General features: G+C 31.6%; 2 protein-coding genes across 9 annotated transcripts in view; both read right to left on the bottom strand.

The window, feature by feature from the left end:
- Nucleotides 1-2,572: 2,572 nt before the first annotated feature.
- Nucleotides 2,573-76,927, bottom strand: LOC143225412 (RNA-binding protein 4B-like). 5 transcript variants are annotated; one of them, XR_013013828.1, is made up of 12 exons: nt 76,786-76,927; nt 70,538-70,568; nt 60,884-61,006; nt 56,453-56,536; nt 54,783-54,862; nt 51,824-51,847; nt 43,869-44,135; nt 30,738-30,764; nt 27,838-27,870; nt 17,179-17,251; nt 15,001-15,163; nt 2,573-13,071 (listed from the first exon to the last, which is right to left on the bottom strand). XR_013013828.1 is itself a non-coding variant. In XM_076454799.1 (10 exons), exons 2-10 carry the CDS (start codon nt 70,550-70,552, stop codon nt 19,193-19,195), a joined length of 711 nt encoding a protein of 236 aa, XP_076310914.1. In that variant the 5' UTR covers nt 70,553-70,568; nt 76,786-76,927; the 3' UTR covers nt 18,873-19,192. The 5 variants fall into 5 exon arrangements, 2 of the variants coding, with proteins under 2 accessions (XP_076310914.1, XP_076310925.1); XR_013013830.1 differs by lacking the exon at nt 15,001-15,163; XR_013013831.1 differs by lacking the exon at nt 15,001-15,163 and having other exon boundaries at nt 2,573-13,113.
- A 22,118-nt stretch (nt 76,928-99,045) lies between these two features.
- The window catches only part of LOC143225420 (ubiquitin-conjugating enzyme E2 G1-like), a 58,003-nt gene continuing 12,869 nt past the window's right edge, over nt 99,046-144,179 (bottom strand). Inside the window, exons 2-7 of one of the 4 annotated variants that reach the window (XM_076454843.1) lie at nt 142,825-142,927; nt 135,413-135,653; nt 129,766-129,863; nt 119,190-119,368; nt 108,756-108,859; nt 99,046-100,902 (exon numbers count right to left, since the gene is read on the bottom strand). In XM_076454843.1, the coding sequence (XP_076310958.1) occupies nt 108,782-108,859; nt 119,190-119,368; nt 129,766-129,799 (291 nt within the window). In that variant the 5' untranslated portion in view covers nt 129,800-129,863; nt 135,413-135,653; nt 142,825-142,927 and the 3' untranslated portion in view covers nt 99,046-100,902; nt 108,756-108,781. The remainder of the gene's footprint in view (nt 100,903-108,755; nt 108,860-119,189; nt 119,369-129,765; nt 129,864-135,412; nt 135,654-142,824; nt 142,928-144,179) is intronic. The other 3 variants (XM_076454844.1, XM_076454842.1, XM_076454834.1) reach the window with 3 other exon arrangements.

The raw sequence follows: 144,179 nt of genomic DNA on the forward strand, positions 1-144,179 counted from the left end.
GGGGCAGGTTTGTATCTATATACGTCTACTTACTTTAAATAACAATACTAATACTCTTCCTAGAAATGACCCAAACAATGACTATAAGTCCTTTTTTCCCCAACTACTCTCCAAACAGAGAATTAACTATAGATAAATAGGTGGTGGACACAAAATATAGAATTGGTTTACTTCAAATATTTATAAAAAATAACAACAAAACCCATCAAGTGGGGTATCAATTTCTGGGTTCTTGCAGAGGCTGTGTGTGGATACTGTTTGAAGTTTAAAATCTGCAGTCAAAGAGGGTCAAATGGTGAACTAAACGTTAGTATAGAACTTTGTGGTGGACCTCCATCAGTCTCACCTATGCCCAATATTCCCACCTCCATCTTACCCTCACAACTCTTTTTGCAGTATTTTTCCACGATTCACCTCCTGTTTGAGGTTCTTCATAGAAATCCTAATGGATATTTTGGGGACATTCTGTCCCTTCTTACCTCCATATCAACCTGTTTGTTGTCTTTGTATCTGGCTTTGCAAACTTGGTTTATATATTGTTGGAACATTTTAGGTTGTAATGCTATCTTGAACCTGTCTATCTGCTCCTTATCTCCAAGATATGCATATAGCTCTATATTTAAGATATTTCATATTTTATACAGTCCCAAAATTCTTGAAGTCTCAGGTGGCATCTGTCCAGCAACAACCTACCCTTTCACATGTGGTAGCCTGTTTACCTCAACTGCAGTCAAGTGTGGTGCAGAATCCAGTTTTCCATCCTGCCCCTTCTTCTCATGATGCTATGGTTTGTTGTTTTTCTAGATAACATACAATACACTACTAATAGTTCCAGTGAATACCTAATTGGTTTGGGCCTGGTGGGAGCTTGACTTGTGGCCTTTGTTTATCGGTAGTGTCCTTTCACTATTTATATTTGGGTTCTTTAGGTTTTATAAGATTCAAAATTCTGTTTCATTCCCTTCTCCTCAGAACTCCATAATTTCCCCGTGTGTATCAAAGCTGGTATGGGACCTCCTCACCCAACAGTCTATCAAATCTGTTCAACATCATTCACCAGTGTTTTACTCTTGTCGTGGTTCACCAAAAAGAGAGGGGACTGGAGGCCTGTCATTAATCTCTCTCACTTCAATCATTTCTTTTCATTTTCAATATTTCACCATGAAGCTCCATCTCATTCTTCAGTGGGCATTTTTCCTGGGTCTATGGATGGCCAAGATGGACATCTCCAATGCTCATCTGCATATTCCTATCTTGATGTGATCTTGTCCTTACTTTTGGTTTGCCTACTGAAGGGTGCTGCACAAATTTTGAGCCTTGTCCTTCAGACTGGTTTCAGCTTCTTATTTTTTTTTGACTTGTGAGCTTTTGCTCTTCATCCTCATGCCTTGGGGCTGCATTTTCATTTTCACATAGACAACTGACAACTTTTGGCCCACTCCCAACAGGTGTTGGCCAATCACAATAATCAGCTCCTTCTTAAAGTTGCTTGGGTAAGCTAGTTGATGAAATTGCAGAAGACATTCCTGCATCTTACTCAATATATTTTGGATTTAGATGTCATTTTTTCAACACCAACTCAGTCAGACCTGACCTTCTCCTCTCCAACTTCATTCTTTGGAATTGTCAATTTGCCATGTCCTCTTTGCTCCCTCAGTTTCTGCATGCAAAGTGTGTCACTTTTGGGAACATGATGTTCCATTACACCACTAACCCTCTCAGCTATGCTCCCTTCAATGGATTCCACATGATCAATGGAACCTCACTCAGGATCCTTTGGATACTCCCATTAGAGATCCGTCTTCTCTTGCAGGTGATCTCCTTTAGTGGTTTGACAAAACACATATCAACAGGTGTACCACTTCTTCCTCTTTGTCCAGATTTATATCTTTTCATGAATGCATCCCTTCAGAGTTAGTGTGCATAGATCAATCACTAGGAGGCTTAGGATTGTTGGTCTTTTGGTGAAGAGTTTTACATACAGTCTTGGAGCTCTTAACCATTCACTGGGCTTTGAACGACTTCCTTCTTCTTTTCATACTTTGTCTGATAATAAATCCATTCTGACAATTCAAAAGTAATGACTTATATCAATACCCTAGGAAACAACCAGTTGAGATCTGTCTGTTTTCATACATTAGATCTCTTTTACTGGGCCCATGCACATCACCTTAATTGGATTGTGTGTCATATCCACAGTACTTTCAACCTTAATGCAGATCACCTTTCTAACCCTTACAAGATTTACACAATGGAGAGTTCCCTTCAGCCTCTTGTTTTCAGGAGGATTGGTAAATTGCAGTTTTCCTCTAATTATTACTGCTCTCAATCACCAGTTACCCCTATTTTGGTCCCTGGTACCTTACCCTCAGGCTTTAGCTACAGATGACTTTGCCCAGGACTGGTCATGCATATTCATATATGTTTATCCACTTATCAGATTGCTTTATCAATTAGTTTTCCTCATCCATGCCAGGTCCTTCTAATTACTTCCTAGTCTTAAACTTTTGACCAGCTAGTATTTAGGCTATTTTCATAGTGTTCACATTTTCCCTATTAAATGCTAAAAACGTTTATTTTTATTTTCCCTTTTCTTATTTTCATCTTTCAAAGCTGTACTCAAATAAGTGGTTGAGTCTAACAATGCTAACTGCATATTTTTTCTTTATGCTCATTGATCTTAAGAGTTTGGCCTCTTTCAAGGGGTACATTTATTCTTCTTTCACTTACACCAGTCCCTCCTCCTAATCAAATTGAGATTCTAGATAATCTTTTTAATTGAGGGAAGTACCATATGGAAAGTTATAATTTTCTTATTCCACCCTTCCTCCCCACTCATTTTTGGTACTTCTGTCTCTGCCAAACTTCGTAGTGATAGTTTAGTATGGGCTCATAGAGGGAGTTACATGCATCATGTAAGTGTACTATACTCCTATTGTTAAAATGATGCATTGAGGGAAGCAATGAACAAAAATAACTAATCATGTAAAAGGAGGGATGTACATATCAGAAATACTTTTTATGTGCAGGATAATTATAACATTCTAAAAAAGGTACACGACTTCCAAAAAATCTCATTTCTGTTCGATGTGTTTATCTTATAGCAAAGCCACATAAAACTACCTGTTGTGTCCACCAGGTGGAATCAAATCCCTGATTTTAAGTGTTGTAAATCCTTAGATTTACTACTGTCCCAACAAAAACATTCTGTTCAGAGCAACAACTTAGTTATTACATATCTATAATTGTGACAAAATTATGACTTTCACCTTCAAGCTCTTTATAAATGACTGTCAGATTTATGTACACAGGAAACAACTCTTTCTATTGGTTATAAACAGTTAAAATAAGTACGTGGGACTAGACAAGAAGTTAAAAAAATTCAGTAGTGGAAGGACCCAGACTAATCAATTGACTAAATACATTGACATCTCAGTAAATCAAAGTATATTACAGCATTTCAATATTTCCAAATAGAGTTTCTAATATGTTTACCACTGCACGCATTTGTATGGTTATGTATAAAAACCATAAAAAGAACAATACAATAAGAAGTGGTATGCGACATACAAAAATTTGATATTTTGCATTTTCTTCTTAACATATCTTTTTAAGTTAAGAAATTTGAATTATGAACCACATGTGATATTAATTCCACTGAAATAACAGTATAGCTATTTAACATTTTGAAAATAATTTATTAAAAAGGCCATAACACACACTCTTCATCCTGTTTGCAGAAAAATGGTTAAAGCTGTAAAATGATCCAACAATTGCACCTTTCTTGGAAGCTGTGATATGATGGCAGTTAAGATGTTCTCTATTTGGTATGTGAAACAAAGTGAATTGCATATTACTGTTATTATTAATCCTCAAATTAACACCAAGAAAATCTGTACTCTTGCCATTCAGTTGAATTAGGGTGAATTGGATATTGAAAGCTATGAAATTTAGGTAGTATAAAAATTTGATTAAAGAAAGAAGGCCATGGTTCCATGGTCTAAACATCAACATATCTAAGCCAGAGATTAAGGCCAGTGTTGGTGTTTTGATGTCTGTTTTTCAAAGAAAAGTTATGCAGAAGTGTTAACTGAATAACAAACTAACTTGCACTCCAGTCTAAATTAATTTTTATATATATGACTCTGCTTTCTAACCTATCAAAAAGGTTCTATCATTCCAGTCATTAGAGCTGCATCCGTCATGTTACATAAAACTTCCAAAAAAAGTTTTTTAAACATTCTAGACATCCTAATCAATTATTAGTTTCATACAACTTGGACCTCAAAACTGAAGGAGTTTATCATCACTTAATTAGATATTTCAAGGGTCACAAGTATTTGTGCTCAGCCTGCATACTGCTTACATCATCAGTTACAGATGACAATTAATTGTAACAATGATACTGTGTTCATTTATCATATAAAACAATGGAAAAATGTAATTTGGAAGTGATTTATTATGTTCACAGTAAAATTTACAATAAAAAAATTTGAATTCAAAGGTAGTCTAAATTTGCACAGTACTTACTCAAAACTTTATCTTAAACACATTCACATTTTTGATTGTCAGTTTCCTCACTATGCTTCTCTTTCAACACTTTTCAGTTGCACTTTTTCTTTAACTACATATCTATGTTACACTATGAAATTATATTACGAGCTAATTTATTTCACCTGATCTAACTTTAACAAAAATAAAGAATATACAAAAATAATAAAGTACTTACTTTTGTCTTCTTTTTTCTCTATTTGCCATCAGCTATGAATTACACTTAACTCTACTTTTTACTTTAATGGTAGTACTGCATAAAACAATCTTTTAATTTATTAAATAATGCACTAACAAACAACAGAATAACATCCAAAAAGTAGATAATGTCCATAACTGCCAGCTTTTCTGGCTTTCTAACAATGAGACAAGAGCCATTACAACTTCATCTAAGCTCATCGTGTTTTTTGTGGGAATCAAGCTTAAGCTAGAAGCAAAATTAATTATTTTCTTTGAAGAAAACAGAAATATAATACATTACTTAATAAATGAAAAACCTTCAGTTGCATTTGGTTATAAATAATAGAGTATTGAATGTCAAAAAGAACTACAGGCAATTTCTGAAAAAGTCAATGTGACAGATGGGTGTGGCAAGAAGGATCCAATTATCTATTTCATTACTCTGTAACCTAATAAGACTGAAGATTATGAAAAATATTCCTTATGTGAGCTGTGATGTTATATGATGATGTAATTTATACTGAATTTCATACGTTTTTTGAGGAGTGGTAAATAAATTCATGAAGAGGGAATATGCCTACAGAGCAAACATCATAATTCTCACACTAGGGTAAATTCTATATTTTCATTAAATATTAACTTGTAAAGGAAAAAACTTCAAACTCACACACTATTAAAATACAGATTATTAGATACATTTTTCTGCCATATGTATTGGTATACCATGAAATTAAAGTAGTTTATGTTTTGAATGCAACTCACCAAAACTTTGTGAATATGCAGAAAGAAGAACAAGTTAGTCTTGAGAAGGTTAAAAAGAATGTAGATTACAAAGAAAAGGAGAAATGTTGATAACTTTGCGTTGTTGAAAAAATATATTAGAGTTAAGATATTATTAGGAAATATTTTTTTAAAAACAGACCAGGTAATTATTTATGTACTTTATATGACAGAAATTGATATTTGGTAAGTTAATACTTATCACTTGTACTTTTAACAATAAAATTAGTATATACTACAATATTCCAAACTAAGAAAGTTGTAAGTCATAATTTTTCAATAAGACTAAGCTGCAGTCATTATGGTCATTATATACAATATCATTTTTAAAATTTACTTGTATCTGGTTTTCTCCTGAAAGCATGGGTAATAATTTCTACTTAAAACTTTGTTTTTCTGTATGTTCTACAGTTAATTTTTTTCCTTATTTGTGTGTGGTGGGGGATTGTAAATGCATTTTTTTTTTTTCAAAATAACACTACTTGTAACAAATTTTTAGTTTGTTAATCTGATGTTTAAATATTAAACCCTTATTCTCTATTTTGTGTATTTATTTTTCAAGCCTAGTACAAGACATTTAGCTGACATTTTTAACTCTTATAAATACTGGAAAAATGTTAAAAATAGCAGTGTTTTGAGACAAAAAGCATTCAAACCAATAAATCTTAATATCATTGTGTATATTATGAGTGATCTGATTTTCAATATAACAAGATAAAAGCTTGGCTGCTAATTTATTTGTTTCAAATATTTAAAGTGCAAAATACACAGAAAGCTAACATCTCTTCTTGTTTCCAGTCTAAAAAGTCTTCAAATTTAGATTTTTCTCATTGTTTCTTTGCATTTTTGAATATATAAATTTCTGCATTTAAACTGACACTTTCCTATTTTCTCTTTAATAATTCTTTTTTTAATCAAATGACTTTGTGCTTATCATTTTCAGAGGTCTTCACCCAGCTTAACTGTATTAGGCATTTGTGTCAGATGAACTTTTCTTTTACAAATTTTGAATCTGTCAAACAACAAGCATACAATACAGCTGGTTACTGCAATCTAAAGAGTGATACCCCATCTGTTTTAACCTCAGAGTCCCCAACCTATAACTAACATACTACTGAAAAACAGGGCTGTAGTTAAAACAAAATCTCCTTTCAACATGCTGTATCACTTAATTAACATTTTCTTGGCATATTGTTTATTCAGATTTAAATTAATTTAGTATCTTTGGTTCTTTTTAGCCCATTTTTGATAACCTTTAAGAAAGAATTTCATAGCCCCCAGAAGGGCTACACTTCAATTTTGGGAAACACTGGTTTAAAGTATCACTTACAGATTGACATTAAACTAGTTTTAGTTTATTTTCTTACATCTACTTTTCTGGCAAACAACTAAACACACGTAATGCCTTCTTTTCTTTATTGTAAGTACATCACTTAGGAAGATGTTCTCATATTCAAGAATATTCAAAAACATTTTTAAATCTAATGATCTCAAAATACAATACCTCAAATTTAAGGATTTTACAAAGCTATATTTTAAGAGGTATCTGAAATGTGAGAAATGGATAGCTGACATCATATTAAATGAATCTCGTGTCCAGTTGACTCTTTCAGCAGTGGCTCGGTCCATGGGACCAGCCTCATAACCATTTTGTGTTTGACAGTTTTCAAGCCATAACTTTAAATTAATAAGCACATCTCCATGTAATTTTGCACATTAACAGTTGCCATTAAATGGATTTTGCATTCAAAAATTTTTTTTAAAGTACAATTTTTTTCTAGTAATGTTTTCAAATGTTGATTGGTCAACATGCAAAGTAATTTTGATTTTAAAATTAAAAAGTACCTTTACGCATCAAAAACATTTTCATATTTCATGTGAGAAATCAATGTTATATCTGTTATTTTTACTAATACATCTGTACAGATTTGGTTGATTTAACTGATCTCATAACCACCATACAAAATTAGGAAACAAATATAAATTATGCTTTCTTTGTTCTGTAATGACAACAAATTTTAACACAAAAACACAAATGTTTAGTCTAAATAGTTTAAATATCATAACAGTTATATATATTTATTATATTACACTTTCAGGTGGATAAACTAGAAGTCACGACATGGTACAAAAGTACTCCTGTTATCACATCCAAGAATATAAAGCTCACCTTTAGTCCTTACAAACTGACCTGTCTTGGCTGTATTCCTCTGCACTAGTATTTTGTAAAATACAGTCACATTTTAGTTCTAATATATTGTATATGTAAATATATTATTACTATTTATAAACAAGTTGTTAAGCTTATTTTATTTAAAACAGAACAGTAACTAAAGAAGTATACAAAATAATTATCTCTTCTTGTTAAGAACTTTGTACTTAGATGCTGATTGCCACAGATTGCTAGGCTTTATCATATGCAATTTCATATGCAGAGGATATGAAACAAAATATTTCTGGGTTTTATATATACATTTGAAACAACTAAAAAATCAAACTACTATATCAATACTTTAAAATTCTGTTATAATTTATCATGCTCAACAACTAAGCTATATTTGGGTCAAATGAAAAGCAAATTTCAAGCAAGCTAAAGATTTCCTTTATCAGCTTGAAGTCTAGTATAAAAAAGTTTGTAATCAGAGAATCACTGAGAAAGAATCACTTAGGGGATATTCTGAGCTCTCAATCAGTTATTCACATGTCACTGACAGTAGATATATATAAAACAGTTTTCAAAAATGGAGAGGGCAACTGTTTGATTCAGTAAACACAGTGAAGTCTTGGCAAACAGAAAAAATAAGATGTTCTTATTTTATATTGTAGCTTCAAAATATCAGTAATTTGTATTCCTAATTCATATGAAACTGTAGGCTTTGTATTTGGACATCACAAACATCTAATTTGAACCAATGTTGCATTCAACATACCATGTGACAAAAATATTAAAAAGAAATTGTTTTTAAACTTAAAAAAATAAACTAATATGTAATAATAAAATTTGAATTATAATATGCAATTTGTTGCCAAACTAACTGACAAATTCAAATAAAAGTAGTTGAATAACATTTTTAATTTAAGTCAACAAATGTAATGATAGTTGAGTGCCTGCAAATTTTCAAGCAAATTATTATCTATCTAGTGAAACAGCAAAAAACACACCAAAACAAAACATGTCAAAAAGGATTTTACTACAGATTTATTGTGATTAAAGGTTAAAGATATAAAATAAAAATAAATTATACATAAAGAAATTTTAGAAAAAGAGCCTATTTCAACACTGCATACAATTAGGCTAACATGATGGCATCACTACATTACCATAAATATTAATAGCAGAAATATTATGTTTTTCATTAACACAGATTATAAATATTCCTTTGTATTCTGCAATATTTAATACACAACTAGCAGTTTTTGCAGAAATGTTATAGCAGAAGAGTTGCATAAATAATATTAAAATTTGTCTATTAAGTAAAGCTCTTTACTGGTGGAAAAAACTAATAAATATACATGCTGAATTTGTATACAATTTCCTTACCTAGTCACTACTTTGAAAAAACTTTATAAATTAATATTGTAAATGCAAAACATCTAATTTATTTAATTTTAGATGTGCTTATCTAAATCTAGATAATGTGACAGTTATTGTTGGTTAGCACGGAACTTAACTTCGAGCCACATGGAAGTTAACTTTTAGATGACTATGGCCACTGAATTTAGGAGAGGTTGGTAATAATTCTTACCTTAACATGTGTTCTGATTCTTGAAAACACAGTAGTTTAGCTCTTTAGTTGCATGGAAGTCCACTTCTACTAGATAACTCAAAACATCAATTTTAAACAAGTTAGTTTTGAACAAAATAGTAATCCAGATGTTTCCAAAAAGGTTATTTAATCCTAACCAAAATGGTGATACACATCCAACAGTAATGCTTACAGAAGTTTTAGACAAGGATAATATGATGCCTGAAATATGAAAGATTTCTCAGCAAGTCAAATTTCTTTTTTCTTTTTTTGTCTTAGCATACTTGGCATTTCATAAAATACATAAGTAGTACTACAAAATGAAAACATATACAAAATCTTACATATTTTGAAATATTTAACAAGCATATTAGAAACTAAACATCAATTCAAACAGTTTAACATTTAAGTCAAATATTTAGAATAATATCCAAAATATTTTTCTTGAAAAGAAATAAAGCACTTGAATACTAATAAAAAAAATTATATTTAATACTAGCAAAAGTATCTGACCTTTCTCACGTTATTAGATTGATTTATTCTAGATAACTGCGTCAGTGTGTGTATTTGAAGCCATTTTGGCATGAAAGTATAACATATACTTTTGTTATTCATTTACAGGATGTTTATAAAAATAACCTTCCCTCTGACTTGCCATCTGATTTTAAACTTAAAAAATAAAAAACTAACCTTTTTAATTAATGGAACCTCTAAATTAAAAAAAACGATTTTTCTTTCCAATTTTAATATATTTCAATTTATGCTTTCAGTAGATAGCCTCTTAGGAACATTAGATTATACTTCTATTGATAAACATGATATAAAAGCCATTGCTGGAATGCACCATTACTGAAATGTGCTAGCTTCGATTTATATTAAGTTATCTAAAGAACCACTTCTTTACTATGCGCTTTTTGCTAGACTGCCTCAGTGAAAACATGTATATGCACATAAGTAATACTATCCAAGTGCATAACCTCAGGGTCCACTTAGTATGAGTGCAAAATTTAAGGTTTCTAGTTGTTTGTTTTGGCAGCCACATATTCTTTCCTATGTGGTTTTTTTTGCTAGTTTGCCTCACAAACAGATACATACCCACATGGATAAATAATAATACCCAGGCACATACCTTTAAGGTCCACTCAGCTTGTATACACAATTTTAGGTTCCAGGTTTTTTACTGTTGGAGTTTTGGTGTTCACACACACACACACACACAGGCATGCCCTTTTATTATTACAAACGTAAGGTAGAACACAAATTACTTTTACAGAAAGGTTAAAACTTCATTTTTTCAGAACTTGGAGTTACCAAAATCATTAAAATTAGCAAATAGTAACATTTGAATTGCTGAAGTAATACTTAAATGATAATCAAACAATTTATTTATAGAATGTATTATGAAGTCAATCAAAATAGTATATCAGACATAAAACCAGGAAGAAAACAAAAGAAAAAATTCTGTACCAAAATTAAACTATAATGACCATTAAAATTAAGTAAATCTTGCACTTAGTAAAATTTCAATACATTTGTTCAACACTTTTTGATGCAGCTAAGTGCTTTTTTAAGCTCTTTTAAATAGTAAAAATGCTATTTTGTACAGTAATTACTAAATTATTGAAAATGTACTCAACTTTAAGAAAATGCATTAGCATGTGTGATATTCAGAATAGTTAAAAACTGCTTAAAATGCATATTAAATGTAAAAAAAAGAATTTAATGAAAACAGTGTGCACATATTCTCTATCACATAACTATTTGTTACTTTGTTTCTTCATTCAATTTCATACAATCTGAATTAACCATTCAGACTTTTAATGAAGTCTACATTAAAAGTACCCAATTAATGTTGATAGTGTAAGATTACAGGTTCAAAACTAACTTTAAACACACACACACACACTACACAACCATTCAAAAGTTCTCTAAACAGAGATAATCAACAATTTATTTCAATCACCTTCATTAGAAATTATCCGATCCAAAACAACAGCAAAATTTGCATTTAACTATATATGTGGGCACAGTAATTATAACAATTGTGATTACTGTAACATAAAAGTATGATACCCTATAACCAAAGCACTTTTAAAAAGTGAACATTTCATCTTCAAATGAAATCTAGTTAATCTGTATTAAACTGATTTCTTGAACCTACGTGATTTCCTATCATTTTGTAATCACCATGTGATTTTTTGATTTTTTAATATATATATTTAAATATAGTAAATACTGCAAGTTTGTTGTACCCAAAAAGTATTTTTTTAATAAAGCCTTCTTATCACATTTGTTTCTGAATTTACAAAGTCTTTACTGAGTCATTCCTAGCAAAATATGACTTTCATGATGAGAATAAAAACACTTTCTTATTTTACATTTTTCAAATTTCAGTTGCATACTCTCCAGAACCTCCTGAAAGAATATTTTTTTTAAATAAAAACTTCATATTTTATCTGTTATTTTCTCTACCCTAACATTAGCTATATTTGAGAATAAATCAACTGACCAACCACATAGCAATCATTGAATAAAACTCATGAAATAAATCTAAATTCCCTTTTCTTTTATCATAACTGCACACCACAGCAGGCAGTTCCACAATATTTATTTCTTCTCACAGACAAACCCAACAATCTTTCAATTTAGATTCTTTTTCTCATAGTTTAACAGCTTTGTATACGGAAAAAATCAAGCCAAATATCAAATCAGACAACCAGAAACTCAAATCATGATATTGTGTGTATTTTGTTTACTTAATGTTTTCTTCATGGAAGTTTTTTTTTTTCATCTACCCTAATCAGTTTTAATTTTTATACTGTAGTTTGGTTTTTATGTATCTTTGTCATCTGTTGTTATTAAAACTATTACGTATTTCCACCTGGAACTTTTTTTCAAGCTGTTGTACTCATCCTCAAAGCTCAATTGTTTATAATAGGTTTTGTCTCAGAAAATACTCTCATAAACAAGAAACAATATTGTGAAGCTACAATAAATTAAATGACTTTATACCTAAGCTGTAAATATGTTGAATTAGTTCTGATAACTAGCCAAGCTGCATTCCAATGAGAGCATATAATAAAACTAATAATGAAGTTTTCAAAACTTACCATCTGAATAATGTTTAATCCTGTAGCATTCAATAACTTGGAACCTTTTCTTTCTGGTGTTTAGAAATATAAAATGGAAAATATAATTGTGTACTAGTTGTTTCACATGTATGATGACTGTTATGTATTATAATTAATCTCAGATCAGTCTGGAAATTTGGATTTAGAAGTTAATTAAATGCTAACATGTATCAAATTTATGATACTTGCCAACAAGATTGATATGTACAATTTTCTTTCTTAACACAAATATATTTTAATACATACAAAACAACAATACAATTTATAATAACAGTTATTATAAAGTTATTTATATACACAAATTTTAGAAACTTACAAATAATATTCATTCTTCTATCTGATCTGGAATTGAATATTTTAACAACAGTCCATGTCCACAAAGAGTAAGTTACTTTTATGTTGACACACAAATACACATTACTTGATGCGAATGCTAGCTAGGTCTATTCTTGTTTCACCTAAAATACAGTTTACAAACTTACTTTTCACAGATAAAGATATATATCTAATGTCCTCACAGAAACACTAATGCCCATCCAAAGTTATTTCTCTGCAGTTGAACAGTTTGTAATGTTTAAAATCTATAAACATTCCTGCTCAAATATCTGTAGTTTCCCAATTAATGTGTGTTTATCACAATCACAGCTTCTGAGGCTTGTTGCTTCACAAGGATTCTAGTGACTCTGGAAAACAGAATGATATACCAGGCATTTTCTCACCAAACACTACAAAAAGACAATTCCCAAATTTTATCCTATTGAATACCTACAAATTAAAATAAGTGTAAAAAAAACAAACAAAACTAAGATTATTACAAGAGTAAAAAATGTTTGAATTAACCATTTAAATTTTTATACATTAAGACACAAAATTTCAGGCATGCATCAAGGGAGTTGGGCTGTCAAGTGACACCTCAAAAGTCATGTGGTGATTTAATTATTTTTTCTCTTGCTTTGTTCTTCAACTTTATGGATAACCTTACTAAGTATTTATTCTCCTGGGTTAATTTTCTGTACCACCCCAGTACTTGGAAAACTAATTAAATCTTTTTCAATAAATAAACAAAAATATAAACAGAATAATTCCAAATAGCAGGAGAGGCTGTATGAAAGTAAACCTGGAACAAAAAGTTATGGGATACTTGTATGGGAAAATCACACAGTGATTTAGGTTCCAGAATTCACCAATGATTAAGCAATGAGAAATTTAACCAAAAACTAAATATAATTACAATAAACTATCTTAATGTCTCCAAATCATACAGCTCATTTCAAACTCTTCTAAAATTATTTAATAACAATCTGTTGAATGAATGAAAAGGACAATATGATATTTAACTTTCCAAATGAAAATCTTTCTTGGCATCAAATTCATTTTCATGCACTGACACTGTTTTATTTCAAGTTGATTATTTTGAGAAAAGATCTACAAATTAATTTTTTAACACAATAAAAAATTATCAGTAAAGCTAACCTAAACCAAAAGTTAACTTTTAAACATATCAAGCTGAAAACATATAATCATTAAAATGTGGGTGTTCATTATCAAAATGTTAAGTAATATTTTGCTTTACTTCAAATAAAAAATAACTGCCAACAACTATATGAACTATAATTTAATTTTACAGTTAAAATGAAAACTTTGCTGTAAAAATGTTTCTCTTCAAACAAATTACACTACACTTTACATAAGGATAATCATGCAAGTTACCAAACACATGAAAGGCACAGAACCATAATTTACAAATTTAGCACCCATAGACTGGGCTCTTAGTAAATTTCTTTCTGATCATTAAGAACACTTGTACAATAAGACTGTTTACCCCTGTAAGCACATATGGGTTAAAACACAACCTTTTTACAGAGTTACAATCAAAATTTAATTATAAAACTTATCATCAAAATGTAATTTATTATTCAAATTTTAATTTCTTAAAGAGTATTTTAACAAATTCCAATTTTCACTTCTCTGTATTACATAACATTTTTTTTGCTTTCAATGGCCAATTTTATATTTTGTTCTACCCTAAATGACCTGTTTCCCAGGAATTACACACTCATACTTAAAGTATCTTTAAACCAAAATTATAACCCCTAAGATACATACAATAAAAAGTGTATGCCCCTCATAGCATATCCTGTCTTTTTAGAAAATGTCAGTAAGTCTCTGACATTTGCTATTACATTATTTCAAACAAACAGAAAAAAATGGCTTCAATTTGTTGGATGCTATGAGGCTAGGATCATTCAGTTTAAAGGATTTAAAACATTTGTCAGTTTCAATGTCTATTATAGTTGGAGTTTTACTTGTCCAGCTATTGGAAGTATTTTAACCTGTCTATAGCTTATTCAAAAAGCCACAAATTATAATGTTACAGGGCACTATTTCTTTTTTATGCATGACAACACTTTGTACTGTAAAGCAAATATTTTGATTTAAAAAAAAATTTCTGAGACAACATTTTCATTATTAAAAATAGGCATAGTAACTACTGGGTACTTCTTTCTTACAAGTACAAAAGATAAAAAGATTCCTAAAGTATTAATTTCTTGTTTTTATGTATATCTTTTATAGCAATAAAATTAAACAAAATATAAAAATTAGACACTTACTATGAGGATAGATGGGTAAACTTAAATGAAGTAAATATACAGAGCTATCATGATAGCAGAAGCACTTTGTGATTTTGTAATTCAACATGCATGATGGTATCTCAATCCTTTGTTTACATAAAGTGGTATAGTCAATCAACAGCTATTGCTTTACTCAGAGTAACTAAAATTGTAAAAATAAAACTACATATAATAAAAATGTACATAAACTTATAATAATAAATAGTGTGTAACTGCTTCTTGCAATGTGCAGTTATCATACAAAAGATGTGAGCAATTTAGATTTTGTATTTGTTTTGTTACATAATGATTACAGATCAGCAAAACTAATTTATTCTGTATACAGTTAATGTTAAGCTAGAGAAAACAAGACAAAATAATAAAGGTTTACTGAAAAACTTATACTACATGTGATTATTAGACATATGTTTATTACCAACAAAAAGAGTTAATTTTAAACTACAATCTTTCAATGATTATTTTAAAACTGATGCTAAGTATTCATTACCAAGACATCAAAAGCTGAAGCATTATTTGTCAATTCTGTCCTCACTGTTGGTTATACAAAGTTACATTACATTTAGATTTTACTGTTATATTTTACTTAAATCTATCATTTCTTTTAAAATTCATATTTCAAAGGTTTAATTTTTTATGATAGAGCTTGTATATTAACATTAAGATAGAGAAATAAAATATTAAATATACATATTTACTTTTAAAAAAATTATTATATTCATTTAGGAAGTTCTAGAGGTTGTGCAAATGAAATCTGAAAATTGCAAGATGAAAAAAATCTTTTATACTTAACATGAAAATTGCCTTTCATGTAAACTTTTCAGAATCTTAGTGCAAATAACTACAATAAATAATGAATTTTCAGTAGAAAATATTACATGCCTAAGAAAGTTCTCGCCAAGTGTCAAACAATTCCATCTACTGTTTTATTTTTGAAATGAATTGTTACAAGAGTTACATTATGTCTTTGTGATTTAAAGATGTGGTAGCTAAAGGGTAAAGCTATTAAAGCTAAACAATTGTAATTTTCATTTACAAGCTACAGTTAACTCTAGAAAGAAAAAATGGTAACTTTGATTTATTTCAAAGTCTTTATTTCATTTATTTATTTTGTCTATGTGGTTACAAGGTTAGTTAAATTGACCAAGTCTGTACAATTAAGATGGAGAAAAGAACAAAGTTTTACTGAAAAAACTCATGTTTATTTATGAGGTTTTAAAGGTTATGCAAATGCAGTTTTAGATTTTCAGATCAAAAAAAGGATTTTTAATTTTAACCAGAACATCATTTTACACTTGGGGCAATCAACATTTTGATTCCATACATTCATGAGCAAATCTTCAGTTAAAATACTATATTAAAAATCTGTGTTCTGTTTAAAAAAGCTTTAACATTTAATGAAAGCCTGCCAAATTTCATTAAGATGCCATCCTATAGCATGAAAAATCTGAAGGTTACTTGGTGGTAACAAGTTCAATTACATTGACTCCATTTGGAAGGAAATGAACCATGCAGAGTAAGTTATTATAATGTTTCAAATATGTTATGTTCTCCACCAAAGAAATAAAAATTCTCACAGAGCACATGAAATGGTAATGTATTCTAAAGAGAAAAGATTCAACCCAAGATAATAAATAACTATTCAAAACTAATGGAAGTTCAAAAGCTTTAAGCCATATCTTAATATCAACATTTATTTTAATTAGAAATGGCTGGAAAACTTAAATCACAGTAATTCATTTGATCATATGTCTATTCCTCATGATCCAGTTTCAACCAACATTCATGTCTTTGGTCTGTATAAATATAGTTCTGGAAGTCAACATCCTTACATAGTGAAAGCTTTGGAGACAAAATCTGTCAGGATATGTAATCTAAGATTTTCTTAGGCATGATTTACAGTTGTTTATTACAATGCAAACTGGGGTGTTAGGCATTAGTACCTAATCATACCACTATTGATAATGGAAATTGTAGTTTGACAAACAGTAACGGCCTGGTGACTCAATACACTTATAGTACCAAGGTTTTAATATTGCTTTGTTGGCAGCTCAGTATAACACAACTTGGCAACTCCTCAAAAAGACTAATATATATTTTATGCAACTGAATATTATGAGGTAAAAATAGCTCTCAGTGTAAGTATTGATCTTTACTAACCTGATCCTTCAGTATAAGAAATGCTGCTAACGTACGATGGTGACACCAATACTGAACATCATATCAGGTAATCCTGTGAAAAGCAAACATTACATATATTTAAACTGATAAACACATATTTTATATACTAAGCACTAATAATGAATTTTAAGGTAAAGAATTTCTTGAGGTATAATTTCAAGTAACACAGCTTTTGAACTTATATGTATGTTTTCAAACAAGAATGTAAGTTTTCACAATAACTACTCTTAAAAGACAAAAATTTATCCATATGAACTTTCACTGATAAGCAAAGATGAAAAGATCAAACCAAATAATAAAACTGCTGTTGAAACAAACTATGCACAAAAAACACGATAGTCACAGATTCAATTTATTATCAATATTACAAATGTTTAGTGTTTCAGATACTGTAAGTAGATGATGACAAAACAGCCACAAGGTTTTGGTGTTAACACCATCAAGGGTTCATATCAATATGGGTAATACAAGTTTTGATACTGAATACAATTTTTTTTTTTTTTAAACAGTGACCTTTATTTGATAATAATTCACTGCTGGAAAAACTTGTGTAACAACATACATTTTGTTTGTTTTTTTAATCTAAACTGTAACTTATTTCTAAATCTAGAAGACAGGACCCTTCCATGAGTAAAAATCTGATAACTTTTAATGGTAAATACTCAGTGATATACATTTTTAAAATTACAAACACACAATTAGTGTGCACGATTACATACAAATTGTTTTAAAAAAACTTTTATTAAAGTTTTACAATACTCAGTCACAAGCCTGATATATTTACTCACCAATGCAGTGCTATTATTGCAAGTGCAACAAGTATATTTCCATCCACAAGTACAGATGATATCTTAATGAAAAGGATTTCTGTAGCCACAGCTACAGAAAGTAAATTAAATCACGATGGCCACATTCCCCAATCCATTCCCCAAATATCCATGAAAAATTCCAATTTTCTAAATATGCATTAACACATAAAAGCATGTATAATTGAATGTTTCCTCATAATGCAGGTCATTTTGTTTTGGAGAGGAGAGGGAGTGGGGTACACAATTTTCCCAGATGTCTTTAACAGTTTTGATCTTGATAACATGTTTCGACAATATCTAAATTTTCCCCCTTTTCCTTTAACTCCTAGTTCTTTGGCTTTTAGGGGCTCTTGACCACCCTCTAAATAGTATTAAGTTTTTACACAAGCACAACATCAGTAACAAACACCACACTGAAAAATGGTCCACAAAAGGTTTTTGTTCTAAACAATAGCAGTTATAACTTCTCTCTCCAAAAATATAATAGATAACGTTTTTATTTCAAACTTTCCCTTCTCATCCAAAGTAAATAAGAGGAAGTGACTAACATATCTAAGCATGACTGAGCCAGGAGACTATATAAAAAAAAAAAAAAAAAGATACATAGGATTACCAATATAAGTGTTGTGGTCCAATGTATCTTCAGACTAACAAACATGTTGCAGAACAAATGGACATTGATTAATACTTACACACAAACCCGGTGATTCAGCCGCACATTTACCGCACGATGTTTGCAATACCGTCACGTTACGCGTCTTCCTCTAGTCTGCCTCTAGCATCTGTAATTAATCTCGGTAAATAGAGCTCCTTTATCAAATTAAATGATTTATTTTGTTACAGGAATACATTCAAACCCGTATATGAAGTCAACCAGCGATTTTATTTTACTTTTCTGTTACAGAGAGACCTGTGATAGAATATTACAAGTCGGGTAACGAGTAACAACTATCACATAATTCATGGTACATAATGTTGAAATGTTGAACACGAACCATACACGAAAAGTCTTAAGAGCTAAAATATAATAGCCAGAAAAAATACACGAATTATGTTCACTCTACGTAAAACCAGATGTACAAAGGCATGTTTCTCCACATCTGTCACGTTCTTCTTTTGTACATCAACTCGCGCCATCCCGCTCCACAGCAATGCCACCGCGATCGCGTTCCTTCAGGCACCCGTTAAAACATAGCGGCGCGACGAGCAGCAGTCGGAGGTGTGAGTCGTCCTGATGTGTAACTGTTTTGAAGGAAAAAATAGTTTGTTGAACATCCCACTACCAATTATTTTATAAAACTACCTAAGAAAAACTAACAGCTGCCCCATCTAAAAAAGATCATCTTTTTCAGCTGTAGAAAGATACATTTTGGGAACACTACAATATTCTGTTCAAAAGGATTACTTCTTCTCATAATGTGTGATAACAGCTGCTTCACGTATGTGGTGCTTTATCAGTTCTGTTTGACAATAATTACGTGAAACACTGGGATAATTTCAAATGTACTGTTAAGGCCCAATCCAGAGAATTTAAAGTGGATAGCAATCTAGCTACACTAATACCTAATAACTGACTGTGGCACTGCAACCACATACAACTAGAATAATCAAGGTGAAGGATGGATTAAATATAAAACTTACCAAAATGTTTAACTTTGTTTATAAGACTGATGTTATTTTGAGTTAGTAATACATGCTAGAGAACAGAAAATTTTAGATAGTATAAAGACCAAAGGTTACAACTTAGCTAAACATATTAGAGAACGAATAATTCTAGTTAACAGACACTAAAGGTTGTGATTTTTTCATACTCATGAAGAGTTAAATGCTGAAAAGCAGGGTGTCATCAAGATTTCCAGAATGAGTAGCAAACTTGGATACACAACTATAATTTTAAGTAGCCAAATGCAACTATCACTACCTCTTAATAATTACATAACGTGCTTGCTCGTGTATAATTTATCACCAAAATGCAATAAACCACTGAAATAATATTACCAAAATATTTTTTCTTAGTTATTTAATTGTAACCACATAAAGTGTCCGGTGAATGTAATTTTAAAACATATCATTCATAAAATTTGTAATTCTTAAATAAATGCATTCCATTAATATAATGTTACCTACAATTACCAAATAGGTTCCCATAACGTTGAATACATTGGCCACTTGAGTCACTAGTACCAATTCTTATAACTACTAGCAGAAGCCTAATAGGGGTTATGACTTAGCCATAGAATGGAAGACAACAATTGTATAGAAAGATTAAGCCTTACAATTTATATTGTTACAAACTGCTTATGTGGTAGTTAAAAGATTATTAAAGTGGTGGTGTATACTGAACAATGTTCTAAGACCTAAACTTCACAGAACAGTCAGTATCATCAAATACATTTTTAACACCTCTTTACAGGACAATTAATTAGCCAACAGTTTCTAAAACTGTAATGAATTTGATTATCATATAGCAGAATATAAGCTTCAAGTATTTTTCCAATAACTTCATTAATTACAGTGCCAGCATGATTTAATTAAATTTTGTGAAGAATTTATAAATTTAAAAGCTAATCAACAACAACTACTATAAGTGTTCCTCGTGGATGATTCACTTCTAATCTGGTATCTATTTTCTCTATCACTTCATCAATTTTAAGTCTAAATTTTCTGAAAGTTATACCTTTCCTACTTTATTCTATGGAATTACCAGTGGTATGAGTATTGCCTTCATTCTGAGAAGGCCATCATTTTTATCTATATATAACAATATTTGCTCAAAGTCTAGAACAGAATATTTTCAGAGTATTTCCATTAGAGAAAGAGGACTCAAAAATATCCTTGTCACCTAGAGGTGTTGCCTATCATTTTGTACACTTATCTATTTTCACTTTTGTTTTGCTATGAATAAATGGTGTTCTGTTCTCTTTAAATTAGTTTAGAAAAAAGTTAAGATTAAATTATGCAGTATATTTTCTACTGTTCCTCTTATTATCTATAAAGTATTGTTGAACTTGAAATGATTGTAGAATAAACTTAAGGAATTATATTTAGTTTGCTCATTTTTGATGACTAATTTTCTGTGTTCTTTGTACTCTTGTGTAGAGTTATGTTTTCTCTAAATCTTGAAAACAATTTTCCACATATGAACACAGAGACAGACAGGAATTTGATATCCCTTAGAAATTATCTAGGTCTGGAAGAGGTACTCTTCTGAGCAATGGTTTTCTACCAACACTACAAATACAAAGGGGCATTACTATAATATTGGTCCACCCATAAATTGGGGAAGGTGAGTTATTGCTCAGAATTGCAAAAGTGACTGACCAGGTTCTACCCCTAAACATTACTTTTTGCTCACAGATGACCGAGTGTGTAAGTAGTGATTTATACAGTGGTGATCTGAAGATAGAATTTTTCAGTACCCCTACACTATCACCAAAGAGGGCAGTCTAATTAGAGCCTGATCATTTTCACTTGTCACCAACTGAGAAAAATTCTGAATGCAGATGAATCAAAACTGTCTCATCAATGGGAGAAACAACATGCAGTGTCACTAAATTATGCAGATAATGACTTTTGTAGCAGAATGCAAAATTCTTTGAAATCAACAGGTGTCTTGCTATGACCTCAATGGGTTGCAAAAATTTGGAAGGCAAGTTATGTATAGTAACTCATAATTCTTCACTCAGGAAAAAGAACCAAACATTTTTCCAAATGTAAGAGTCATTGATGATAATGCTATTCTGCCTTCTGACACTTTGGGTAACCCAAGTTCTGCAGACACAGGTCCCCAAAGATGAGATAAATCTAACTTATCCTACGTAGTCAAAAGGAACTGCTAAGAAAGACATGTACCCTCTTCTTCAGCATTTCAGATATATCACTGTTGGTATGGGTAAATTCAAGGAATGTTGGTTCAGTGCCTGAAGTTTAGTCTCAACACACCACTGTCTGACCATAACAGTTAGAGCTCAGCAGTTGGTAGTATTTGCTAAAAGATTACCCAACACTCCCATGAATCAATTAATACAGTGTTTCTCACACCATGGTACATACAAAAACAAGAGGAAATCCTCAATAGTCATGATATTTGAAATTTGTATGAGCAGGATTAGAGCAAATCAATCTACAAAACTTTTTTTTTTCCTTTTTTATTAGCTCTATTTCAGTGGGTCAGCATACATACAGGAGTAAATTAATCTACAAGGCCATAGGCATGGTCAAATGCATCAATTGAAAGAGTTTGACCACCTTAGTTTCATTAGATCTCAAACTGGTGAAGATGAGAGCTTAAAGTTAAAAGTTTGTACTTGGAAAAAAAATAAACAACTCAAAACCATTCTATGAACTGCTATGCCACAACTAAAAATTGGTGGCTTGTATTTCTTTCCTTCTAAGTTAGTTTAGGGGGAATTTGGTAGTACACACCCAAACATTTACCAACATTTCTACTTGGTGAAAAACAATCTATTCATTACACCAAATTTAAGGCTTGCACTAATGGTCCATCAGTAACTTAGCCACTTCCACAAACAAATGATGATCAAGTCAAGAACAGTGAACAGTACAAATATGTGTTGAGGAGGACATCATCACACAAGTGGTGTTTCATAGTGAACTCAGATAAGGACTAATTCTTGTGCATTACTGCTGTTTGCCAGCCATGATAAAATTAAAGCATGAAACATGCTGTTTTTTGTTCAGAAAAGCAGGCTACACTTGTATGAAGAGTTACCTATCCAAGTGGTGACACTGTCATGGTGCTCCTTAGTAATTTTTGACTATTTATTCAACTTCCAATTGCAACAACATTCAGTAGCAATTAACTATTACTAACGAGCATTAATCAATGTCATATAAAAGAAAGCCAACAAATGAAAATTAGTGCTTCAGATTATTAGCACTTTCAATTATCTAAACCTCATGTTAGAATAACTGATACCTGATTGCAATCAATTAATGATGATGATGGTTAATAGATTTTCAAATTCCACTAACTGCCAAGCTTTAATTGACACAGTAAGCAACGTTGAAGTGGTAGAAGCTTTCTTTCCAATTAGGTTTACTTCGATATACTGTACGTGAATGAAAATGTCACTAAATGATGATTTTTAAATAAACTAATGTTTTTGTGGAATAACAACTTTTTTTTGAACCACACAACAGTGAGTTGCCACTACATGTGAACAAGTAATCTGTAATAGATAATACCATCATCATTTTTCTGTATAGTTAATAGATAGTATCATAAAAAATTTAACAGTTCTGTATATTTCTGATGTCAATAAATGTGTTGAAACTAAAGAAACAGTTTATTGCATTCTACCTTTTACTGGCAAACATACAATATAATCGAAGCAAAAGATTATGGAAATTCTAAATAAAATTTATCTACATACGTTTACAATTATTTTCACACTGATATGTTAAACATATAATTTTAAATTTAAACATACAGTCCCTAAAATGCATTGCACTTTTGGTACTTACAAACTAACATGTTCAAGGTGTAGTCTTGACTGTGTGAGCTCTAGAGTTTATTGTTGGAACATAAGAATCAAAGAGCATGTTCAAAATACATTATGTAATCAGTCAGTCAATTTTTGTCACTGCTTGCAAAACCGTGACATTACAACAACATTAGCAACTTCATCATCTTAAGAAGTGCAGCCAATGAGAAAACATTCTGCACAAAAGAAAGCTTGTGAATATGCAAGGTGCATACTAAGTTGAATGTAAACCAAATATCAAGTCAGATACAGCCAGCACTGACATAAAACATATACTGAAGAACAGAATTATACAGGCTACAAAAAGTACTTGGTTACCTCTAGTATGTTTGCTTGAAAAAAAAAAGAAAACATGCTAAGATTCTGTGTAAATTAAACATAGATTAACATGCACAACTCAACTTGATGTTTTTCTACTTCCATGGATAATGAAATGTCTGGATGCATTAGAACACACAATCTGGATCAGCACTTTATATCTAGGTCCTAGATAGTGTTATGTTGTGCTAGATTATTACAATTTGAGGTTGTGTGCATGAATTTTGCATTATGCCATTTGATCTCCACAACATAAGTGTCACTTTAGAATGGCTGATGAAGCATAAACAAATTGCTCTGATGGCAGATTCCTGGAGTATGTTAATATCTTAGTACCTGATCATGTTTCACACTGATGTTCAGTAGCAGTATGATTCTTCTGCAGACTAGAAATTTAGGCCACGAATGGGCGCACTTAAACATTCATTGATAAGATTCTCAGTCAAACTGTAGGATGGGATGGGATCTTAATGAACACCACAAGTTAGAGATTGGCCTTCATCAATGACAAACTTAATTCTATTTTTAGTTGCATTACCACCAATTTCCTCAAAGCCTATAGTGCTACTGTCTGCTCTAGATTTGAGATGCATTTTATTTTATTGAACTACTATTTTATGAATTTATGTCAACAAGTTTGCTATTAAATTGTAGATTATAATTTAAATTTTAATATTATTATATACAAGTTAATTTTTTAACTCAAAAGTAAATATTTAAAAAAAAACTCATCGAAATAACAATTTTTGTGAGTCTCATAGCATGTTCTTGATATCAAAATACAAAGTCTATGGTTTTGTACAAATTAGGAACTCTAATTACTGATATTGAAAAGCTGGAATATGAAATAAGTACTTTCTGTCTTTTCTATTTGTTGAGATATTGCTCACATGCTGAATCAAACACAATGGCCCCAGTCACCTCTTTCTATTTTTGGAAATGGTTCCTCAGATACACTTACTTCAATATACTCTAGCAATGATTAATTTGAAACTGAATACCAGTTTTCCTCATGTGACTTCCATAAGTATTGTTGTTTGCTTGACTGACTATAACACTTACTGTTTTTTTTTGTACCTAAATATGCTATCTCTAGAGAGGCTGTTAAATTGTACTTAGGTCTTACTTACTTTTATATTTTAATTAATTGTATTGTGTGTGTTTTACAAATTGTATTTGAAATATTTAACAAATGTTTGAAGTTTAACTTCTTGGTGCCTGGACTGTGAAAGTATACAAAAAGATAGCATCATTCAAGGGTACAAAGTGTTAGCGAAATGAGTTTCTGCCGCTGTACAGTAATAACAATAAAGTCTCACATGCACAAATTGACATGCCAGCAAAAATAATAAAAGACAAAGAACTGAAAAGGAAAACTGAAAATAAACAGGAAGTGAAAAGATAATGATGTAAAATTTCTCATATTAAAGAAACAAATTTCAAAAACTCATACAAAGAGCTAAAAGGTATGTATATATTTCCATTTCTTAATTTTAAATATTTCATTGCACAGTACATTGATTACGATAGGTATAGATCATAGGTATAATAAAGAAAAAAAATTAAAATATTTACCTTGAAAAATATTTCAATATTGATTTAGGTGGTCCTATAAATTATGTAAATAAAATATGAAAACCATAAGATAATATATATGTAGTATTTTTATGGTTCATATAAAAATTACCTCAGAGGTGAACAATTTAGAGTGAGAGTGCAAATCACAAGATTAAATAATGATTCTTTATTAAAAATAGTAGAAAATTAATTGAAAATATTTTATTTTTCCAAAACTACGTATTTTTTTTAGAAACATTCTTGTCAAACTATAACCAATCCACTAATTTTATTTTTGTAATTAAATATAATAAGAGTGGTATAACACTCTAAGAACATTAGAAGCTGAATGCCAAAGGGTAAATGTGTTTCTATGTACAGAAACCAATGTAATATAAAAACATTTTTGTCACAAGATACACTTCAACTCTCACAAAATAATAAGCTGCATTACAAAGAACATTTCTCTTCCTAAAGAACAGAAAATATACATCTCTTTTCTGCACAGTATGCAAACACAAGTAGCTACATATTACATTTGATATAAAATACTGCCCAAAACAAGTTAATTTGGATCTACAAACATGGTACTTTCAGAATTGTTTAAAGAATAATTTAATTACAGTATTATCTAAAACAACAGAAGAGGCCCAATCATGTAACAGTTCAGCAAAATATTTTGAATTAATGAACTTGGAAAGAAAAGGTAAAATACATCTGTCAAGCTATCTTTAGTAAGAAACAAAATGAAGTATGTGTCTGTTATCCAATAAACATAAAAACAGTACCTTAAAGGTACTGAAACTACTTGAGAATGTTGTTGTAATTTGTACAATGAAAAAATATATATAATTATATGAGAAAGGCCAAATTTCTGTGCTCTCATTTATTCATTCAACTGTATAAATAGCCCACTGAAAACAATTTTTTTTCCCCCATTCACTTTTCAGTTATGAAATTATTAATAAATAAGTGTTTTAAAAGAATTATACTTACCCACCAAAGTTTTAAGTAACATAGCCAGTAAACATGTGCAATACAAGTAATAGTTCATGATTCAGTTCATGTAATGGCATAGAATAAAATTTCTCCTTGTTTATATAATGTGACAAATCATTGCTTTAACAATAAAAGGAATGGGACATAGCTAACTTAGAATAACACTCATGTTTTATAAAATAAACAAACTTTTAGAAGCTTAACAGACAAGATGCTAGCATTTAAATGAAATCTAGAAAACACATTGACTGAATTTTTTATACAATAGAAACAGAATTATTGCTTTCAGCCTTCAAAACTGAGGTTGATCTCAACTATAAATAGTTTGGTATGTTTAGCTGAATGTGAACAAAATAAATAATTGTTACATTTTAAAAACAGAACCACTTGGCTGCTCAACAAAAGTCAGTTTTTGATTTTGTACAAATGACTCCAACTTTAACCTGAAATGGATATAAAATCGTTGCTCTCAGATCTGCACTTGTCAATTTAGTCTGAGATACAGATAGAATCAGTGTTTTCAGATCAGTGAATATAGGTTAGTTTGAAATAAAGACAGAATACAAACTTTTATTGTTATGAATCAGAACTTAGCATGAAATTCTGACAGAATCATTGGTTATGGAGTTTGTGTGTGGTTTGATTTAAACTTAATTACAAGGAAAACAATTACTTTTAGATATGTAATTATGTTAGATTTGAAATACAGACTGTCTTCCAGTTCAGTTTTGTAAATAAAATTGAGAAATTTGTTATTTACAATCTATAATCAAGATGTCTGAACTGTAAGTATTAGAAAAGAATAAAAACATTTAACTCAAAATTTGGTCAACAATATCCACAAAATTACTGCTTTGAGAATTAAGGAGTTTCCAAAACTTATTATGTACATTTATTTGATGAATTGAAGTACAATTAACAACGATTCATTTTTATTGCTCTTTAATGTCTTTAACATGACTCACACTGTCATAGAAAAATATCAAATGGTACTAACCAAACTATGATCATAATTCAGTGAAATAAAGACATCTACAGCTTATATACAAGTACAAATCATTACAATGGTTTTGCTTAGGAGGTTTCATCATCAAATTAAATAATTGAAATGTCTAAATGGAATTTGGTTTGAACAGCAAAATGTTTAGTCATGTCTTCTCATGAGGATTCTGTAATTGTGGCATAAAGCTATAGATGCATTTTAACATTATTTTACATGAATAAAGCAGATATAACATCACACACTTAAAAAGTCGTCCACAAAATAACTCTGGATTAGGCCTTTGTTATTGACAGTTAAATACTGGGTAACAATTGTAACTTATGTCACATGGTGAGAAGACTGATGCTCTTAAAACTATGATGTGTAACATTTTACTTGACAAGTCAGAGTTTCTACTCCTTTTTCTAATGCCAAAATCTCTGTCTAAAACTATTTCATAACTTACCGATCTTCAGCAAAACTAGCGTATCGGTCATACCTGTCAAATAAATCCACAGTTTTAGAAAGCTTTCTTCACATTTATATTTAAAATAAGAATGAACAGACACTAGCTATGACAAAATGAAAAATGTATTATTAGTATACCTTGAAATATACTGTATAATCCTCTAAACCACACTGAAACACATGAAATGTTCAGATATCAAAGTCACATTTTCTTTAATATTCATGTTTTCAATAAAACGTCAACAGACTGATCTCATCTTGTACTAAAAGCCACTTTCTCAGAATGTAACTATTTCAGTTGTCAAGTAAATATCACCTAACTTGATGTTTTGTAGCACAGTCATGGTGTCTCTCACACACCAAAGTAAATATCTAATACATTCAGTCACAAACCAAACCTTTATTTTTTCAACACAATATTGGATGTTAAAACCTAAAGTATCTTGCTGGATGTAATATATACATTTACATTTACCTAACTAATAGACTACCTTTTGGTAAAAAGCAACATTCACTAATATGGTTTCTCAGCACCATATAGGCTAATAACCTCCAATAACTCTTGATTTTTATAACTATTAAACATAACCAGATCTGTAATCAATTTACCAACAAATTTAAAATACAAATATCAGTAATCTCTACTGCCACTTTATTATTCAGAAATCTACTGCAGATACTTTCAGTATTCCTTACAACCAGTTTACATATAGGAGTCAACTATGGTAGAAGGGTGTGTAGCACTCCTATCAGTAGAGGGTTGTCACAAGTTCATTTGCATGCAACAACACAGCAGGTTTTGATGGGAATCTCAAGGCCAATGGCAAGCAAAAAAGTGAATTGAAAAGCTATACGTAAGAAGATGATACATATATTTTCCGAGATATTAACCCTTTTGCTATGGATAGGGGTCAGAAGGCACATTAATATGTTTGTAGACTTATATTAGAATATAAACTATTTTATGAATATATATCAATAAATTTGGTATCAAATTGTAGATTATAGTTCATATTTTAATATTACACAATAGTTAATTAATTTAAATGAACATATTAAAATAAATTCCTAAATATTGAATTTTGTGTGTCACATAATATACTGAATGCAGCTTTGGTTCAAACTGGATGGTTTTACTGTCTAAATACAAAGTCTATAGCTTCTTAAAAAATAGAAACTCAGTTTATCAATACTGTCAAGCTTCAATATAAAATAAGTACCTCGTACCTTTTCTATTTTCTCAAACATTATTATATTTAGTGAATCAAACTAGTTAACTCCACCCACTTCAACAATCTTTGGAAATGCTTGTTTTCATACACCTACTTTGTTCTAAAACACACTTATGACAAATCAAAAGTTCAGGATTCCCCCACATGGTTTTATAAGTGTATTTGCTGTGAAAACCCATCTCCTCTATTGCACACTTGCAGAGAAAAGGCAAGATGAAATGGTATTTGCAAAATAATATTTTTCAGACCCAAACACAGCTTAATTAGCAAGCTTGATTACAGTGGAGTCTGTGGTATTAATGTAGTAATTTAATATTTGTTATTTTAAAATGCATGTATTTTTTTTTAGTTATTTTGCTTCACATGCTCCACATGTAAAATTTAAGATTACTTAACAAATTACTATGAGTAAAAATTTCATAAGAAGATACCATTGTTTTTTATATTTCTTTATACTTACTGTTCTGTGTGTTAAAAATAATGGAAATGGTATTAACTGAAATGTCATTTTGTTACTAGTTTTTGCCAAATGTTGGTTATATTCAAAAACCAGGCACAAAACTAGTCTATACACTGATAAACACAACACCAACATTATTTATAAAGTACAATGTGACAACTGCCACGACTTCTATATTGGAGAAACAAGTAGAAAACTGTGAAGTTTACTAATTTTGTCTCACAACTGTAGAAATTCATACGTTTTTCTTCTTTCTGGGTCAGCTTAGAATCTGTAAAAGGATATATCTAGTTCTGAATCCCATCTATTAATACAGCCAAAAATGCAATAGTGGAAAGTTATTTTCAAGTTTTTTCCAATGCTTATATTGTGCATGTGCTACCTCCTAATACAACTACACCAGGATGAAACAACATGATCACGTGACATTATAATGCCACCCAGAAAAGATCTATTCCAAACCACTAACTGTAATGTTTAAAGGAAATACAAAACACTTGGGAATGTGGCATCTTTATCATTGCTGATAATATTCTCTCTATTATTTATCATTAGAAAGAGAATGCCACTTTGATTTCATACAGATTCATCAGATTTCTTACATTTTCCCTAATGCTACCAGTACCACTTTCAGAAAAATGCTCGACATTGAAAGCAGTGAGTTGTAAATGTTTGTGGTCCAGTGTCCTGTGAAATTAATGAACTACTGTTTGTTGAAGAAATATGGTGAGATGTCTGGTACAAGAAAAAATGACTATCAATACTCAGCTGTAAAAGTTTTGTACTGAGACTACATCCTCAGAGTTTGAAATATGTGCCCTATATAAGACAATTTTTACTTATTAACTAGTGCTGATAAGCTACAGCTTGCAACTATTGCAGTGCACACAAGAATACTCATAAACTTATCTTCATTTATGCAGAAAAATATCTTTACTACTTAGACAAAAAAGCAGACCAACTTCAATAAAAATATTACTTGATCTTTAACTACGATAAAACTAACTTAAAAAGAAATGTCTCATTTACTTGCATGTCCTATAATCATCATTATCCTATGAAACTAATAAAACTGTATAAATAAGTACATCAAGTACTTGGTGTAAGAGTATTAGTTATTGGATTATGATACAAAAACCAACTAGGATATTTAAAAATGCATGGTTGTTATTATATAGTTTCAAATTCATGATAATTACTACTTACCCTCTGTCCACTGGCGGGTAGTCAAACCTAAACCAAAGAGAGTAAATACATTAATACAATTCCTCAAACATAATGTACATATATTAAAACTGTCTTTAATTGTCATTATAGTTCAATACAGTGAGTACAAAAAAAAGGTAAAACACCATACATATAATTTACAGTCTACCAATAAAAGAAGTCTATCTTTTTTTTTTCTTCTTAAATTTGCCTTTGTATAGGGTTTCTTATGACGTGTAATTCTGAGAAATCAATATAATTCAGTGACAACCAATTAACTGAATGATAAATTGGGCTTCATATTTATAAGCTGCTCAAACAGTATTAAACTTCTGAACAATTTTTATCAAAGCTATTTTTAATACATTACAAACTTAATCTTGAAAAAATACATATCAAAACTATTGAATGTTATACACACTTTAAATTATATATATATATATATATTTTCTGTTAGTTTGTAATTAAGCATAAAGCTACATAATGAGATATCTGTGCTCTGCCCACAAGTATCAAAACCCCAGTTTCTAGCTTTGTAAATAAACACTCATACTGTTGTGCCACTAAGGAAGGGGAGGGATCAGTTCTTCTATTTCTTTATCCAGAAAAATAAAATTCTAGAAAGAAACTGTGGGAAATATCTAAAGCAAGAGTCTTATAATTTAAACACTTCACAGTTGAAGAGGCATATACAAAATTGTGTCATTGTACACAACTTAGTTTCCACTTCTTACTCTACTTTTTTAATAGTGTGCTAAGACATTGTCTAAAATACCACTTACTGAAATGATACTTCTCATTTACTTTACAAGTATCAGCACACCTCAAGCAATGCTAAACATACTACAAAGGACTTGATTTTTCATATCTGGGGGATTAATTATAGGCAAATTTTTTGGAGAAGTTACTGCTTTTGGGGGCAAAATGTTTGACATACAAATTCAAAAAATGTCAGAAAAAGTTAGGGCAAAGATGATAAAAAGTAGAATAAAGGTAATAATAAAAACAAATTTTACTTCTAATTTTTTTTTCTCTACATTGCATACTTTGATATTCAATCTTCCCCCAAACTCATCTAATTAGATGCATATAAATAAAACAATATTTCATTTATTTCACTTCCAGTAAACTCCTACAACTCGCAACTCAAATTCCTAGCAAATTTCTACCATACAGAAACGTGCCTCATTTGCAATCAATTATCACTGCCCAAATTACCCTCAGATATCTCTCATTCATCCTAGAAGAGCTTAGTATCAGAAAGACTATAATGAAACAACCCATATCTAGATAAGGTCCCAGGTAAACTGATTCTAATAACTGAAGAAATGAACACACAATAAAAATAAGAACAGTTGAGAGATGCTGCAGAGTTTATTAACTGTGTAATGCTTTGCTAAAAGGAATACTAACTAAAAATGTCACTCATTACCAAACCACTATCAGGTAGTAAGAATTAAATATCTCAAACACTATAATAAACCATGTCTTTTTTACTTATAGCTGTGAATGAATCAGTAAACCAGACAATTAATAAGGAAGACAGTTTTATAAATAGTAGATATATTTCTTTGAAAGTGCAAGTAGTGTCAGATACATAATGTTACAGCTGTGTGCATCCAAATACTCACATAATGAAAACACTTTGAGATATTGAGAAAGACAATGTCAACAATACTATGACAACTGAACCACACACACAAAATACAACTCTTACCATGTTACATAACAATATTTCTCATAACCATCACTTTTAAAATAATTACTTTTAACACTCTTGTTATGAAAATTAAATAATCATTCAATATTAAATTACTATATAAATTAAATGATAACCCTTACGCTAAACAGTCTTGTATATCCAACATGTAGCAAACAACAAAAATAGTAACCATATAAGAACAATGTGTTATCACAACATACTGTAGATATAATGACTGTTTTTAAACTTTCCTTCCAAAGAATTATAATGCATAAAATCTAAAGAACTTCATTAATATTTTATATTTTTTACACTTCTGATACATTATGTGAAAATTCCATTAATTTCTCATATCATTAAATTTAAAATACGATGTTTAAATATAGACAATTATTTTTTCTTTAACTTTGTTCACTGTTAAAGTATTAAAATAAAGTTCAAAATAGAATTAACTTTTTGTGATCAAACACAAGTTTTTATCATTTTTACATTTAAATATTTGAGAAATAATCTTGCAACTCCAAACAGGTTAATTATTCATGAAGTTACTTGTAACTTTTATTAACGAAGATCTACAATACTGTCACAAAAACTTAAATACATGATAAAACTATTCTTAACTGACTTTTAACTTTTAGGAAACAATATATTCATATTCTTTGTGGGAAAATCAAGAACTGTCACAAGGTTCTGTAGATAAATAATGATTCACTTTATGAAGCAGAGATTATTTGCATATTAAGTAGCAGCAAAAAAAAAAAATATATACTATTACTCCAAAGTTTAACTAATTTACAAACCTTAAATATTTGAAGGTGAAATTAATTTGTTATACACAGAAATGGAAAATTAAACCCACCGAATCTTATCTACCATGTATAAGTAGTAGTAGTTACACAACACAATACCTCAACTGTATTTATGAAATCTGTGTCACAATGTAGTTTATAGAAAGAAGCAGATAATAATGATGGCTTATTTCACAAAGATTGGCAAGTTCTTTCAAAATTTCTTAAATTACCTACTATACTCTTCTTAATGCATGTTTTTATTGTTTATCTTGCAGCTTATTCTGTAGACAACATATGTACAAGAAAAGCAGGCCAAGACAGAAACAGCCTGATGTCATTCTTAACACATTGAGTATGCACAAGTATCCTTTCACCAATTCCAATACTAATGACTCTATAAAACTAAAGTGGGAAACCACATGTTAAATGTCTATTTACAGTCCCAATTACAGGATAACTTAAAAGTTGCCCATTCAGAAAATGTTATGATCTGTTTCAATGTGATTGCTCCTTAGTTACAGTTATCTATGTAACAGTTAATTGCACTTCATTATTGAAAATATATTTACAACTGTACAAGATGTTTGCTAGTTAATATCAATCACACAAGAAAACTATTTTAGGACTATTCAAGAAAATGAACAAGCCAGCAATATAAACAAAAATATTAGCCAGGGTTGCATCCTCATATGGAGGCCTTCTGCCTTGCAAGAAAGAGAAAAGTTCCTTCTCTGACGTAGGTAATGGAATTCTTACTGTATATTGTCCTATTCATTCCACACCTTTTACTTTTTGCTTGTTACACTATACAGTACCCTCACTTTGCACCATTTCTCTTTTACACTTTTGCAACTAGACAGCATCCAATGTTATCAATAACAGCCCATTCTCAAGTCAGTCACCCTGTTTGAAAAATAAATGCCTTAACTAGAGCTTAGCTTATAACTTCCAATTTATATACATACATCTTCTTATACCACTATCTTTGGTACATATCACAAAATATTTTTTTTACTATTAAGATCCTAGTAATCTTACCATTAATCTACCCCCAAAATACCCAAGTGCAGTACACTAATAATTTTTATCATGTCAGTTATAAGGAAAGTAATCTGGCAATTCATACAAGGTTGAATAAATGATTGGTTTTGTTACAGATTATTATGTATTTTTGATACAATGACAGCTCACACAGATAACAAAATTTTCTGAACAAAGAATTTAAACTTGTATCACACAAATACAATAATTCAAATTATACAGAGAACCAAATACAAATTAACCTACTAAGTAAAAAATTCTCAACATATAGACAAACATAATGAATTACTGTACTTACAAAACACTAATCAAGAATGTATATATGTCACAATAAAAGCATAATCTCAAAAAATAAATTTTATAAAACTCATCAACCCAATTGGATTAATATATCTCAAGAGAGTATTTACAAGGACCTTCAGTTTATCTAAGAGATTTTAAAGGAAAATTAAACCTTCATTCCATATATTTAGAGCCTGTAATGAACTTCCTTGTTTTTCTTCTACTGCTTTTTCAAATTCTAGCAGAGCCACAACCTCTCTCTCAACCTTTCTTTTTTTTATGTACATCAACTTTCACAGATTTTAACATATTTCAGATTCATCCATTAGTCAGTTCTTTATAAACTTTGAAAGTTAATATTTTCCTACACTGAAAATATATTTTAGATAGATGAATTTTCTCACAGTTACAGCTTTCCTCAAATTTGACTTCCCTCTACTAGTGAACAAATTTTTGCTCACCACTAACCTTGAAACTCCCACCTAATTACAAACACATACCACATGATTCAGCTTCAGTTACTAATGTAGCACGTAACAGTTCTACATCAATAACAGTGCAACAAGCCCTCTCAGTGAATAAACTCAATCTTAACTTTGAGATTAAGCATTAAAAATAAAAGAGAAAGTGGGAAGGATTAGTGGGAGGTATGTGCAGGAAAAAGTATTTATACTTTCAGTTGAGATAAATATTAACTATCATACAATTACTAAACTACTCTCACAGTTACAACCAGAATCCCACACTGAACAGGTGGAGGGACCAGTTTAAAATTACCTTGATGAGCACCCTGCAATGTGCTATATCTCTACAAAAGAAAAATTTGTGGGAGACAGCACCCCCTCTGAACCTGGTATGTTCTTCACCTTTATGGAGCCAACAACTGGTGCAGTGTCACAATCAAAGGGTGGAACACAGTAACAATTCCAAATCCGAGTTAAAAGTGGTTAAAGCATATCAGACTAAGTAGGAGACCAACTCAATTCCAGGCTAGTGGCACTGAGAGGAACTTCACTGGCCCATCACAAAAGAAGAGTCCTCAACAATTCACCTCAATATTAGAAACCAGAAGGGAAAAGGAACCCCATTCCAAGAATCTAAACCATCATGTGTACAAATCCAGCACTGCCTCTAGGAATGTACGTTCATACAACATCAAGAAAGGAAAATGCAAGGTGGAGGACCTATTCCAGTCCAAATACAACCAGCACTGGGCATATAACATCCATTCTGTGGTAGGAGAAGGTTCTCATTCCACTCATGAGTGAGGGCTTATATTGGCTGATTCAGCTGTAACCAAAATCAGTAATACAGGAATCCACATTCAGGTGGCAGTTGGAGGGAGGGTTCCCAACCAGAAAGTCAAACTGCAAAATAGACAGAAGAATCCAGTTCAGGCCAGTAGCATTTGGAATAAAATATTACACACATTGGAAGAGAACAGTCACACTTTCTACACAGGCAAAATGCTTCCACCCTACTTTTGACTGTATGGAATTGTGCACACTCAGAGGGATTCCTCCAAAATCCACCACCTCAATTACTAGGAGCTGACAAGTAGCAAGAACTCCTGTACCACACTGGAAGAAATGGACTGATGAGTCCAGAGGAACACATCACCAGAGAAAGTGCAACAGGAGATCATGAAACCCTATTTTGAAAATCAGACTGTTTCCAATTTGACAATCTAAGAACTGTTAAAGATGGGCAACAATCTTCTATCTCAACCTTTCTCTGCTTTTTTTTTTATGCACATCAACTTTCACAAATTTTAACACATTTCAAGAAGAACCTGAAACTAGTCTTGTAGAACACCCTATATTACTAGTAAGCATGACAATCCATGTAGACCTCACAGATCTTTGAATATCAGTATACCTAGATAGGCACCAATCACCACAGGATAGGATCCATAACATGTAAAATAGACTCCAGAAACAAATATGAAAGAATGAAATAAATTACCCACTCAGAATTGAAGTGGCTACAGGGGAAAAAGATATCCAAGTGAGCAGTAAACTGCCAGATTGTGCAAGTAGTGTGACTCAGAATTATGGGGAGTGGTCCACATGCTAGCCTGGTAAATCTGCTCCAAAGAAAGACAGATGTGAGCAACCAAGAACACTGTGAGGTGACAGATCTGATAAAACAATACACACAGAACAACAGGCAAGAGTCAGAGGAAATGAAGGAATACACAAAACGGAAAAACCTAATAAACACAACCGGTCAGGGTGACAGAAGAGAGAAATGGATGGATTCCAATGGATGAGAAACAAATGGGAAAAACAACCACAGAAGGGCGATTTTCATAATGTGTAACAAAGCATGGACCAGACATAGGAGACGATCTGGATCAGAGCAGTAATAAATATGATAGGAAAGTAAGAGAAATAGCTGGAGAGGGAAACAAATGGCAAAAACAGAAAAAACAAAAAGAAGATAGCAGCAGCACTCCCTATAGCCCCATATGGTTTAAGAGGTTGGACCCTAATTAAACAACTATGGAAACAATCAGATACCTGAGGAAGAGAAGAATCCATGCTGGATGGACCAGCAATGGAATTTTTATCATTAATGCAGATACACAGATATGGATGAGGGAAAGACGGTGCGAGACAACAGGGAAGCTACATGTATGGATAGTCCCGAACCTCACACAAGAGACTGGACAAAACACACACACAAAGCTGGAGTGTAGGGACTGAGTAATGAAGCACCCTTGATTGAATTGGTCACTGGAGGGACTGGAATAAGAACCACAACTGAGCTGGTATAAAAGAGCCATAAGAAGGACCTGACAGAGAAAGTACTCGAGGTAAAAGATGAATGAAAGAGTATGTACAAAGGAAAAGATCCTTCCAATCCTGGTCGAATGCACCCGAATGACATGGAACTGGGAACCAAAAGAGAAAGCATGAAATTCAAATGAGTGGAAAATGCATCTATTTGGGGAGTATCCAACTAAGAATTTATCCTTCAAAATATCTGGGTGTTGCTAGAGTACTAAATAGAATCTTGTTGGGATTGGACAAACAATCTGCAAAAAGATTAAAAGCAACTATTTCAAATGACTGAGCATAATGATTGTAGACAGCCTGACCAATGTCTCTAAGCTGTTTATTGTTATATTATTATTATAACTATTATTATTTATCACTGCTATAGATTGCTCATTTATAACTGTGTTTTGTGTATTTAATAAATAAATTTTAAAATTATTTTAAAATTATGTCTTTTATTTAGTTCAGAGTAACAAACATACTGGTAAAGCAACATTGAACATGCACAAACAGTAAGCAGAAAAGCCTTTGTGTAAGGACTAGTTTATATCATGTTTATGCCACTTATTGTAATAGTTTTGCATCTGTTGCAGCCTTTGCCTTCATGAGAATGTCTCTGGATAGTTTGGAGTTATAACAACATTGTTCATTTGACTGCATACACATCTTGTGTGTTAAAATACTGCTCAAAACTGAGGTGCTTAAGTTTGATCTGAACTTGCTTTTGTTTTTAGTCACTAAACTAAATATCCTTTCACTATCAGCATTAGAATGGAAGATTGTAAAAATTCCAAGCATAACCTTACACAGAATGTCATACTTCTGTTTGCCATTTCCATCCATAACAGTAGACAGCTGAACCCAAAACTTGTCAACATTCAACTGAATTTGAAGGACAGTTTCTGAAAAAGTATCAATTTAATAGTTCAATTATTGCCCTTCCAATTTGTCAATAGTGTCATGCTCATGTGTATTGACAAGAACAGGATACCTGCCTGTGAAGAAGCGTAGAGAAGAGAAATCTTTGCTAACTTTCAGTTTTGGATCAGCAACCTCTGTGTGAATCAGAAGTTCATCATTCAGAGGGAAATGTTTCATAATGTAATTTGTAGCTGCAATATAGTATTTCTTGACACTGCAGCCATTTGTTGGTAGGCAGTTATCCATAAAAGCTCTTATAATTCTTAAAGTAGAAATGAAATGAAATTGCCATAACATTTTTCCTATAGATCTCTCCCAACCTTAACTCTTACAAAATAAATGAAATAACAAATTATCTTCAATAGAATTATAAAAGCTTTTAAGAATAACTGCCTACCCACAAATGGCTGCAGGCAGTGAAAGACAGTAGGAGTTGAGAAATTGAGAGAGTAAGCACAATTTCATACCATTAAATGCTTTTCCAAAATCACTGGCTGATTTAACATCAGCATTTTTATTTTGTCTAGTAGATGGAGTATCTTTAACACACTTTGGAACTATTACCACAGACAATATCCATTACGACATTAAAGTGATAACTGGGGTTTACAATGGATTTTGTAACAAACTTCCCAATGCATATTTTTTATATGCTAAAAAAATTCAAACCCTTAGGACAAGCACCTCAACAAACATGATGATACAGTCTTTGACTTATGACCCTTCACAATAGGGTTAAGAAATAGAAATGCATACATACTTTTTATCTCTTCATTGGATAATCTTAAAACTATCATCTTTGGATCCCACGCGTTATTTCACGTTGTGGTTACATGTCTAAAATTATGAAAGCTAGCTAAGCAAGACAAAGCATAAAATAAATTTAAATAATAGATAATCCTTTTGAATATTAAAACAAATAATACATAATTAACTAAAACTTAAAAGTACATCCCACATGCAATTAAGTTATCTATCAAACTAATATATACAAGGCGAGGAAAATTAGCCAAACAGTAGGGACAATCATGTCTAACAACACTCTTAGAAATTGTATACCTACACAGTCAACATTACCTTAAGGTAGATACAAGATAGTTTACAGGAAATATTCTGCTCTCTGTATTAGTTCTAAGCATCCCATTCACTACAACAGTTTGCTCTATGGCAAAAGTTCTTGGAACGTACTAGAGTTACTCATAAATAGTTTAAATAGGGCATTCTTTCACCACCTAAATGTAAACGTCTAATTTACAAACAGCTGTTTCTTTTATATCAACTCTTAAAATTTATAACTGTAACAATGATGGCACCTGTACAAATAAAACTGCAGTTATAATTACTGCTTTAAAGGTTTCTTTTGAAATAAAGAAATAAAAGCTTAAACAATATAAAACTCTGAATTATAATGTCCTTCATGATAATAACGTAAGTAAAATACTTTGATAGTAAAGTGGTTTATCCCTTTTTGCAGCAGGCTTAGTATTCACAAGTTTGTCTACACATTTGCACACGTTAAGTATTTGCATTATAACTTTTGATACAGCAAGTGTATCTTCATAAAATTTGGTAGACTTCTGAAAATATTGCAACTTTTTGTACACAAATATTCAGGTTTTTTAATGATGCATTTTTCTAAAGATTTCTTTGTGAAAATATCGAGTCTGTTTTATTAGTAGCCGGAGCGCAAAGTAATTTTGCGCTATGATTAAAAAGTTTTTCTTGGTCCCAAATATCTCAAATATTATTTGTGTAATCTAGAGCCTCCTAAACACATTTTAAATGTTTGTTTTGAGTAAGAGTTAATATTTTGTAATTTTCTACACACAAACTCTGTGGGGTGTATCAAATGACCAACCTCATAACCATCATAAAAAACATTAGGAAATATAAATTATGCTTGCTTTCATGCTAGAATGACTACATATTGCATATTTTATATGTATATATATTTTTTAAAATTATATTAACCTTCCAGTCATGCCTACCTAATATTACATAAGCTGCATTCATGCAGTGCATGTGCACATATGTTAAGTATCCAGTAATATACAACTGACCTATAGTCTTTCCTGTCTTGACTGCTTTAATGGACTACTATTTTGTAATATATACATTCAAATTTCAACTATTTATATTATATATGTATATAGATTATTACTATTCAAAAATAAACTTATTTTTTCTTAAAACATAAAACAGCAAATAAAGAAGTAAAGGAAATAATTCTCTCTTCCAGTTACAACCTTTGAACTTGGTTACTTCTAGACATAGGTTGCTAAGCCTTTTAAAATTTTGCATGTAGAGAACATCAAATAATATTTTCAAAGTTTGTGTGTGTGTGTGTGTGTGCACAGTTTAACCAAAACATCATAAATAACTATACTGGTACCAAGAATTCCACTATAATTTACTAATTTAGTAACAAAGCTGTATTTCAATTTCAAAAAAATGTGAAATATTAAGCAGACTAAAGACACAACCTAACTTCTTGAAATCTTGGTTCAAAAGAACTTTGTTGCTTTTTCACAGATTAAAATGGATGAGAAAAATCACTAGGGGGACACTTTAAGCTGTCAATTGGTTATTCATGTTATATACTGAAGTAAGTGTGTAAATATATAGCACCATTTTCAAAAGACGAAAGAGATGAACTGAGCTACTTTGTTTGATTCAGTACATAAGCCATACCTCAGCAAAATAAAATTATACAAGATTCTTATTGTATACTCTATCTTGTTAATATTAATAATTTGAGTTTCCATTCGTATGAAATTATATACTTTGTATGTTGACATCACAAGCATCTAACTTTAAACAGTGCTGCATTAAAAAATATTTTAGTGAGCATTTTTACTAGAGATTTGTTTGTGAACATATTGAGTCCATTTCATTACTAGTCTGCTTGCAAAAATCATCATATTGGAATAAAAATATTTGTTCTAAAACTCTCAAATTTCATTTAAGTAATACAGGCCACTGGTTAGACCATATTTTGAATACTGTGTTCAGTCTTGGACACCTTACCCTAGGAAAGATATTGTATTGTTGAAAATGGTTCAAATGAGATATACTGAAGTAGTATCTGGTATGGAGAGGTTGTTATATGAGAGTTTAAAACCCTCAAAATTATTTTATCTTGAAAAGAGTTGGAGAGGATTTGACTAAAGTGTTTAAAATTGTAAAAGGAATTGGTGATGTTGATATACCAACATTTGCATACTTCACAGTCAAAATAACAGAACTGTGAGGCACAAATACAGACTTACTCAAAATAGAAACCATTTTCAGATAAGATAATTTTATTTTTTAAACAGGGTGGTTGGCCTATGGAAAGGGATGTCTTTAAATATTATGGAGCCAATAAAATTGAGTTTAAATAAAAGCTGGATAAATATATGAATGATTAAAATGATTTTAATTAATTTATTTAAGTTTTAGTTTGGCTTAGAGAGAACTGCCAGGATGGACCAACAAATCCCTTGTTGGCCCTAAACATTATTATGTTAACCTCTAAAATCTCCAATATACATTTCAAATGCTTGTTTTCAGTAAAACCTTATATTTTATCTGTTATTTTCTCTAACCTAACTCTATACAAAGTTTGTCAATTTGACTGACTTTTTAATCACCATAAGAATAAATTGAAATAAACCTAAATTACCTGTTTGTTTTATTCTTACAATGATTTCATAATGTAACACGAAACTACACTTATTTATTTTAAATAGCTTTACACTTGTGACAGTATATGACTATTTATACTTAAATGTTATTGTTTTATTGCTATTTTAACTGTGTCTAATTACTATTCACACTATTACAAGCTGTAAACCCCTTGGGAATCATGGTCCACATGTGAGCCTATCTAATGACATTATTCACAAGATATCCAAGCTACTCTCCCTTGTGCTTCATGAAAATTTATTTTTACATTTAGTTACTTTTACAATAATAAAGAAAACACTGGAAAAATCAAAAATAAATTACTTACCTAGATCTCTTTCTCTTTTTTTAGCAGTTGACTGTCAACGAAACTTAACCTTACTTCCTTTGTTTTTTTACTTATGGCAGTGGTGCAAAAAAAACCTTTTTAATTAAATAATGCACCACATAATATGGAATAATAACATGCAAAAAGCAGACAATGTTCCATAAGTATCAACAGTTTTTCTGGGTTTCTAACTATATGACAAGAGCCCTTACAAATTCATCCAAGATAGTTGATATGTTCTTGAGGAAATAAAGCTCGTACTAAAAGAGAAATTAGCACTTCTCCGTTCACAAAGCATTGTAATATATTTCATTTGACAGCTGAAAACTGATTATCAATAAAATATAATATTACACATAAGAGAGAACTATGAACAATTCCTCAAAGAGATGTGACAAGAGAGTCCAATTTTCTATATGATGGCTCTGTAACCAAACAAAATTGAAGGGTATAAAAATTATGCTTTGTTGAAGCAATGACGATTTGGTGAATAAATTACAAAATGGGATGCCAAGAAAAAAACATTTCACTTCTCACACAAAGAAATAGTCAGAATTTTGTTTAATACTGCCTTGCAAAATTAAGAATATAAAACTTGTATACTACTGACTATGAATTATTAGCTGCGATTTATACTATAATGATCTATATAATATAAAGAGAAAACAATTGAGTTTTAAATATATATCACTAATAACTTGTGATATGCACAGTAAGTGATGCCTGTGCAGAGGATTAAAAAGTCATTAATGTTATGAGTGTCTAACTTCACTACCAACACACATCCATTTTTTCTGAAGTAACACATATTACCACCAAATGTAAAAGAACTATTGAAGCTTGAAATAAAACAAGCTCTTTCTATTGGTTAAAGACATGTACATCAAATAAGAACACATGGTTTATAAAACTGCTTTGAAATGTAAGGAGGTTGACATTTCTGCTGCAGGTTGGGAAATTTAGAGATCTCAAGAAACAGAAAAGTTTGGATGTTAAAACTGTATTTTGATCTTGGAATTGTTTACAGATCGTGTTCACGTTACATAAAGTTGATGCAATGCTACTGAACTTATACAAACAAAAGTAGGGACAAATGAGAGTACTTGTATGTCAAGTGACAAGACTGAAGTTTGAGAATTTTTCGAAATAACTTTTGAAATCAAGAAACTAAAATGTGGTAACAAACCCCGGAATTAAAGACTATGACCTGATACTATACATGGATAACAAAGTTTGAATTTTTAATATACATCTGTCAACTGGTATGACATGGAAAAAAGCAAGATCCATACTGAATAAGGTTAAAGGTATTAATTTACTACTTCCTTCATAATGAGTAATGCTGGACAATCTACTCTGAAACAGCAGCTAACCATACTTAATATGTTTTTTTGGGGAAAGGTGTAATTCTTCAGCAACAGAACAAAATCATAAATTATAGTATATGACACTTCTGATCTTCCTAGCACTGTAGGGTTGAGCATCCCATGGCATCTTGATTCAAATGATCCCTGACTTCCTATTAGCATTTGCAGAAATTAAATATCAATAAATCTTGTTTTTATACAAAAGTAGTGGAAAATTATATACTTTTTTAGAAGAAGCAAAATAACAAACCCATAATCATCATATGGTCTTCTGTAGTAGAGATCATCAGCTCGTGAAGTAGTAGCTGATGGAGGTGGTGGTGGAAGCCTACGTTCATAAGGGTCTGGGTAAGGTCTCATCCGTTCAACTGCATAGCTCCTTTCACTAAACCTGTCAAACCCATAACCATCTGAAAATCTGTCGTAACGACTCTCAGGGCCATATCGCCCAAAGCTTCTTTCTGGATAACTTCCGTAAGTAGTCATAGGTGGTGGCAACCTACTGTAACGTGCATTTCTGAAATATTAAAAATATAAATTCTTTTAATACACACAAATGAAGAGAAAGTAAGGGTTCAACAAATATCACTGCTAGAGGAACTTTAAATAATAGCAGAGTACAACTATTGCTAATATTGCATGTACTATCACAACTAAACAGACTTAAATTAATGTACAAAGTTCATACAACTTTCAAAAAACCACTAACCAATACAGTTCTATAATTGATTGATTGATTGATTTAGTGTTTTATGGCACAAAGCAGTGAGGCTATCTGCGCCAGACATTCGGTAAAAATGTAAAAAAAAAAAATATATAAATAAATGTAGTAATAGACATAAATGGAAATGAAGGTAAAACAAAAAAGTATAAAACCAATGTTGACACCTAGTCTACAATGTTAAGATAGAAGGCAGAGTATAAGAAGTTGTAAGGTATTTACTCCAGCAAAAAGGTAATGATCATAACCCAGTCCAGGAAGACTAACATAGCAAAATTGTAAGTTCAAGAACCACCGTGGCAATCACCTGAAGTTGGCCTTTCCAGTCCTGGTTCCGGGTTATGTGTCATAGCAGCTATTATCAAAATGTAAAAGAATAAAAGTTTTAAAAGATGCATAGCAAAATCGTAATAATGAGTAGCCAAATGTCCAGTAAAAAGATAAAAGTCAAGTAAATGGAGTAAAATTTGTAAAAGTAATTGAAGATAAAATCAAAACTGCAATTAAAACAGAAAATGGCGTAAAAACCAATGTTGACATCCAGTCAACAAAGTTGTAAAGAACTACCTGTAGCAGAATGGTAATGATCATAACCCGCCACGAAGACTAACAGGTAAGTATAAAACCACCGTCCAGTCACCTGAAGTTGGTCTTTCCAGTCCTGGTTCCGGGTTATGAGTCAATATGGCCAGTACTAAAAAGTTAAGTAGTAAAAGTGTGAAATGATATGCAGCAAAGTATAATAACAACTTCGCCAGGACGACTAACGAGTAGTTCAAACGGATAGTTCACACAGTAGCGTTAGTCACCTGAAGTTGGCCTTTCCAGTCCTGGTGTCGAGTTATTTAATGTTCTGGCCATTGTCCAATGTCAAATTGAAGGAGAGAGATTAAAACTGTAAAAAAGGAACCACAATTAAAAGGTGTAATGAATAAATATGCAACACTTAAATGAGATTAAAAGATTAATGGCCATTAAAAATTAAAAACATTATCAAGGTGGACAGAGTCACCATCACCAATAACTCTGTCCAATGTTACAGACTGACCCTGGGAAAAAATATGTTTAAAATATTGCCGTCGTTGAGAATTGTAATGATGGCAAGAAAGTAAAACGTGGCTGATAGTGATTTGAGTGTTACACAAACTACACATTGGTGCATCAGTTCCAGATAAAAGAAAATGATGAGTTAAAAAACTGTGACCAATGCGTAGCCTAGTGAGAACAACTTCTTCCTTCCAAACTTTACGGAAGCTAGATGGCCAAAGAACAATTTTGGGTTTGATTTGAAAAAGTTTGTTGTCACGTTGCTCACTCCAAGTAGACTGCCAGCTGGCACGGAGCCGAGCCTTGAAGACAACACCATAGTCCATGTACGGAATAGGCATAGGAGTGATGGTGCTGAAGCAGACATATTTAACTGCCATGTCTGCAAGCTCGTTCCCACAAATACCAACATGGCCTGGTATCCAGAAAAACTGGATTGAAGTAGCTGCTAATGAGAAATGGGTCAGTCGGTTTTGAATATCAGCGAGAATAGGACATGAGCCAACGTGTAGCGATTCCAAGGTAAGTATAGAACTAAGCGAATCAGTATAAATAGTGCAGTTGGAGTACTGCTCAGCTGCAATATGATCCAGGGCAAGAGATATGGCATACAGTTCAGCAGTGAACACAGAAGCTGTAGAAGGGATTCTGCTTGCAACTACTGACCCATAGCCGAGCCCACTGAATTACCTGATTTGGAACCATCTGTATAAATGGGAACTGAATGATTGTTTGAAAGATATTCATTGAATAAAGGACGGTACTTCCAATCTGGAGTATCTGCCTTTTTTAGGTGACTGAAAGAAAGGTCACATTTGGGGGCTGTAATAAGCCATGGTGGGATGGGCGACCTGTGGAATCTGCCATGTTATCCAAGGACAGACCCAATTCATCCAATTGCGCCCGGATGCAAAGGCCAAATGGAGCAATGACAGATTGTCTGTTCTGAAAAAGTACTGCCCACCGAGGAAGGAAAACACATTTCCAGGTGGGATGCTTTGGTAAGGAATGAAGTTTCGAAGTATATTGTAAAGATAGTTGCAAACGGCAAAGGTGTAGAGAAGGTTCATGAGATTCAATGTATATACTTTGAACTGGAGAGGTACGGAAAGCCCCAGTGCAGAGTCGAAGTCCTTGGCGATGAATGGGGTCCAGCATCTTTAAGGCCGAGGGTCTGGCAGAGCCACAGACCATTGATCCATAATCGAGTTTCGATCTAATAAGAGCATGATATACCTTTAACATTGAACAGCGATCTGCCCCCCAACTGGTAGAAGAGAGAACACGGAGGATGTTCAGTGCTCTTGTGCATTTGACCTGAAGCTGCTTTAAGTGTGGTATAAAGGTCAGTTTACGATCAAAGATAAGCCCCAAGAACTTGGTCTCCGGGACCACTGGCAGCAAAACTTCACCGATATGAAGTTCAGGATCAGGGTGAATACCCCGTCGACGGCAAAACTGCATGCATACAGTTTTGGAGAGAGAGAAATTAAAGCCGTTCGCCAGAGTCCACTTCTGTACACAATTGAGGGCGGTTTGTGGTTGCCGCTCAATATATCTCATGTTTGACGACTGACGAGATGTGAAAGTCGTCGACATAAGCCCATTCGCAATAGTGAGAGGGAGTTGCTCAGTGATGGCATTTATCTTTATACTGAAGAGTGTAACACTCAATACACAGCCTTGAGGGACTCTAAGTTCCTGTACAAAAGAACGGGAAAGTGTCGAACCCACACGAACTTGGAATCTCCTGTCCATTAAAAAATTTTTTAATAAACATGGGTAGATGGCCACGTAACCCATATGTATGGAGGTCTCGCAATCAGGAAAAACATTCTCCTGCCAGATCCGGTTGAAAACAATCAGAAGGACATCAAAAGAAGCAGGAGATAGATGGTGCAGCATGTCACAATGAATATCATCAGGTCCAACAGACGTACTGGCAGACCGATGAAGGGCCATTTTTAGTTCCACCAGGGTAAAGGGACAATTATAGTAAAAGAAACAGTCAGTTCGAAAGGAAAGAGGTGATCGCTCTGCCTGAGTCTTGATGGCCAGGAAGGTGGAGGAACAAGCAGAAGTGCAAGATACCCGGCAAAAGCTTTCACCTAGAGTGTTAGTGATGTTCCGAACATCAGTCACCTCCTGACCATCAGAGAGTAAAATCGAGAGGGGGACAGATTTGTAGTGCCCATTAACCTTTCAATCCTGTCCCATATGATCTTGGAACTGGTGGTAGAAGATATGCTGGTTGTGAACTTAATCCAAGATTCCTTCTGCCTTTGACGTCTTACCCACCTAGCATGTGCACGGGCCCGTTGGAAAGCAACCCGGTTTGAAAGTGTGGGATATCTACTAAAAGTATCCCAGGCCCGCTTTTGAGCCTTCCGTGCTAAGTGGCAAGCAGGATTCCACCACGGACGAGGATATCGTGGAAAACGTGTCAAGGTTTTAGGAATACACTGAGCAGCTGCATGTGTAATACAGTCAGTTACCGCTGCTATACAGTCGTCTATTGATGGCTGATTTACGATGGTAGGATCAAGTTCTGCGAGAGCAGTGAAAGTGGACCAGTCTGCCTGATCCAGCACACTGGAGCACACGTAGGGTGGCATCGACCACGGCCAGTCTCTCTCAAAAGGATCGGAAAATGATCACTGCCTAGTGGATTACTGTCAACCCTCCATGAAAAATGGAAGAATAATGAAGGGGAGCAAACTGAGAGATCAATAGCGGTAAAAGACTGACTAGGTGCATGAAAGTAAGTGGAAGAACCAGTATTGAAAAGAGAAAGATTGTGATCATAGAGCATCTGCTCTACAGATCGGCCCCTCCCATCAATAATAGCACTTCCCAGAGGGATGATGTCCATTAAAATCCCTAGGATTAGAAATGGAGATGGCAATTGTTCAACGAGCATTAAGATCTGATTGATCATATGTCTCTCCAGGGGACAGGTACAGAGAACAAACAGTGATGGTATGACCCAAGGAAACACGGATGGCTACAGCCTCCAAGGGTGTGTTGAGTGACAAAGACAGGGTGGGCACGTGTTGATCAACCAACAGTGCCACCCCTCCATGTACTCGACCATCACACAACCTGTCATTTCTGTACAGAGAAAACTGCCAAATGGAGACAGTATCAGCAGTTTTGAGAAATGTTTCTTGTAAAGAAAGACAAACAGGATGGTAGGAAGCAATCAGCATTTTGATATCATCCAGATTAGAACGTAAACCTCGACAGTTCCATTGTATCAAGGTGGCCATTTTTAAGAACGGGTAGGTGAAGTGGCTGGAGAACCCTTCAGTTTACGACCACGTCTTTTTTCTTTACTGTCTTTAGTCGGAGGAGGTCTATCAACCTCCATGGATCCTGCTCTGGGTCGGGTGGGCAGGTTTTTGTTATTGGCAGGGGAATCCAGTGACTGAGGACGCGAACGAATAATTGTTTTGTCTATTGTGGTGGGAAAAAAAGATGTATCAGAAGAAATGCCTGTATTTGAAACTGAAGGACGTGGATCTTGAGGTTTGTTGGAAGGTATGGGAGGAACAGAGATGGGTGTGGAAGTCAATTCATCAACCTTTTTAACCATGGAGGTCAAAAGGCTTTTCATTTGTTTTGAAAACGATTCTCTTGGAGGCACAGAGAGATCTGTCTGCACTCCCACTGTAGTTGTGGAATGAAGTGCAGCAGCATATGTCCAAGATGGAGTTGTGGACAGCAATTTCGAGCCTCAGGATAACTAATGTTATGTGTCGTTTTCAAACGCTGCACCTCTTTTTCCTCCAACCATTTCGGGCAAGAATGAAAGTAAGAGGGGTGAGAACCATTGCAGTTTACGCAATGTGGGTTCATGTCACAGTCATAGGCATCGTGGTCCTTGCCTCCACAACGAGCACATGTCGGGGAACCACGACAAGATGTCTTTGAGTGGCCGAATCTCTGACATTGGAAACATCGAAGAGGGTTTGGTATGTATGGCGAACCCTGCAAATGAGATAACCCACCTTGATGGTGGCAGGTGCACGTGGTGAAGTAAATGTTAAAGCGAGGGTATTTGTTGGCAGTGTAACTCCATCTTTGCGAGTGGAGATCGCCTCACTGCAGAAACTCTTTGAGTGGAGAGACCAGCGAGAATCTCTGACTGGGAACGTTCTTCAAATCCCTTTCAACAATAACTCCTCGTGAAGAATTCAAGGTAGCATGGGGTGTAACCTCAATAGGTATATCCCCAATTGCCTTTGAATTCAAGAGGAGTTCACTGTGTTGGGATGTGGATGTTTCAACCAATATGTCACCAGATCGAAGTTTCTTTACTGACTTTGGAGAGCCAGCAAGTCCCTCTAGTCCCTTTTGAATAAAAAATGGGGACATTTGCCCTAAAGGTTTTCGAAGAGAATGTAATATAAGAAAATGAGGTGCGTGTGTTACTGATGTTGAAGATTGCTGTTCTGAGTATTCAAGGCGTGGTCGCTACCCATTGACTGTTTTTTACAATTTTATTTAAATTTTTAAAGGATCCATAGGAAAAAGAAAAAATTTCGGTACCCACTGACCCCACCCACCATGGAGCCCTACAAGGGGACGCACTACAAAGTCACGCAAGGACAATGCAGCAACGCCAGGGTTTCGTGAGCACTATACCCAAACACCAGCATCAGGCACAATGTCCACAACACCCGTTGAGAACTTCCAACACTGGTACTTGGTTGACTCTAGCCCAAGTGGACCAGCTGATTGACCCAAGGGGGGCCACCCAAAGGCTGCCCGTCTACAGGAATTCGAGGCCAAAGTGGTGTGTTAGGGTTGGACCCCTCAACCACCAGGATCCTCTCCTCCCCTTCACGGGTCGCCACGCACGGCAAACACGTGGGTGGATGTTTAGATCCCAGAGAAGGTAACCAGATAGAACAGAACCTTCCCCTTGGGAGGTCCCCTCCCCACGTACAGGAATACACACCGAGGGGAGGCTTAGGAAAAGGGAGAACAACAACATTACACCATGCATCAGGAAAAACATTCTCCTGCTAGATCCAGTTAAAAACAAATAAAAGAACAGCAAGAGAGGTAGGCGAGAGATGGAGCAGAATCTCGTAATGGCATCAGGTCCCACTGATGTACTGCTAGACTGATGAAGAGCAAGCTTGAGTTCCACCAGTGTAAAGGGGCAATTATAGTCATTAAAGACAATCAGCCCAAAAGGAAAGAGGTAACCACTCTGACCGTGTCTTGATGGCTAAGAAGATGAGGGATGAAGCAGAAGTGCTATATGCATGAGACAACCTTTCACCAAGTGCACTAGCAATACTTTGGGCATCAGCAACTTCCTGGCTATCAGAGAGCAAGACTGAAAAAGGAGCAGAAGTATACTGTCCACTAACCTTTCAAATCTTGTCCTGTATGATTTGGAACTGGTGGTAGAAGAGACGCTAGAGGTGTATTTAATCCAAGACTCCTAGCTTTGACATCTGACTTGCTGAACATGTGGACAGGCCCACTGAAATGTAATAATGCTTAAAAGTGTGGGATATCTTTGAAAGGTATTGCAAGCCCGTTTTTGCTCTTTTCTTGCCATGTAGCTGGCAGGATTTCACTAAGGACGAGGATACTGTGGGAAACATTTTAAGGTTTTAGGAATACACTAAGCAATACAGTCAATCACTGCTTCCACACAGTCATCTATCAATGGCTTACAGATGATGGTAAGATCAAGTTCTGAAAAAGCAGTGGAAGAGGGTCAGTTGGCCAGGGGCACAAATTGGGTGACATTAACCACAGCCAGTCTCTGAAAATGATAGGAAAATTATCATTGCACCCTGTGTTACAATCAACCTTCCAAAAAAGTAAGAGAAATGTGATGGAGAGCAGAGAGAAAGATCAATAGCAGTAAAAGATTGACTATGTGCATGAAAATAAGTACAAAAACCAGTATTGAAGAGAGATAGGTTGTGATCCATGAACATATGCTCTATGGAATGACCTTTTCTATCAATATCAGCACCCTCCCAGAGGTGATTATGTCCATTAAAATCCCCCAGGGTTAAAATAAGAGACAGTAAATAGTTAGCTTAATGAGGAAATCAAGGTCTGACTGATCATAGGTCTCTTCAGCAGCCAGGTGAAAAGAACAGTTAAGTGTTGGAGTTAGACCTCTCATCCACCAAGATTCTCTCCTCCTCTTCATGGGTAGCCACACACAGCAAACATGTAGGTGGATGTTTAGATGCCAAAAGAGGTAAATTGAAGTTACAGAACCTTCTGCGGGAGATCTGCTCACTATGTATAGGAACCCACGTCGAAGGGCAAAAACCTCATTATAGCAACACAACTATTAAGTATAGAAGCTTAGAAGACTGCACACTGTGGTATAAACTAAAAACAGAATCTTCTATATCATACTTTATCAAAGAATATCAAAACAATTTTATACTTACGGATTCCTGGGACATTCTTTCGACCTACAAAAAAAAGAACAAAAAAAAATGAAATGTTGGGTAATAACTAGCTACACAACATTCACATAAGTTGACTAAGAATGTTTCTTTCTAACCAATTAAGAGATGTTAAATCACTAAGATTTAAGCTTTAACATGGAATTTTTATTATTATATTATCGGAAAAAATATATTCTACCTTTCCAGTTTTGACTCGCAAGATTTATGGACGCATGAGAGAACAACTATGTGAATATTTAACATGCTTCAAAGAAGGCCCTCAAGTATCACTTTGTGCATTAACCATATGGCATGGGTCCCCTTTCTGCACATCATGATGTTTTACTGAGTTGCATTCAAAATTTAATTTAGCAAATTCACTATCAATATTTGTCCAAAAATTAGCATATTAATGTTTTTTATATTTCAATGTTTGATACTATCTGTTTCAATTCCCTAATTTCAAAAGAAACTTGAAAAAACTATCCACTGTTTTGTTGTCCCATAATGTACAAACTTTTAAAGGTTTTAACTTTCACTCTATGAAACTAAGTATTTCTTCTCATACACTAGGCATCTGTCTAGTCAAACTATGCCAATTGCTATGCTTACACAGCCTTCTCTCAACTTCCTTAAGGCAAGTTCCAAGAGAGGAAAATAAATTTCTTTCTGCACATGGTAATGCTAACAATACTCTAATGTTTCCTGACAAAGCCCATTCGTGTGTGTCACAATAAACAGCATTACAGAACAAGAAAATAAAATAAGCTATATGTGAAAATGCAAAGACTTGCAAATAAGAATATATGAAAATAATTTTAACCCTCTCTCCACAGACAACATTTCCTGACTATTGTCACAAAGCTTCAGTGAGTTACACTCAAAATTCAACTAGGTTCTTTTCAAAGTATTCCAATACATAGAGCATAAAATGTAGCTAATAATCTGTATTTTAACAGTACACAAGTTTGGTGTTCTTATTTTATAGGGTATATTAAAAAATCTAGAATTTCTGGTGTGAAAAACTAACATTTGTTCTCTAGGCACCTTTCTCTTCTCTAATTTATTTACCACACTTAAAAAAACCCATAAAATTTAACAAATTACTTTTTCTAATATCATCATTCAGGCAAAGCATAACTTTCACAACTTTCAATCTTATTGGTTTCAGAGACATCAAACAAACAACCAGATCCTGTTTGCAATGTCCACCTGTCACATCCTCTCTTCCAGAAATTGATAATAGTTCTCTCTGCCATCCAATACTATATTTTTTATAACCAATTGAAACCCAAAAGTTTCATCTGTCAAATTATGTATTACATTATTTTGTCTCGTCTCTTGTAAAGTTCAAGTTTGATTTACATGGGAAACATATTGATGGTCTCAGATTGCTTTTGTCACATAGAAAGCCAGAAAAACAGATAGTTAACAGACATTGTATGCTTTTATGTATGTTATTATTCCATGTTCATTGGTGCATCATTTAGTTAAATAAATAATTATTTAGTTTTTTGTACTAATGGTAGCACCGTACTAAAGTTAATTTTGAACAGTCAACAGCACAAAAATACCCAGTTAAGTACTTTTATTTCTTGTTTTTCATGTGTATTCTTCATTTATTATTACAAAAGTAACTAAAATATAAAATTGGAAACCTTTTATGTTAGTTAAGGTTAGATTAAGTGAAAAAAATACTAAAAACAAAGTACACTCATGAGCAGTTTGTGAATAGATAATAGGCAAAGTAATTCAATAGTATAATGTGAGTTATGCATTCATAAAGTAATCTACAATGTATAATGGTGAAGAGTAATTAGATAGGGTTCAAAGTGCAGTGAAACAAAATTTAAATATAAACAGATATCTAGTGTTACAAGTGTAATGTTATTTAGGATAAACAAATGTAGCTTCAAATTACACTTCTGAAGCCATTTTAGAATGAAAGCAAGGGTAATTGAAATTTATTTTGGTTTTTTTAGAGGTTACAAGATCAGTCAAAATTACCAATCATATATAATGTTACACAATTTAGAAATTACACAAATATTTGAAATTTTTTAAATGAAGAAAATTGTTTTTAATTTTAATGTGGAAATTACTTAGTGATAAAATTAGTATATTGAAATCCTATTTATGTTCATTGACAAATCTTTAGTAAACAAACTTCATTAACAAACCTAAATTTGTGTGCAAAAAAAGACTTGTAAAGTTTACTAATATCTGATAAATTTTATGAAGATACATAAAGTGTATTAAAAGTTATAAGACAATAACTATAAGGAGTACCAAAATAGTTACAAGGTCAAATGGTTCAACTAACTTTGTGGCAAGGTATGTACATTTCTTCTATTTCTTAATACTGAACACATCATTGCACTATACACTGATAATAATCCTATAAATATTCAGAGGCTGAATGCAAATAACTACAACAAGAATAACATCTTTAGTTAAAATCTGTAATTAAAATATTCTTTGTGCACAAAATACCTATAACCTTTAACACAATCCTACCAAATATTATTAAGATGTGTCAAGAAAGCTCAGAGTTACTGTAAGTATTATTGAATTGTGCTTCATTCTCCATACAAGAGCAGTGCAAAATTGATATACCCCACAACTACAGGCTTGATACTGTTTTACAGTAATGAAATTTGGTATATGGTTAATACCATATAAATTTAGAGTTGTGTACAATAAACAGCAGACAATTTCCTTCAAAAATGGAAAACCAACAGCCTCTTGCAAATGAAAATACAATGCATTAAAAATGTAATAATTTATAATCCTAGACTAGAACCAAAATCCAATTTACAAGTTACCATGTAACACATGAAAAACAAATGTGCAAAACAATTAACAACCATGTCAGGTTTCCTTAAAAGCTAAGTCTGATTCTAGCCAATATTAGTTTGAAACACATTACACATCTATTACTAATGAAATGCTTGCTTACCAATGACCAGCTCGCCCACATCTGTAACATGTTCCTTTGCCACCCATTCCTGCTTTTTGTCTAACTTTACTATGTGAGAGCTGCATTGATAAAAATTAATACAGAAAATTACAAAAACAGTACAAAAATGTACTATAGCTCCATCAAATGTCAATACAGCACTTAAAAGACAATGCTGAATTAACCACTAAGCAAAAGAAGCAAAATTCAAATAAATATGCTTCAGGAAGAAAGATATTAAAATCTTCATCAACGACTCAATCTTATGCTTCTTTCAAATATGTTGATGCCTTACACAATGGTTATTAAAGTATGATAAAATGCTTAGACAACATTTTACTGGATGAGTGTGTTTTTCTTATAGCAAAGTCACATCAAGCTATCTGTTGAGCCCACCAAGGGGAATCAAACCCTTGATTTTCTGATTTCAGCATTGTAAATCTGTAGACTTATTGCTGTACTAGCAGGGGGCATTTACTGGATGAATCCTTGGATCAAGAAAAAAAAAAACAGAAGCCCAAAACTTAAATGTGGCATTTTAAATGATATTCTGAGAACGATTAATACTGTTAGTATTTCAATTCAAAGGACAAAAACAAATTTTAAGCAATGTTACATTTTATTTGAAAGATCATTTGATTATACATCAAGTAAATGTATTAAAGAAGTCTGTACAACTTATAATAAAATGAAGAAAAAAACTGTTGGAAGAATGAAATGATGAGATTTTGAACATTTGTTTAAGGACAAAGGAAAAATAAAGTGAAATAGAAATTCTTTGGTAAAGTAGACTCACAGCCCCAGGAAAGTGAATATGATTTTACAGAAAACTTGTGCCAATTTTAAATCTAATAAGATATTTAAAATGTTATATTCTCTAATCAGTTCTCTTAGACAATATGGTGAAAACTACAAAATATTTAAGTGTTGTCAGTCTTATTGAATATTGGTGGAAGCAGCTTAGAAAAAGAACTGCCACAGTTTCAATCACACAACCTACAAGCATGTATTTTTCCAAGATAACAAACTAGATCTATTACTTTGTTGTAAAATTTTAGATAAACTAATCTTTTCCTATATTAAGACTTCCTTGTTGATATTTTTGTCTACCTAGCTCTAATGCTGAGGGAGAAAGATCTTTTTCAAAATCAAAATTAATTAAAAATTAAGATCAACAATAAAGCAAGACAGACTATCAATACCAGTCATTAAATCTCTGATACTCTTGACAACTTAGATATAAATAATGGATACATTTGCTGGAACCAAAGCTCATAAAGCATCATTTTAAAAACGATTTACAGATATTTATATCGGTAATGTTGTTAGTAATGAAATTATTTTTATGAAAATGCATTTTTTTTATATTAGTCTACACAGATCACACTTTCATTTTATATGCCAGATATTATATACAAGCTTATTGCTTAGAAAATTAATACATTCTAATATTATTATAGATCTGTTTGAAACTATCCTTGAAAATAAGTGTATGACTCTTGAGGGGCCAAAAAGGGTAGCTGTGCAGTTGTTTGGAGCCCAACAACTGTTTAATCCAGTCCTCCATATGGAAGTCAAAAATATTTACACATGGTTAAATAGAAAAACAATATTCCAGCTATAAAAAAATCAACAATTAATTAAAACCTACAGAGCCAGTAAACACTAACCTCAACTGTTATCTTTTTATCCATAAATTCAGAATTGTTCAGCTCTTGAATGGCAGTATTTGCTGCTTCTTCAGAAGCCATGTGCTGTGAAAACAATTTAATATAAACAGTAATAACTTTTTATTTTCATTATCTAAATAACAAAAATGTTAAATTAAAATACTTATCTTTACACCTACTAAATACATTCCTACAAAAAAAGTTAGTGAACTTTCAAAAGACTTTGCTCGCAAACGAAAACTCAAGAGGAACAAAATGTACAAATTAACATAGAAAGCTAACATGTTAAATCTCTAAAAAAAACCTAAATTGATTATGTAACAAATTCAGGAGGTCATAAAAGTTATTAAAATATTAAAAACTACAAGTTTATCATAATTCAGAAACTTAATGGAGAGTTACATTTAATTTAAAGATTTAGATTTTTCTTGTGAATGCCTACATTTATCTTAATTCAAAAAATTAGTCAAGTAATAAATGTGCTTTGGATTATTTGCATACTTTAGAATTAATAAAAGATTTGAAATGAACTGATTTTAACAAAAGTTAAAGATGTAAACATGTATGGCTGTATCATCTTTATTTGATTCTTACTTCTCTCTCATTTCATATCATTATCTAGTGAATGCAAACATTATATTAGAGAAAAACTTACAACATATTCTTAATTTTCCAAATTCCAGGTTTCATATACAATGCCAATTAAACATACCCAAGAGTAAAAACCTAAGTGTCCAGTGTTTAAAGTCACATACATAAAACTATAAATAAAGTGCAATTAATTTACAGTTCTTGAATCACACTGGCACAGAATTCCAAACTTTAATTTTAATGAACAAAGAGAACACATAATGAAGGAAAAAAACTAGATGAAAATGTTGAGTATTTTACTCATTTGGGGTATTAAAATAACAAAGATGATTCTCAAACAACATACAGAAACCAAACTGAAAGAACTGTTTTTTGTTTTTGTTTTTTGAATTTTGCACAAAGCAACATGAGGACTATCTGTGATAGCTGTCCCTAATTTAGCAGTGTAAGACTAGAGGGAAGGCAGCTAGCCATCACCACCCACTGCCAACTGTTGGGCTACTCTTTTACCAACAAATAGTGGGATTGACCATAACATTATAATGCCCTCACAGCTGAAATGGCAAGCATGTTTGGTGTGAGAGGGATTCAAACCCACAACACTCAGATTACACGTCAAACACCTTAACCCACCTGGCCATGCCAAGCCTGAAATAACTGAATATAGGCTTTTTGCATGATAAGAACCTAATATAATGTGCAGCTTCATTATCCTTTGCACACTTAACCCTTTATGGACCAGAGAGAACCTCTTAGATATCTAATGAACATCTGCCTATCAAATTTTAAAGCTTAAGCCAAATCATTCTAACTTTATTTCAACAACTCTTCACTCAAAATTTACATTTTGAAACATTAATATAATTTGCAAAAAAAAACATTTTTTTGCACTAGAATTTCTGTAAACACCTGTAAACACCATGCTCAATTTTTCTTACATTTTTTTTACTTATCAGAAAGAATAAATACATATTTGGTAAAACATTATTCCCTTCATTACATAAGAATATAATTATAAGTTTTATTTCATAATTTCATTTCACTGAGCCTGTAGACACATTGCACATGTTAAGTACCTACATAACTTTTAACATAAAGGTATATTCACAAAATGTGGTAGATTTTGGAAAATACTGCACATCTTTCATATACAAAAGATCTTTTATTTTTTAAATAAGTATTTTTACAAAATACATGTTTACAACTATATCTAATCTGTCTCATTACTAGTACGAGTACAAAGAGATTTTCATGTTAAGATTGAAAATACTATTCGTCCCAAAAATCTCAAATTTCATTTGTGTAATCTTTAAAGCACCCTAATATAAAACTTGTTTTTAGTAAAACTTCATATTTTATTTTTTAACTTAACCCTAACAATATATTTGATTATACACCATGTATAAAATTCAAAGTATACTGAAAAGAAAAATAGTAAAATGTGAAGTAAAATGAAAGCAAAAAAGTGTCAAAGTACTTGTCTTGAGTGTTGGCTCCTAAAATTTGCAAATCTATTTTCTATGTTTATTTTACCATTAATGACTGAAGCAGAAATAATGCAAAAAATCACTGCTTGTGTCACTATACTGTTTACATGAAGATGTAATACGTCATCCCCAAGTGCAAAGAATCTAAAGAATGTACTGACTTACACCTGGCTCTCACAATACAATAAATGCAACGAGAATTTCAATGAGTAATAAAATTGCACTTTGAATCCGTGAAAACATTTATATGGTTCTGAACACATCAAATTATATCCAGGGTTTTGGATTATATATCTGTTGTGCACACTTACACAAAATAAGTAGTGATGGAGGAAAGTTTCATTCTTAACCACTTTTGGCCACTGTTTTGTTACTATGTGATTCATCACATTATGTTTTTAAATTGTTTATACTTATAAACAGATAAATAAGAATTCAAGTTCTGCTTTTGATTTCCAAGTTTCCCAATTTATTAGTTTGTTTACCCTAAGTGATCAAATGCATCAAGTGGTTGCAGTGAGTAATGATTATTTATATGTAGAATCTTTGATTAATAGGTCTGGTATACAACTGTAATACCAATATTTTGCAAATTACACTGCTATTTTTGCTACCATACATAATAGATGTGTGTACACTCATAAATATGTAAACTTTAGTTATTTTTCTTAAAACATAGAACAATGATTTCTGGTACTTCCACAAAGTTATGGTGATGAGAAAAAGTTTTCCCTTTAGTGTTAAGCCTAGTTTATTCTTTTGGGAAGGAGGTGAAGAAATATAATTTTTCTAGTTTTCCAATGTACATTTTAGAAAAAAAAAAAATTATTACTCTATTAGTAAACACAAAACAGCTATAACTTAACTGGATTTAAGAATAAGGTATGTGTAAATTAAAAAAATCTAATCTACTTAACATATATAATACTAAAATTTGAAGTATAAACTATGTTTTTATGCTAATTTCATTAATATAAAATAACAAAGTTAATATAAAGTAATAATAATGTTACTTGAAATTTTGAAAATAACTCACTAAAACACTGTGGCATGCACAGTTAGACCAACTCATTTTGAATGATTAATGAAACTTGACATAAACAATTTAATGTTTTCTACATGGGGTCAGGTCTATATGGCTGAGCACTTGACCTCTTTGTAGTTGTTTAAAGACCTTTTTGATTTAATACATCTAATTTTCAATACAATGTGTATATCTTCACAAATTTGGCAGGATTATGTTAATAAAAGAATAAAGATTTGTCCATGAATATATTGAGGATTTGTTCTAAATAGCCTGTGTGAGAAATAATTTTAATGTTAAAATTAAAAATACTTTTCCTTATCTCAAAAATCTCAAATTTCCTTTGTATAATCTCTGAAACCTCCTAAATACATTTCAAACTTCTTTTTTTCAATATATGCTGTTTTCACTAACCTAACTCAAAACAGGAATGGTAAATCTGACCACCAAAAAATCTAATTTATCCTTTTTTCTTTCTATAATGACTTCATATTGTAATATAAAACCACATTTGTTTTTCCTAATTACATGTAAGTTGATAAGAGTATATATCTAAACTGTTCATACTCTGAATGAAACTGATATTTAACTGTTTAGAACAATGTTATACAACACATTATTCGATAGATGAAAACCTTGAGTTTCTAATGGTTATGGATCATATATAATTAAATGTAAGAGTGAACTATTGATGAATTATGAAAGAGGCTGTAATGGATGGGTGTGGCAGAAAGGGTCTGTTTTCTGTTTGATAGTTTAGTAGTCAAAGTTTGAAGACCATAATAAATTTGGTTTACCTGAGCAATGATAAGTTTACAGAGTAATTTACATTAAATTTAGTACTTTTTCAAGAGGTGATAGAAAAAATAGGGATGATAACATACTAAGAAAAAAAATGTTACATCACAATAAGGAAAATTCAGAATTTTTCAAAGATTGTCTTGTAGAACTAAAACTTGTATACTATTAAAATATGGATTGTTAGATAAGATTTTATGTCATTCAAACTGAAATAATATAAACAAAGGGTAGTTTAATAAAATTTTGAAAGCAAGACACAAACTTTGTGTCATGCAGAGTAAAAAATACCCAGGTGGATAGGGTTAACTAAAACTAACTGCAAGATATATTGGCTGCATATCAAATGATAAACTCATCACAAATTCTTAATTCCTGCAATATATGCACTACATTTTTCCTTACTTAGAATTTTGTGTGCAAATGGTCACTAGAATAACGGTTTCTACCTGTCTGATTAAAATTGACCACATTTCATAATTTAACTAGCAAAATAAAAAAACAACAACACAAAACTATGAAATAACTTACCACAAACCCATAATTTTTTACAACATCACATTCTTCTATTTCTCCATATTTGGAAAACAGTGTGTTCAGGTCATCATTGGAACATGTCTCCGGAAGATTGCCAACATAAAGCTTACTGCTTTTCTAAAAACAGAAATTTTTTAATAAAAAATTATCTGGGATGTAATAAAAACAGATTACCACAGTTTTAACTATTGCTCTTACCAATTACTTAATTTTTAAGTAAAAGCATAAGAAAACAAATACTTATCTTTGAACAGTATCAAATTATGAAAATCAGAATACTGTTTCTGAAGAAATTTTAAAAGGCACCCAAAACAGCTGACTGCTCCAAATTATTAACATTAATGTTTTAACTAACAAATTAAGTTTTATTATAGAAGTTTGTAAAATGAGAGCAACAAATACTAATAATTTAGCTCTGAATAACATCTATTACAAAAAACACACCTGTTAGCAATAAAAATAATTATATCTGGCAAAAATGAATTAAACCTATTCACACTGGTAAGTGGATTTATTGATAAATTTTGAAATTTAAGTAAAAATTATAATAAATTCAATTTAATCAATTTTTACCAAATAATTGTAGAATTCACATTTTCTAATCTTGTGATATTCATTTAGTGTAACATGCAAACTAAAAGATGTTCAAGGCTTCATTTCTGGGTAACTAATGGGCTTTGCTTGTACATATCAGCACTTACCTATTTTTTACCCCCCCCCCATCCAAAGCAACATATTTTTAAATGTGACTTTTATTTTTCTTTCTATATTTTCTTGCTACAAGAGTTTGTTCACATCGTTTTATAATGTCATGACATTTGATCTGAACCACTACTAATGAAGTTCAGCTCTAGAAACAAACAAGAGTTAAATATTACTGATTATGACAGATTACAAATTTACATCATAAAAGGAAGAGTGATGAGAACAGTAAATTATGGTAAGTGTAGTTTGGTTTAGCAATGTTAGATTATGGCAATGTTCCAAACGACTTAAACCTTTCTAGAAGATTATTTATTGTTAAGTTTATTATAATTCAAATAATACACAAGAAAAATCATAAAATGTTCTCAATCAAGTTATAATTTTCCTATATTGAAAATGTATTTCTGATAGGTAATCACCTCCATTCACAAAATTAGCTATTCTTTTTTAGTGTTGTCCTCTGTATGTGAACTTTTTCTTTCATTTATTTTAACTTGCAAAGTTTCTTCACTTCAAACTGCAGTGGAACCCCTCTTTCAGGACTGAGACAAACTGGCCTGATTAGAGGGGTTCCACTGTACATAATTAGGGATTATGTAACCAAAAAATGGACTGTGATTGAATGACCGCTTTCAAGGGGTGACCGAATCTGAGGGGTGGCTTAGAGGGGTTCCACTGTATTATCAATTTCAGTTGCATTTTTGTTTTTCACCACTCAAACTTGATGGACTCTTCTTCACTAAGAATTCTGAAGTTCATGTTACCACTTCAGAAGTCACACCAAGAACTAATGTTTTATATGTTATTGACAAAGAATGTCTTTGCCTCAGACACACATTGGAATCTTTTAATTCCAGTACGGGGGAACAAAAGGTTTATGATGTGCATACAAAGTTCATATACAGATGACAGCACTGAAAGAGAAAAGCTTATTTTGGGAGAGGAAAAAACAATATAAGAAATACTGTTAAGTAGCTTCACAAAAATAAATGACATTCCACTGTAAAAGAGTCACCAGATAACTGTTAGTTTTAGCAATCGTAACTCTCTCAGTACAGGCTTGGTCAAATCAGCCAAGTTCACAACTCCAAACTAACTTTTATAGTTTCCATATTATATCTTTTAATATGTATTCTGTATCTTTCAGTAGTTTTGCAAGCTATCAGTAATTCTAAAGAATGTTTGTATATGCAATATCAGAATTCTTAATGCAATACTTTTACTAAATTTCTCTGTGCATAAAGTCAAACTGTTGACTGCTCCAAGTACAAACTGATATTCATGTTATAAATAAAATACATTTTTCATGTGAAATACCTCAAATTCAATGTGCATAACCTAATGTTACATAGCTTGCATTTACGTGGTGCACATGCACTTGGCTCATGCATCCATCAATATAAAATTGACCTTTAGTCTTGGCTGCATTTTAGTGGAATAGCATTTTGTAAAAGAAAGTCACTTTCAATTATTATACATTATATGTATGTATATAGATTATTACTATTCAGAAATAGATTATTAAACTTATTTTTCTTAAAATATAAAACAGTAAATAATTATTTTCCAGTTACAACCTTTTAACTTAGTTACTGCAAGACAAAGGTTGACACGCCTTTTAAAATTTCACGTGGAGGACATCAAACAATATTTAAGGTTTTATATATACATTTGAATAACAAAAAATCATAAATAACTATACTGATACCATAGAATTCCACTATAATACATTAAGCTTAGCAGCTAAGATGTATTCAATTTTTAAAAATATGAAACTCAGAAGACTAAAGAAGCAACCAACCTTCACGAAATCTTAAGTCGAAAGATGTTGGTAGCCTTTTCACAGATTAAAATAGCTGGAAAAACCACAAAGGGGGCATTCTAAGCTGTTGATTGGCACTGGAATAAGAGTATATAACTGACCATTTCAAAAAATGGAAAAAGTTAAACAAGGTCATTGCACCTGATTCAGTACATTAGCCATATCTTGGCAAAATAAAACAATGAGGTTATTTTATATTCTAGATTGTCAACATTAGTAATCTGAGTTCCTAATTTGTATGAAACCATAGACTTAGTATTTTGACATCAAGAACTTCTAATTATAAATATTACTGATATTAACATACCATGTGACTCACTAAAAATCTATATTTGTGTTCTTTTAATATTTGCTTTTAAATTAAAAAATTAACATGCATATAATAAAGTTTGAATTATAATCTACAATTTAATTCCAAACTTACTGACATAAAATCATAAAATAGTAGTTGAATAAAATTTTTAATACAAATCAACAAGCGTGATGATATGGTCTTCGACCTGCGACCCATTGCAAAAGGGTTAACCTATCATGTAACCACCACACAAATGATGAGAAATAAACCTAAATTACCTTTTCTTTCTTTCTAGAATGACTTCAAATTGTAACATAAAACTACATTTGTTTATCCAAAGTAGCTTTAAGCTTGTTACACTATACTTCCATGTTAAATTTTATTGTTTTACTTCCCTTTGAACTGTGTATAACTACTATCCACGCCATAAAATTTGCAAATAATTTAGCAAACACAGAGCTCACATTACTATATAATACATGGGCTAGTAACTAGGTGCTTACCAGTGGACTTCATTAAAGTTTAATCATTACTCTTTATTTTACTTAATCTAACCTTAATTAACCCAAAGAGTTCCTACTTTTTACATTTCAGTTATTTTTATAATAGTAAGGAAAGAATACACATGAAAAACAAAATACTTATACACTAGTCTTCTTTTAGCTGTTGGCTGTTGATGACACTTAGCCCTACTTTTTATACTAATGATACTACTGCATTAAATATTTTTTTAATTAAATAATGTATAAAAGAACACAATAATCACAAGAAAAAAGAGACAATGCCCCATAACCACAGTTTTTTCTGGTTTTCTAACTATGTGACAAGAGCTGCAAAAATGAATCTAAGTTAATCAATATCTTTCCCTTGAAAAGTTTTTAAATGAAAGTAAAAACAGGCATTTCTCTGTACAGAAAACAAAGTAATCTAATACATTATTTGATAATATAAAACCATCACTGGCTGTAAATAATTTTATATTAAATGTGACAGAGACCTTTTGTCAAATTAAAGAGGAAGTAACAGGTAGTTGTAATAAGAGGGGTATGATTTTCTATATGACAGCTCTGTGACTAAACAAGATTGAAGGCTAAAACCATTATGTTTTGGGTGAGTTAAGACATAATTAATTTACATTAATTTACTTACAACCCATCTAGGAAGTATAGGTAGAAAATAAAGTATGCCTAAATAGAAAATACCATTTTCATACTCATGGAAATTCAGGATTTTTTTTTTTATATTGCCTAATAAAATTATATACTATTAAAATTTGGTTTATGTCAAATTTATTTACACAATATGGTCAAGAAATTTAATTAACTTGTGAATGTAACTTCTTTATTTTCATAAAAAAGCAATTTTAATCTCAAGTTTCTTGCAAATTCATACAGATGTCCCTTAAGTTGGAAATCATTAAGCCCATTATATAGTGTAAACTCCTTATTTTAAAAGATTAACATTAATCTCAGCTAAGTCCCTTTTACTTCAATTTATATCTTCAGGTGATCAACTTCACTTGTGAGAACTTATTAAAATTATGAGGGATAACTAACAGTTCATCTTCTATACAATTTTTCCATAAAATTTTTCTCCTCTCAAATTATGTCAAAACATTAGTTTTCTTTCATTTAAATGACTATTTGTAAAATTCATGTTATCTTCCAAGACATCTTCCTAAAATATATACTGCTTTCATAATTACCAAGAAAATAAAAGTATTCAAGAAGAGACATTAATCAATCTATGCATTCATCTTTGGAAGATGTTGTATTTTAAGTTCATTTCTAGTTTTTGTGGCAGTTTTTTTTTAATAAAATCCAAACAATGATAAATTAGTTTAAAATATCAGTTAATAATTTGGGGACTTTAGTAAAAATATTCTTTACTAAAGTATGTAAAAGCTCCATTTCAGGTCTCTGTAACCATATACTGTTAAAAACAAAATCAGCTTATTGAAATGAATAACATAAGTTGTAATTTAAGGTGTTTCTATTTCATGATGAAAGCACACAAAAAACTTGAATCTTTTCTTTTTTTTTAACAAAGTGTTTTTGTAGCTAAATGTTGTGATTGGTGCAACTGGAAATATAAAGTATTAAATTTAAAATGTTAACAAATATGAGGAAAGTTGAAACTGACCAGATATATAAAATAGATATTTTTATGAACAATACACTGAATTTGCAACACAAAAATATCTATGATGATTTTTCAAAACAGTCAACTAAATTTTCTAAATTTCACATTAAAAATGAAAAACAAAAAAACTGAAAAGATTAAATATATAATTTAATCAATTGAATTTCATGTTAACATTTAATTCCTCAAACTTTGTTTTCCACACCATGCATCTATATTACCAATTATTCATGAAGACCTACAGTCATGATTTAATAAACAGAAATTAACACAAGCCAAGTAGTCAAAACATTTGAGGAAGTAAATAATGATGTTATCTCACTCAAGTATTATCAAGTAGTTCTCACCACAGAATATTTAATCTTATTTTATATTTGCATAAAAGATAACTTATAACTGTATTAAGTTTTAATTCATGTTAATTGCTACCATGGCATAAATTTGACAAAAATGAGTTGCAACATACCAATTATTAATAATCAGACGATAGCAGCTCAACCACTAGTTAATATCCAACTTGCCTAACCAGCTCTGCCCATAAACATTAACTAGTGACTATTTAATTATTTTAACCATTTGGTGATCAACTGAGTTAATCTGCTGTTGAAGGACAAAAAAGCACAAGTCAAAATATTTATACAAGACAAATTAGTTGTTCTTATAAATTTTTCTCTGCTGAACTTTTCAGGATCAAAATTTATACAGTAGCATTTTTTTTTTAAATAGCAAAATTTGATTTTGGGTTAATTTCAGGTAATTTCAAACAAAAACATTAAGACACCAGTTTATAAAGTTATTAATGTTTTTCTGATAATAATACTGCACTTGTAGTCCCTAAAAGGAAATAGTTCCCAACAAAAAAATAACAATTTCAGCTTTTCCAATACAAAAGTTAATTTATCAATTTAAACGAATTATTACTTTTCTACTTCATTGTTAGGATGTTAAACAAATTACCTGTATCACAGCTATAAGAAATCACAGACTAGTAATACAAATACATAATGAAAGTTATTTTCGATTCAACTGTATTAAGTAATGTGGTTTCCAATTCAATACAGGACCAAACAGAGATTGCAGAAAAGTGATAAAAGCTTAGCTTAATGATATGCTGCTGGAAGGAAAGATCATCAGATACAGTTTACCTGTTAATCCACTTAAAAACAAAACTACAGCAGTGCTAAATATTTGTGAAATGTGCAACTGTCTTTGCTATCCCCATTTCAGAAATAAACAGTTTCAAGTATTAAGTATTGATGTTTATGAACAACTTCTGAAACAATTACAGTACTAATTTTTTTATTCCAGCTTGTAAGAAGGTTAAGGTATTTCAGAATGATAGAAAATGTATTTTTTTACAGAACAAGGTAAGGTAGATTTAGTTAACCATCTCTACAGACAAGTCAAAGGATGCTTGTCACAGTTTAGATATTTTCAAAATTTAATTAAACAAATTTATTATCACTTATGTTAAAAAAAGACCTCACAATGTAGTTTTATAATTCAAAATGTTGTATGTTTTAATTTCTTATGTTGAATGAAAACATTTTTAAAAATTCTAAGTGTGTTTTTCATGTCACTTGGCATTTTGTCATATTTCTCAGTTGATATTTTATTATGTCTACAATAAAATGTCTAGCGTTGAATTAAGAACTAAATTCAGACGTTTAAAAGCTAAAATACAAAATAAAAACCTGTCATTTTTCAGGTTTGATAAGATAAATATATTTTACAAATCAAAGGTAGATATACCCACTACTCCATTCTTTTGAAACCTTTTGTCTACTTAAGTACCTATTTATAACCAATAGAAAGAAAATTACAAAATTCATAAATGACTATTTTGTAATTGCCTGGAAGGGAAATTTGCAACATGACTGGAAATACTGAAGTCATTTAGTACATGTCACTGATCAGAATAGAAATGATATTTTGTTTTTAACTTACATTATAGCTTAGTTAGAAAGCCAGATAAATTCTATTGGGCTTGTGTGTACCAGTATAATAATTCAATAACTGTTTGGCTTTCTAAAAAGCATCTTTGAAATCTATGAAACATCTGTCTTCCTTTCCACTTGATAGAATAAACAATGCTTACTGTGAGGCTAAGAAAGTATGAAGTGCAAGTACAAATCCATTTTCTAACACTGTAGGAACTAGAAGTGATTATTTACCTATATTTTTATTATTTATTGTTTTATGTTTTAATAAAAATAAAAATGAAGCATTTATGAATGAATAGTAATAATATACATACATAAACATATTCATACACACTTTGTACAGTGATACCACTAAATACTAATGACCACAGAATAACAACTCACCTCCAACTACTTACAAAGTTAAATAAATCAGCATGAACATTATACACAGACATGTCATAAATATTTTCTCATGTTACTTGAGATGATTCTCATTGCAACCACTATCCTATAATTAAGAACATAAACCCTCTCCTACAGTGTTCTCAGACCCAGGATTATAGTAAACACTGTGGGAAATTTGTAGGAATTGAACCACATAAATTTGTTACTTACAATATTGTATTATGGTGTTATGTAAGCAGGCTAATAGCAAAAACAATGTTTCACTGCTTTGTGACTGAAAGGTTTTAATTTCAGTCACTAACAGTAAAATAATAGATGGAAAAAGATAGGAAGTAGAAATTCTCAAGTAATCTGGAACTTCATGGTCAATACTAAAAATAAAACAGAACTAATTTTTAAAGGTTTATAGTGAATAAAAGAGGAGTCAAACTGACTGAACCCTTATATAAATAGGATGGAAGAAATAACAGAAGTAAATCTAAAAATAAGCATTTGATATTTACTTAGAAGGTTTTCGATATTAAGCATATAAAATTAAATATTTTCAGATGAAGAAAGAGTATTGTTAATCTTAACATGAAAATCACTTTGCACTCTGAGCAGTCAACAGGGCTTTGTCTATTTTGTAATTCATTTTAAAGTTTACTGTCACATGTATCACATCAACAAGCTTAACTCCACTTATTAGGTAGTTAGAAAGCCAAAAATTAAGTTATAGCACACTGATTGATTTGCATATTACTATACTGTATCCTTAGGTGCAATATTTAATGCAACTGTTTATCATAGTTGTACCATTAGTATAAAAATGTAGACTTAAAATTCATCAACAGTCATGAGTAAGAAAGAAAAAAAAGACAACCCAGGTATTATGTTTCTTGTTTTTCATGTATATTTTTTACTTAGTTATGATAAAAGTAACAAATGTAAAAATTAGAAAGTTAAGTTAGAAAAAATTAGGCTAGATAACATAATGAAAAACAAAATAAATAGCATACAGCTTATCAAGTGCATTCACCTCCACCCCATAATATACTCTAACTAGCTAACTGAAATTTCTCAAAATCAAGCTTGACCAACAAAGAAGCAGAAAAATTCAATCAAAGCAGTCAAAAATCAGTAAATTCCTATGTAAGCTTATCAAAATGAAGATCACTCATGAAATGAATTTCTGCCATATTGATAGGATAATTATTGGTAAAAATCAGTTAGATTAACAACATATATAGAAGAGCCAGTGAGCTTTGTTAAAACTGCATACAAACAATGGCTTTTATGTCATGTTGCTTAACAACAAAAGTATAACTTAATATTGTTAGTCTATGTGCTAAAAGTATAAAATATGTACATACAATAAAACTAGAAAAATATTTGATTTCTTAATTTAGTCTCCAGTGATTAAAGTGGTTTGATTTTTAATTTAAAAAAAAATTTGGTGATATAAACGAATATACTATAATTCAAAAATGATTTAAGTTTAAACTGAATTGATATTTTTACTTTTATAATAACATTTATGTATTTGGCTCTATACAAGATGATCCCACACTATGTCTATTTTAGGCATATTATACCAACACTCACTGCACTTGAAAGGCTTAACAGTAACCCCCTCACAGATCCCTCGTAACTCTTACTAAAATTGTAATTGACATACAGAAATTGAACTATTCTATCCAGATAAATGCATTTTGGCTTTATAACTAGTCAGAATAAACAGCTGTGAATTCCTGTTACAAACTGCAGTTTTTTTACAAAAAGGATAATTTATATTTATTTCCTATTTTTTAATGTTGTTTGCAAGGTTAATAAAATTCACCAAATAATTATATATTGGAGTGGAGAAAATAGCAAATAAAACAAATCTTTTTCTCAAAAAAAGGCATTTATTTAGAATGTTTTATATTATACAAATAAACTTTGAAAATTTTAATAAAGAAAAATATTTTTAATCTTAACATGAAAAATCACATATCACATGAAGCAGTTAACACTGACAAAACTGTAGTAAAATTAATTTAAAATTCTGATTTTTGTGTCTATAAAAAGACTTATTATGCTCACTGAAAACCTGCCAAACTTTGTAAACAAATATAACGTACTGTCAGAATTATAGCATGTATACCTTCATGGATGCAAGTTATTTACATTGTGGGCACATGGTCATGTAAAACAAATGAACTCATTTCTTTAGTTCATTCATGCAGGAAGCAACTTTTCCCTATTTATTTTTTAATTTTACATGAAGTACAAAACAAATCAACGTGACCTCTCTTAAGTGCACAGATAAACATGTAAAAAGTGCAAAGACTAAGTTTTGAAAACAGTATATTAGGAACAATTAACAAACTTACCTTCACTGGTGCCATGACAGGACAACTGTTACTGTAATTAAACAAAACAATACTTTAACAATTCACAGTGAAACATAATGTAGTCTCTTTTAAACATTTGACACTGAAAAATGTGTATTTTAGATATATATATAATAAAAATATATTTTATTTATCAACCAAAGCATTTATTAAGCTCTATTCTACATACTAAATATTCTGAAATTTAAAATTAAAACAAGAAACGTTTTACATAAACAACATTGCAGGGCAAAGTGCAAACATCCATCTCGTATGTATACTCTTTGTCCAAATGGAAGTATGAATGGAGAAAGGAGATACTGGCCCATATGTCACATGAACAGCTGGAAAAAGCATTTACACAGATCAGTTGGATATGAGATAGAGTGAAGCTTGGGCAATGATCAGACTATGATTTGGTATGTATACTGTTACACGTCTGGCACACCTTACATAAAGGAATGGAAACTAAGTCCCTTCTTATTTGCAGAGAACACTTTGCCCCATCCAAATGTCTAAACCACAAGAAGGTTTATACACTATATAAAGACTTACACGACATGAAGTACCTGCCTTACTTCTCAATGCACTTCACTGCCTACTTGGACTCTCCGCCAAGGGATCACACAACTATTGAGAAACTCTCAAACTCAATCACCCCAGTGACTTGGAACTTGTAGAGGCAAGGGTCTCCCCATGCTCCACTCAATGAATGGGAGATGATATTCCCACTAAAGAGACATTACAGAGGTGTCCAGGCTCACCTGGATCTAACCACCATAAAGGTATTTTACTGAAGGAAATGCAATGTGTAAATGTGAAACCAGGTTTGAATAGTTGGCATGCACAAGCCAGGGACGTAGAAAGACACTCCCCAGTGTTTGCTTTTATCATGATTGTTTATAAAAAGATATGGAACAAACAGTGTGTGTGTGTGTGTGTGTATATAAACACACACACACACAGCAGTTTTGTGAAAAAAAAAACATCTCCACAATATACACTTCAGGAACCAGGGCAGATGACTAATGCTTTCCATCACTCCTGACTTTATGCAAATTTAAAGAAGGAAGTATTCCCTGTCAGGCAACACTAGCCAGCAAGTGGGTTCCAAGAAGTGAATAGGAGTGCATTATAAACAGATAAGAAGATAAAAGAAAATCTCATCCATTTTGTAACAGGTCAATGGTCATCTCATGAATTTATGTCATTGAGTTTGAAATAAAATTGCAGATTATATTTCAAACTTTATTATACATGAATTAAAATTCTTAATTTAAAAGTAACTATTAAAAGAACCCACCTAAATATAAATTTTAATAAGTCATGTGATATGTCAAATGCTGCACTGTTTAAAATTTGATATTTGTAATGTCAAAATATTAAGTCTATAGTTTTGTACAAATTATGAACTCAAATTACTAATACTTACAAGCTAGAATATAAAATAAGAACCTCATTTCTTTTTATTTTGCTGAGATACAGCTTATCTACTGAAACAAACACAGTGGCCTTGTTTACCTCTTTCCATTTTTTAGGAATGGTTAATTATATACATTTACTATAATATATGATGTGAATAACCCATCGACAGCTCAAAATGTCTCTCTAGTGGTTTTCTCAGCCATTTTAATCTTTGTAAAGGCTGCCATGTTCTTCTGATCCAAGATTTCAAGGAGGTAGATTGTGTCTCTAGTCTGTTCAAAATTTCATAATTTTTAGACCTAAATACAGTTACGTTACTTAGCTTAATAAATTATTGTGGAATCCCATGGTATCAGGATAGTTATTTATAATTTTTTAGTTATTCAACTACACATATGAAACCTACAGTAAATTTTTGTTTGATATCCTCCAAGTGTGAAATTTTTAAAAGGCCTAGCAACCTATGTTCAGCAGCAACCAAGTTCAAAGGTAGTAGAAAGAAGAGATCTGTTTGCTTTACTTCTAGATTTGTTGTTCTATATATTAAGAAAAATAAGTTTAATAATTTATTTCTAAATAGTGATAATCTATATACATATGTAATGTATAATAACTGAAATGTTACTGTATATTACAAAATACTAATCCACTAAAATACAGCCAAGCCAGGAAATACTGAAGGTCAGTTTTATATTGCTGGACATGTAACATGAGTGCATGTGCACCTCATCAATACAAGTTATGTAATGTTGGCTAGGCATGACTGGAGGGCCAAAATAATAAAAATATATATAACATTTTGAGACTTAAGCTACTTAGACTAAACATTTGTATTTCTTTGTTATAATACGTTGTCATTCTGGCATGAAAAAAAATTATATTTATTTCCTAATTTATTTATGATGGTTAAGAGGTTGGTTAAGTGACAGACCCTACATAGTTAGAATACAGAAAATAACAAAATATAAAGTCTTACTCAAAACAAACATGTGAAATGTATTTATGAGGTTTTAGAGATTACTGAAATAAATATTTGAGATTTTGGGGATGAAGAATAGTTTTCTTATCATAACATGAAATCACTTGGTGCTCAAACTAATAATGAAACAGACTATTTTCACATACAAATGTTTTTGTAAAAATATTTCATCAAAAATCTGATTTTTTCTAACCTTTACTAAAAATTTACCAAATTTTGTGAACACACATGCTGGATCAAAAGTTATAGTGTAAATACTTATCGTGTGCAAATTTGAAACGAACTTTTATATGTTATACTGAGCCCATAGCAAAAGGGTTAATATACTCATAATAACTTATGAAGAGGTAAGAAAACTTTGCACTTTATTATTTTAAACTATTAAACTAAGCGATTTTTAACTAATTTCAACTACTTCAGGTACCAGAGGAATTGTGAGTATTGAACCGAGGACTAATATGAAATAATGTACCTGCATCACGTATCAGTTTATTAAAGATAACCAAGAACTAAGAATTGATGAAAACTTGTCAAGAAAGTGAAGGGAAATTAAAATTCATTTTTACTAGCACTATTTCAATTTACTTTCTTCACTTTAGATCTAATATATGCATGCCCAGTTCATTCAAAACCATAAACTTATCACTTTGTGAACATGCACACATTCAGATGTTTCTGCATACTGGGTTAAGTTTCCTTTCATTGTAACTTTATAATAATTTAGCTTCAGTTAATTTTAAAGACTATTATTAAAATCCTTTACTTATTTTTTCCTTTATCACAGGTTTTATTTTTTGTTTCAAAAACATGTCATACACTGATTTCTCATAATATTTTTATACTATGTACACTACCATAAACACCATTATACTTTGTTTATATGTAGTTTTACCAAATATAGTGATGCACATGTAGTTGTATTAAATAATGGTACATCTACTTGAGTTTGCTTGTTTGACCCCATTTTTTCAAACAGACCAGGGTTTACTGATCTAACACACAATGCCTGCAAGAGTGCATGACTTGCATGCTGTGTGTGAAAATGATAGCATAATGAAAATTAATGTAAAGACGATAAAATCTACTGCAAATGTTTTATAATAATGAAACCTTAATTTTACAATTTAATGCTACACTATAATGAAACCCCAAAACAAGAATTTTTGTTTAAAACAAAGCTGTATTGTGATTTTCACAATTTTTATATGTGAATTTGATATGGTATCCCTAAAATGAAGAAAGCTATCAAAACATTCATGAATTCCAACAGTGAAAAAATATCAAATTATTTATAAGATCAATAACTTGAACAAATTAGATACATGAAATGCAAGATATTTGTGCAAATCAGTCTCAGTACTTCATTATTATAAAGTAATATTACATACATATACAAATACACTAGAAATAATTGTTCATATTTACATTAATTAACATCTCCCAATTACAATGAGGAATACAGTATTTAATACTAAAACAGTAGTTGTATGTGTGTGTATGTATGTAATTAATCACTAATTTATTGGCTTATACAAATTTATTCTCAACTATTAACCCTTTAATGACAGGCTCAGTATAAAATATGAGGCCGTATACACATATGCACGTTACATATTTATAACTTTTAATGTAGTATGTGTATCTTAAGAAAATTTGGTAGACTTTAAACAATGACTACAATTCTTTCGTACAAAAAAATCAAATATTTTAAGAAAGTATTTCTAGTAAAGATATGTTCATGAAAGCAGTCTTTTTATTATTATTAGTCTGAGTGCAAAGTGATTTTTCATTTTACGATTTTAAAAAACTTCATCCCAAAAATCACAAGTATTATTTGTGCAATCTCTAAAACCTCCAAAATACATTTCAATTGTTTGTTTTCAGTGAAACAATATTTTGCCTGTTATTTTCTTTACCCTAATTATACAATCTTTCAATTTAACTAACCTCATAACTACCAAAAATAAGAAAATAAATATAAACTGTTTTGTTTTTGTTCTAGAAAGACTTCAAATTACAACACAAATGTTTATGTTAGTAGCTTAAGTCTTACAACATTATACTGTGTGTGTGTGTGTGTGTATAAAATACTGACCATCCAGTCATGCCTAGATAATATTACAGAAAATCCAATGATGCAGCCCATGTGCACTCATGTTACCATATCCATAAATACAAAATTGGCCTTTACAAAGTGAACTGTTTTAGCTGTGTTTTGTAAAAAAGTCACATTTCCATCAGAATACATAAGTGTATATAGATTATTAATGTTCACAAACATTTTCTTAAAGTTATTTTTATTAAAACATAAAATAAGTAAAGAAGTATAGCAAGCAATTATCCATTCCAGTTACAAATTTTGTACTTGTTTGATGTCTTATCAAATTTTGCAGATGGAGGACGTGCAACAAATTTTTACTGAAATAACCAAAAATCATATATTTCTATATCAATTTCATAGAATGCCATAACAACTTGTCAAATTTAGAAACATATTTCAGCCAAGAAAAAATGAAATTTTGAGCTCACAGAAGTGTCAAATCAAGAGTGAAAAAAAAAGGATTTCCCATGCAAATAATTTGAAAAGTCTCAGAGAGCGGGGATTCTATCCACGCTTTTGATTAGTTATTCACATATCAGTCAGAAATAAGTGTAAGTAGCCTTCTCAAAAAATGGAAAGAGGGGCAAGGGCAAATATTAAAATACTGTTGGTTCTTAATCTATATTATAGCTCGTCACTACCACTTTGGGTTCCTAATTCATAAGGAACTACAGACGTTGTATTTTCACATAATAAAGATAATTTGAACCAATACTGCATTCAACATACTAAATGACACACAAGTATCAATATTTAGGTGTGTTCTCTTAATATTTACTTTTAAATTAAGAAGTTAACTAATGTATAATATTCCAAAAATTTGAAATATAATCTACAACTTTACACTAAATTTATTAACATAAATTCATAACGTAGTACTTCAATAAAACTTTGAATGCAAATTGACAAATGTGATGACATGGTCTTTGACCTGTGAGAATAGGGTTAAATTTAGCAGGTGCTAATCTTAAAGAAGTTTCTACATATATAGCTACTGGTGTGTCTAATTCAATAATACTCCAGGTTTCTAAATTACACTAATTTTTTGAAATTGTGAATGAAAAGGTTAAAAATCCAACACTTAATGCAGTTTGAATTTATGAAAAAGGGTGATGTGTATTTAAAATTATAAATGGTTTTACCTCACATTTTTCATATTCTATCTTTCCTTTTTTTTAGATAAAACTTGTTAATAAACCAGTATATTTCACATATTAATTAGTTCCTTTTATTTCAGATTACACCTTTATAGTGAGAATTGTCATGTCAAAGCTTAACAGAAGCTTATAGTGTTATCATTACTTTGTCAAACTTTGCAAACAGGTTTTAATAGCTCAAAATATGTACAGAATAAATGTCCAACATTATAATTTATCATAGTATGGACAATACGAATAAGTACGGTGTTGTAAGCCAAAACTAGCTTACCCTATTATATGACGTGACGGCTAAACTTGCGTCATTTAATTTAAGTGAATAAACCTCATAACACTTGGAGTTGAAAAGTTTAACATTATACATGCACGCGAATCTCATGCTCTATACCAATGGTATTAGTGACAACTAACGCTAAGCCTAATAAATCCGACTACATAATGCCAAAGTAAACTTGAAAGTTAATTACTTAATGCTTCGAGAAACGTAAAATACTTTGATTGTAACATTAATACATATAACTTTAAATAACTAAAAATTTAATGGTACTCAACAATTTCGCAACAAGTAGTTCGAAAACATACGTACGAAATTTCAATTACTTGTCTTTCGTCTCACAATCTCTTTTGTTCTCAATTTGATCTTCCTTTTCACAAGGATTCCCAAATAGTTTAATCTTATTGGGTCTTGTAAATCATCGTAGTTCTTGATATCACCACTGCACTATTAATGTTCCTTGGACTTGTGCTTTTAGTATATTTGATCTTTAAAAAATGCTTTTCTTCATATTTATTACACCTTTAAGAATAAGCAATAAAAACATTTTAAATCGACGAAAATAAACAAAAAAGTGTTTGAAGTTACACATATGTAATATTAAGGTTTTGGATGTTTCTGGCTGCGAGAAGGAAGATAATTATTTACAAAATAATTTAGATTACTTAGTTATGATAAATGAGCGAGTAATTAGTAGATAACGTTTTTGATTATATCAAATATCAGATCATCCCATAACTAATGTCCGAAAATTTAATGCAAAGAAAACGCATCATTATTTCTGTTTTTGTAGAAGGCTTTAATGACTAAAATATGTATTAGGACGTGTATAAAAATGTTCAGACAAATAAAAGAAACTAACCCAACTCCACTTTTTCAGATCATTAATTAAATAAACCATTATGAAGATGGATGTGTCTGAGGAGCACACAAGGCGTATAATGTTTCATGAGTTTAAAAAAGGCAATAGTGCAGCAGAAACTACATGAAACATTCAAGATGTTCATGGTGCGAAGTCTCACAATGAAAAAAAATATCGAAGATGGTTTCAGAAGTTCATATCAGGTGACTACTGCTTAAGTGATGCGCCACGTTCAGGTCGTCCTGTTGAGTTTAATGATGACTTGCTGTTGGCTGCACTTGAAGAATATTGTGCTGTAACAGTTAAAGAACTAGCACAGAAGTTTAATTCAACCCATTCAACAGTTTACCGTTATCTATAATAGCTTGGAAAGGTGGCAAAAACTGGAAAATTGGTCCCCATGATTTGACATAAACCAACCTCAGAGCAAGAAAGAACATTTGCATTTTTCTGCACTCTTGTGAACATAACTCACCTTTTCTGAACAGGTTAGTGATTGGAGATAAAAACAATGGATATTTTATAAAAATGTTAAGCGCTGCAGAGAATGGCTCAGTGCAAGTAAATTGGCTAAAGCATAGCCTAAAATGGACCTCCACCCTAAAAAGTCTTGTTAAACGTTTTGTGAGATATTGTTGGTGTGATTCACTTTGGATTGCTGCTATTCAATGTAACGATTACATAAGACTTCTATTGTCAACAGTTAAAGTGCTTGAATGCTGCACTGAAAAAAGAAACCTGTTTTGATCAGTCATAAAAGTGTTGTGTTACACCAGGATAATGCAAGGCCTTATACAGCAAGCATCACATCTGCAAAGATTGAAGAGCTTGACTGAGAAGAATTTCCACATCGTCCTTATTCTCCAATCCCTGCCCTACCTAAGAAATGTTATGATACGTCATCTGTCACAAAGTCAGTGTGATGGGTGATGCTGCATGACATCTACGAGCCTAGAAATGTCCAACTTGATGTTTGACGTTGAAAGATACAAGACTGCTTCCAGATGATCATCAGTCAGCTGATTGAGAGTGTTGTTTTTGTTCAGTTTCATATGCGAGAAAGCCTGTTCGCAGGAGTATGTGCTGACAAATATGCTGTGAACAAGTGTGTTCTCTTTCATATTAGCAAATGTATCAGGCAACGTTTTGTAGAAGTCAAACAAACTGCTTTTTTCGGTAAATAGCACGCAGCTCATCAGATGCCTGGAGATCAGTAAGTTCGAGCTGATATTCTGCTGACAAGTCATCCATTAACACACTGAATGGATCAGCAAAAAGTTTCTCCAACAATCTGCATTGGTCAAAGTCATGAAACCGTGAGTTGAAGGATTGAATCAAGGTATCTAGCTTCCCAACATAAACTTGTGTGTCAATGTCCTGATTCTTCTGTAGCTGTAACTGAAAAGTGGGAAAGTGCACGAAGTTGTCTGATGCTGCTTGCTGCCGGAACAACTGCAACTTTGTCCTCAAATCTGAGACGTGATTTGCAAGCTGACACACAAGCTGCTTTTTGCCTTGCAACTTCAAAGTCAGATCATTCAAGTGTTGTGACATGTCGATCAAAAAGGTCATCTCAGCTTGCCATGCTGGATAAGTTATGGAAATCACTTCTGTGTTTTTGTTCTTGCTTCTGAAGAATTCTCTCACCTAATCAATCAACTCCCAGAATCTTCTGAGCATCTTCCCTCGACTCAGCCAGCGTACTTCACAGTGATACACAAGGTCACCATAATCTGAATCAATTTCTTCAAGAAGACTTCGAAACTGACGGTGATTGAGCTCTCGTGATTTGATAAAATTAATGGTTTTCGTCACTAATGCCATCAGTGCCTGAAAACCAAGTTTTTTGCTGCACAAGTTTCGTTGCTGAATAACACAATGCAACTTCACCAACTGTCTGTTCTGCTTTCCTCTATGCTTCATCAACAGTGCTATCAGCCCGCGACTTTCTCCAGTCATGGCTGATGCTCCATCAGTTGTCACACTTACCAGTTTCGTGAAATCCAATGAAATACTACTACACAGTCGTTCTGCCTTCTCGAATAAAGCAGACCCAGTTGTCTGACCCTTCATGGAACCCATGCCGATTAGTTCCTCTGTGATATCAAACGATGACGACACACCACGAACAAAAACAAGTAGCTGTGCTGTTGAACTGATGTCAGTCGACTCGTTTACTGCCAAAGAGAAGTAGACAAAGTTGGTTGCTTTATTTGTAAGCTGCCTTGTCACGTCTGCTGAGAGGTGTGAAATTCTTCGTTGAATTGCCATACGATTCAAAGCCACCGTCTGTAGCTTGTGAACTCCTCTTGGACACAGCTTTTTCGATGTAGTAATCATACATTGCTTGACAAAATCACCATCAGTGAATTGTCGGCCAGATTTCGCTATCATCAACGAAATATCGTAACTGACCTCACATGCTGCACCTAAATCTGCTGACTGCTTTAAGAAAACGTTCTGCTGGTGATTCAGCGACCGCCGCAGAGATTCAATTCGAGCTGTTTGTTCATCACCGACAACGTTATAGAAATCTTCATGCTTCTACTCATAATGACGATTTATATTGGATACCTTCACCACTGCTACTATCGAATGACACAGCAGACAAATCACATTCTTCTGTTGTTGAACAAAACTATATTGCGCAGTCCAATCATTATGAAACTGCCGGTTTTCGTCGTCAACTTTTCTTTTACGATTAAGTGCCATTTTTGTTACGAAATAATATCAAAATAGGGCTCGTAAGTGAATCTCGAAGAACAATTGGAACGCATGAGATTTCGTAATTACGGAAATACTACGTCATTGCGCCAATGATTAAATGCCTATGCATTAACGAGATTTCCTTATTAAATTTTCTTTATTGCTCTACACAAATATGAAACCATCCAGTATCTAATCTAATGCATATTCTTCTATAGCGCCTAATCTTCGCACAGGCGCGAACTCTCTATGTTTGACTTTCCCATTGGACATCGCTGGCACTCGGTGACTCGTCGCGGGCCGGATTTGGCCCGGGGCCGGACTTTGTGCACCACTGTTATAAAATATACCTTAGGTTTTGGAGGTGAATGCAGTGTGGGGATAGACTGATAAGCGGTGTATCATTACCACAATATGGGTCCTACTAATATAAATATTCAGAGGTTTGGATTTGCTGTTTTTAACGCAGTTTTTCCTTGTGATTTTGTTCATTTAATTTTATCAAAATGTATTAATTTTCATTAAAATATATTTAATATATGTGATTTGTCGCTGACTATATCGATCTTTTCCATTACATTGTTCAATCTTTATGAAATTAAAAGAAATAGCCTTAACTAATAACATATTGTGAAACTATAATTAAGTCTAGCGAACTGATTATAGTAATTATATTTCTGCATATGTTATAAAATATAATAGCAAAAGATGTCTCACATGTCCTGTTCTAAATAGGTTTCACTTTGTTACTTACACAAATTCATTTTGCGAAATAAAAATTGTGATATATCTATAAACGTGTACTGAATGTAACATGGAATACTTGGGTCAAACTTGAAACCCATTGCATATGCGCATAAATTTGCATAGATCTGAATTTAAAAATAATTTAATGAATTGTATAGAATTAAAACATTTCAGGATTTACCCTTTTACGTCTGTTAAGACAACCATATTAGAAATTGTATTCAACGAGAAAACTTCTACATTTTGAAACTAAGAACGTTATATCCTTACGAATCGGGGCCTGGCATGGCCTAGCGTGTTAAGGCGTGCGCTTCGTAATCTGAGGATCGCGGTTCGCGCCCGAGTCGCGCCAAAACATGCTCGCCCTCCCAGCCGTGGGGGCGTTATAATTTGACGGTCAATCCCACTATTCGTTGGTAAAAGAGTAGCCCAAGAGTTGGCGGTGGGTGGTGATGACTAGCTGCCTTCCCTCTAGTCTTACACTGCTAAATTAGGGACGGCTAGCGCAGATAGCCCTTGCGTAGGTTTGCGCGAAATTGAAAACAAACAAAAAAGTAGTCCAAATATAAAAGTTTGACAAAACTTGATAAATCATTGCATGATCGTTTCGAAAATCAAAATTTTTATTATATTAATTAATGCTCTTATTTTGGGAAGATTAAGTTGATAAATCTTTTTAAAAATAATTTACATACACTAGTATCACAATAAAAACTATTATCCAAAAACTACAAAATTCTGAAAATTCAACCCATTTTAATTTATTATTTCCTTTACCTCTAGTTTTCTTATTTTTATGAAAAAGTTATTTGTAAAGAAAAATTAGCAATACAGTAATCGTTACTCAAATTCAAAAGACTAGAATTATTAACATTTTGGTTTGATCCGTAAGGATTGTTTGTTTGTTTGTTTTGGAATTTTCGCACAAAGCAACTCGAGGGCTATCTGTGCTAGCCGTCCCTAATTTAGCAGTGTAAGACTAGAGGGAAGGCAGCTAGTCATCACCACCCACCGCCAACTTTTTAGCTACTTTGTTACCAACGAATAGTGGGATTGACTGTCACATTATAACGCTCCCACGGTTAAAAGGGCGAGCATGTTTGGTGCGATGGAGATTTTATATTTGGTAATTAATTTTAGACATAAAATATTCAGTGATTTGCAAATTGCTAAATTATTCATCAATCTATAAAAATAATATTTTCCTTTGTAAAAACGTAAAGTCTACCATTAGGTTCCCTGCTAGTATAGCGGTAAGTCTACGGATTTACAACGCTAAAATCAGGGGCTCGGTGGACTCGTGAGAGTTTTTTTTTAACTAATCTGAATGTAGATAAAGTTAATAACTTACCTTGTGAGTGTGAAATAATTTATTTATTGATGCTTTTCATAAACATGTTGTTACTGGTAATTTGAAAATTATAAAATATTGCGTGAAATACTCAAAAAGAATCTAGATACAACATAGCCACAAAATGCAATAAGAATAATATTCTGAAAGCTATTGAAAACAATACTGATGAATATATTTTAAAACTTAACTATATTGCTACTTATCCACCTGGATAGTTTCTAGAATGGAAGTTGTATGTCCTTAAAAAATAAAAATAATATTATCCCATATAAAATTAAAGAAATGCCATACAGATTTATCGTTTTATCAATTAAAAAATCGGATTCCAGAAATGCAAGAAAAATATGTTATAGTTCCCATTGATAAGGCTAACTGTAACATTGGTATAATTCGTAAAAAGTTTTATGTATTAATTATGATGAAAGAAATCAATAGTACACAAACATTTAAAGTTGTTAACCAATCTAAAGATACGGTAATTAATAATTTCATTAAAGCTTATAATAAACTTTATTCTAAACGAAATAATTATGTAGATTTACTGTTTATTTATGTTAGTGCTAAACTATATGAATCTCCAATTAAATTTAGATTTATTTCTAATTCAATAAGAGTGTGTGTGTGTGTGTTTTTTCTTAGAACAAAGCCACATCGGGCTATCTGCCCAGCCCACCGAGGGGAATCAGACCCCTGATTTTAGCGTTGTAAATCCGGAGACATACCGCTGTACTAGCGGTAGGCAATTTAATAAGAACAATTATCAAACAATCGGCTATATAATTAACTAAATTACTCAATAATGAGTGTTAATAATAAAATGTTTTTTTTATTTTTTGGATAATAATAATAATCAACGTATTTTAAAATTGCAAACAAATAAATAATATTCCAACATTTGATTTTACCGTATTGTACACCACAATTCCAATAAAAGATTTAATCTTTGTTTTAAATTCATTAATAGAATAGTTCTGTAATCCTTTTATAGAACTGGAATATAGAAAAGTTAGCTCCAAAAACATAAAAGATATATTAAGAAATAAAAAGACTGATAGACGGTGTATCCCCATTGCAATGTCGATCCTACTTCCACAGTCACCTCCAAAACTCAGGGTACGTTTTATAATCCCACATTATAGTTTGTACCCTGAGATCTTTTCAGTTAGTGTAGCATTTTTGTTTAATTTTTTTTGTTTTGGCTTGTTTTTAAAGAAGTTACAAACTAATATCTATATTCACCAATTAAAAATAAAAAAAGAAAACTGTATAAAAACTTCAAAATGCCTTACCTTTAACATATGCTTACATGCATGGAAGAGTCAGGGCTCATCTTTATGAAACAAAACAAAATTGAATAAATACAGAGAATCACCTCTATCTTCCACACACACACTTATGAGTGTAAAAGGCAGAGTGCACTCTCCTTTAAAATACAAGTACAATGTATGCAAAAGTAATTATGATAATCTAAATCTGCATACAAATATCAACTCATCAAGAGTGTGGGTGAAATTTCACTCAGTTCACCTTAACCCTGTTAAGCAGCATTTTAGTGCCACTGTTGTCTTTAAGTTAATGGTTGTTGATATCTTGGTGTCTGCTCTCTCCAGGTTTTGTTAAACATAACTTAGCCTGTTTTGTAGACACTGGATCTTCTCCTTCTATTTCAAAGAAAGAGTAGCTCTTCACCTCAGATGATCTTCTTCCCCATTATAGACAGTGGCTCTTGTGCACAGGAATCTGCTGTAACATGGGTTGATTTCCGTTTTTCAAATGTTATGGTGGTGTATATCATACATATCTTCCAATATGCCCAGTCATCGATGTGGAAGCCTCATCATTAATAGAAAGGGTCAGTTAGCTCATCTGCACTGTATCACTCTGATCTTTGTTGCTAATGTCAAAGTCTCAATTAGGCTTGTTCTGCCTCTGTCTTCCTGAGACTTGAACGCTTCTAAAAATGTGTCTAGTGTAAGAAATATCTTTATGAGCTCAGAGATGCAGTTATCAATTGGAAATATGGGCTTATGCGGCGTCTATTTTTCGTGCTGTACACTATAATCAAATGAGTTACAGGACCATTTTGTTTTTCATTCTCCAAAGAGATTATCAATTGTTGTGTTGACTTCTTCTGCTAGGCCATTTGGAGGCTAGGCTTCTCGAGCTGAGACACAGTCAATTCCAATTATCTGACCTCCCAGATTTCCCAGTGACATCAGAGCCTTCTTTCGGTGTCACAGGCATTTTAGCCCTTGAAGACATTAACACCAATTTTTTTCATTGATTCAATCATGTTTCCTAAGTTAGATACAGCAGCAGACAAAATCTCTTTGTCCATTGGCTCTCTAGCAGTAAATGTCAGTCCAGAATTCTCACTCTCTGCAATAGCTTCATGTCTGTTCCTATAGAAAAAGTATTGGGCACCCTGAAGAAATAGTGAGGCTTCATAAGTTCAAGAGAAATCCATCTTCAAAGTAGAAAGAAAAATGGGGAAGGTTTTTACAAACAGGTTTCAAAGGAACATGGCGGAAGAACGAATTAAGAGAGATTGAAACATGATAGTAAATATTGAAAATATAGGTTAGAATGCAAAGATTGACAAACAGGTCTAGTTGGCCAAAGTCTCAGCTGAGTGCATGGATAATGCTCAGCTGTTACAGTAAACTAGGTCAAGTGACACTTTTACAAGATCATGTATTCATGTCCATCCTTGCCCGTACAACATGTGCCCAGAGAATCTGAGATCTTCCCAATCCCCACATTTCATTGAGGTTTTATTTGACCAGCTACCTAGTAGTCATACTGTCCTCTGTAATCCTACCACACAATGGAAACACACACGTCAAAGTCCCTGACTATGCCTCATTCATGGCACACTCTCTTGTATTCACGTAAACAAAGCCCACTTCCAGTAGATAGAAATAAGGTTGAGCTTAAACATGTTATACAACACTTTGGAACTTTCTTCCATTTATAAAATGTATAACAGTTTCCTATCGCATATAAAACTTGCATTCTGATGTTTAAAAATTGTAAATTCAAAATGTAACAACTTTAAGCAATTATTCAGTAAAACTGCTTGCCTCTTGAAAAGTGTTCAGTCTGTATGACTGAAAATATTCCTACCATAGCCAAATAAAACACTGGGTGCACCATATGTATACATATTTCATTTGATATCTGTTAGGTTCATTTAATACTAACAAATTATCGCAGTTGTTAATATATCAACCTTATAAAATCGCTATGCTTCTGAAAACAATCAGATAACATTATGTCAGAACTTTCAGATAAAACTTTTCTCTCTCGCCATAGTACAAATCTTTTTCTTACTGTTGTCTCTTCCATTAAAAACTCGCCATCTACAATATATTTGAATGTCGAAATAGAAGCATTCCCTCATTATTAATAAAAATAATAGGGAAACTATATTCAACTATAATATTTTTTAGGATATTCATTGTGTTTATCTTCATATTAACCAGTTTAGTTTACTATCAATGTATTATTTTAATAAGATAGGCATTATCACGTAGATTATAATTCAGTCTTATATTATATAAGTTTTAATTAATTTATTTCGAAAGAAACCTTTAGAAAATTACTTAAATTAAAATTTGTAGTCACGTGATACATGAGCGTCCAAGGATATTTACATTTTGTCTGGCTGAAAGTTTCAATTGGAAAGTGAGAGAACTTGCCAGAATTCAATTATTATAGCATGTATTTTAATCAATTAGAATGTATAAATATTTTAATTATTTTGTTATCTCGGATTATACAAACTTTGATTACTTTTGTTTCTGGATCAAATTGACAAGTCAAGTGTAATTACTTTTTAAAACATTTTTCTGCTCGTACTGAATATTTATTTGCATTGCATTCAGGCTCTTCAGTTGCATGTCTAGATTGAATTATACTCCTAGCCTGTGTAACCATTTGTTTGACGTTCACTGGAGTCAATTCAAAACAAGAGATTATACATATATAATAATAATATATATTTCTTATACCCTGACAGCATCCCTTTCAAATCACACACTATATTCAATAGGTTAGGTCTAGATTGTTAGTACAATAGTCAGTCAGTAATATTGGCTATGTCAGTAACCTCATGTTTTAGGCTGTTGTGTGATGGATTACTTTAGACTTAGATCATGCCTGTATTACATAGCAGTGTCACATTATACTTTGTCTGGATAAAAACCATGTAACACCACTTATGTACATGGAGGTACTCTTTTTTTTTTATGCATACACCTATGCAACCCGCTGTTCCAGAGTTCTCTTAAAATAATATTATATGACTTTCCTCTGGAGCATTAGCTTACTTGCTGCAAAAGCAAACGTAAAGAAAAAATTCAAGGTACTTTCATCTCAAGGATGTAGATTACACATCTGAAACTGGAAATGACTACTTTCATTCTGGAGATAGATGGTCCTTCTATACTATGCAAGAAATCCACTTTTCTTCTAATGTATAGTCTATTACCTTTTGCCAAAAAGAAGTCTGTAGTCACTGGCTGTAATGGAAGTCTGATTCAAAGAGCTTGAAAGATTGTGAAGTCCACTACAATTTTTGCCACTCCTGTGTCTTCTAGAAAATCGACCTCTGGCCCCTGTACTCTTATTGGCACATGCCAATATCTATATCATCCAGCTCTGACAGAACTAGGCTAGCCACTAAATTCTTTGATATAAGCTGTCTGTTGTCCCTCCCAAACTAGTGATCAAACCAGATTTGGGATCCTTCTATTTTCTAGATAATTTACCATAGCATCGACCAGGGCCGGATTATTGTGGGGATTGGTGAAGCCATAGCTCCAGGCCCACTGAAAAAAATAGGCCCTAATGCTCAAAAGAGAAAAAGGACACGTATTATAAAATATACCCATTTCCCCATTACTTATTGTTTCAGCGTTAAAAATATCTGAGAACACTTTTGAATATTTGAGTGATATAAAACCAAAGTTACGTTGCAAATGATTACTGATTTGATTCTATTACAGAAGATGACTGGTTTTGAAATAAAAAAATTGTTCATTTGTATTTTACTAGAGGTGAATAGATCGTGTTTCAACTGAGTAATAATTATAAGAAGTACTGTATGTAAAAGAAAACTAGTAAGTAAATAAATCTGTGTAAGAGTCTGCTGTAAACATAGGCCTGTCAGTGAATGCAAGATAATTTGTGAAACTAGTTGTTAAAAAATAAAATGCCTTAATTCAGTGGAATTGACTTTGCATTTTATTTTTATAAACTAATTCAAAATTACTTGTCCAAGCAATAAAAGCTGATAAAACACTAACATCAGAAATGGAATTATTTGGTAAAATTAAAATCAAGTCTGAACTTCAGGATGCTGGCACATGCTTATGACGAGTATTGAAAATGTAATGTAAATTATAAAACAATGGAAGAAGATCAAAATATAGATGAGAAAACCTTAGAAAATAAGTACAAAAAATTAATATCAGAACATTCAAGGAACACTGAAGAATTATAGCAAGAACCTCAAAGAAGAACAGAAATATAATAAGGTTGCATAAGCCTTGGGAAATGTACAGAAGGATATCAGTGGCAGGATAAAACATTTAAAATCTGAAATGACAAATGCGTGGAACAAACCAAACGCACCTCTTTTCATTCACTGAATAATTTCAAACTAAATTCAGTATCTGTTCTACACCTGTTAGTACTACAATCGTGTCCTTTATAATTGAAGGAAGTTCTCATACTACCGTAACTACAACATTAACTCAAGTTAAAGATTAAGTAAGTCAGTTTTCGTCAAGATTAAATCAGATTATAAGAACATGATTGGTCTTTGTTGATACGATGCAATACAAAACCGTAAACAAACAAACAAAACTATTAACATTTAGTAGTGGTAATCATAATATATTAATCTTTCACTATTTAGAAGCTGTGTCTGGCATAGTATGAAAAAACAAATTAAAAACGTTCAATTCCATACAATGAATTTTATCTCTTTTCATTACCATTTCCATCTTTCATCACAAGTCTACGAATATACAATGCTAAAATCAGGGTTCAATTCCCCTCGGTGGGCTCAACAGATAGCCTGATAAGAAAAACACCCACATCTTTCATCACATTTAAGATTCAAAGATCAGTTCGTGTTGCAATTTCATATTCTCCGTATTTTGTTTAACTTACTGCGTAAGTTCATTAGAATTCTTGTTGGATGGATATTAACTAAGCTATGAATAAAGTTAAACAAAACATAGGCATATCACTAAAATGCCAATGTCGGTACTTCGGTTGAAATTTTTGGGAGAGGTTAGGTTCATTTTTTACCTCTTCCTCCCTGCTGTAGAATTGTTTACTTTGTTACAGTAAATGTTAATTTTGTATTAACACAAGTGTCGGAATTTTTCTTCCGCCCCTTTTCATAACATATAACACACTGTTAATAATTCCGTCTAATCAACACTTTGCCGACGGTAGATCCGTACATAACCATTAACAGTTCCATATTTTATCGTGCACTTTTCGTTACTTAACTTGCTAAGAGTGTATCTACACATATACCTGATAATAAATTCATAATATTCTATCTTATTGATATACTGTAAGATCTAGCTGTAAGTGGATTATTTATTACACTTAATTTAGCTATTCTATCATGTATAGTGCATCTCATGATTTCTGTCATGAAATTGTTCTTAAATAGATTTTTACGAAAATATTTCGTTGTCATATGTTGGAGTGTGTCAGATATGTAAGACATGTTTGAATATCCATGTACTAATTTTGCTGATTAGCCTCTTGGTATATGGTATGTTGCTGTAAGAAATTTTGTTTTGAATGGTTTGCATTCTGTTTTCAATATTGATTTGCGATATGGTGTATGAGGCTGGACACATACATTTCAGAACTGGTCTAACATATATTGTACAGAATATCTTTTAACTGATATATTTTTTCGTCCTGACAAACTCCCGACATAATTCACGCGTTTCTATACTTCGTTTGTAATATAATTTATGTGTTTATTCCAGTTTGGTTTGGAATAATACGCGATTCCTAAAAATTTAGCTGATGTGGCATTTTGAAGGTGGATTCCTTACAGATATAAATCTGGAAATGTTTTTATATTTTAGTTGATTTTGTAAATAGAAATGGTGTTTTTGGTGTGCTTATTTTAAGTATATATTTTTCATAATATTCTTGTGTTATGATAAGTTGAAGTTGTAAATTAGTTGCTATTATTGAAAGTTGTAGAGCAGTTCCAGATTGCCACATCTTTTACAGATTGTGAGGAGAAACCTTCATTAGGTCATTTAGGGGTATATTACCGACATACGTGCCCCTGGGGTAAGATATTTAAAGCAGGTTTCTTCAACATTAATTCAATATTTTCTATCTTCCAGAAAGTTAGATAACTACAAATAATATCGCATGATAGTTCCATTTCAGTAATCCAGAACCAAAGACCGTTATGCTATACAGCGTATAATGCTTTCTCGATATCGAGGAAGCAAAAAACAGTGCGTTCTTGTTTGTTTAAGCTATCAATTTCTGTTAATCTAACCAGGAGATCTACTACTTGTTTGGATTTGTGGTAATTTGTCCGATATTTCCATAGATGTAATTAATGGTACTTATTATACGTTCTACAATTTGTCATACGCAGCTGGTAAGGTTGAGTGATGTAACACTGGTGTATCCACTGGCTTTTCTTCCTTATAGAACATGAGTATATTATCTTTCTTCCAAGAGATCGGAACATATCCTGTTTTGAACGATATATTGTTGGTAAGTAGTGAAACAAGAAATGAATGCCTTTTCTCAGTAGTATTACTTGGATTGGATCCTCACTTGGTGCTTTGTTTTATTGTTTTTGGTTAATTATATCAAATCATCCATAGTAATATCTTCTAATGTTTGCTAAGTGTTAGTGTTTTATTCATTTGTTTGTGTTGATGGAAAATTGTAAAATGTATATTTCGTCATTTTTTGTTAGAAACTTATTAACTTGGTTATAAAAATGTGTGTTTATGTCTGGATCATAAGACGTTTGAAATAATGTATTCTCAAGACACCTGGTATGGGTATTAAAACTTCAATTAAAATAAAGTACAGCACAACGTTTCGACCTTCTTAGGTCATCTTCCTTGTTTTAATACTCATACCAGCTGTCTTGAAAATACATTTTTACTTCAAGTAGGTTTTTCGTCATCACACGTTTGAAATATGTTTTGGTAGTGTTTTTTAGACATTTCCGCTTTTACCTTGTTTGAATGGACTATTTGTAGTGTTTGTAATTAGAGTAGATTATTTTGAAGTAGCTTTTTATGTGTTTACATAGATTTAAAATAATTCGAAAATTGTTTTGTTTTTGGTATCGTTCATGTAATCACAGAATTCATCCCAACTATCTTTTAATCTCTTTACTTCATTTTGTGTTTTGTTTGAAAGGGTGTTTATATTCGTTTTACTTGTTGGGCTGCTTGTAGTGATGTGCACACTAAGGAGATGTCTGCGTTCTTTTTTATCGTTTATTAATTGTATGTGAGGTTTCTAATGTTGTCTTGAGTTTTTATTGTCTCTTTAAGTAATGATTTATCTGTTACTTGATTATCGCTGTACAGCAAGCGTGTAATTGCGACAGTTCTTGTACCTTAGTGAGAACACTTTCCGGTAGTGTCTTGTCTAAATTTTTTGCATATTTGGTCCAATTCGTCTTTTTGTACTTATATTTGGTTGGTTTATTTTATAATTTTTGCAAGAGGGGAAATCGAAGATGCACTATATGGGTAAATAGTCACTATCTATATCATATTCTGGATTAAACGACTTAGGTCTGGTAAACTAAAACGTAGGTCTGTAATATCACTAGAGTTATTATTTACAATGTGTGTCGATGTGCCATCGTTCTGTTGGATACAATTTACATTATTCATAAAAATAGCTGATCTACAACCATTTTTATTTGTATATGCAGAGACGAAGTGCGTGTGTTAACTACTTAGATCCCTTATGATCATATAATCATTGTTACTCTGATATACATTTTCCAATATGTTAACATCTAATATTTTAGTGGGTGAACAACAGAAGCCCATTATTGTTACAAAAATATTTAGAATTATATAAATGTTTAATATAATACATCCATTTTGTGAATTTACAATCATTTCTTGAACTAATAGATTCGACAGGCAATTCTTCAGTTTGGGTAATTTTCACGGTTCTATCTTTTCCAATAACAGTAAGTCCCTCTATTTTTACTCTATCATGTTTGTATAACATTGCTTCTGTTAAATATATAATATCAGCTTTTCATATTTTCATGACTCCTTCTATCTCATGCCTCTTAGAAGCTAGCGCACCTTGGATGTTGACATCCAATTCAACAAATTATCGTATGAAATTTTCAGTAATTGTTTTTACACAATATATGGTATTAACACTGTTATATACTTCCCAATGGTAGTAATGAGTAGTTATATTCCGTCTTCGGTTTGTGTCAGATCCGTGTATTGAGCCATAAAGTCTACAATTATTGTTGTTTTTTTTTTATGTATCTCCAATAATATTTTCGTCTTGTTTTTCGTTTATGTGCATATTTGATGTTGAATGGAGTGGTTTTCCTTGTGCTTTATAAGGGCTTGTTACGTTTGTGGGAGTGGCGCTTGGGTTTTCGCTCATTTTTGGGGTGTTAGATGTTTGAATGTTGTGTTTCGTTATTGATTTTTGTATTTACGGTCTGTTTTTTGTTGTTGTTACATATAGTACTAAATCTTACGTTGTGTAGTGAGATATGCAAATTTTCTTGATGTACCAGAGGTTATATATTACTTGTAATTTGTTGTTGCTTGTTATAATTGTTTATTATGTAGCCTACTTTTAATTTATATGTAGTTGGTACACCCTTTAGAATTAGCTGCATGTTCTTCCTCACAGTTACAGCACTTGGGGTTTGGCTTATTCTTTGTACAATTTGAGATAAGGTATTCATACTCGCAGCCAACACATTTTGGGGAGGAGGGCTTTACATACCGTCGCTACATGTCCAAAGCGTTGGCAGTAAGGTATTGTGCTTCCATAGCTGCTTGGGTTTTTGCCACTTCTTCTGTGAATCTTTAGCACTACAACACAGTACCGTTTGTGATGAGCTGTTTGATAGCTATTTCATTTTCTACACGTATGTTTACCAGGTTTGTTTCTGTTGTTGTTGTTTTTTATGGATGACACTATCTCTTCTACTTTTAAATGTCAAATGTTTATTTTAGTTAAGGTGACTATTATTGCTAGATTATGTTGTTATTATTAAGCACAAAGCTACACAAAACATATCTGTGCCCTGTCCGCTATGGGTACTGAAACTCGATTTATAGCTGTATCAGTCCGCAGACATGCTACTGAGCATCTTTTGACTTGGTCCACATTCGCATGACTACCGCCTTGACTTGTGATTTGTTACCGGGAAGGCCTAATTTAATTCTATCTGGTTTAAATCAGACCAGACTTATTCTTCTTTTTCTTTTAAATAAAACGTCTCTTTTGACAGTCGTTTGATATTAATAATGTGAGCATTTGGTTTACAACATTTTATTTTACAAGCTTGCTGAGGTTCTTTGAACATTCACGGAATACCCTCTATTATTACTGCAAATCTGGACGGGGTTTTATTCGAAGTAATGTGTATAACTTCTGTTTGTGATTTCGTTTGTTATACCAGGGTTTTTCTTAGTTATTTTGTTATTGATGTAAAACCTTTATTGTGAGTTTGAAAATAATTATTTTTGCTTTTGATTTATCTGTCATTTCAATATCATTCATTGAGGAACTTTCCATAACAAAGTCTACAGAACTAACACTAGATTGTTGGTGGAGTTTGTGGTATTGCAGAATCCGTAGCTTCAGCCACGTTTTCCAAATCCACAAACGATGGTGATTTAAGGTTTATGTTCAACCTTTCGAGCTCATCCTTTGCCAGAGTTAAGAGAGAGTGATTACTTCTGTACTTAAGCACGTTACTCTTTTATAAGAGTAATAACAATAATTAATATTCTATTATTAGAGCCACCTCCGCTAGACTTACTTTTCGTAATTTTAGTGAAGGGCCTTGTTGCAATGGTCTCAGTACCCTTTACATTCATTTGTTATTGTTCTTTTCCATGACGTCACCAGCAGTTCTCGCCTCCATTGTAGAGTCGACGTCAGCTGGACGGTTCGTTTCTGGTATGAGTTTCCTGCTATCCTATGTCAATTTTCTCCAGGAATCTACGGGTGGTTCCCTTTTATGTGTAGATAGTTAGGTCCTTCAGTTGTAGAGCGGTATGTCTACGGACTTACAACGCTGGAAACGGGTTTTCTATACCCGTGGTGGGCTGAGCACATAACCTGTTGTGTAATTTTGTGTTTAAATTTTAACAAACAAGCAAGATCGTTGGGCTGCTTTGCTGTACTAGGGTGAAGTATGTCAAAAGAGTTTGAGGGGTAAGCAAGCCTGTATGGCTTTGTAAGTTGGTGTGTTCTTATTTTCAACAAATCAAAAAATGCCAAAGATTATTACTGAAACATTTTGTTTTGAAAATTTGTGCAGTTTTACAAAGAGGGCTAATTGCATTAAGTGGTTATAATATTGGACTAATAAAATTAGAGGAGATAGCAAGTAAAAAGCATCTATTTTTCTTTTTATAATCATTCAAGTTGGATTTATTTTAAACAAGACAATTAATCCAGTACATGGTGTCTATGAAACGTATTCTAGTCAATCCCAGTATTCTGACTCGTAATCAGAGGCATAGATCCTGGGGGGTGGGGGTATACATCCCCCTTCATTTTAGATAGGGGGGTATGGTGCATACAATCATCCCCCCTACAGTTTGGTCTGTTGAATTCTTTTATTGCATCACAGGCCTACAAATTGTGTGTTTGTTCTTGTGATTCTCGTGTTCTTACCAATCAGATTACATAATTAGGCCTAGATGTAGGCTTTTTCAGTAGCCGAAATGTGCATCTTTAATATCGGCGTGCTTCTAAGCTTTTCGATTTAAGCGATAGTTCGTAAGTATCAGTCAGTAGGCCTAAGTATACATGCAAGTATTGTGGCAACCAGATTACTCTTTGACTGCATGTTTACAGCTTTCAGGCTCACGTAATCAGAGATTAACAATTTGCAAATTGAACAGTCCAACATAAGTGGTTGAAAAACATCCCCCCATCGGGTGTAAAAACTCTACGCCCCTGCCTTGCATTGGTACTCTGATTGATTTTCATCCACACGATTTAAATTATTCAATGTTTAAAAAAATGTTTCGATGGAAATACTTAACCTGTGACCACATACATAATATGTAACAGTTACGACAGAAAGTGTTCGTACCTCTGCGTTCCAAGTGGTTTTTTGCTCATAACTTAAAAAGTATCACGAATTGGATAATAGAAGTAAAATGTATTATAAATATTATACTAACACACAACTACATAAATTTTTATGTAAGTTAAACGACAAATAAACTGTTTATAAACAAATAACCAAAAATAGGAGGAGCAGAAAGTGTTTGTACAGTTCAGAACGTGTGAAAACACTGATATTCCCGTAATTATTGAAATATAGCCAGCAAAAAATGTACTTCCGGCAATTTAGCGCCGTATCTGTCATTATCTGCTTGGTCATCACGGCAAACAGGAAACAACTGTCCAGTGATTTAAAAAACCGAATTATTGTAACATTGTGTCTCTTTCCGGTATTGCTACACAACTTAATGTGCCGAAATCTACTGTTCAAAGCATAACTGCCAAGTTTAAGCTTACAGGATCAACCACTGACCTCCCTCGTTCCGGACGCCCCACCAAAATTCAGAGAAAACCAAGAGGAAGATTCTCAGAGAAGTTAGTAGGAACCCTCGTTTAACATGTAATGACATACAGAAACTGGTAAGGGAAACTGGGGTTGAAGTAAGCATCTCTACAATTACGAACATGTTACGCTCTTCTGGGTTCAAAGCATGCCGTCCTCGTAGAACTCTATATTTAAAGCCTGTTCATTTAGAAGCACGATTGAGGTATGCAAGAAAGCATGTACATAAACTCTTTACCTATTGGAAGAGTATTCTTTGGTCAGACGAGACTAAAATCGAGCTTTTCGGCCACAATGATGTTCGCTATATTTTCCGTAAGAAGGGGGAACGAAATCTTCCAAAGAGCACCATCCCTACAGTTAAACACGGAAGTGGCTCGATCATGCTATGGGGTTTCTTCAGCTCTTCTGGTGTAGGCAGCCTTCACCGCGTCAACGGAATCATGAAAAAAGAAGAGTACATTGATATTTAGGCACTTATATCAAGAATGATGCTCAGAACTTGCAGCTTGGGCGTCGTTAGATCTTCCAGCACGACAATGACCCTATGCACACATCAAAATATGTGCAATCCTGGTTGCAGAGGAACCATATAAGCGTTCTGGAGTGGCCATCGCAGTCACCCAATTGAAAACGTTTGGCATGAGTTGAAGACTAGGGTTCATCAGCGTCATGTAAAAAACTTGCAAGAGTTGGAGGCCTTCTGTAAAGAAGAAAATACCAGTTGAGCACTGTCAAACGATCATGGAGGGCTATGAGGAGAGACTGCGCCAAGTAATTCACCTGAAAGGCTACACAACTGACCATTAAAGTACGCACACGAACACTTTCTGCCCCTTTTTAAAACATATTTTTTCTACAAAATCATTTCATCTAAACTTTGATGAAATGTGCTTGCAATCTTTGTCAGTTTCGGAATATCTGTCACATCGTGTTGAAGTTTATATTTTTGTGTTATTAAAGTTTTCATATTTATTCTTATTCATAATTTCATTGTTTTGTACCACAGTTTAGTTTTAAATTCTTTAATATACTTGTAAGCTGTGATATCAATTTATGTAAACATTGAGGGGTAAGAGAAAATTAATGCACGTCTTGAACACGTATGGTAAAGTTAATTGATTCTAAAATTAAATTGCAAGCTCGTGGGCAAACGTGGAAGAAATGTGATATACAGCCTTTTTCCGGTGTTCTGACTAAAAGTTTAAAACAAAACTTTTCGCTTATTCTGAATTTATGCAGTTTTCGCATTACACGTGGCCCAGAAAACTGTTGGTTTAGTTATCTTACTATCTAGTGTTTTAGTTGCGAGTGTATTGCTTTAATGCTCAATGTTACACAAGAACATAGATGACAGCAGTGTCCTGTGGAAAATCAGACATCTTGAGGCATTGGCCTTCCTGTGTTGAATGAGAATGACAATTAATGCGGCAAGCACTAATTTTTATGGGTAAAAACATTTTCCACCAAATAAGAAATTTTATACTTAAACAGTGATGTACGAGATTTCAAGTGAGTTGATTGTTGGAAAGATATCTTAAGGCGGAAAAATCAATCCACGGGTCCATATTAAATACGACCTGTCCAGTATTCATGATACTGTGTGTTGAGTCTTATAACTATTGTTCTTGTTCTGTTATTGGGCCTGGCATGGCCAAGCGCGTAAGGCGTGCGACTCGTAATTTGAGGGTGGCGGGTTCGCGCCCGAGTCGCGCTAAACATGCTCGCCCTCCCAGCCGTGGGGATGTATAATGTGACGGTCAATCCCACTATTCGTTGGTAAAAGAGTAGCCCAAGAATTGGCGGTGGGTGGTGATGACTAGCTGCCTTCCCTCTAGTCTTACACTGCTAAATTAGGGACAGATAGCCCTCGAGTAGCTTTGTGCGAAATTCCAAAAAAAAAAAAAAAATGTTCTGTTATTACACGGAACGTAGTCTCTTTACTTTTTAACATACAATTTTTAGTACATTCTCTTATCACTTCTTTTGCTTATACTCACATTATAAAATGAACATATAAAGCACTCTGAGGAAACTGCAACTGTATTTTTCTTTGATACAATAAAAATATTTTCCGGTTTATTTACAACAAACATCTCAGTGTTTAGATGGTGAAATGTGCTGAATATAAATTATCAGCTGGTCAATGCCAATTTACACCCTCTACTGTCTAATCGACAGTACTAAATAACTAACATCACAGTGGGCCCAATACCTATAAACTGATGCCACTGTGATAATAAAGCGATTATCAAGGTCAGATATTTAACATATCGAATACATTATAATGAAACATTAATATCCAGTACTGAAACAAACTGGTTTGGAACAACAAAAACAAAAAAACGTCAAACACACTGTTTTGACCATGTTTTTCAATAAAGATGAAACGTTAGATGCGTGTCTTTTAATCCTTGGCCTTTCAAGTGACCTGCATAAAAAAGTACACCACAAATGTAAAGTGGAAACGTTTGCAAACAGTTGTTAGATGTTTTTGTTTAAACCAAAGAAGGAAAACAAATCAGTTATATGTATTCCAGATATGCTTATATCCTTCCCTTCAGTTAAGTTCCAGTTTGATGATTGATACATGAATTCAACGTAGGGAAATCAAATTATTTCTAAATTACTATGTGACATTTGAGAGATATCCAATACAGTTTAATATTTTAAGCTACTAAAACAGAAAACAGAACAGTTGTACAGGAAACCCACATCTAAAGACTGAAACATGATATTATTGTAACATTAAATGGGATAAATTTATCCAAAATGTACAGAAAGAAACCTGAAACTACTGCTAAAGTTCAAGCAGTACACAGTTAATGCATGAAAAACCTGACACTATGGAAGTATTATAAGGATGTTCATATATTTTCCAGACCTGCATATGAAACGCAAATACATTTTTTATCACAGTTCTTTCTCATAAATTTTAGATCATCTGGCCAAAAAGGATAACAACATTTTAGTCCAGAGGGGAAAATATCTTCAAAGGACACTGCAACTTGATGGCAGAAGCTAAAATGCTGCATTCTTATTTAGCATAGTTAAGTGACAGATGCTATCAATAGATATAATGACTTTAGATAGTTATCATCAGATAACTTCCAGATTATGATAAAATATATTAATAACTGGCATACTTTAGTAGCATAGTGTTTGTGCATATGCAGGTTCTGTGATTAAAAAAAAAAAAAATCGAGGGCCCACAATTTCCCACGTTCATGGTTGGAGACTTCATAGATGAATTGCTATACTCTTACAATACTACAATCATTATATAGAATATTAGCTGATGTATTAATTATCCAAGTAGTTCTATACTATAGTACAAATGATTGTACAGTAATTTATACAAGCTGAAATCTGGTTTTTTATATAGCATATACCATAATGCAGATAAATTTATAATCACTATTGTAGTTGAATAGAATACAGGGTTTTCTGCATATTTGTATTTTTAAGTATAAAGTGCTTTTTACAAAACTTAATATTGTCAGGTTTCAACAGGTATTTTCCTTTACAATTTCTTAAATATTATAGTGGTATGTACACATTTGTCTCTACTACTGTATCTTATGTTAACACACCATATGAAAAGATCATCTGTTTACAAAATGTTATGTTAGAAATAAATTTATAAGCCTCTAAAAAGCATTCAAGTACCATCTGCATGTTACAATCACATTTATCAGATGTTTCATTTCAACTGTACATATTAAAGTAAGATATTTTAATGTTTTTATCAATTATTTAGAGTTTCAAATAAAGATGTTTTAAGGAAAGGAAATCCATTGCATACTTTAAAAGCTCAGACATACATCTTTTTGAGTGGATTATTTTATTTTTTATGTTTATAACATTTCAACCACTCATGATCAACATCAGGTAAACAGTTGTCTATTGCATGAACCAAAGAATCAGTAACACCACCAACCCCTTGTTTTATGATGCTCCAATTATTCATAAAAATCACATGGACATCTACCGCATCCTTCTACTTAAGACAGCTATAATCATGAGCTATATTTTCGAATTGAACCACTACATCACAACAATAGATACAAGATGAATAGAAATCTTTATAACCTTAATAATCATCACAAAATGTACAGTTTTGACATATTTTCCACATATGTGCTGATACTGAAAGAGGAAGCAACAAACCTAGCTTTAGAAATTATATTAATAAATTCTGAAAAACTGGATTACAACCTGAGCTTATTTTAGATTTTAAAATATTTGTTTCACTTTGCACTGAAAACATATTGTACCTGTCAGGACAAAACTCATGAATAACTAGATGGGCTAACCACGAGCAGCCCTTTATCATCTGGATTATACACATTGTTCATGAACAAAATAGAAAGGCTGTTAACACAGCTTTACACCCTCCTGCACAATGACACATACATCACCAATGGATTTTGTGGATATAAATATAACCATGAACAATCATTCTACAACATGTAAACAAATTTCATGTGAACATGGAATTAATTTAAGAAGCAAAAAGTGAAAACTGTTTTAAATCAAATGAAACAGGAACACCAATATTTTAGCATCAAAATCTACCACAAACCTGGTAATAATAATAATGTAAAGTGGGACTAAAACCAGTAGACTCAATACAAGTAGGCATATTATCTTGCATTTACAACACAACATTTAACATATGTAGTAGCAGTACAGTGCATCATGAACTATATTCAGTATGCAATATATTTATTCACAAACATCACTTACCAAACAAACTATTCCTAAAACCTTAGCCAAACATACATAACAGAAAAGAAAGAAAAATACCATAAATTAAAAGAAGGAAACAATGTAAAAACTAAGACACCTACAGGTGTCTTACCACATCATAACTGTGTAATAAAAAATATAAACAACTGGAAACAAATATTAAAGAAATACAATCTAAACAGTAACATTATTTTCATTAAACAATTAAGCACTAAATCAATAATATAATGGTTTACTCATACAATTTCAACAATGGAAGCATCTACATTTGATCCAGTAGCAGTTATGCAGGCAAAATAGGATACAAACAAAGTATGATGTAGTGGGAAAAGTATTGCTTGAAGTAAAATAAGAGGCATTAATTATTCATGTACTAAAAACCTAATTTACATCAAAACACAGCTGTCACCTTATATGTTTTCCAAATAAATTCAACATTTTCACTCAACTTTCAAATAGTTTATACAATAGACAAAAGTTTATCTTAAGATATTATCCATGAGTGCTCAAAACATTATAAAGTTAAAAAAAATTTACATGCAACAGTGTGTATGGACTTTTATTTAAACAAAAATACTGAATATCAGCTAACTTGGGGATATGAAGACTGATATTAATCATATTCTCACAAGATGCTTGATGAATGACTCAATGCTGACATTACCATTAACTTAATGAATGAACTATTGTCTACATAAAGACAGTACCATCCTTACTTGGTTGATTAATTCCAATGCTAAAGTTTATACAACTCACTGTAACAAGTAACATGTGTCAAAGTAATTAGAGTGACTGTTCTACTACATCCACTGAATTCATAATTACTTGTATTCAATATGCAGATTAACACTGCCAACATTTCAGTACAATGGTTAATTCAAGAAATGAAGAGATTTGTACATGACAAAAACAAATAAATGCTAACAAATTAAAATACAGAGAAATGTACAATAGAGAAGGATAAAAAAAAACAACAACAAAACAGTTGGATGTAAAAGAACTGCAACTGGTCTGTCAGCTGTACATCCTGTCAGATGGTAAAGGCACAGTTCTGGTCAGGGTTATGGCTGCTCTGCTAGGGGACTTTCTTCCAGTATTTACATGAATTACTTTGGCAGGATAGTTCACACAGACAGCATACAGGATTCCCAGTACTACTGTAGTTCTACACTACAAAAGAATATCATTTTAAAAATCTAGTACTTACACAATCCAAAGATACGTCTTCTTCAAAAATATTACCAAATCAATACAACAAAACCAACTTTTGAAGACATTTTACAGAAAATAGAGCAATGATAACTGTACTCTTTGAAATAGAAAGCTTTACGAAAATAACTATTTTAGCTTCTTAGATTTCAATACAGTACTTTTTCCCAAGAGTATGTTTTTTAAATATCTATTTCAGTCTAATAAAATAATTTGTTTGAAATTTTCCTCTTTAACTCTGTCAACTTTTGTGCCCTGATCATTAAAAAATATCTACATAACAAGACTCGCAATGTTTTGTGTATTAATTTTGATGCTTGTGTGTTGCAGATTCAAATAAGGAAAGGTCTCCATTACCTGTAGGAAATTCTAATAAAAAAACATCACAAGTTTAGTACCAGCATCATCACTAATGTTAGCTATGCTTTAAATATATTAAACTTTAAAAATGAGAGTAGAAATTCAGCATAACTCTTGCTGTAGTGCATCTAAAACATTAACCCATTCACTGGGAAATATACAGCAGCTAATGATGCAATATTCTTTTGATTTAAATTTGTTGAATATATAAGTTGCATGAGTAAAAACTGCCTGAAACACATTATTTTCAGAAAATAAATATAGTAAGTGATATAAAATAAAACTTAACTAGTCATTTCAACACCAATGAAAAATATTTGTCTGATACAGGAATGGAATTTTTGCTATAAATACGAAATAAGTACTTCAAGATAAAACATTTTCTTCCTGTCTAGTCTTAAAGATTTGTGATTCAAAATTTGTAAACCAGACATTGTTTCTCCCAAAGGATTTTTTCATATATCATATTTTATTGCCAAATTCACCCATAAATGCAACATCCCTAGCATCAGTGCTTGACAACTGGTAGAATTTCCTAACTGATAAGTCCATAACTCAGTTACATTCAGCTAAGTGATTACTCTCACACCAGGTGGCTATATACATACGCATGTTTGTGTACACATATGTATATACGGGATAACGGGTTCTTGGCAAAAATAAAATTATACTTTCTAAGCAAAAAAATTCTAAAATATTGAGATGTGTTGTTTAAATGTAAAAGTATTTAGATGTGTAAAAATTAAGATTTCATTTCTCTTTGTTAATAAATAATGTAATAATGATGACAAAATATCAATGCTAAAACATTTCTGAGTTCACATATGTAAGAACAGCTCATTTGGGTTGAGAAAATTTTTTAGGTGAACAACGTTTCGACCTTCGGTCATTGTCAGGTTACAATTAATAGCACATGCCATTTTCACTTGTTAAAGGCAGAGGAAAATAAGATAACTGTACAAATAAAATTATTCATTATTTTACTCTAATATAAAAGACAGTCTACAACTTATCATTTTTAACTTTATAGCAACAACATCATTTTAAACCATGCTAACCCATTTCTGTGCATATCAATGAGTTACGTTCAAAATTTAATTAAATGACTACTAAAATGTACTTCAATGAACTTATCAAGTATTTAATAACATTTTATATCATCCAAGTTTTATTCCTTTATTTTAAAGAGCAACACCTGAAAACATCAATTAAAATTTCAACTTTTACTGTCTCACAATTCACTTTGGTTAATATTTATCAAATTTAAGAGTTGGTAGATAAAAACTGTTTGAAATTCAGACAGTTCCTGTAAAGGGCCAAAGTTTACAATAAAGACATTTTATATTAGTTTTTCAAAGTCTTTAGAAGACATTTTACTCCCAGTTAATAGCTGTAAATGTTTCCTAAGTTTAATATCAGCCATATCCATTTGCAAAGCCAATGCCATGTTGCTACATGATAATTTGAAGTTGGCTGGCATGCTCATAACCAAACAGAAAGAGCAAACTTCCCTCTTGAATTCTGGTAAAGTAATGGTAAGTATAGGCTTAACTTTGTTTTGAAATGGGATGAAATTAAGCCCACTGTTCTCTCAAGGTGTACATAGCATTTAGCATGCATTTCTCACCTTGTGTGTGTGTGTGTCTATATACATATATTAGTTTGATAGACAAATTGCATTTAGGTTTCAGGTTTATATTTTAAATACTTACATATAACTTGTATTTTAAAATGCATATATGAAAGGCTTTTTTTGTTTTGTTTTTTAAAAAATTTTAACTTGAGGAAATTGGATTGTGAAAGCATACAAATAAGACAGTATCATATAAGCATGCAAGCATTAGTGAAAGTTATGTATGGGAGTTGCCATATTATAATGAAGTCCTGTAGGAACCAGATGACATATCAGCATAAATAATAAAAGACAAAAAACTGAAAAGGAAAATTAAAAATACACTATTAGTGAAATAATAGACAAATTATAAATATTTCCACTACTTCATGTTAACCATTTCATTACACCATATGTTGAATATTATAACTAGTTATTGATATAGGATATAAACTGGCAAATAAAACAAAATTGATTTTAATTTAGGAGGTTCTAGAGACTTTGCAAATACGATGTGAAAACTGTGAGATAGTAACTAGTACTTTGTATTGAAAGTTACCATGCATGTGAAATATTCAGAGTTTGAGTGCAAATAACTACACTGAATAATGAATTTATAAGAAACAGAAGAAACAAGATCAGTATTAAATATTTTATTTTTCTGAAGCTACATACTTTTAGGAATGTTCATGTCAAATTTCAAACAACTTCATCTATTAGTTCCATTTCTTGTTCTGTAACAAACTTTTACAAAACTTATATAAATTACTTCAAAACAAGTGGATTTGAATTTGTTGGGTTCAACAGTAGAATGTCAAGTAAACCTTACACAAATATGGGTAACACTGCTATAACAAATCATGGTAGGTAGGCAGGAATTTAAGTAATGTTTTTAATTAAACATTCTTGCACTATATTACAGACAGTTATCAAAACATAGAATATTTTCACACATTCTCTCAAATTAAGAATTAAGTAATTATCAGCTTGTTTCTTTGCAACTGTTTTTCCTACTTGCAGTATATTTACTTCTCATAAGACCTCTGGGTGAAAGGCTGAAGTCCTTGTTTTTAATTATGTAGTTACTCAACTACTTTTAATCAAAATACACTAAAGAAATAGTAACTGTATTTGATTTAAATGCCCTATGCCAAATAATCTTCTCCATAACATTTAATAGCTCTTTACAGAATTATCATTCATTAATCTGAATCATACATGTATGAACACCAATTATGCAATTTTCAATACAACCTACCAAAATTCACATTAATAATTTTTTTAGAGTTTCACACAAGCATGTAGGCATTGTTGAACTTATGATGAAAGAAATTTATTTTATAGTTCATTTGTTTTGAAGTAAAGCACAAATTTACTCAATGAAAATCCAGTTTTTCAGGTAGTATCTCCACAGACATACCACTGTGTTACTGGGGGCACTACTTTATGGAATTGTGTATATAATTCTACAAATTAATATCACTCACCAGATAAAATAATTCCCAAGTTTACTAACAAACTATCCATAGACAACACATTTTAATAAGTTTATACAATCTCCCCCTCAATAAAAAAGTAAATAAAAAAATTAAACTTTTTGTGTTGTTTCTGGGTGTTGCATTATCTGCATAACACCATATAGATTTTAAAATTTTCTTTTAAGAACATAATATTTTGATAAAGTTGTAAAAATTACATTTACACTTTATTTTACACTTTTCATCTTTGCAGCTTCTTCAGGACTAGTACCGAGATTACTATTTGTAGAAATTTTGAAATAAGACAATTATAACATTCAACATTCAAAAGCATGGCTGTATAAGATGTATTAACTCCTGAATGTTATTCTTCTGAACTAGGAAGCCCATTTCTCAGTAAAGCATCGAGAGAGAGAGAGAGAGAGAGATACTGCCATACATGATACATTTTCTCTATTTCCCATCATCTTTTGCCATTATTTTAATCATACTTTTATCTTTATAAAGATTGGTTAACATTTCTTATAATTATTATCACATTAAGTATTTTATTTAATTTACACCCATCTTTGGAACAAACAAAACAACTGTAGATTATGATTGGACAGCTCAATGCCATCTCATTTTGACTATCAGGTTTATGTGGCATTGACATCAGTGCCTATATATTTTATAACACTCATTAACCATAACTCTTCGTTCTTTAAAAAAAGAACAATGAAATATTCAAAAGCACTTGAGTTTTGGGTCTCTTAAAAACTACTGACCTTTGTGTGTGATCATGTGCATTGGCTTCTTAACCATGAGACAAATACCCATACTTGGAGAAACTATAACTCAAAAATGGATAATGGTATGGTCACTCTTACTGAACTGAAACAAGCAAGCTGTAGATAATATATATAGTATTTATTGATATTCCACTTAGAATTTGATTTATCATTAATATTGTGGGTATATAAAGTAATATAAACTTCTCAATAGTGTTAGCAGAAGTCAGTTGGAGATCCCCTTTTGCAGTACCTTAGTTTGACTGTTTTGAGTACCAGTTTCTCAAAATATGATTCTCTAACTACATTTATCAAAATCTGTAACAAACATGAATGTTCAGTATAATTCCTCCATCCAGAGAGCTTTGAAATTAATTTTCTCTGTGAACACCAGTTCAATTTGTCCAATATTGCATCTTTAATTTTTTTAAATCACACTCAAAAATATTTTATTCACAACAAGAAGTATTCAACTAACTTATCCTCTTGTCATTCATCACCCTGATTTAAGTTTATTTTAATAATTTAAATAAGTTCTTAGTATTTGTAAAAGTTCTTAGTAATGCTGGCTTTAAAGTGTTCCAAGTCCTATTTTGCCCTGTATAGGACTATCTAGCATATTCAATTTGTCTTATCTCTCTGCTCACTCCAATGTGATCAAAGTCACAGTTTGTTTCAGTATAAGTTTTAACTATTGTAACAGCTTCTGAAATGTAACAATGATATAATCTGACTTCACACCATCCTGTAGTCAACCTTAAGTGTTGACTATTACTAAGTCATTCTCTTTACAGAACTCTACTATAGTGATATCCTCTCTCATATTATTTACAATCATGTGGCCACACTAGAATGCCATTTGTATCTTCACCTCACATGACATTACAATTATAAGATATTCTTCTTACTTCATTGTCTGTACAACTTACTCAACATCTCACCTTTCTCTTCATCACTATCACATTTAGGTATTTTAACCCTCATGATGGTTTTATCAAAGGATTTTGTTTATAAAACTCCTTAGATTACCAAGAAGCCTTTCACACAGTTAATTCCTTATCCTCTTTCAATAGCAAATATGATTCTTTGTGATGTTCATCTCCTCTTGATTGCATATTTTTCTTCTTCCTCATCTTCAACAAAAGATTCCTCATTGTTGCTGTTATAGATTTTAATATCAGAAATGAAGAGATACACAAAAGTAAGCTTTGACTATATAAGCCCAACACAACAGAATGCACTAATTACAAGAACATTAAAACCTTCCTTGGTAGTACACTCCATGATAGACTGATCATGAGTTTTAAATACATATAAAACTTAAACTGCAACATAAAACTATATTTATCTATCCTAAGTAGCTTTAAACTAGTAATAGTATGCACATCTGTTTATGTTTGAATTGTATTGTTTTATTTTCCTTTGAACATTGTATGAGTAATAATTCTACACACAAATTGTAAAACACTTCGTAAATGTGTAGCTTATATTACTCTATCAAATTACGTAACACACAAGCTGTTCTTGATCATACCTTATGAAAAATTTTAATAATTATTTTTTTCTTTAACTTATTCTAATCTAGCTCGACAAGTCATTTTCACATTTTAGTTACTTTATCATAAAAAAAGAATACACAAGAAATATAGTATTTATACAGGTATATTGTTGTTTTTATACTTGCCATCAACTGTTAATGCAACATATCTTTTTTTATACTAATGATACCACTATAAATTTTTTATTTAATTAAATAATATACCTAAGAATACACAATAATAATGTAAAAAGCAGACAATGTTTTACATTATCAAAAAATTTTCGGCTTTCTAACTATGTGAAAACACCTGTAAAAACATCAGTGAAGCTCACTGATGTGTTTATGTGGGAATAAAATTAGAAATGTAAGCCAAATAAACAATTTTTTGCACAGAAAATAGAGTAATATTATACACCATTTGATAGATCAAAATTTTGGCTTTTTATTAAACATACAAGAGAACACAATTTATGCCTCCATAAAAAAATAAGACAAAGTTTTGATGATTATGCTTCAACTGAGTAATAATTATATTATAATGAGTGATCTAGCTTAAATTATATACTTCTAGGGATAGTGGTGAATAAATTAACAAAGAGAAAGACCAAGAGAACAATGTAAGAATTCTCATGCTATGAAAGATAATGTTTTAGATATTTCTTAATAAAAGATTAAAAGAACCTACAACTTATATATTAAAATTTGAATGTAACTCTCCCAAAACGTCTTGCCATAGCTTGCCTATAGCAAGAGTTAAAATTAGAGAATAAGGGCAACAACAAAATAATGAGAAAATAAAAGTTTATATAACTAACATTTAATACACCATATGCTGTTTTCAAACACAAAAAGCATATCATATCTGTAATTCATAATATTCAGTGCTTTATTCTTTCCATACAAATTTCAAAAATAACCAAGTATTAACTGAAAAAACAGATTAACCAAATTAATAATGTAGTATAACAAATTTTAAATATGTAAAAAATGTTAGAATCCACTTTAAAATGCTGAATAAGTAATTAAATAACTGATCAAGTAATATATAAAAAAATATAAACTGTATTAGCTATACTCTTATGCAAATTCCAAACTTCAAATGGTAAATTATTGTAATATTGAAACACTATTGAAATATCTTTCTTCTGACATTTGTTGTGCTTTAAGTTAAATATTTTATTTTAGGCTAGAAGAGTACAGATAAAACTCCAATAAATACACCAACTTATGTTACACACAAGTAACAATTCCTAGATTAAAGAACTCACAATCCATTTTTTGCTACTGGATACACTTAAAATTATCAACATATGTTTATGAAACAAATAAATTACTTCACAAGTTTTTCTAAATAAACAAATACATACTTAAAACACAGTTTCAATAACATTTACATCACATATTCAAGGATGACAATCATTAATACTGTAAGAAATGGAAGTTACAACAAGGGTAGAATTACAACTCCAAATTACAAAAAACAAAACAAAAAACTGTTATTTAAAACACTGAGAATACATTTTTAAGTAATTACCATCAATAAGTAAGTTCATGTTTACTGTTACATTATTAAGTGTTCTTAAATATTTTATGAAAGACAAAGTACTCAAATAATGCTTAGATACCTAAAGTAGTAAAGCCTAGGCAAAATTATTTTATCCCCATCAAATGGAGAATCTGTTAATGTTGTCATTACATTACTAAACACATTTCAGAAAAGTAGCTACTTTGTTTTGTCTTCAGTGATACCATATGCTAACAATAATCATAATTTAAAAACAGTTTGAACATTCTCTAGTTTATGACAAAGCAAGGGTCATAACAAGAAAGGAGGGAAACACTAAAATAACTAGCTAACTTTTTGGTAACTTTCATTTAACTTTTCATCCTTCTGTTGTTAATTGATAATGTGATTATGCTATTTTCAACTGTTAAATTTTAAAGACTTATGGTGAATGCACATATCAATGAAACAATACCACTCAAGCTAAGTCAGACTTACAACCTAACTTCAAAATAAAGCATTAGATATGAATAGAAACAGAATATCTTACCATCCAAATGCCTATGATAATTAACCCTAAACTTCTTCTTGACTTTTTCTTACACAGGAAGCAACCTTTCTCTTGAAAATTTTATAGTTCTCTCTAAAGTCTTTCTGTAAAGCAAAAAATATAATCAATAATATTCAATGTACATCATAAATTCATGATGTTTTGGTTACTTTTTTAATATTATGTCTATTACAATCATCAAGTATTTACAGCTTGAAAATGATGCAAACATTAAGACTATTTAACTGAAAATCAATCATAGTAAAGCATAATTCAAAGTCTAGATATCCTTTTCCATAATAATAACAATTTTGGAGCTTTATGGCCTCATTACAACCCATGCTGTCACATACAGTCATGTTTTTCCTTACGACCATGCATCTTGACAATATCCTACAACCTATTACAAAAAGTTTCATCACAAAAGCTGTCTTGTTCAAAGCATACCACTTTTTCCTCTTTGGTTTCTGTAAAACATTTTACAAATGAGAACAATGCTTTCCCAATATCTCTTTCAACAACATATATCCACAAATGCTGCATTTAACAATTTGACTGGAATGTATTTGTATGTACGGAATACATCTGTACCACTGCATTCTCCAGTTACTCTGATGTATGTCATAAAAGCATCTTGTGTATATGACTTGTATAGCTTTTTGAGATGGCAATTCTTCTTGTTTATGCTGTATACCACTGCCTGGATGGCTTCTGCCACTGACCTTTGTGACTAAAGTTTATCACTGGTTAAAAGCTGCCACATTCAGCTTACCACAACTGTGGTACAAGTTGTTGCAGATCTCTTTCTGGATTGTCATGGTGCCCAAACTAGCTCCATATTTCTTCATATTCCTATCTCATTAAGTATAAGGGATTACTTTCCTACGGTAAACTACTTACAAAATGTCAATCATCTCAAAATGTAGCTCTGATACATTCTGTCCCACCACAACTTTATACTGACTATGGTTGTCATGTAAATCATAGAAATGCATAAACAAAATGATTTTAAAATACTGTTAACCTTCAAAATTTGGAAAAAAATGTTATATGTGAAGTTATACATGGACTTTTCTCAACATTAAAATACTTTTATTTGCAAACTTCTGGCCCTCTTTATCAAGGCCTTCATTGAGCAACAATGTACCAGCCAATAAGTTTATTTAAAATAAGTATCTCAACATCAATCGTAACAATAACCGACATCTGATATTAAAGTTATTGAACACAGTATTATGATGAATATAGAAGATAAATCAATTGTTTCAATATAATAAACAAGGAAAATACAATTATAGGTATTATATAATGAAATAAAAATAAAATGATTTTTCATGCTCCAAATAATACAATTTCAAAGTTATTGGTTTAATTTTACATCAAATCACAACAAATATGTTTTATGATTTTGATAACTGATTTTCATGCAGTATTGATAACTGTTGGTAATTGTTTTGGTCCATGGTCTTGTACTTGGATGACAAAAACTTTTTTTTCAATCTTTCTGCATTTATTGTTTCCTTGTGTGTCTGTTATTTTACATTTTTAATGTCTATTATATGGTTGTTTTCCTCAGTATGAAAAGATATAGCTGATGTGTTTAAAGCATATTCTTGGTATCTCCTTGGTGTTCTTTGAACTTTACCTCTAATGTTCATTGTGTTTCCTACTGAATGCTATAAACCACAACTTGTGTGAGAGAACTAGAAACCAGGAATTTTACCTTTGTAAGACTGGTGATAAGTTTATTTATAATAATCTGAAGTTTTTCTCTTAGGATGGGTATATAAAAGAAGAAATGCCTTTTTCTTTTTATTATGATTCATTACTAGCTGAGACAGGTGAATCATATTAACTGTTTTATTTGGATAATGGTTATTTTTGAAAATCTCATGATGTTTATGTTCTTAATCTAAATAAATCAAATAGCATATACTTCTAGCTCTAAATTTTAGTGTTTTAACAATCACAGTTTTGACTGATATTGTGTGGCATAAACAAAAATCTAGATACTTATTTGCTTGAGTCTTCTTTTCATAAATGTTTGTAGTAAATTTTTCTAAAGTTAGGTTCTTGTGAATCAGAACACAGAGGAAAAGTGTCATTAACTTTCGAGTTCTATGGAAAATTGCACACTGCCAAAGTTAACATTTTACTAAACTGAAAATGTATTTCCGTGAGATACCTCCTCTCACAAAATATCTTTTTTCTCTATTAAAACTGCTCTCAACTGGCACAAATTTTCAACACTCACCACTACCCTCACACTTCCTGCTTCTACATATCACATGTAAATAATTATGCTATAGCTTTTTACCAACAGAAGCATGACACAACCCCTACTATAACCAGCAACTTCTCCACATTAATCACATTGAGATTGGTCAGAATACACACACCACATATCACTAGAAGTGGAGAGGGGATAAGTTGGAAATGTGAATAGAGATATCTATTTGAAATACATTTTATGTTTTGGAAAATGTTAACTTCCAATATAATAATTTATCTTCAATCATAAAATAGGAAAAATCCCACAATGAACTGGTGGAGAGCCGGTGAAAAAATGTCTCCCCTTTAGGAAGTGCCCAAAGAGAGAGCATAAGTTGTGGAATCAAAAAATAAAATATTGCAACTCAGCAGAAAACCACAACACATCTGATCCAGGTAACCTATTCACTGTTTTATAACTGTGTCACAAACATAAAAAGTTGAAGATCACAAAGTAATCCTATAATACATGTGTGGATGTGTGAGAGTATGGCATGACAAACAGTAGTGGAAGTTCAACCTTATCCAACACCTGGCAGTATCTGAAATTGTGCATCAGTTATGTGGAAGGCAGAGGATCACCTACATCTTCACTTTGAGAAGAGAATCGGTAGGGAAGATGAGATTCCAAGTACTGTCACTACTTGCATGAAATCCAAACAGCACCTGATGCACAATTAATCAACATTGTGCAAATACTGGGAAGGAAGGAAGTCTCAATAGGATGACACCTTCAGTCCAAAACCTGGTGGCACTGGATAAGGTTTCCTCCAGTCTGCAGAAAGATATTTGGTTGTACACAAGTGGGAATGCATGTGCTATTTTCAGCCACAACTAACATCACAGTTGCTTGGAACTGACATCCAGCAAACAGAAGGAAAAAGAACCCAAACCAAGGTTGCATTTTCAGGCCAAAACCTGTAGGCATTGGGAATTTTTCATCCATTCCATAGTAGGAGGAGGGATACTGGCCAGAACAAGCAAGGACTTGCTTAACTGGACCATTTTAGTCACTTTTATATGATAAGTAAGGAGATAACATTAAAACCTTAAGAACAAGAAATACACTTTTTTCCTTTTTTGTGCTATTGACTTTTGATGACAAAATGCTGTTTTTTTTTATACTAATGATAACACTGCAATAAATAATTTTTATTCAAATAAAGGTATAATAATAATAGCATGCAAAATGCAAAAAAAATTCCCTCTCACAATTTTTCTGGCTTTCTAACTGCGTGACCAAAAATGTTACAAATACATCCAAGCTAGTCTTTATCTTTCCCATGGTAATGAGCCCTTTTGTTACCAAGAAATTGACAATTCTCCAGGCAGAAAAAATAAAATGTCATTTGATAGATTAAAATCTTAGCTTTTTATTGGTGATAAATAATATTGTATTAACCATATGAGAGAACTTTTAACAGATCCTCAATGAGGACATGTGAAAGATGGGTATAGCAGAAGGGGTCTGATTTTCTATTTGATGGCTCAGTAACCAGACAAGATTAAAGGCTATAAAAGTTATGGTTTGTATGAGCAATGACAATTTCATAGTGAATAATTTACATCAAATTTCATACTTAGAGTTGTGGTTAATGGAATAAGAGAAGGGTGATGCCTAGAGAAAATAGTCATGCTTCACACAATAGAAGAAATTTAGGAATTTTTAAATACTGCCTTATGAAACTTAAAAATGTGTATACTATTAAAATACAGATTATTAGCTATGATTTAATGCTACATTAGCTGGTATAACATATACAAAAAGTAGTTTAGTGAAACTTTGAATGTATGTCATAAGAACCTTGTACCATGCACATTAAAGATTGGACAAGATGTGGATTTAACAGCTTTACTCGTGACTAGAGTTTTTGTTTGGTAACAAATTATTGAGCAATAAAATTTATTCAACTGTAGTGTAGTGTTTTAAAACAGATAAAGTCAACAATCACAACAATACCCAACATCTGGCACTAGTTATAAAACAAGAGGATTATGATGAATGTAAAGGATAAAATTGATTGCTTCAATATAATAAATAGAAGAACATACAAGTTTTAAAGAGAGGGAGAAAAAAGGAATTATTTCATACTTCAAATCATACACTGTAAAGTTAACTCTTTCAGCATGGTCTTGACAACTTTGGACTAATCTTCTAATAATTTTGTGCTTGTTATAATATTTATGCTACAACTTTTAAATTAGTAAATGTATGATCACAACATTTGGCAGATTATCAGTAAACATTACAATGCTTTCTTATGCCAAATATCAGATTTCGTATTAAGTCTTAAGGTTTGTTTAGCAATGTTTTTCTCATGTCTTTTTCTCTTTGCATGTTCTAACCAACACAAAGAAATTTTCATTTGAAGATTAAAAATAATTTTAAGCATAAGAAAATTTTCAAATTTTAGATGTGAAATCCTTATAATGTTGGAATATTTATCAAAGATTTGTTAATTAAAAAATCTATAGTTTGTTGTTATTTTCACTAACAAATATCTGTAATAGTTTGGTTGAGTCATACAATCTTGGAAGCACATTTTTGTAAAAAAATAACTATGCATTATAACTTTTTCATTCTAGAATGTCTAAAAATAACACAAAAACATTAGATTAAATATTTTAAATCTCATAACATTTATACAAATTTATTCTTTTTAAGATATTGTCCTTTCAGCCACACCTGGTGAATAACACAGAAGTTACAATTACAAGGTGCATGTTTACAAATGTTACCATATCCAATAATAAAAACACTAACTCTTCTCAGTCTTTACAAAGTGAGCTGTTTTGGCTGTTTTAGTGGACTGGTATTTTATAAAATAGTCACATTTCAATGAAGTTAATTGAGAAAACAAAATCATGAGAAAGGACTGAGCTAAAAACAGCAAATTCCAACCTCTAATTAATTATATTATAACCATAAATTTTTAAGCCAAAAACAACACACATTAAAATTAAACAAAATACACTGCATATTTTTGAAAAGATCCTATGGTACAAGCTACAACGTGGGTTTATAATATGTATCCCTGTTTTTTATTTCATATATTTATTTTTCATCTTTTTATGTTTATCTTCTTATTCTTATTTTAATTTGGGAGAGCAGTCACCTTCCTACAATTGACTGCAGGCAATGAAGGGTAATAAAGATGTGGAATGTTGTGAACTTAAGCATCCACATAACACTCTAATTTCTAATCTTCTTATGCGAGACTAGTGAATTGGAGGTTAAGACTGATAGATGGTGTATCCCCACCACAAAATGGGTCCTATTTCTGTAATCACCTCCAAAACCTAGGATACATTTTATAATCCCATGTTGTAGCTTGTACCTTTGGGTCTTTTTAAAAATATGCAGCTCTTTTTTTTTAAATTTTAGTGTGTTTTGTTTGTGGCTTAAAAAATTATGGTTATAATACATTGTATATGTATATACATTACTACTATTCAGAAATAATAAGTGCTTAAAATTACTTTCTTAAAATATAGAACAATAAATCAAAATGCAAAGCAAACAATTATCTCTTCTAGCTACAGCCATTGTACTCACTTGTTGATTGATAAACTGTCAAGGAATATCATATAATGAGGATGTGAAACTTTAACTTATGATGTTTCATATACATACATTTGGAATAACCAAAACGAGTTATAAATAACTATACCAATATCATAGAATTCCACTAATTTAAGTAATTAAAGTGTATTTGGGTCTTAAAAAAAAATTGAACAGGTTAAAGACTCAACTTACTTGCATGAAAGTTTGTCACAAAAGAAAGAGATGATGCTGTTATATTTAAAAATGGCTGAGAAAGATACTTGGGGGATATTCTGAGCTTTTGATTGGTTATTCACGTCACAGAAGTGTATGTAATGGACTGTTTGATTTAGCACACAAGCAATATCATGGGAAGTAAAAAATACAGGAGGTTCATATTTTATATTCTATCTTTTAAGTATCAGTAGTACGAGTTCCTAATTTTTACAAAACTACATACTTTGTATTTTGACATCACAAATGTCTAATTCGAACCAGCACTGCATTCAGCATGCCATGAGACACACAAAAATCAATGTTTAGGTGTGTTTTTTATATTTACTTTTAAATTAAGAAATTGAATAATGTATAATATCAACAGATTATCTACAGTTTAATACCAAACTTAATGATTTAAATTCATATAATAGTAGATCAATAACATTTGAATGAGTCAACAAATGTGACATGGCCTCAGATCCATGACCCATCTGGAAGGGGAAAAACAAATTCACATGTTCATAGTTTACATACCTCATAATATGATTCATCATTATCCAACCAATCAAAAGTGGCACATCACCATAATCTATAAAAGTACATACAATCATGCTATAACCAACAGTAGTAATGTAGCTTTAGTCATAGCTCTCAGAACTGAAATAGCACATGACAATTATGCAGAAATCAGAACTGAGGTGGTAAAATATATTTCATGAAACTGGCACTCTTAATAGAAGAAATGGTTGCAATGAAGAAAAGTAAAACCTTTGAAAAGTGATGTTAAGGTTTTCCTTCACCTCCTACAGATATTTAAAGGATGGTCCCTGTGTTTTTTAGGACTGACATATAAAATGTACTAAAAATAACATGGAAATGTCAAGACATTAAAGATTTAATTACAGGTTGGAATAAGGCCACTAAATGAACAGGTTTTTAATTAAAAATTTTAAAAAATTTTCTCAACAAGAAATTCAGTTATGGCATAAAAAAATATGGTTAAATGTATAATTTTTTATATGTCGTTACTCATTATCATATACTAGTGGCTAACCTTTTTTGATTTTTATTTTACAGAGTAATATTCTTAATTTTTTTAAAAATTTGAACATGCAATTTTGTGGTAATCTAAGATGTCATAAAATAAAGCCAACTGTAAGTAGATACATCTACAAAATTAATCACATCAATTATGTTTATGATTTACTCTTAAAATGACAAGTCTCTAAGTAATACAAATTTAGGCTTAGTTCACAAAAAATTTCTTAGATGGCAGGCAAGCTTGAAATTTTTAGTTTGTTGTCAGCTGTATTAATTGGGTCTGACCTTTTAACTTCAGTGTGTTTATTTTGTATGAATAAAGGTCATAGTTTTGTCATTATATATGTAAATATGCATAAGAAGGGTCATAGTTTTGTCAGTAAATATGCACACCCACACACATGCAAGTATAAAAAATAATTTTTTTGAGGTTTTCCTAAACATTTCTCATATTGCTTTATAAACTTTCATGTATGCATAACCATAAAAGCTTGTGTTTAAGCAACTTGTATAATTATTTTACAGATCTCTAATCACTCACTGATAGAATACTTATGGAATAAAAACTATCAAACTTTGTGGCATACAAGATCTAAAAAATACTAATTATTTCAATGTTAAAACCCCTCATAAGATTTTTGAAAATGAGGGCTAGTCAAATCTTAGTTTGTGAAATGTGATTCAGAATATGACAGTATTTTTTGTCAAGTTCCATATTTCCTTTTTTATTATTAATTTTTAAATAACCAGTTTCTCCTTCTCTTTGTTGAGACTAACTTATCAACTGAACTTGTGCTATTGTACTGCACTTTTCCTACTTTCTGACCTTTGACTGTCCCTTTACCTTGTAGCTATTTACCTACATTATGGTTGTTTCTGTACACGTGCACCTCAGCAATGCAAGTTATGTAATGTTAACTTGGCATGACTAGAAGGTTAATATAATAAAAATAATAAATATACATGTAAATATGTAGCATTATGAGATTTATGCTATTCAGACTAAACATTTGCATTTTCATGTTATAATATGTTTTCATTCTAGCATAAAAAAAACAATTTATATTTAATCCCTAATTTCTTTTATGATGGTTACGAGGTTGGTCAAGTGACAGACCCTACATACAGTTAGAGTATAGAAAATAAAATATAAAGTTTTACTCAAAACAAACATGTGAAATGTATTTTGGAGGTTTTAAAGATTATGCAAATATCAGATTTTTGGGATGAAGAATAGTTTTTTTTATCATAAAATGAAATCACTTTGCACTCAGACTGGTAACAAAACATAGTTTTCATAAATAAATCTTTAGTAAAAATGTTTCATTAAAAAGTCTGATTTTTTATATACAAAATACTTATCTTTTTAAAAGTCAACCAAATTTTGTGAAAATATACATGTTGTATCAAAAGTTCTAGTGCAAATATTTAACAATGCAAATATGTAGACACTTGCATATATTATATGCAACTCGTAGCGAAAGGATTAATAAAACTTTGAAAATAACACAGCAACAATTATACAATACAGGATATTTTGAATTTAGCACATCAGAGCTTAGCTGATAAACAAGTATCTCTGATGGTGTGCAGTAAGTTTTTTTGATGCATTTCTTTATGTTGATGAACATTTCATAAAACAAAACACAAAACTGAATCCTCTGAAATGTTTATCTTTAACATATTTTCTCAAAATAGACAACAATTCAGATAGTTTAACAAAGTATTTTACTAAAAATTTCTCCATGAAAATGCAGTGATTTTCATCATAAGATTAGAAATACTTTTTCATCCGACAAATTTCCTTTCTGCAATCTTACTATAAAACCTCCTAAACAAACTTCAAACATTTTTTAATTCAGTAAAACTTTATATTTTATATGTTATTTTCTCTATCATACAGGATTGGGAAATTTGACCAATCTTGTAACCATGCATGCAAAAGTAATAATAAAAAATAAATATCTAAATTGACTTTTTTCTTTCTAGAATACTTTTAACATTGAACATTAAATTACGTTTATCCAAAATCATAACAGTTACCTCTGTTCCTGTGCAAATTTTATTGTCAGTTGAACTATATCTAAATAATACTTGTTGCACATATGTTGTAAATTATTTCATGAACATGTTGTTCATGTTACCCTATCGGATTACACAATGCAGGTTAATTGTGACTGTAAATTGTGAAAAAGTTATTATTTTTTACTTTATTTAAACCAGCCTTACCTAACCTAAATAGGTTTCAAATTTTTATATTTACTTTTACAATAATAAAAAATACAAGAAAGCAAGAAATATCATACTTAGCTGAGTCTTTGTTTGCTGTTGATTGTTAAGGACATTTAACTTTTTTTTAAGTACTAACAGTACTACTACATTAAATAATTTTTTTTACTTAAAAAATGTACAAAAGAACACAGTAAATAACATGCAAAAGGAAGAAAATATCACATAACTATCACAATTTTGCTGGCTTTCTAGCTATGAAACAAGAGCCATTAAAACTTCAGTTAAACTCACTGATGTTTCCCTAAAAATACAGTCTAAACCAGAAGTGAAATAGACAATCCCTTGTGTAAAAAACAATATAGATTAAAACCTTGAGTCTGATTTTCTATTTGATAACCCTGTAAATAAATAAATTTGAAGGCTATAAACAATACACTTTGCCTAAGTGATGATAACATTGTAAAATGTTTGAATTTTGTACTTCCTTGAGGGATGGTAAATAAATCAGAGAGATGATGGCAAAAGCAAATGCCACTTCATACTAAGAAAAATTCAAGATTCTTTAATAATGCCTCAGACAAATAAAAATGCAAGTCATTAAAATTTGGATTGTCATTAGTTTCAATTTTATGCCAAATTTATTAATATACTATGATAAGAAAGCAGATTAATTAATTTTTTTAACGCAACTCACTAAAACCTCATGATGTGTGCACAAAAAAATACCCAAAGAAAAACTGCATTGCTGTCACTGCCTTGCGTTATATTTATGTTTAGTGAATACATTTGCAGTTAATTTCAACTAGAATTATCTTACCTATGGCAGTATTTTGTCCAAAACACGACAGTACAATAGTAGATGTCTTGAAAGAGTTGTATGTATTTAATTAAACATCAAAGATGAAACAATAACTACTACAAGTCTATAAATGAAATCAAATCACTAACATGCTGTGGCAACTTAGGCAACTTTTTGAAAATGAGCTACACACAATAGTTCATGTATTTGCATATCTACTTCTAAAATGACACAAAATAATATTAGAATTTTAAAAAAGGCTACTGCAAATTAGTTTTGTGACTTTTGAAAATTTTTATACAATATCTGTAAGCATTGTGTTACTTACTGCAGCATCCACATTTGCAGGAGATTCATCATTGGGATCAGCAAGCATGGAGATTACAGAGATCATAATGGTTTCAACAGTATGGACAGGAAGCCACCTTTCTGAAGCCTTTTCATATCCATATTTATCATCACCAGGATCATGAAGTATTGATATACAGACATCTCCATTTTTTTCAACTAAAACATTGAAAAAAATTTGTAAGACAAATATTTTTGAACCAAAATTTTACAAAATCAGACCTTATTAGGAGGCATACAATTTTTTCAAATATTAATGAATTTTTTATGCATCTCTCACGAATCAGGCTAAAGTGCTTTAGTGCCAGCTTATTGGCCTAAGAAGTAGAGGAAAAGCATAAGAACTACCTATCAAATATTAAAAAGGGCATAATAATGGTAACTGTATATAAAATTTTATGAAAGTTTCAATTAATCAGTACAAAACAATAACAATACATAAAATAAGGCTAGCTTTGTCTCTCTCCAAGTCAATACAAACTACAAGTATGAAAAATACATATCAGTGGTATGTGTGTGAATATGTGCAACACTCAGGAACTGTGTATGTACTATAGTATAGTAGTATGTGTGAGAATTCTAACACAAGTCTAATCTTACCATAGGCTGTACTTTATTGTACTTGGTAGAAAGCCAAGCTGGTAAGAAAGAAAACACTGAATTACGCATGCCACAACTGTTGTTCTGTTTAAGTTTTACAGGTCATTTTCTGTGTGTTTCCTTAAGATATTGTGTAATATTAGCTTGGCAATGTAACAAAACTTCCCAGGAAATAAGGCATCAAAAATTAGAAAAATTCAATTTGTTAAAACTGTGGCAAGAAAGTGAGGAGGGTATCATCCATTATAACTGCAGGGGAGATGGCAACACAAATCTCACCTTAAACAAGAATTTATTGTTAATTTTAAGAGCAAAACCATCTTTACTTTTCTCCTTTATTTATTGACGTTTTTGTCTTTCTTAATTTAAATGTTTTTCTCCATATCTGTACAGTCCCAGATACTAAGTATTTAAATATAAGGGTTTTAAACAGAACAGTTACACCACCACCACCATCAAAAACTGCCTGAAGACCACAACATGAAGAACATTACTACTGTCATTTACCTTACCCCTGCATGCAAAATTTCAGTAAAAAACTCAAACACATAGCAAAGAAGTTCAACATGAGTATCTGATGGAAATCTTGAGAATAAAATCCATTTCAATGAAATTCAGACAAAAAACCTACTAATAAATAACAAAAACATCTATGAAATTCCATTTTTCCTTTAAAGAAACATACCTTTGAGAAAGGAGGTGATTAAAAACATGAATGAATGAAACTAAATATAAAATTTAGTCATTAGGGAATACAATGTATAAACTGGACACAAAATAAACCAAATAAAACCAGAATTAAACGTCAGTAGATTTTGGAAAACAAAAATTAAAGAAGCTTTCCACAAAAATACAATAAATCCTTCAATAATATCATGCAGTCTTTCCAGAAATCAGAACCAGGGATAATGAAATAAATCACAACATGTCCTCCCACAATCCACAAGGATACTATAAACACCTGCAACATATTATTCATGATGATCTGAAGATTAAAAACAGAAGATGTTTGAAATGTTGTCCTCTACATATATTTCAGCAGTCAGTATGACAAAGTCTATGCAAGAAAATGTGCGTGTGTGTAAATGAAAAAGTATGTCTTGTTGAAAAAAAATTATTTCTTAAAAATGTGACCTTACTTAACATCTGATAAAGAATTTAAAAACAAATATATACAGTTCTGGAAAACTCAACTCCTAATGTGAATGAGTGTACACAAACATTTCAGAAGCTATAGCTGACAAATCTCTATTTCAAAATACGGTTACAGTATGATACAAAAAGAAAACTTGTGTTCTGTAAAACATACGTAGCACATGAATCACCCAAACAAGTATCATTCAGAGGTGTAGCTCTTGCTACATATGAGCATTCAAAAGAACTGTACAAACCAGCAATACAATGATACACTTGCAATTCTGAAAGCTAAGTCAAAACCACCTAAATCTGCACAGGCTGAGAGAATGACACAGCAAATAAACATGCAATTATTTGAAAATCTTGGCTTTTTTCTTCAGAAACATTGATGTTTTGCACAAAACAATAGACCCTTTACAGACTTTATCTGGATCTTTCAGTTATATAAGATAACAGGACTCCCAATTAGTAATGTGTATAGAACTGACAAAAAAGAAAGGAATTCACTATAGCAATCACTGAAGTACAATGATAGAAAATTGAAAAGGGTGGCAAGGAATCTAACTTCTTATCAATCATTTCTGATGAAACAACAGATGCTGCTGTTCTAGAGCAGGTAATCATCTAATGTAAGGCAGACTACTAATTTCATAACTTTTATTTCTATGTTTTGAAGAAACGTTTTCATCATGAAATAGATTTTGTTAAGGAGTTCAGTTTTAGAATTATGATTGGCCTTAAGTGGAAAATACAACCTATTATAAAGGAATTATAATTTAACAAGCTTTACTAATGTAGTGCCTACTGCTGTAAATTACTCCTAAACTTTTTTAAAAAAATAAAATACGTAATTTCTTATATATATATATATATATTTATTTATTTTAGTTATTTATTGGTGGGTGTCACTGTTCTTTTATAAATTAGCTTGGGACCAATATTAAACTATGGGTTTAAGGAGTTTAACTCCCTTCCTCAACCATCAGACAAGTCTTTTACAGGGATTAAGAATTTGTTTCTTTATCAGTTCAGTGATTTTCCTCAAATTTTTGTATAAAAACACCAGGAGTAACAAATAAAGTTGCAAAAAAACCCTTAGACAGATCACAATATTCTTTTCAGATAATCAACCAACACATTGTTCTAACTGAATTCCTTTTTCTGAAAACACAACCCAGCAAAGAACTACTATGATGGAATCTTAAAGACATTCAAGCAGCACTGTGAATTAAAACCAAAAGCTATTTTCAGAAAGCTTGTTGGGATTAACAATTATGGGGCTTCCTTCATGCAGGGAGAAAGAGCTGGAATTGCTGCAAAGTTGAAGGAGAATTAGCCCAGAGTAAAAGTCCATAGATCCTATCCAAAACACAAGGTTCTGCAGGAAGTTTAACTTGTTTCTCCAAAAAGATATACACTTTTTACCATAACAGTACTTCCTGAACTTAACTTGCTAATGTCCTGAAGATAAGAAGGTATGTTCTTACAAGAGTTGGTGGTACCAGGTGGGTTGTTTATACTGAAGGTGCTCTGAAAAACCTCTTCAGTGGATATAAAGCCATTATTCAACATATGCTTGAGGTAAGCTTCTTTTTAATAATGAGCAAATTTAAGTAATACCACCAATTTGAAATTTTCAAAATGCTTTTCATTATTTAGTTTGAATTGAGACATCTTTCCAGTATTGAAGTATATTATTAAGCATTACAGGGATGTAACAGTTATTTCTGATAAATCAGTTTAACATGCCTCACACATTGTGTAGATCTCAATTGAACTTAAAGTTAGTAGGATACATTTTTCTTTGTAGATATAAATCATTCTAAAACAAGTCCACATGACAAAGTGAAAGCCAAGGATTGTTTAAGGTTTTGAAATCAAGACAGCTGATGGAGTTTACACACTTCTTGGCTGACGTCCTAGCTCTTCCTTCTACAACCTTAGCCGCCTTCAAGACTTTCATCTCCATGTTGAAACCTTTGGAACCAACATTGAACTTTGCATTCAGTAACAGGTCCATGGCTGAAAGCCAAGTTGATGTTCCATGTAGTTTCTGTAGCTTCTCATCCAAGTTTGAAGTTGTAGAGGAAAATCAGACAAAATTCCTTGTCCACGCTACTTTGGGGGGTTGCAAAACTTACTCTGAGTAGACAATTAAGACACCTTTTAAATAATAAACACTGGATTAAATCCATCAACCAATGATAAGTTACTCAATATTCAGCTACTAAATGTTATCATGAGAATTCTGACATTTATTTCTGGACAACCTAATAAGAAGTGAAACTTTTCTTTAAATATATATACTGTAAATACATTTTTGTTTTGTTAAAAACATGCCCTCTGCAAGCAAAATGATTAGACATCTCATTGTTTCATCACTTTTTGTTCTCCCAATTTCAAGCTACTTAGCAAGCTATCAATGAGAAGTACCACTCCCTAAGTAACAACTTCCTCAGGTTCCTGGATCACCTCCTTTCCATCCCAGCAATATCAGTGGAGTGTGAGAGAGGATTTAGTTTAACGAAACTAATCAAGGCAGACAAGAGGAGCTGTCCTTCCAATGATGTACTGATAGGCCTGATGTAGATAAACCTCCAGAGCCTAAAGATCAGTGATTTTAACCCCACCAATGTTGTACATCTGTGGCATTAGCCTTTAGAGCAAACAAGATATCTCTCCCAATAATCCTAAGGATTCAGAAACTACAATTTTCAAAAACGTTTGGTATGGCATGAAGAAGAAATATATGACAGAAATGTAAAGAGTAAATATAAGATCACATATAGTTACAGAAGCATAGAAAAATGTTAAAGCAAATAAGTTAATTGAAAAAAACATTCAAACTATAGACGAGTTAACAGAATTAGCATTTCTAAACAACGACATACAGAGGTGACATGGTTAGTAGTAAATAAATGTTTATGAAACTAGAGGCTCATCTAGCAGGCATATTAAAATATTGCACATCATGGATGTGACAGTTTGGCATGATAAAAAAAAAAAATAAAGCAATTCCTCACATGAATATTCACTTCAAGTGGGACTTTTTGTACAGATGCTGGTGAAATTTTGACACTGTTAGATATACTAAAAATCACAAACATTTCTAAAACAAAATGAAATAAGTTATAATTTAGAAGGCTATGAAGTTTTATAAATGTAGAAGCAATAAAAGAGGAGAAGGAGCTTTAATTTTTTTTATAAAAAACATTTATCTATAGAATTAGTGAAATTAAGTTTGAAAAATGTGGAAATATAATTTACTGTTCAGGTGAATGATTATAACATTAGATCACTTTCAATTTACAGACCTCCAAATTACAGTTCTATTATTTATAATTTAAATCTGGAAAAAAATTGCTAAATAAATCTAAAAATTGTAGAAATATAGTATATTTTGGTAATATATCATTACTGAAGAAATATTGAAAATAGTAACTGATCAATAATTGTGAAAACTTGTTACATTTTGATGAATTTAAGTAAAATATAAACATTAAAAGAAGATTAAAAAAAAGAATGAGAAAGTTAAAGCTTACTTAGATCATGCATATACAAAAGTTAGATTTAAATGTAAAAACTTGTGTGATGAAGGAGACCACAGAATGATTTCAATTTTAAAAAGCAATTTGAAAAACAAAAAAATGAAAAAGAGCACAGATAACATTTTGGTGATTAATACATTTATAAACAATATGAATAGCTACAATTAAAGAGAGTTCTTAAGAATAAAGTAAAGACAAATGGATAAATGGATAAATTTTGGCAGAAGTATTGAAATGAATAAAGCAGCTTACAAAGCAATGAAAAATTCATGATTCCTAAGAAAGGCAAAAAATAATTATTATACAACAAAATTTTCTGGCACTCAGGATAAAATGAAAGAAACTTGGATATGCATTAGTAAATTGGTAAATAATCATGTTGTGATGAATCACTTGAAGATGTTCAGTGCCCCTGTGCACTTAACATGTAATTTCATAATGTGAGGAATGAAATTCAGCTTACTGTAAAAGATAAGACCCAAGAACTTTGCCCCAGGAAACATGGGAAGACAACACCACCAAAACAGAGTTTGTGATCAGGGTGTATCTTGTTGGCAGCAAAAGGTTTTGGGGAAGGAAAAGGTAAAACCATTTGTTACAGTCTACTTCAACAAGAGATTTAGGGCAATCTGAAGCTGCTGCTCAAGAAACCTCATGTTTGGTAACCAACACAAGATGTGGAAGTTGTCAATATAGAGCTTGTTTGCAACAGTAGAAAGACATTATGCAGTGATATGATTAATTTTGATACTGAACATTTGACACTCAAGACGCATCCTGAAGGACTCCAAGTTCCTGCGGAAGAGAATACAAATCAACCCAAACAGACATGGAATCACCTGTCCAGTAAATATTTCTATATGAAAATGTGTAAATGGCCATGTAACCCATAGTACTAGGTGTCCTGCAAAATGCAGTACCTCAAAGTAGTATCATAAATCTTTTCAAGGTCAAGAAACATGAAAACAAGATTTTCCTTGACAAAGGATTATCTGATCAAAACTTCCAAAGTTGAATTGGGTGGTCCATGGTGTAGGGCTGTCAACAAACCCACACTGGGTAGGTGAGAGGAGGTTGTTTGATTCAAAGAATCAACTAAGATGAGCATTAACCATTCTCTTAAAGACCTTACAGAGACAGCAAATAAAAGCAATTAGATGACAGCTAGAAGGAATGTTGGGATTTTATCCAAGCTTAGAGAAACAAAGGACAATAGCCCAGCACCAAGGATCAGGAAAAACATTTTCGTTCTTGATCCAGTTAAAAACAACCAGATGAACAGCAAGAGAGGAAGGAGAGATATTACAAAGCATCTTATAGTGAACATCATCAGGTTTGACCAATGAACCAGACCAATTAAGAACAAGCTTAAGTTCCATCAGTGTAAAGGGATAATTATAGTCATAGAAACAATTGGCCAAAAGGATAGAGGCAATCATTCTGCCTGAGACTTGACAGCTAACAAACAGAACTGTTAGATGTACAAGAAAATATATGAGAGTATTGGTGATTCTATAGACACCAGCAATTTCCCAGCCATTGGACAGTAATATTGCAAGAGGATGTGAAATGTATTTCCCACTGACCTTCTGAATGTTGTCCCATAGAATCTTGGAACTGGTGGTAGAAAAGATGCTACTTGTGAACTTAATCCAAGATTTCTTTATACTTTCATGTATAACCTTCCATGCACTGGCATGGGCCTGTTGGAAAGCAATGCAGCTACAAAGAGTGGTAGACCTGCAAAAGGTATCCCAGACCCATTTTTCAGCCTTCCATAAATCTTGGCTGGCAGGACTCCACCATGGAATAGATGGAGCGACTGCCTACAATACAATTCAGTCAGTGCTACCTCACGGTCATCGACTGATGGCAGAATCAAGTTCTGAAAGAGGGCCACTTGGTTTGGTCCAACTTCCACCAAAACATTCAAATCAGGTGACATTAGCCATGATCAATTTCCCTCAAAATGACAAAAAAATGATCACTGCCTCATGGGTCACTGTTAACACTATAAGAAAAGTGAGAAAAAAGTAAAGGGTAGTGGATATAGAGATTGATGGCAGTAAAAAAAAACTGGTTAAGTGTATGAATATACGTATGAGAACCAGTATTGGTGAGAGAATGGTTGTGATCTGAGGGTATATGCAATATAGAATGACCCCTCCCCATAAGTATCAGCACCACTCCAGAGGGAATCGTGTCCATTAAAGTCTCCAAGGAGTAAAAAGGGAGATGGCAACTTTTCAACAAGACCATCAAGGTATGATTGATCATAGTTCTCTTCAGGAGACAGGTAGAGAGAACAAACAGTGATGGTACGACCAAAAAAACACAGATGGGTGTACTGAGCTGCAAAGAAAGGGTAAGCATATGCTGGTCACCCAGCAGCACCACCTTTCCATGCACTTTCCCATCGCACAACCTGTCATTCTAGTATGAAGGAAACTGCCAGCCAGAAGGCAATTTTATCAGCAGGTTTCAGAAATATTTTTTGTAAGAAAAAACACAGAGGATGATAGAAACCAATCAGCACCTTAATGTCATCCAGGTTAGAACAGAAACCTTGGCAGTTCCACTATATCAAAGTGGCCATTTTCATTTAGATAGAAGAGAACCCTTTGGTTTATGACCACACCATCTGTCTTTATGTTGACCTCCATAGTTTCTGTCCTGAGTCCAGTAGATAGATCTCTTTCAGTACATGGAGGCTCCAGCAACTGAAGGAGTGAACAAATAATAATTCTGCATCTTGGAGCCTAAGAAGATGGACCTAACCACATGCCAGAAGCCAGGCCTAAGGATGTGGACCCAGACAGTCACTGGAAGGGACAGAGTTTGTTTGTTTTTTAATTTCGCGCAAAGCTACTTGAAGGCTATCTGCACTAGCCGTCCCTAATTTAGCAGTGTAAGTCTAGAGGGAAGGCAGCTAGTCATCACCACCCACCACCAACTCTTGGGAAACTCTTTTACCAATGAATAGTGGGATTGACCATAACATTATAACACTCCCACAGCTGAAAAGTTGAGCATATTTGGTGTGACAGGGATGCAAACCCACGAACATCAGATTACAAGTCGCATGCCTTAACCCACCTGGCCATGCCGGGCTGGAAGGACAGAGATAGGAGTAGATGCTGACTTTTCAACTCACTTATCCATAAAGGACAAAAGCCTCCTCACATGGTTTGAGAAGAACTCTTTTGGAGGCAAAGAAAGATCTGTCTGCACTACCACAGTACCAGTGAAACATAATGCAACAGCATACATCCAAGATGGAGTTGAGTACAATAACTTTCAAACCTCAGGATAAGAAATGTTGTTACTTGTTTTCAAACACAGTACCTCTTTCTCCTCTACCCACTTAGGATAAGAATAAAAGTAAGAGGGGAGACAGCCACTACAATTAATGCAGTGAGTGCCCAGTTCACAACTGTAGGTACCATGATCTTTGCCATTTCAACAAGCACACATCAAAGAACCAAGACATGATGCCTTCAAGCAACCAAGCCACTGACACTGGAAAAGTCTGAGAGGGCTTGGAATATATAACAATACCTTACAGTTCAAATAACTTGCCATGACAGCAGCAAACAGACATGGTGATGTTAGAACATTAGTAACCAGCATAATTTTGTCCTAATGAGTGTAGATATGCCTCACCGCAGAAACTCTTTGGGTTGAGACACCTGTGAAGATCTATGATTTGGAATGTTTTTCAAATCCCTCTCAACAATAAATCCTTGTGAGGAATTCAAAGTAGCACAGGAAGTAACCTCAATGGGTATATCCCCAATGGCCTTCAGATATGAGCTTACTGTGTTTGGGGGTGGATGTTTCCACCTAGATGTCTCCAGAATGTAGTTTCTTGACTACATTAGAAGAGCATTAAAGCCCCCCTAATCCCTTCTGAAGAAAAAAAAAGGGAGACATTTGCTCTAAAGATTTGTCTGACAAAAAGTACAGTATGAGAAAATGAGGTACAGGTGTAGAAAGGGAAGACTGCTGTTCATTCTTCAAGAACTTAAAACTTATATAATATTACAATTTGATTTATTAACTACATTTGAATGCCAAGTTTATTTATATACCATAATAATAAAGTAGCATCCATGTAACTCTCTAAAATGTTATGACATGACAGTCAAGTTAATCAAAATTTAAATTCTTTATTTTTGAGAATATTCAATGCAGTAAGTAACTGAAACAACTAATTTCAATCAGTTCTTATTTCCATGATGTTAAGTGATTAATCAATTAATGTATGGGACAATAACTAATGTGTATGTTGTGCATCTCAGAATACCCATACCATCCATTCTGAGATGCATTTTTATTTCAAGTGGGTGTCCCATCATCAAGTAATGTAACTTCCTATCAAACAATTATATCAATTAATTGATTAAATTATCCAGCTCTAGTGGTCTCTGATCTTTACACTACCCATTACCGATTCTCTCAAATTGAAAGAAACAAGTTTGTTTTTGTAAATTTTATTTTATATCAATTTTAGTTATATTATCACTCACTAAAATAGGACATCACAAAACTGCTATAATTTCTTTGGATTTCTAAAAAAATCATTTCTATCCTAAGCAATGATTCTTGTAAGCTCATTTCAACATTCAGGTTCATATGTTTCAAACTGCCTGTTTTAAATATTTGTTAAAATCACATTATGTGATTATATAAAGGGAACAAGTAAAAATTGTTTAAGTTTTAAGAGAAATACATTATCCAGAGTTGATTTAATAAAAATTCTTGGAGTAATTATTCAGAAAACCTTCAGATGGGATAAATATCTCAAAAAATCTCAAAGTATTTTATGAGTTGGTGTAAAAGGGTTTTTTTTAAGTGAAAGCCTTTTATCAAATTGGGGTTCAAATATTAATATCTTAAGACCATTTGGTTATTACAAAAAAGGATCTTGACACCAATGATAGGCTATTCTTATACAGCATCAGTTTCAAACAAATTTAGGGAATGTGGCCTTAACTTGTACTTTTTTTATCAGACCTGTGTTTACCACTTAATTTGTGTTGCAAGAAAATACTTAATCCTGAAATAAAATTGTTAATCCCCTCTAGAAACAGTTTATACTTGTTTTGTTGTAGATGTATCTCTTACTGTCCAAGAAGCAATTCAATTTCAAGTTTTAAGTTTTTTTGTTTTTTTTAATTTAGCTCCAGTGGTTATAACTAGACTGAACTCTGATGGTTGATCTATCTCTAATATGAAGCTATTTGAAATAAGAATGTGTAATTATCTTACTGTTGGGATGCCATATGTCAGTGATAAATTTCATCTTCGGTGGCTTCAAAGGATAATCCTTTGGAAAGTAAAGATGGGCCTTAAAGAAACCTCCTTCACTGTAACAAAGAAATATTTAGTTACTAAACAAATTAAATATTGCTACATCTCATAAAACATATACAGCAGCTCCATGTCATTCACCAAACACAAAAACTATATTAATAACTTCATGTGCACATAACATGCATGTATAAATCAATTCCACTCACCCAACTTTTTACCATAGCAGTTTAATATTTGGGTCTTTGTTCCAATAATTCAAGTAACAATTTTCTTTACCCTCCAATTAAATCAATCAATACTGAAGGGTATCACTTTATATTTGAAAATAATCTTGTAATGCTACAGCAAAAGTATTTAGATTTTAAAATAGAATTATCTATTTTCTAATCCAATAATCACAAACTTGATGACTGAAAGTTACATCCCAAACTTCAGTGTCAAATTTTAGTAGCTAGCTTCTCATCAAGGATAATCACAAAGAAAAATGTAACTCAATTAATCCATCTTCAGGATTGTAGCTAGGATGATAATGAGTGCAAGTGGTAAAAACCAATCTAGACCACAGATGCATGTACCAGCAGTTGCCATCATCATACCCCCCACCCACTTAATGATAGAAAATTTGTAAATTCTTTGAAAAAGTTTAGTAAAATTTTCCACATGAGCAGTCAAACACACAAGGTAAACAACAAATCTAAAAAATTAAGGTGGAGATGATGAATTTTACTTTAAGCTGAGTTATATTTTTCTGATTGATCCATTTACAATTAACAGCAAGCAACTAACATAAATTTGTAACAATCAGATTAAAAAAGACTTTACACAAAAAACACTTTTTGATATTGTAAATAACTAGCATTTTGAAACTTTTATACACACTACGTACATTTTTAGTGGAGAGAAACTAGACTTTGTATGGTAACTACTGTAAAGTATATTGTCTGATATACCATGCTAAGTACAACTGAATTAATGTGGTTTGGGATATTTATTCAGTTTCTCATTCAAGGTTTTTCCTGTGGGCATTTCTTGAAAAGTATTTCGATATGAATGTTAGATGCTTTATGACTTTTCAAGAAATGTCTTTAACAAACTAATTGTAAAGTAAGCTGTACTGTGATATCGACCAAGAAATTTTTAATGCTTATAATGATCCTTTATCTCCGATATTCAGAGCTGGGTGGGCAGAACAATTCCTGAGTGGCCCTGCCCACAATAACTACAACCCTGTGTTTTACCTACAAGTGTAAAATTTTAAAAGTAATTTGAAAAAACACCTAAGATTAAACTGGACATAAATATTAGTCTTTTATGAACCATACAAATTTCATTATATTAGAAATATCTGAATTTAAAGTTTAATATTGAATGTCACATATGTATGTATGATATGAATGATGTATGTATATCTGTATCGTCTCTATATTTTGTGTGCATTGAGGTTTGTATGTAAACAACTTGGTGACTCTTAAGAACTGGAGTATGTAAATATTGCTGACTTAACTGTAAATTTAATGTAATACATGAGATGTCACTCACTGTTCTATACAGATGTCATTGTTAATGTTTTTAATCACTATATACTTCATGTTTTACACACCAAATTCAATTGTTAGATATAACCTTTAGTGTCATTCAGAATTTTTTAACACTGCTTATCGATAAACACATCTCAAATGTATATGAAAATAAAATATTCACAAATGTTTTGAAGTATATGCTGTAGCTTAATGCAAAATTCACACAACTATATTGAAATATAATGCACGACAACCAATTTCAAAATTATAGCCTTAGGTTATGAAGCACAACATGAAAGCTGAAATGAATTGATTTCCAAACATTAATTTCCCAAATTAGGACTGTATTTGACAAAAAAGATATTGAAAAATAATACAGTTCTTTTCAATATTAGTCTTGTCTACCATAAAAATAATTCTTTTATTATTCACCCTCTATAATAAAACACATTTTGTAAATGTAAAATGATGTAGGGATGGTAGTGCCAAAAACAATTTAAACATGAAAATAGGGTTTGTTTGTCTGGGATTAAGCACAAAGCTACACAATGGCCTCTCTGTACTCTACCTACAACAAGTATCAAAACACGGTTTCTAGCTTGCAAAATATAAAATGGTTATGAGGTCAGTCGACCATCCTTGTAGCAAGTAATAATCAAAAGGTGTTTCAGCTCAATGTAGTTCTCTTTGTATACAAGTGCTAGACCCTCATAATACTATACTGATGCCCACCCTGACGTGACTTGAATACCAACAGCCAGGAATATACAACTTTCAACTGCAGTAAAATTAAAGACAAGTATGTCCTTTACAGTGTAACACTAAATTTTAATATGAAAAGTCATGTAGGGATGATGAATGAATATCTGCATCATCCCTATATTCTTGTTTGCATTCTTTTTTGGCACTGCCATCCCTATACCATTTGACATTTACAAAATGCTTATTACTTGTATTTTTGATATATTTTTGCCATGACTGGTTAAAAGTATCCTTCTGTTGGTTATAAATGACTTTTTAAAAAATGTTAGAAAAATTATTACCAATATTTGAAAGAGATACATATAAGGTCATCCCTTAAGTATTGTCCAATTTTGGGTTCAGAAAAACTTAATGTTATTTATTCAATAATGTGTGTTCCATTATTATTAATTACTTCCTGCCAATGATTCACAAGCTTCTGAATGCCACATCTATACGATTTTTGCGATTTGGAGGAAAAGAATGTGGTGGAGTAGATTTGGCATCTTCATGTGTCTCAAGCTCTTCTCCATCAAGATAGTTCTGTAAACTTTGGAATAGATGAAAACACTGCACAACAGTTTTTTTGAAAATTTTTGCTTCCTGAAAAGTCTGTACTGATTGTAACAGGTACCTGGTGGGTATGCACAAATATAGTTTTGGTTTTGCTTCATCACGTAGGAACTCTGAGAAACAAAACAGTTAACTGTTTACTGGCAATAATGTATTTAATTGCATTTATGTTTCTAATAAGCTATTAAGTTCAACTTAATTAAAAGTGTTTTGCTCCTGATTTTTGTTTGTATTCAATGTCCAGTGCATCACGTTGCAGTGTCCAACAGTAGTCAGCAAGCATTGACAGATTCCAGTTGTCGTGATATCGTTTTTACACTGTAGCAATGTCCTGGTGAAACCAAGATTTCAATGAAACGGTACATAATGGGCAAATTTGGATGTGATTTTTGTGATCAGGAATAGGGCAAAGTTTGGAGAATAAGGAGGATGTGGAATTTTTTCCCAGTTTAGCTCATCAATATTTGCAGATGTAATCTTTGCTGTATGGGGCTAAGCCTTATCCTGGCGTAACACAATACCTTTACGACTGATCAAAGCAGGCCTCTTTTCTTTCAGTGCAACATTTAAGTGCTTTAACTGTTGACAATAGAAGTTTGATGTTATTGTTACACTGAGTGGCAACAACTCAAAGTTGATCACACCAACAATATCCCACCAAATGCTTAACAAGATTTTCCCAGAGTGGAGGTTCATTTTGGGCTGTGCTTTAGCCAGTTTACCTGCACTGAGCCATTGTGCACAGTACTTAACATTTTTATAATATATGCATTTTTCATCTCCAGTCACTAACCTGCTCAAAAAAGGTGAGTTGCTTTCACAAGAGTGCAGAGAAATGCAAATGTTCACTCCTGCTCTAAGGTTGGCTTTGTCAAATCATGGTGGACCCATTTTCCGAGTTTTAATACTATTCCAAGCTGTTGCAGATGACAGTGAACTGTTGAACATGTTGAATTAAGCTTCTGTGCTAGTTCTTCAAATATTACAGCATAATTTTCATCAAGCACAGCCAGCAGCAACTCATCATTAAATCAACAAGACGACCCAAACATGGTGCATCACTTAAGCTGAAGTCACCTGATCTGAACTTCTGAAACCACCTTTGATATTTCCTTTCATTGACAAATTTAGCACCATAAACACCTTGAATGTTTTGTATAGTTTCTGCTACACTATTGCCTTTTTTAAACTTATAAAGCATTATATGCCTAATGTGCTTCTCAGACACATCCATCTTCATAAGGGTTTATCTGATTAATGATCTGTAAAAGTGGAGTTTGGTTAGTTTTTATTTGTTTCAACATTTGTATTCAAATCCTACTATATATTTTAGTTATTAAAGCCTTCTACAAAGACAGAAATGATTATTTACTTTCTGTATTAAATTTTCAGACATTACTTATGGGATGAGCTGATAATAGTGGCTGTGGCAAGTGGGTCCAACTTTTAATTTACACCTCTGTAAACAAAGACTATAGGCTATATTTAGACTGTGTCAGAAATATCCACACTGAATACATTAAATTCTATATTTCAAAGAGGGTTGGTAAATAAGTTAGAGAATGGACAAGACTCTAGGAAGTAAATGTCATGACTCTCATATACAAGGGAACATTGAAGATTTATCTAAGTATTTACTTGTAGAATTGCAAAATTAAAACTTACATGGTGTTAAAATTTGATTAACTACTTTTTGATGCCAAATTTATTAGAATACATTGATAATAACATAATATAATTAAATTTTGAATGTAACTAAAAAGGTATGTGACATGCATACTTTGACCTACCTGCAGGAAAGGAGTGAATACATAGTAATTTTCTAACACTTCTAAACTTTTATTACCTGGGATCAGTGTATATTTGTACTAGAACAATCAGATCTTTTTATATTTTATATAAATACTACATGTATTAAGCTTAAAGTTCTGATACAGAGAGATTTAGTTATAGTCTTATTCTTCGGAAGAGTGATTCTTTTACATTTATAACTACTGCCATAAATATTGAAAAAATACAACTATTTTTATCAATAGACCTTTCCAGATCATGTGATTTACAAAAAACTCAACACTGCCATCCACCATTTTGGACATTAAACTGTTCACTATTTTATGACACTGGTAGCAATAAATCTGGGCATATATGTTATGAATATTTAAAACTATGCAAAAATTGTTTATGAAAATTTGATTAAGGGTTTGATATGGATAATTGTTATTGTCTAATTACATATTTTTCCACAGATGACCTGGAAAACAATTTATGCAGGTGACTTTTCTGATTATGATAGAAAGACTAAATGAGACCACCTCCAAGATATTGTGATATTTGTGTATTTCGTTAATTCCACTGTCAGCAAAAGTATAAGTAGCTTTGAAAACTTGGTGGTTATAAATTCTTAGTAGAATGAGCATCAGATGTGAAAGTAAGAGAGACTATGCTCATGTCTTTGTAAATGCCAAGTTTAATGTGACTCCCACTTTTTTCTTTATCTCCCTTAATTGCTATTCCATGGATAAAATTTGTGCTTAACAATACCAAGTCTTAGTATTTATTCATTCTGACATTACTTGTATGCCACTCAGTTTATGTCTTGCCTAATCCAATGACAGTTTCTATAATATAATTTTATACACCACTCAGTGATGCCATGAGAAAAAATATGAATCCCTTATCAATAATTAATAAATTGTACGATACTTATACACATATTTAATGAAAGTTTAAATTTATACAAATATTACTTAACAGATTTATTCTGATACCTTTCACAAAATATGCACTGAAGATACAGGAATACAGTGTAGGTTGCCAATTTTGTCTCCTAACTGTGGCAATCCATATTGGTTTTTCTTTTTTTTTTGGGGTCAGCTTGGAATCTGTAAAAATGATATACCTGGTTCTGAACCCTGTCTATTGGTGCAGCCAAAAGTGCAACAGTGGAAAGGCTTTTTCAAGTTTTTATCACTGCCTAGAATGTATGTGCACTGTCCAATATGGCAGACACTAGGAGAAAACAATAAGATCATGTGACGTCATGATGCAACTCTGGAAAGGTCTACTTACATTGTATTAAGTACTATTTTAAGAAATTTGATATGAATGCTGCAAACAACAAAAGTATTTCTTATGAAGGATAACCTTTAAGCAAGCAGTTATGATATTCTTTAACTAGAAAATGTATTTATCAAACATTTCCACTACATTTGCTCCTAAACTGCTTAAGTTTAAACCAGAGAAAATTATGCACAGTACCTGCAAAATTTTAATAAAACACGATAAAGTAACAGCACAAATTAAAAAGAAATTCAAACATGTACTTGTGCACTTTCCTCTGAAATATTGAATGCCTTTCCTTCTTCATTTTCTATTCATGCTGTCAAGAAAACATTCTACTCAAAATTTCTAAATACTGTTTATGCATTGTGTAGCATGTAACTATTACCCATGTTCCCCATTCACCACAACTTATTATGTAAGCATCAAGGAACCTTACATAAGCTCTGTTTTACTGTTATAATTTAGATTTCATTAAAAGTTTGAGTCATAATGAATAGGAACAGAACATTATATAACCTACTTGCACCAAATACTCTCCAAGGGCACAATCAAAAGTCTTTACATTAATATCCAAAATACACTGACTGATAAAAGTAAACAATGAAGTGATGGGTACTCCTTACATGCCAGAGAAAGATTGCTGAAATAAAGCTTTAACAAAAGCAGGAGCATGTCAATTATTTACACAAGTAGTTTAAAGTTTAAAACTTAATCACAGAAAAAAAATCATACAATCTGAATTGTACAACTGTATACAAAGAAAATCTAAATTTTGGCAGCAAAGCAGAACTTATGCAAGGTCTCCTGATGGTTGCTCAATAATGTAGGAGAGTAGATAATTGTGGGTAGTTGATACACACACTACAGTTCATGAAGGAAATTCTGAATCAAATACTTATTAGTTGATAGCATGAGCAAAATTAAAAAATGAAAGGCTTTCAGTACTTCAGAGATTATATTAACAGAATTGAATTTCAAATAAATACTGTAATTTAACTACTACAATTGCTTAATGAAAAAAATTTAGAATTGTTTTGTATCTTTGTAAAATTGCTTTAGTGTAATTTGTGAAGAAAACTATTATTATTCAAACTTACAACTTTGTGCAGCTACGAAGTCTCATCTGTAAACAACATACTTACTGATTTTTTTAGTTTTTTGCCCTTCCCAAAGCATAGGTTTATTTGTTGAGGAACCAGCATCCATTAAAGATACAATTAGCCAAGTCCAGTTTCTCTTGCAATTTTCCTTGTTTTTTTAAATATTTTATTATTACAATAATTTATTTTAACTTGATTTCACACCAAATGTTCTGGACAACTAATAACAAATCTGTCTTGAAAATAGCTAGAGACACAATTTAAATACCACTGTATAGTACAGTTTATAAACTATTTATACCAATACAGCAAGAATTGAGTAGTGAGAGAAGAAATTGATAGTTTTGTGAAAATAATTAGTTTGTAGTTTCTTAGAGTTTCCCTGAAAATGATTGTGTGTGAATTTATCTTTATTTCAGAGCTATGGAAATTTTCTTATATGACAAAGATTTGTTATGCTTAAAGAGTACTGTAGGTGAAAACAAAATATTCCAATTACTCACATTTTTAATTACTGAATGTAGTTATTAAGTTTATCATATTCAGATATTGTACTCAGTAAAAAAGCTTATTATTCTTCAAACAGAACTATATTTATTGGTTATAAAGTTATGTCAACCAATAATACTGTTAGCAAAAATATTGTAACCAAGCCTGACCTGACTCCACTGTGACAGGTCAAGTCATAGGTCTCTGATAAATACCAATTTTTGCATTCTCTTTTGATTTATTGCCACAAATGGAGACTGCTGCAATTGGCAAAATAAAGTATAACAAGAAATGTTAATAGATCACAAGCAAGATAAACCTAATTAGATATACAAAATATAACTTTGTCATGAACAATAAAATGTTTTATTCTAATGTAAAAATATGTTCAATGTTTTGTTTTGTTTTAAAATTGTTTTAATAAAAGTTTGGAATTTTCCAAACATGAAACTTAAAACGATTTTTTTAAAAGTTGAAAATAGATACCATTAAGCTGTTACTGAGATTCATGCAATTTATTTAAGTACTGCCACTATGAGAAAAGGGTTAAAGATGTCAATTCTCTCCCCCTTCAGCCCAGAAAGGATTAAAGAAACTCTTCATTCAGATACAGCTTCACATATATTTACAGACTACATTTAGATATACAGTACACACAAAAATATTTCCAAACTGATTGCAACATGTGCACGAAGGATGAAAGAAAACTGAAATGTTGATGTTTTTGCTTGCAACTTACTATTTACTAATTGTCATACCTAATAGTAAAACACTTAAAAGAACCTAAAAAACAAAAGGAGGTATGCTCAATAATGAATTAATTGTGTACAGATTTCCTACCAACTGAAAACATTCTTTCAATTTCTTCAGTTAATTTTCTTGTAACACTTATTTCTTACAAAGCATTACTTATATAATTTTGCAAATATGCAAAAATATAGAGAACAGAATGTGTATAAGATGAAGTTTTTATGTCATGGAATCAGCTGTAATAAAATATGGAGAGTAATATGATACTGTGTTTTACATAGCACATCAACACTATACATTAATTTTTTACCTTTCACACCAAAGTTGGTTTTGAATAAAAATTAAATTTTTGTCTTACTTATAACAACTTTATCTTAACATTTCAGTAATAATGCTGCCTAACCATACTCAGTCTTACAACTTGGTTTTACAAGCACAATAAAACATATCACAACCTGAGACCTCGAGGACAACGTAAAACATGTCACAAACTTTTCAGCAGAAAAAAGATTTTGCAGATGCATGGAATAAACATAAGAAATGATATTAAAAAAAAAAAATGTTACATTAACATTCTATTCCTATTGTTAGACTGGAAGAAATTTGTTGTTAAAAGAAGTGAAAACACTAGTAACTATTACTCATAAATGGTGACAGTTAGTGAATCTATGTTTTTGTCCTCAATTTGCTAAATGGTATACAAATATAAAAGTTCATTAAACAAAAAAATAATCAGATTCCTAAGAGTACTACATACAATGTATGTAAATCACAGGATGGTGGAAGATTGTACAACTTTTAGCATAATAGCAAACAAGAAATGAAAAATAATGTTGGTGTGTAGAATTTGTAGTTCAATGTTTAAGTAACAATTAAAATTACTGAAAGTTATTTTGCAAGTCATTATAATTCATCATACAATTTCTCTCCATACTGTATCTTATCAATTATTCAGGTTTCCCTAATATTAAACAAGATTGTTACTATTTATAAAATATTTATTTAATAAAAACAATCCCCATTTAGGGACTATGTGCATTACTATCAACATACTGTTTATTAAAATTGCTGGAGTCACTACTACATCTAAAAATATAAACTTTGTTTTGAGCATACATACATACATATACTTTTAAACACTGATTTAATTTCATTAAACTAATTTATATACTGGTAATTTATATCTTACAGATTTTTTGGCAGCATTCTCAGTAAGCCAAATGCCTGTTGCAAAATGTTTTCCTTTCAAATACTGAAGAAAATAACTTATTTCTTAACCTTTACAACACATTTTTAATTTTTGGTGACAAATGGTAAAGACACTTTCAATTATAATTCTTGCATCTGACAGATGCACGAACTAACACGCTAAGAGCAGATTTAAATTTCTAGTTAAGATGTCCAAGCTAAAATTCACATGAAAATATATTTCATCTTTTGAAAACCTTGCACAACTAAAGAAAAGCAAGATACTATTACTGCCATCACATGAAATATATATATACTATACACTATGCTAAAAATAATTAAAATCCAAAATTCTAAGAATGGTTTTTCTCAAGAGAGTTGGATGATTTTTTACTCTAGTAAGACTATAGCAATGGTATTTTAGTAGGACATTATCTAGGAAATACTCAATTTTCCCCAACATTTTGTAAAATGTTGAGTAACTGCTGAGACAAAAAGACAGAATTTCTGAATATTTGTTGTTGTTAAGACAGACAATAGTTTGGATTGATTGGTAACATATAAATGTAAAGTAACAAAATATCCAAGTGCTACAAGTGTAGTAGCTGTGCATGTTGTCACAGTTGTACAAAAACTTAGAATTAACTGGTCTAACCACGGTATTTCCTCTGTCACTCAAGTTGATAAATGAGCTCACATAACAATCCTGTAGACACCTAAACAAGTTAGTTGTGTTTCCCAAATTGCATTTCACACATTTTCAAGTCGGCTTCATACTATCAGCAGCATTCTAAAAAGTATCAAACTCAAAACCAAAGTATTCCTTATTATAATGGAATAATGCTTTTCAGAAACAAGACTGGATTTTCTTTGTGCATTAGTCACAGCACTAGCCAGAATTAAAAATCATGATTTCCAATGGTACATTGCTTTAAAAAAGTGCATTGCATTTGATTACAACTGATCTTGTATCACCAACAATGATATACTGCTGTACAAAACTCCCAACATACTACTGAGTGTGAAAAATTACAGGCTATTTTTTACAATATTTTTTATTGAAATTCCTTTGTGGTTCATTTATGGATCATGGTATTTAAGTAAGGCAAGTTGCTCTTATTAATAATTTCAGTAATGATGCTTTTATCCCCACAGAAACTAAACTTTATTGTATTTATGTCTACATAATTAAAAACTGCATAACTTTAATTTCATACCCTGTAACACACACTGTAGCAAAAATATTTACAATCTGCATATTGTAATCTTACAATGTTAAAAATGTATGTGATTTTAAAACTTTTAACATTGAGAACATTTATACACAGAAAATCTACATTTATAAAATTTATAAAATTTTACTACTTTTTCAGTTACAACCACTTTCATACAATTTCTTGCTTCATTAAAATTATTTTACGTTTTCTATCAATTTAAGTGCATTTTACATTTTTTTTAGAATAACATAATCCAAACGTCGAAGACAAATATACGTTTCATACTCTCACAAAAAAAAATCAACACTGTTTTGTTAGTAGATCTCTGCCACAAGAAATGCTTCATGTGAATAAAAACCAAGCATTACAAACAATGACCAAATATTTGATTTAGATGCATTAAATGGGTGTACAACAGGTTATGACTAGAAAAAAAAACACACTAATAAAATCACATTACAAACCAACTGTTGTGCAAAAAGTAAAGGTTTAACAACTTTGCAACATGATCAGTATAGTATATGCAAATATTTACACTACAACTTTTGATGTGTACCCTCATAAAATTTGGTTGATTTTTAGTAAATAATTTAAGTATTTTGTAAAAAACAATAATTTAATGAAGTATTTTTACTGAAGACTTGTTTGTCAATATATCACGTTTGTTTTCATGCTAGTCCAAGTGCAAATTAATTTTCATGTTAAAAAAAGTATTCTTCAACCCTAAATTCTCAAACATTACTTGTGTAATCTCTACAACCTCCTAAATATATTTCAAACATTTGTTTTCAGAAAGATTTTGTCTGTTTTCTCTACCCTGTGTGGGGTCTGTAAATTTGACTGACCCCATAACTTCCATAAAAAATTAAGAAATAAACATAACTTATCCTTAAGGACTACAAATTATAACACAAAAATACAAATGTTTAGTTTCAACAGCTGAAGATTATACATTTATATATTATTTTTGTTATACTGACTTTCCAGTTGTGTCTACTAACATTACACAAGTTGCACTGACATGGTGCATATGTACTCATATTACCATGTCCAATAATATAAAACTGAACTTTGGTTTTCACATAGTGACCTGTCTCCAATATGCTTTAGTGGTCTACTACTTAGTAAAATATTGTCACATTTCAGTTATTATACATGTATATAGATTGTTACTATTTACAAATATGTTCTTAAACTAATTTTTATTAAAACGTACAACTAAATAAATAAATGGAGGTGATAATTACAATAACATTTGTACTTATTTGCTGCTTACCATAGGTTGCTAAGCCTTTTCAAATTTTGCATACAGAGGAAGTGAAATAATTGTTTTTAGGTTTTGTATATGTAAATTAGAGCAGCCTTGAAATTTGGTTAAAAAAAATAAGATGGTTTCCAAACACTTTGAAATGGCTGAGAATGTGAACATTCTGCACTTTCAACTTGTTATTCACAGTGAATTTATATAAGGGAACCATTTCAAAAAGTAGAATAAGGTGAGCAGGACTGCTGCATTTCTAGTACATAAACAGTATCTCACCATACAGGACAGATTTGAGGTTCTTATTGTACATTCAAACTTGTCAATATTATTGGTAATTTGAGTTCCTCGTTCATGCAATACTATAGAATTAGTATTTTAATGTCACAAACAAAAACTTGAACCAGTTACCTTAAACAGGACTCACAAAAATTGCTATTTAAGTGTGTTCTTTCAATACATACTTTTAAAGTAAGAAATTAACTTGTATATAATCTGAAATCTGAATTATAATCTACAATTTGATATCAAACTTACTGACCTAAATTCTTAGAACAGTAGTTCAGTAAAATTCTGAATGCAAGTCAACAAATACAATGACATGGCCTTTGACCTGTGACCCACCATGACAGGGTTAAACACACAATCCAACTCTGCAAAGTTAATATCTATAGGGATAAATGTACTGTTCAGACAACAGTATGATATTATTGTCAACAAAATTTAGTAATGATACCAGAATAATACAAAAATAGCATTCTAAAAGGAGACAGAAACTGTCAATTAAAACCAAAATTATACTAGACTGAACAACGTTTTATACATAACTTCAAAATTATTTAGATGTGTAATTTTCCAGTTTACAGTTAAGCCAAAGTTTAGCACTGGATCCCATGTGTTACCTTGGCAGGAGCGGAATTTCAATTTTTTTTTGAAAAATTGTTATACGAAAAGATACTTTTAAAAGTATATTTTCTAAGCATTATAAAATCAAGTTTTTTTGTAAGTAAACAACATAAATATAAAAGCAAATAACAATACTCAATTAAGTAAAATTTAAAAAAGTTAATCTTCAAACAACAAAGAATCAAAATTAGACAGTTACAACTTACTATAATGTGTCTGGTGGTCCAATGATGAGAACTTCCCACTTATAAATATCATTATCATCTATCAAGCCAGCAGAGAATCCTTCCACTGGATTTTTGTTAAGCTCTAAATAGAAAATAATAAGAATTAGTATTTAAAATAAAATTATGGGATCAAAAATGTAACAACAGCCAAATGTAAAGGTTATTTACATTTATTCAAATAAAATTAACCTTTATTTTTGTATATGCAATTAAATATTAAATGTGAAAAACAAATATTGGTTCTCATGTAAACATTTTTAAAAGCAATGGGTGATCATACATTTTTATTAATCTTTTATATGACAGGTTTTTATAGTTGTTTGAACAGGTAAACACCTTACACACAAACATAAACTAAATGGCGAGAACAAACACTCCACATGACTTAAACATAGCTGTTTCATTGTGAACTATGAACAAAATAGGGTGTTTTTAGCACTTTAACCCTTTCACAATGTGGACTCCTATATTTTACATGACCTTATAACCACTATGAAACTTGTAACCATGAAGATATACATACTATACCTCTAAAAGTATTTAATGAGTGTTCACAAATTTGGCAAGCTTACAGTAAGAAACAGAAGTGTTTTGCCACTAAAAAAGTCAGAATTTTTTAATTATTTTTCTAAACATTGCAATTGCTTTAAATGAAAGTAATTTTTCATGTTAGGGTTAAAAATACTTTTCAAGTTTTACTTGTTTAATCTCAATAACTTCACATATCAACTTTATAAACACCATAAAATAAATAGAAAATAAATCTAAATTACACTTTTTTTTCTGTATTAACTGCAAATTACAACAGAAACCAGAACTCTTTATTCTAACTGAAGATAACAACAGTATGCATGTACTTATACTTAATCTTATTGTTTTATTGCCCTTTGACCCATGTCTAACTAATAATCCTGTGACAAATTATAAACAACTCTGCAAATATGCAGCTATGTTATCATGCTGAATTACATAATACACGAGCTGGTCACAAGCATATCTCCTGAATAAATTTTATTCTTTTATAGTAATAAAAAATACAAATGAAATACAGTACTTAAGAGACTTTTTTTTGCTGCTGATTTAATGAAACTTAAGTCCACTTTTTTAATACCATTTTTATACTTATAATACCTTATTTAATTAAAATCAAATACTGCAACAAAGAACAGACAGAAAGCAAATAATGTCCAAAAATTATCATACTTCTTTTGGCTTTCTAACTATGCAATAAGTTTTTTTTAATTAATTTTATCTCATCAATGTGATTCATGTGAAAATAAATTTGAAACTGAACAAAACAAAACATGTGTCGCATCACTTCACACTTCATTTCT

This window comes from Tachypleus tridentatus, chromosome 1 (genome assembly GCF_004210375.1).
Source record: "Tachypleus tridentatus isolate NWPU-2018 chromosome 1, ASM421037v1, whole genome shotgun sequence".
Taxonomy (NCBI): Eukaryota; Metazoa; Arthropoda; class Merostomata; order Xiphosura; family Limulidae; genus Tachypleus; species Tachypleus tridentatus.

Coding starts and splice junctions, on each gene's coding strand:
- LOC143225412 (XM_076454799.1), bottom strand. Junction 54,863..56,452: donor ATAAAAAGATAACAGTTGAG/GTTAGTGTTTAC, acceptor TTATCAATGCAG/CTCTCACATAGTAAAGTTAG. Junction 51,848..54,782: donor TGTGGGCGAGCTGGTCATTG/GTAAGCAAGCAT, acceptor TTTTTTTTGTAG/GTCGAAAGAATGTCCCAGGA.